Below are 144,179 nucleotides of genomic sequence, written 5' to 3'. Positions count from 1 at the left end.
CCCCACCTGGGCTTTACTTGTGATAAAATCTGCTCACGAGAAAGGGCAGCCACAGTTCCCAAGGTGAGTCCAGCCAGTGCTTCGCTGGCTTATTACTCTCAGTAGTTATAGTATATTATGATTTTTACATATAACATAATGAGGATTCACATAATGAGAAAACACTTCCCAGATTATAATCAACCTGCAAGAGGGCATTTATTCAGCACTTTCCTCGCTGCTCAACAAGTGGGGAAGAGACTGAAACTTTCTGGCAAACCTTCCCAGAGCTGGGCCCTCTCTTCCCCCTCTTCATTCTCTCTCATCTCTCTGCCTGACAGATCCCAATCGTTCTACTACAAGGGGTAAGTTGCTAAATGCTGAACAAAAGGGTCTACAAGCCACCACTGAGCGGACAGGCTCCCTTCCTGGGGCTGCAGGCCCCCCTCCTTGGGGGCCCTGGAGATAATACAGGCTCCCTCTCATGGCTGTGCTCCTGGGAGAGACAAAGTCCCACGTTCCCAGGCCTCTAGGAACCTCCCTGACAGCAGGGCAGGAGAGTCTGGGATAAAAATGGAATTTTCTTGAAACTCTGAAAAGGTATCTCACCAAGTCACACATAAGAAAAGTTTTTAATAACATCACCTCGTTGCCCCTGAGCTGAGCATCCAGGTTACCTGGTCATAATTCTGATTCTGCAGCAAGGAAGGGCTCTTTGTTGGTACATTTGGCTCAAGCAATAACCCATAGGTGGCACGAACAAAGGAAAGGCGGAGGGTGACTAGCCAAGGTCACATAGTAAGGGAGTGGTAAAACTGGCCCTGGACCTCACTTTGCGGTTCTTTTACCTTTGTCATGACCAAGAATATGGCCAAGTATTTTTTCAGACTCTAACCCTGGAAGGTCCATTTTAATTGATCCAAGGGCCCTAACCCACAAACACCGCAGTGTAAGAGAATCACCTGGGAAGTCTGCTGAACCTGCAAGTTCCCAAGCCCAATGCCCAGATATTAGGTCTGCAGGTTTGGGCTGGGGCCCTAGACACTGCATACTCAGTAAGAGCCTCAGGGAACTTAGGTGCAGAAGGCTCAGACCACATGGAGGTAGAATACAGTCCACTTCAAGCCCAGCCATTCCAGGGGGCCTTTGGGTTGGCGAAGATTGCAAATGCAAATGAAAATACAAAAAAAAGATTGCAAATAAATGAGGGTGTGAGTAGGTCTGATTGCCTCTCTGGGCCTAAGCTGCCTTATCTGCAATTCCGACTACCTTCAATGCACTCCGCCCTCCTTCCTGCCCCATCCTAAAATAAAGGCAATTTGTAATGAGTCAGAATCCTTAATAGCATATTGCCTGGCACAGAGCAAATGTTTAGAAATATTTGTTGCATAGGTGGAAGGAAGGGAGGAAGGGAAGAAGGAAGGAAGGGGAAAAGGAAAAGAGGGAGAGAGGGCAAAATAAAAGCATGCTGACCACACTCACATGTTTATCTATAGAGAAGACATTCGCTCCACAAGGAACACTGCTTCCCCCAGAAGCCCTACTGACTTATGTAATGCCTGGAAAGAGATCACCAAGACTCCTCTCCACCCCATCCCCACACCTACCTCTAGTAATCCTACCCCTCTGGACACCATTCCAACTCCCACAGCCCTCCTCCAATATCCCTACCCACTAAGGCTCATTTCTGGGCTATTAGCAAGGGAAACAGTTAACTCATTTCTCTGTCAATTTTTTAAGTTGAGTGTGATCTGTGCTATGATCCATCTTCAGCAAGGGAGTTTTAATTGATGTCTAATAAACAAATCTCTTGTCTCTGTATGTGTTTCCCAACCTGCACACAAGTTACTAATATGAAGAAGGGTTTGGTTATAAGAACAATTGCTTCCCCAAACTGCCTGGTGTCCAATGCTGCCTTCCATTCCTCTCTCCTCCTGGGCTCAACCTTCTTTCTTTGAGTTGCCTAGCTGAAATAAATGCTCTAATCTCTAATGATCAGTTCAATATCCTTAGATGTCTGACTCATTTGAACAATGAGACACTAGCTATGACAACCCCAAAGCATCTCTCTCCGTGTGCCCTCCTCCTCTGCTTTGGTTTTGCTTTTATTTCTGGAATTAGAAAAGTTTCTGACATTTCAGTTCTCTCAATTGCAAGAACATGTAATCTAGTGGGGGGGGAGACTTCATGGAAAAGTCAACCATAATGAAAGCCCAGGGTACAAAACACTTGGGAGAAGAGGGGAGATTAGGGAATGAGAGGGGAACATTGAAACAGATGAAGGAATCAAACCTGTTTCACAGCAGGAACACCTAGGTAGACGATAGGAAAGGAAGGAGAGGTGTATTCAGTACAAAAAGAGCCTCCTTCTCTAAATGCCAATTGGAAGGAAAGGAGCGCGGCCATCCCCGTCATAGTAAGCGCCTCGGCACTGTTGGTGGCATTGCTTACCTGTGACTGTTCAAATGCACTTTATTGTGAAGTGTCACCTTAGGCTCCCAGGCTGCCCTCCTCTCAGGTCGTAAGTCTAGGCTCAGCCTTTGTCTCCAAATTCCACACGGCGCCAGGGAGATGGACCTATGGGCACCCAGCATCACTTACATCCTGTGCCACCAAGGCATTGACACACTTGCCTGACCCTCGCTTCCAGTCAGCCTCCTCTTCCTCAACACTTTCATTTCAAGGGGCCTTTCTTTTAGCGCCTGGGCTGTGCTTAGATATAGCCTGCACCTTTCCTCAGCTAAGCTGTCTGACCTCACATTCAAGGAAGACAGATCAGATGTCTTTTCCGTCTGTCCGGAAGGCCCAGGTAAAGCTGCATCACTCCTCCTAGGCCACCAGCTCTGTAAAGCATGATGTGAAGGAATTTTTGCCAAATCACATAAGACACAAAAAGTCTTATAAAACCCTAATTTCAGGAGAATGGAGAAAGGAGGATGTCTGCATTTGCAGTACTAATAAGGCAACTCAAGTGACCTTTCACATGATAGAGATGATCAATTTCTTCAGATTTATGTATATATATATTTATTATTTATGTAAATTATTATATCTGGCTACACAAGTAATTGCTAATGAGTAATGCAGACAATGAATATTAGTGGAGTTCTGAGATCAGGAAGATCAAAGAGATTCAGAAACACCAGGAATCTGCTACTCGGAATGCATAATTTGTCATCAGAATTTTACCAACACAGATGACTTTTTAAGAGGAAGTATTTTCTGGAGCAAACTCCTTTAGTTCATAACAGTTAAATTATTTCTATATTTTTATTTTAAAGAAATCATTTTCTTTGGCATAAATTATTTTCTATTTCCATTTTTTTCAAAAAAGATTTGCTCAACTAGGTGCATTTGTATTTGTCTCTTTAACAGCTTTATAGAGATATAATTCATATACCATACAATTCATCCATTTAGCATGTGCAATTTGATGTTTTTTAACATATTCATAGAGCTGTGCAATCATCACTACAATCAATTTTAGAACATTTTTATCATCCTCAAAAGAAACCTCATACCTATTAGTAGTCACTCCCGTTCCCCCTCAACTCCCCAGCCCTTAGCAACCGCTAAGTTACTTCTGTCTTTATGGGTTTGCTTATCCCGGACGTCTCATACAAATGAAATCATACAGTGTGTCATCTTTTGTGACTGGCGTATTTCACTTAGTATAATGCTTTTAAGATTCACTTATGTTGTAGCATGTATCAGTACCTCATTCCTTTTTATTGCTGAATATTTTATTGTATGGTTATACATCACAGCGATTTTCAACCTTTTTCATCTCATGGCACACATAAACGAATTATTAAAATTCTGCAGCACACCAAAAAATATATTACATTTTTTTGTCGATCTGGAAAAAAAAAAGATATGATTTTGATTCATTCCCACTGGAAGACTATTGTTATGCTAGCAGTTGTAATTTTTTTAATTTGACAATCTAAGGAAAAAAAGGTCAGTGCCCCTGACTAAATAGTCAGGTATTGCATGTTTTAAAAAATCTTGCAGCACACTGGTTAAAAATTGCTATTATATCACATTGTATTTATCTGTTCGCTACTTGATAGACATATGGCATTTATGAATAATGTTTGGCATTTATGAATAATGTTGCAGTGAGCATCCATGTATAAGTTTTTATGTAATGTATATTTTGATTTATGTTGGGTATATATCTAGGAGTAGAATTGCCATTTGATTGCATTTAATCTTACTTTCTTCCTGGTTAAGACTCCTGCCATTGTGTTTTCTTTTATAAAAGAGAGAGAAAGAGAGAGAGGAGCTATAAATACTCAAGTGTCTTGTCTGAGGTTCTTTTTTTGTTGCTATTGTTGTTTTTTTATTTTGAGAGTACGTTTATTAAAGTGGGACAGTGAAACAAGGAAAAGCTTAGGATAGAAGCAGCAGCAGGAAAGAGACTAGGTGAGGCTGCTTTGACTTTCTAGACATGCTATGGGAAAGAAGTGAGCCAACGTGGGCTGCTGTTAGTTAACTGGAGAGTCACAGAAAGGGGGCCTTGGGGATAGGTCTGCGTGGTTAGCCCGGGATGAGCTGCCACTGCCCATTGCTCCCCTGGTTGCAAGTCTCATGGGGTCCCTTAGAGTTTAAGGGATGCGCACCTGTGGTGGAAGAAGAGGGGGAAGGGAAAGGTATGGGCATGCTCCCTGGAGGGAGAGCTCCCAGCTTGTGGGAAGTTCTTGGGGGCAGGGCAGAATCAAGTGATCTTTGGGTAGCAATGATGGTATCAAAGTGATTGGGTCAAAATATCCCACAAAGAAAAAGTTTACTGGCAAAAAGGTCTAGCCTAAGTTGAGCTGTATGTTTGCAGAAGAGCAAAAAGAAGATGGCACTCTAGCAGGGGCCATATGAGAAGCCGAGTATGGAGTACCTGGGGGATAAGTTGGAGGTAGTCGGAGGTAGTAGAAGGTGAAGCTGGAATGATTTGTTGGGTTTCACAATCTCAAGGGTTTAAAGACTAAATTTTTTATAGCTTTGGGGGAGCCATTGGAGACTTTGGTTTAAGGACGTCAGTCACTGAATCAGATCAAATGGGCATGATCACAGCAATGGCTGGCAGGTGCAGGCAGGATGGACCAAAGTGAGGAGAGGCCTGAAGCAGCAAGCCCCTATCCTTAGGAAGCTATAGAGCAATTTAGGGCTGAAGCAAAGGCACCAATGACAGCCAGCTGGAATTCAGTGATTTAAATGTTGACTCAGTGGGCAAAAGTGGGGCTGGTTCCCCAAAGGATCTATGCTTATATGCAGGGAAATCATCATTTTGCTATTATAGAAATTGATTAGGTCATTCAGAGTGGAAATTAATGCCATGGGTCTGCTGCTAATCAGGCTAGAATAGCAAGCTGGGGGACAAGGCAGGCCCTCTGCCAACTGGGCAAGGAGCACAGGCATAGGACACTGCAGGGAAGCACGCTGTGCCTGCCTTGGGAGTCTGGGCAAAGAAAGCCACTGAGAGGTCTGACAGTGTCCTTCAGCTACATCTGGATATTCCAGGGCAAACTCCTGGAATGACACTTCTCAGGGCTTCTGTCAGAGCTTGACCAGTCAAGCGGAACCTGGCCTCAGAGGTCCATGGCTGGGCTATCCTCCCTGCCTGCAGGAGCTTGTAGAGATGGGGTATGCATGGGTGGAGGAACTGGCTGGGGTGACACCAGTGGAGAGTCCAGGGGACACAAAGCCTTGGGAAGGGGTGGAGGAGAGAGACTGATTGAGATTGAAGTACCTTTTCCAATAGTATCAATAGTCTGCAATGATAATAATTTGTGCTTGTATAAGGCTCCCACCATGGATGAGATGTTCTCCCCCTCACACAGAGGTTCCCCTGCTCCTTTCTAAGATCATTGCAGAACTAAGCACATGCCACCCAGTGCCCGGAAGCCTGGTTCTGACTGTGGTGGTAGTGGAGTCTCTCCCTGTCTGCCTCTTCCCCAACACAGGAGAGTGCAGTTGGCTCTGTCTACACACTGGAAAAGCATTTCCAGGACGATCCAAGACTTCAATGTGCCCTGGTTTGGGAAAATCAACATCCCAAGTCAGGTGCCTTTTAGGTTTCAGACAGCCCCCACACCTCCACACCTCTGTCTCCACCTGGGGCATGAGGTCAGGGGGTCCAGTGAGTGATGGACCCTTGTCAGGGACCACTTTGAGCACTCTGGCCCCTAGGCGACTGGCACTGAGTGTTTTCTAGGGTGGACGCCAGACAGCCAGGTATTTGGAGAGGTGGGCCAGGTTTGCATTTTGCCACAGTTCACCCACCTAGGGTACCTAAGCAGTCACATTATTATTTTTTATTCTCTGTCATCTGTGCCGTCTCATCATCATCAAGGTCCCCCTCTCGTGCGGAAGGGGACCGGGCAGAAAGGGGCTGGCTGCCCAAAGAGGACAGTTTTCCCTTTGGGCCAAGGGCGGTCCTGGCCACAGAGCTTTGCGACCCCGCCTGCAGCCCCCCAGCAGCCCAGAGCACCCCGGCTGTCCCCCGGCAGCAGCGGGGCGGAGGGGGGGACGCCGCCCCTCCTCCAGAGCCCACAGAGCCCTCCACCTGCCGGCGCGGGGTGGAGTGTAGCCGAGGGAGGCAGTGAGTGAGCTCCCGGGCGCCCCTCTAACTCCCCGCCGCAGCCGGCTCCTCCCGCCGGGCTCGGGGAGCGGGGTGGCCAGAGGAGGTCCCAGCTCGCTCCTCCCGGCACCTCGGTCCCCGGCGCGCTGGCCTCCCTCCCGCCTTCTTGCTGCAGCATCCCCGCCCTGTCAGCCGCTGCTCAGTGACCGCACCTGCCCCCCGAGTGGGGGAGTCACGGGAGATGGAAAGGGGGAGAGAGGTTTGGGGAGCAGCGCGGCAGGCGGCCGGCCTCCGCCGGGCTCTCGGGCACCCGCGCCCCGGAGTCGCCCGCCCGCGGCTGCGGCGGCGATGCGCTGTCCGCGGTGCTGACGCCCGGCTCCGAGGGGGGAGACGCCCGCATTCCCCCGGCGCCCCGACTCCCTCCCAAAGGCGCCCTCCGAGGCTCGGCACTGCGGATGGACCCAGGAAGAAGTGAGCGCCAGGGAACTTAAACTTCGGACCGAAGCCCGACAGACCCGCCGCCGGGAGACTTGCGTCCTGCGGCCCAGCCCGAGACCTCCGGGCACCGGCAGACGGGGCGAAGTTTGGAGGCAGCTTGGGGGTGCGGGAGGGATCCTGAAGCCGACGCGCCCCCGGTGGGTGGCAGCGGCGCCGCCGTCCCGACACCGGCTCCGATGCCCCGCGCCCGTGCCGCCGAGCGACGGGAGGGGGAGGCGTGGCGCAGCCGGGCTCCCCGCCTCCCCGCGCTCCTCACCCCCACCCCCACCCGCACCCCGCCCCGGGCGCTGGAGACTCCGCCTCTCCGCGCGGCGCGGCTCTGGGGCTGGAGCAGGAAAGGGAGCGTTCCCCGCGCTCGGCGCGCCTCCGAGGCTCGGAAGCCGACGCCACCAGCTGGGGCCCGGGCGGGAGCCGGGCTGCGCCCCCGAGCTGCCCACGCGGACGCCGCCTGGGACGCCCCCGGGGCTCCGTGCGGGCCCGCTGCCGAGTCCCCGTTCTAGGCGCCCGGGCGCACCGCCCGCACCGCCCGCGGCCCGCGGCCTGACTGGACAGGAGTATGCGGCCCGGGGCCCCGCGGACGCCGGCCCCGGGGCGGCAGGGGCCTAGCTGCGGACCCCCGCGCCCGAGGGCGGCGGGCGCGGAGCCGCGGGAGCCCGCGAGGCGTCGGGGCTGCGAGAGGAGCGCCCCAGCCCGGGCGCCGGCCGGGGCGCGGGACCCGCGTGCAGCCTGAGCGCCGGAGGGCGGAGGTGCCCCGCCGTCCAGGCTTCGGGTGGAGGCGAGGGCTCCGCGGCAGCCCGCACCCCTGGCCGCCGTCATCACGCTTGCTCCCGCGGGGGGGATGTCGCGGCCCGGGTGGAGCGCGCCGCCCCGGCCCCGGGGCTGAGCTCCGGACCATGTCCCCGCGCAGCGCCCGGCCCCCGCCCCGCCGCTGCCGCCGCCGCCCGCCGCGCCCCTCCTGCTGCTGCTGCTGCTGCCGCCGCTCGCACCTCGACGAGGACACGGGGCGCTTCGTGCTGCTGGCGGCGCTCATCGGCCTCTACCTGGTGGCGGGAGCCACGGTCTTCTCGGCGCTGGAGAGCCCGGGCGAGGCGGCGGCGCGGGCGCGCTGGGGCGCCACCCTGCGCAACTTCAGCGCGGCGCACGGAGTGGCCGAGCCCGAGCTGCGCGCCTTCCTCCGGCACTACGAGGCCGCGCTGGCCGCCGGCGTCCGAGCCGACGCGCTGCGCCCGCGCTGGGACTTCCCCGGCGCCTTCTACTTCGTGGGCACCGTGGTCTCCACCATAGGTGAGCAGCGCCGCGCCCCGGGCCCGGGGCCCCTTCCCTTCCAGCGCCCCTCGCCCACTTCCTTCCCGCGCGCTCCCCCGGCCGCCGCGCTCCTCTCTGGCTTTGGGTGCGGGGCTGGTGGCCCGAGCGCCCGTCCCGGCGGCGGGGCCGAGCGGGGGGAGCCCCCGCCAGGCGCAGGGCGGCCGGGCGTCCGCGCGCCCGCACCCGGCTCCGTGGCTGAGCCTCCGTGCGACTCAGTTTCTTCCTCCGTAAAAGGACCGAGCGAGCAGGTGTCGGGCCCGCTGCTCCCTGCCCCCCCGCCTCAGTTTCCTCGTGCAAATCATTGGGAAAGCCCCTTCTCTCTCCGCTCAGCGTTTTTAGCTCCTCTTAGTTTATTTTTTCCCCGCTCCCCCCCCCCCCGCGTTCCCCCCTCCGCACCCTCTGGCCCTCTCCCCGGGGGAGCGCGACCACTTGCCCCGGAATCTCTTTCTCGGGGCCCCTTCCCACCTGCTTCTGGCGTCTGACCGCCCCCTCCCCAAAGCAAAGCCCCGGGGCTTGGAGGCCTAGACTTCAGCTGCTCTGGTTCTGGGCCACCCTCGACTTTCCCTCCTCCACGCCCCTCCCCCCAACTTCTCCAGTTTCTTGACCTCTCTTCTTTGTTACCTTGTCATCTTTCCGACCAACAGGGGCACCGGGGGGCAACGGGCGGGGTGGGGGTGGCGTCTCGATACTTCCCATCAGCCCTCCTCTCTTTTTGGCATAAACAGTTCTGGCTTCACAACCTCACAAAAAATGCTTTGTGAATACTCCTTGAAGCCCCTCCCCACTTTTCCAGCAGCCCCTCCTCTGACCTTCTGTATTGACCCCAGAGCCGCCACTGCTCCCCACTCCACCCCTGCCCTCTCCTCCTCTCCTCTCATCCACTCTCCCCACCCCCTCTCCCTGGCCCCGGGTGTCACCTGAAACAGACCTTCCCAGTTAGGGTAGGAGTGCAGAATAAATACAGGATTTCCACTTTGGCAAAATTTTGTGTGTGTCCCATCCACTCCCACTTGGAGTCCCAGGGTGGGAGAGGGCATCTGGCTGGTGGACCTCTGGTCACCCCAAAGCCGGTGGTAGTTTTGGAGGAGGGGGCTGGATTCGCTGGGCTGAGAAGTGAGGATTTCACAGGCATGCCTTCCATGGGTGGATTCTGGTCTGGCTTGGTATGCCGGCTGGAGCCGGGCATGGACTAACTGGCCAGGGAAGCGTCCCAGATGGTTGCTGGGAGGCAGAGAGAAAGACTGCATCCATGCGCAGGATATGAGCAGCTAGAGCTGTCTCCCTGCGTGTATGTGTAGTTTACTAAAGGGCTTCCTTTCCTTCAATGATTTTTCATGTGTCATGCTCAATCTGATTATTTTAAACTAAAAAGGGCAAAGATGGCCCAATTCCAAAGCACAAATTGGATAAAAATACCCCTTAAAAGCTATATCATGTTGTTATACGGTGCTTCAAGATATAAAATGACCCCCTCAAAAAAATCCCCTTTGAAGAGCTGCATCAAGTTGCTATAGCAACTAGAGTTTTTTTAAGTGCTTTAAAAGTACTAAAGATGCTTAGTGCTGACGGATGACATCATGTGTTCATAGCTCATTATTGATTTGCTCTTCCTTTTGTAAATACACCCTTTCGCCCTCTCCCACCTAGACGCACACCTGTGCGCATATTGGGAGGCGCAGCAATTCTTTCCAGGTAGCAAAGGGAAAGGTGTTCACAGTGCCCTCTTCCCCTCCGGGCTGTGAGTTCATACAGACCGAGCCCCATTCCAGTGACCTGGTGTTTCTGTGCCTCTTTGGTGAGCTCCCACCCATTTCTTCATTCCTTGCCCAGCCTCAGCTTCTAAAGCTCCTCTCAGCTCTTTGCACAAAAATCAAGTCAGTGTGTTGGCAAATTGTTCCAAGCCCCAGCCTTTAATCTACTGGCAGGAATGGCTGTTTTTTAGTCAAGCAGAAAAGAACTATGTTCTCCTTCTTGACTTGTGTTTTTTAGATGTAGGCAAGCAGCGTAGGAGGGCTACGCTGAAGCATGTGGCTGTTACAAATGACCCAACACATTGTTTTCCAAAATCTGCTACAGGAAAACATTCATCTCTGAGAGGAGCTGCACTCAGGGACCAGAACTAGCCTGTGGACAATCCAGCATTAAACAAGCCCTTTGCATGGGTGCCGAGATAGCAGCTCAAGTAGCAGGGTCTCTGTCACATATCCACCTACTGTCGTGATCTGGGGCAGTGGTTCAAATTGGTCAGATAAGTTCTGCTGAATCTCGGAGGAGCATGATTGTCATTTCAGCCTTTTCTTGCAAAATGTACTTGGATGCAATTGAAGTAAAGACCTACTTATGTCAGTTTCTCTTCTGCTTGCATAGTTCCTTCCCCTTAAATGCCCTGAGTCTTCAGAGACAGTTATTACTGTTACTGGTGCTTTTATGGATTCAGCAGCTTGGGGAGCCAAAGCTCAGTCCAAAATGGGCATCAGGATTCTGTCTCTGCCACCTCATCCAGTGAAGAGAGAAATGATCATGCACTCAGTTTTATTTGATTGGTGAATATCACAGCAGGATGGTCCTGGCAGCAGTGTGAACATTGTGTGTGTGTGTGTTGTGTAGACCCAGCTAAATGATTCACCTAGACTTCAGTATAGAAAACCCTTCTTTCCTTCATTCCATAAATATGATGATGTTTGTGCATCTCATGCCCAGTGCTATGTTTTGAATAGTTATAGCTTATTCTGTAAGACAGAGGTTAAAGCGTATTCCAAGTGAGCCTTTGGAACGCAGCATTTCTGGGTGGCATATCTTGGCTATCCGTACTAAAGATGATTAGAACAGGAGGGGACCTTGGGTCCAATCCCATGGGATGCAGAATGTTAAGGGACTTGTCTCAGATCACAGTTAATTAAGCGTCCGGCTGGGCCCAGAATCAGTGTTTGTTCTACCAGTTTCGTGCATATCATTGGTGGGCACATTCTTGTTTGAGACTGAAGTATTTAATAATGGGTGTGTGTGTGTGTGTGTGTGTGTGTGTGTGCGTGTGACATCAGGGCAGGGCTGGTTAGGAGGATGTTTGGTTGATTAGGCTACCAACTGATTAAGTCCAGAGAAAACTTGAAAGAACAGACTTATCTTAAAAGTCAGACTGACTAGAAGCATCCGGAAGGTCTTAGACATCTGGGAAGGCAAGATACAACCAAGAAGGTCAGAGACTGGAATGCTTGGTCGGAAACATTCTAGTAAACTCTGGTCCAAAGACAGAAGCTACTTGCTGTCAACCTTTGTCTGTGAGTATGTGTGTGTGTGTGTATGTGTGTGTGTCTGTGTATGTGTATTTAAGGGAGGGAAAGAAGGGACAGGAATGGGCCTTCGGCTAGAGGGAGACATAGAAGAAAAGTTCAGGTGTGGCTGTGTGTACCTAGGCTTAGATGGAACATCGTGATGAGATGGAATGTTTGTCCTGACGTTTGGCTTGAACAGGGTCCCATGTCCAGAAGTAGGCAGCTTGCAACTGTGTAGACACATATATGTATCCACACAGCATAAGCCCTGTGAGAAAATTTGCCAGTGGTTGTTCAGCAGTGGCTGAGGCTGTATAGAAAGTCAATCTCAACAGCTCAAGCAAAATAAAAATCCAATTTGTGGTCTGAAATACTCATGTTGATTACTTACACCAAACTGAAATCCTGGGCAATTATTATTTTTCCCACTTATGCTATGTCACATATTCCCAAGGGATTGAAATCAAGTTTGTTTTAATGTGAATGTCTCCATTTATTCATTCCTCCATTTAACAAAGTAACGTATCATAGATGCATGTGTGGCCTTTGGCATGTCATTACCTGCATGCCCTGTGACTAGGTGAACTCCTGAAGATAAAGATGGTGGCTTGTGTCTTTTTAGGACTAAGCAATATTCTTGGAGGCAGTGCTCTAGCTCAAAGATATTTAAACAATCCAAAGAGTATTAATCCATCATTTGACATCCTAAAGGATGTTTTATTGGTTTACTTTGAAAAGATTAAAAGGAGAGTCTCCACTGGGGTTTTAATTATGCAACTGCTGTCAGATTTACACATAGGGAAGAACATATTTAAGAGTCTTTCTCAAATGGCAGCTTGATATAAGCAGAAATCTTTTTGCTTCCTTTTATTAGGTTTTCTGGCAGCATATTTCAGCTATAAAGCTAAAACCATGGCTCCGTAGAGGGGATGGTGTAGGTATGAGACTTGTCACTTTCAGCACTGCATAATTTAGCTTGCAACTTTCAGAATTAGGCACACTTAATTATTCAACTGTGAGATTAGTAACAAGTCCTAACTTTTTCCTCTTTTTTTTTTTTTTAACATGTATTAATTTTTTTTTTCTTCAAAAGAAAGATTATAAGACCAGAATGTCACTACCACAATTACATTGGACTTTCTTCTAACGTGTATGTAATCCAGCCAGAAGTGGCTCTGATGCCAGGAGTGAAATACATTACCCAGAAGAAGAGCAGCATCTTTCCTCACTTATTTCCTTCACCAACTATTTTTTAATTGAAAATGATGCTATGACAACTTTTTTTTTTTTTTAACATATCTTTATTGATTTCAGAGAGAGGAAAGGAGGGAAAGAGAGAGAGATAGAAACATTAATGATGAGAGAGCCATTGATCGGCTGCAGCCCGCAACCCGGGCCTGTGCCCTGACGGGGAATCAAACCCCATCTCCTGGATCCTAGGTCGGTGCTCAACTGTTGAGCCACGCCCGGCCGGGCACTATGACAACTTTGAAGGACGTTTAGGGAAAAAATTGTAGTGTTAGGTTTTTAAAAAATATATATTGATTTCAGAGAAAGGGAGAGAGAGAGATAGAAACAATGATGAGAGAGTCGTCATCAATCTTTATCGGCTGCCTCCTGCAAGCCCCTGTCTGGGGTTCAAGCCCGCGAGCCCGCAACCAGGCATGTGCCCTGACCGGGAATCAGACGGGGATCTCCCGGATCCTAGGTCCATGCTCAGCCGCTGGGCCACCCCGGCCAGGCTGTAGCGTTAGGTTTGAGGCTTTAAGCGGAGAGCAGGAAATACATTCTCATTCACTGCTCCATACTCAGCCCCCAGCCCTGGACCCAGCATATAGTAAACACTCAGTAATTATTTATTCAGTGAGTAAGACAACAAGTCTCTTGTAATCCAACGCCCTAACCCAACTCTTCATTTTTGCAGGTTCCTTTACAGTTCTTTGTCACACCTTTTGTAGGGAAAAAGAAGGGGGCTAACTGATCTGTGCCAAGCTGTTAAAATTTTATCATCAGTGTTGCCACGTTTCCACATAGCCTTCATATACTGATTTTAGTGTGTGCATAATATGTATTGGTTGATGTTCTATAATTTACTACCCATATTGCAGAGGAGCTGGGTGGTTCCCTGTTTGAAGCTATTTTTAGTAGTGCCACAGTGATCATCTTTATGCAGATAGCCTTTTCTTTCTGCAATATCTCCTTGGGTTGAATTCCAAGCAGTGAAATTGCTGAGTCAATGGATACTGCTGTTTTCATAATTCTTGTGGCCGCCCCTGTGGAGTGAGGAACTGCCTGGTCTCTCCCAAGCTGAGCCTGCACCTCTACAAAGCCTAGCAGGGACTGGACAGTTATCCAGCTAAATGTTTCATGGAAACAAGCCACAGATCCACATGCTTCTCCCCAGGGTTGCACTCAGTCCCAGGGGCTCAGCGCCCCTCTCTCTGCCCATCCCCAACAACGCCATGGCCTCTTTTGCTTTAAGGAGAGCTGTTTCATTACGAAGCTTTGGGTGAGTGGAGAAGGGCAGGAAGGAACGGCAGACTGGAGCAGCTTCCAGGCCCTCAGAGACCGAGAGAGAAGGGTACCAGGATCCACTTTTCTCCTGCCCCTATGCTTCCTGAATAGTCTGCCCCACTCCTGGGCCAAGCCAGCTGAGGAAGAGCATTTCCTCCTCTGTCCTGACAGTGCCCAGGGGCCCCAGCCTGGAACAGCAGAGAATTGTGCCACATGGAGCAAAGATCTGCCCCCAGAGTGTTCCAGCTGGACAGCATCATAGAAACCCTCCAGAACTGTCCCCAAACATTTTGAGCATTTTGCCAACAAAAGCCAACACGTTGCCCAGAGCTGCTCTAAATGGGAGTGGGGCCAGAGCCCTGCTCACCGAGCTTTCCCTGGGATGTCACATACTCCCCAAAGGCTTCTCTAAGAAGCCCTACAGATCCTTCAAGGCCAACCTGAAGAGGCTATCTTAGCTTTGTTTCTCATTTTACACAAGGTTCAGAGAGGGGGAGAGGTTGCCCAACGTTACACAGCAAATCAAAGGAGCTCACCCGGAACCTCCCTGTGTGGATTCTGAGATCCTTGACCTCAAGGCTTGAGCTCTCACCCTGCCCTGGGAAGAGTTTCCTGAATACTACTGAGTCTCAAAATATATCAATCTCTCTCCCTTCTGAGCAGGTCTTGGCATCCCAGCAGAGGTGCGCATTAAGCTGTACATCCAGGAGAAAGGGGAGGTTGTAGAGAGGAGATAGGGCATCTAAGGAGCAGCAAGTCCTGTGGTTTAGAGGTGTCCTCCAGGAAAAAGCTCCTGCTCCATCTGAAAATGGTGGCAGAGCCTTAGGTCTGTTTGAAGACAGAGTTCAGTGCCCCCACCACCCAGTCAACTGCAGTGGGACTCTCCTTGCCATTGTGTGGCTGCCTCAGGTTTAGAGGAAGTGGGAGACAGAGCAAAAGGCCATTGTGGGTCCCTGCGTTACCTTCTGCCCCGGGTCTCCCTCAGTCTTCTGGCCTTCCTTTTGCTTCTGCCCAGCTCCACTGACTTTCTCAGGATCCAGGGCTGGCACAGAGGCATCCAGCCAGCAAACCAGATTGTGGGAGAAGGGGTGGTGCTCTGGGCAGGTGAGCACTCTGGGCAGTCTTGGCCTCTGACCTCACCCAGGGCAGTGGCAGGATTTTTATGCAAGGAAGGTTGGGAAGTAGGTGGTCTTAAGGCTATGAGGTCATAAGGCTTTCCATGGAATGGAGAAAAGCCTTTGCACAGTACAGGGAAGGTGCTGGAAGAGAGTGGAGAGAGAACCAAAGGCTGTGGGCCCACACCCCAAGCCAGCTCTCGGCTGCCACCACTGCTGTCAGGCTCTGACCCTAGAAGTTCTGTCCTAAACCCTGCCACCAGGTCTGGCTCTTCCTCAGGGGAATCTAGGCCTCCTCTGCAGGCCACCTGTGGCTTCAGCGGAGGATGCTCTGGACCCTGTCTGTGAGTGTCGCCTCCTCCCTGGGCTTGGGTTTTAGTCCCAGCTCTGCCCCTTACAAGCCACGTGCTCTTGGTGAGGGGAGGCGCCTCTTGTCGCCTGCGTTTACTCTGTGAAGTGAGGATAACAGTGGATCCTGCCCCATGAGGCCACTTTAAGGACTGAATGAGCTAATCTGTGTACAGTGCCTGGCAAGCCCTCGGGAAGTGCTAGCTGCTCAGAGCTGGCCTAGCCCCGTTGGTAAACCCTGTGCTGCCTTGTGCATGGGAGGGAAACCAAGGCACTGCTCATCCCCGCAGCTCCCTGGCCACAGCGCTCTGCACAGGCCTGCGGGGCTCAGCCACCCCTGCAGCGTGGCATCTGCCGCGCTCATTGGCCAGCCTCTAGGGCATATGCTGTTACATAACTGGCCTCAGAGGGTGCTTGTAAAAATGCATTTTCTTTGGTTCCTCAACTAGAATGTCTTAATAATTCCTCACAGGTGTGTGCTCTTTAATCTTTTTAAAGAACATATTTGGCAAATAATTGAACGAGTGTTGAGTGGTGGGTTAAACAGTGTCCCCTGGGGCTTCTCTGTTCCCCACCCCCAGAACAGAGCCCGGGGAGCCACACGCTGCCTGCCACCCCGCTTTCCTGGTGGGCTGGGGCCTCTTGGTGGTGCTTGGACTTAGGGGGAGGTTGTGGAGCTGAGACCAGCAGAGAAGCCAGGGGCAGCCGAGGCGGATCTTGTGTAGGGACTGCAATGGATGTCACTGGAGGGTGGCACTGTGGCAAACAGCCCCACTGTGGTAGGAGTCAAGGCGCTGCCCCAGGCTTCCAGACCCAGACTTCACCCTGCACCCTTCATCCTGGCTAACCCGGCTCCCCTGACTGGTGGAGAAAGCATCCCCAGCCACAGGTCCCCGGAGGCAGGCCAGGGGCAGCCGCAGGGCCTGCCAGCATTTCCTCTTTCCAGACTCTACCATGCCAGTGGCGGGGCCTTTGTTTTAAGGTGCAGGAGGGTGACTGAAGTATCAGTGGTCTTGTTGATTGTCTCCCCCCAACATGTGTGTGTCCTGCTTGCCAGTTTACTGTATGTATACTCAGGAACCTGCCCCAAACCAGTAAGGATGTTATTATCCCATTTCATGAAGAGATAGACTCAGAGAAGTTAAGCGACTTGCCTGAGTTCACACAGCAAGTGAGCCAAGGCCAGGATAGAGGATTCAGGATGCCCAGCATTAGCACAGAGGGGGCGGAATCACAGCCCAGTCAGGTCTGCTGGGTGGGAGGCATGGCAAATATGAGGGTGTGAAACAAAGCTCAAGCACAGTTTAGGGACTTGGACTTGTCTATGCTGTGCCCCTTGCAGCCCCGGTGGCTGGACTGAACCCGAGGCTGCCTTCTTTCCATCCTTCACAACCCTGCACCTCTCCATGAGGAAGGCTGTGGGGCAGACCAGAGGGTGGGAGAGCATAGTGCTCTGTGCAGGCCACTGGAGCTCTGGAGCCTATGTTGAAGGGAGCTGGGGAGGCCCATTGCACCAAGCTTGTGCCCAGGGAAGGGACCCCGTGACTGGAGGGCTCTTAGCCTTGCATTTGGGATAGCAGCAGTGGACACGGAGAGATAGGAACAGAAAACCAAATAGCCAGAAGGTCTGTACTGAGCACACCAGCCAGGAAAGTCTGGGGACGCAGCCAGCTCAGGCCTGGGCCTCCCACGGCCCGCCAGTTTGTAAGAAGCTCTGCCCAAGGTCATGTCCTGGAGGCATACCTGCCCAGATATTAGGGGGAATGCGTGACACCAAGCATCTGCCAATGCACCACCCTCTCTAGTTAGTTTTAACTGCTGGCCATCCCCTTTCACCACCCCCCCAGTCTCCTCACAGCCCCCACCCCTAAACTCCAGGCATTTTAAGCCTCTAGGCTACTGCTCATGCTGTTCTCTCCACATGTAATGTCCTTCCCTTTCTCTCCATCTTCTACTGAGTGAACTTGATCTCCACGGCCGAGCTCAAATGGGGCCACTAGAGTGAGACCTTCTATGAAGTCCCTCTTACTGTCCCCAGATTTATGGTAATTATTTGTTTCTATGCCAGTTTCCCTGGCATCACACAAGCCTCTGTTCAGTGGGGTGAAGTATGTCAAAAGCTGGCACAGGACCCTGCGCATAGTAAATGTCAGAAATGCCTTTCCTTTCTTCCCCTTCCAGGTCAGGAGCCGTGTCTCAGTAGTGTTTGTCACTGCCACAATTAATAACAGTAATAGCCTTAATGGCAGCAGCCATGCACCGAATGACTACTATGGAGTGGGCCCTGTGTCTGGAGGCGGAGATAATGAAAGCAAAGAGGTAGTTTCTGTAAATCATGGAGCATAGTGCTTGGCACAAAGTGGTGATTAATCAACGTGTGTTGAATGGATGGAATAAACAAATGAGTGTGACTGCTGGAAATAAAAAAAAGGGGGGGGAGGTGGAAAAGGTTGAGCCCAGGCCAGGCCCCAAGAACCTCCCAGCACCTTGCTCTCCCTGCCGGCCCCTGGAGCCACAGGGGCTGGCTGTGCACCGGCCCCTCTGCTGGATCGGTGGTTTAATAATCTCTGGCGGCTGGCAGGTGCGCAGCGGACCGCCAGCTCATTCTGGCTGGGACTCCCCTGGCTGACAGTGCTGTCTCCGTGGCTCTCTGAGTCAGCTGGGTCCTTGTCCCACCCTGCCTGGGGCCCTGCAGAATCCCTGGAGTGAAACCAAGCCAACGGATCTGAGCCTCAGCCCCTATCGCCCCAGGAGTGGTGGGAAAAGTTCTGAAAAAAGAAGCCAGTCTTCTGGTCCCAGCTCTCCCACCAACTGAGATTTCCCATCTGGCCCTAGCCTTGGCCGCAGCCCCCAGCCCTAAGGAGCCTCCTGAGTTCTACCACTTAGCCCAGTAGTTCCACCTTGTCCCTCACCTGCCCATGGACCACCCCTTAAAAACCAGATGTTGGTTCACAAATTGGATGGAAGTTTTATCAGTAACCACACAGTTCTACAAACCAGGAAAAACCACCTCCTCCCACACAACCCAGCACCACCACAATGCCTCCAAAAATACTTGGGGAGGCTTTTATTGGAATTGGGTGTCCCAGCTTTCTGGAAAGTTACAGTTGAGAAAAACACAAACCCCAAATCTCACTCTGCGTGACTTCTCCCTAATCCTTTCCAAATGGCCACGATCTCATTCTTAGCTGCCAAGTGTTCTGAATTCTGAGCTGCTAACACCAGGACCTGCCAGAAATGCTGCAGGGACAGCCCAGGCCGAGAGGGAACGGAAAACACAAAACGCTGCCCATGGGGAGTTGGTTGGCATTTCCTATGGAGGCAGGGCGCGTTTTGGAGACCATGCAGTTTTTGATTATTGGGATCCATTTTTAAATGGAGGTCCAGGAAGGAAAGCTGAGATGGCACATGACCCCGCTCTGAGGGAGGTCTGGAAGCCCCGGGCAACAGGCGGGAAAGAAGGTCCTGCTTTTGGGAGCCCTGAAGTGGAACTGCAGAGCCTGAACCTCCTAGCCTCCGGGAGCCTGCCTCTGTTCTTTTCTGCTGTATCTCCCAGTTCCTGGCACAGGGCTTGGCACATCCAGGGGGCTCCAGGAATTTTTGTGGAGTGAATGTCTGTTTCCCAGATTCTCAACTCTCCCTAGGCACCAGCTGAAGAAAAAGTAAAATATGAAAATCCCCATTTACAAATCAGATGATGATTCACTTTGTAAAAAAGCTTCAGTTTCCTAAAGAATTCACTCCAGGGCTCCTGTAAGTAGCCAGGTGCCCGAGGAATTTAAAGTGAGATGCAGCATGCAACCAGAGTTTCAGAAAGCCAGCAGCTGCCTAAAGTCCCCTGGACTGTCATTGCCACCTTCACACAAACCCCGAATCTCTAATGTCGAGGAATGGTGGTGAAATTAGTAAGTAAGACAGCTGACCCAGTGGACAGTTTAGAGGCGTGTATGACTGAAGCTCAGGCAGGTGGCGTGCCCTGCACTGGAGCTGGTCGGGCAGCTGGAGCAGTAAGCCCAGTGTAAAGTGCCTTGCAAAGCCCTTTCATACGCACTGTTCAGCCAGGCAGGTGGGCACTGTTCATATCTCCATTTTAAGAAGGAATACATTTACCCTGCTGGTGTGGCTCAGCGGTTGAGCACTGACCTAGGATCCAGGAGATCGCGGTTCGATTCCCGGTCAGGGCACATGCCCGGGTTGCAGGCTCGATCCCCAGTCGGGGCCGTGCAGGAGGCAGCTGATTGGTGACTCATCATTGATGTTTCTCTCTCCCTCCCTCCCTCTCTCTGAAATCAATAAAGATATATTTTTTTTTAAAAAATGAATACCTTGCCATCACCAAGAGACAGTTGCCGTGATGTAGCAGTTAGGAAGAGATGCTGAGCCCCTGGGCCTGAGTTTGAATTTCAGCTCTGTCACTGATGAGCGAGGTTGCCAGGGCACATCTGCTCGTTCACTGCAGAAATCAGGCTCCCTGCCTTCCCCTCCACTGCTCTCCAGTCTCCCATGCAGGACCCGTCCAAGACCCTGAGCTCACATTCCTTGACCACCTCATCTACGACAACGCTCTTCTCTGTGCCACTCCAGGAGGTACTTCATTCAACCTATGTCCTTGCTGTGACCGACCAGTAACTGCACCACCTTCAAAGTTTTTGACTCCAAACATCTCTCCTTCTGACCGCCCACCTCTCATCCCTCCAGCTCTCCAATGTAACAATCCTTGGACCTTAAGACCTGTAGTTTCTTACGCTTATATTTCCATCATCTTTGGGTCCTCACTTCTTTTCTAATCCAGCTTAGATTTACTGTGTTCCCTTTGCAAGAACCCTTAACTTTCTTGCCCCCTCTCCTGTGCCATACTCCTTCCTCAACTCTGCCACCATCAAAATGCCAGCTTTCCGCCTATTCTTCACCTGCACTCAAACTGCCGAATGTGGCTGGAGAAAACCATGCAAAGATGCTGACTGGTCCAAATTTAAATCAGTGACCCTGGGTACCAACCGGATACTCCAACTGGCAGGCCTTCCTATTACCTCCTTACTGTGTCCCCCCTCATCCCACCTCCAGCCTCCCACACCCTTCATTCTCTGCTCACAGTTTATTGAGAAAATAAAAGTAATCAGACAGGGACTTCTATCTTCACACCCCCAAACCCACTCATCATGTGGAGTGGTTTCTCTCTTATGACAGCAGATGAATTGTCCACTTTCAAATGCCTACTTCACTGGGTCCCATCCCTCTAACTTTTTCAAGTACTCTGTTCTTGTCACCACTACCACCCCCATGCATTGTAAATCTGTCCTTCATTAGTATGCAAACATGCTATATTTCTTTTCTTCTTAAAAGAACCCTCTCTTGACCTCTGCATCACCCTCCATCTACCTCCCCACTTCTCTGCTCTTCTTTACAGGAAAACTTCTCACAAGGGTAGTCAACATTTCCCTTCCTCCCCTCCCTTCTCTCCTGGATCCACATCAATCAAGAGTCCACCCCACCTTTCCACTGAGTCTCAATGGCCTCCATCCTGCAAATTCAGTGGTGACTTCACTGTTCTTACCTTCTCAGCATCTCAGTAACATTTGATACAACTGACTATTCCTCCTTCTTGAAATCCACTTTTCTCTTGGCTTCTGGGACACCATACTCTCCTTAATCATCACTGGCTGCTGTCCTCAGTTTCCTTTGCTGGATTCCCCCGTCTGCAGGACCTCATTGTTGGAGGGCCCCATGCTCATTCCTCAGACTCTTTCCTTGGGTAGGAGAGGAAAAACTTTTTTTCCTCTACCCTCTTATGTTCTGTTTCTGGGGTCGTACAAATTAAACAGACAAAAGCCAGAGTAACAGGGAAAAGGGCTTATTATGTATGTGTATGGGGCCTTTATAGAAAAGAATACCCAAAGAGGCAGTTAGGCCAGGGGCTTATCTACCAGCTTACCATAGAGCAATAAATTGTGGAGAAGTTATAAGAGAAAGGAAAAGGGATTTGAGCTTTTAGGAGTGATAAATTGTGGAAAGTAAAATATAAAGGGAAACTAATGGAAGGTAAGTGTTATTTCAGTAAGGTTTGTTTTGCCATCTTAGGGTGGTAAGAGTGCCTCTGGTGATTAAGAGTTGTTTTCCTCTTTCTGGTACAGTTAAAGGAACGGGAGACATCTTCACAAAAGGAAATTTATACCCTACATTTAGGCAGACAGGAAAGACTAGAGAGTTTTTTCTGTATCTGCTGTTTCTCCACTGCCTTCATCTTAAAATAATCCTGATGCCAAAGCCTTATATTTTAGGTTTGCATACTCTGATCCCTTCACACCCAGGGCTTTAAATCCCATCTATCTGCTGATGACTTCAAGGTGAATAACCCTGATCCTCCGCACTAAGCTTCAAGACCATAGTTCCAATGCCTACTTGACATCTTCATGTAGATGTCTAATCCGTATCAAAACTTAAAGGACCAGAATAGAACTCTTGATTCTTGCCTTGTAACAGTCTTCCTCATCTCAATAAATGGCCTCTTCCTCCCTAATCTTCCATATCCAACCCATCACCAAATTCTCTCAGTTCCATCTGCGAAATACATTCCAATTCCATCCACTTGTCTCCGTGCCCATCACTATCCATCTATTTCAGCCACCACCACCGTCTGTTGCTGGGGCAACTGAATCAGTCTCTTAATCGACCCCCGAATTTCCTCTCTGCATCTTGACAACCTCTTTTCCACACAGCAGCCAAAAAGATCTTTCAAGGTGTAAATCAAATCAAGTCCTTCCTTTACTTGAAACCCTTCAGTGACTTCCCATTGCAGGACATCTGGCTCCTCACCACAATTTTCAAGGCCCTGCATAATCTGGCCCTGCTCCCTCACAGCCTAATTGGCACTGCTCTTTTTTCGCTCAACTCACTGCAGCTAAACTGGACTTATTAGACCCCAGGGCATTAGCACTTGCTGTTCATACTCCTTGGAGCACTGCTCCATGACTCTTAGTGTAAATAACTTCTCAATTGCATTCAAGCTTCAATGTCTGCAGCTAAAATTCACCCCTTGACCACCCTGACCACCCTGACTGTAGTAGTGTCCTCTACTCACGTCCAGGCACTGTCCATCACACTTGGAGTACCGCTTTCATGTGTTTGTTTACTTGTTTGTTGCCTCATTGGCCACTTCCTGCTCCACCAAAGCAGGGTTCTTGTCTCTCCCATCCACTATTATATTCCCATTGCCTTAGCACAACACCTGATGTTTGTTGAACAAATGAATGAACTTCCAAAGCTTCAGTTTTAACATCTATAAGGTGGGAATAATAATAATGCCTATCTCACATGGTTATTGGGAGAATTATAGGAGACAATGAATGTAGGTGCTTAATCTGGCCCTGGCGTTTAATAAGCACGCTAATGTGAGCTAGTGTTTTGTTAATAAGTAATTTGGCTGAGGCCACAAAATGACTAGGAAAGCTGAGCTGAGGTCTTTGACCCCACATCCTTTGCTCATTCCAGAATGTCTGGTGCCATGTCTGGGGCTGCAGGGTAGGTAGGCCTGGGGACCACGGTGAGCTAGGTCAGTACCAGCCTGCCTTAGGCATGTTAAGGAACAATGACAGGTAAAACTGCTTTAGTAGGTTTAGGTCAGACCAGAGGGCCTTGAAAGCCCAACAGAAACGTTTCGACTTGGCCATTAGGAGCAATAACGCTTAGCTATTATATGTTCTTGAGCAGGAGTGTAATGTGATGATGAGTGTTTTAGAAGAGCATTCTGGCTGATTAGTCACTATTTAGTTACACCATTAAATCAGGCATCTAGTCTAAATTGTTGGTCTCTAGACTGCCTGGAAACAGCCAGATAATTGTGAAATCCCTTGTTTTGGCTGTTCACCTCCAACATTTAAATCAGCCCACTACCAGCTGTCCCTCCACTTCATGGGGAGCTTACGTGTCTCTGGATAGTAAATCCTTGAGGAGTGTGTACTTAGTTTGTATACTCAGCTCTGAACTGCAGTGTTATTCCAAACCCATTCAAAAGGATTGCCGATGCGTGTTGTTTCTTCATGAGCTCTAAGCGGCTCAAGATCTATGGTAGTTATACTTTTATTTTATAGCTACTAGTGTACACACTTTTAAAAAAAAATTATCTTTATTGTTGGAAGTATTACAGTGTCCCATTTTCCCCTCCAATTGACCCCCTCCACATTGCTCCTACCCCCTCTCCAGGCTTTCACCCCGATATTGACTGTGTCCATGGTTTACGCTTATATGCATATAAATTCTTTGGTTAATCTCTTTGCACCCTCCACTCCCCTTCCCTCTTTCCTCTGAAATATAATTGCCTGTTGCATGCGTCAATGTCTCTGGATCTGGTTAGTTTGTCAGATTCTTTTGTTCATTAGCTTCTTCTTAAAGAAGACCCTTCAACATTCCCTGTAGTGCTGGTCTGGTGGTGATGAACTCCTTTAGCTTTCCCTTATCTGAGAAGCTCTTTATCTGACCTTCAGTTCTAAATGATAGCTTTGCTGGGTAGAGCAACTTTGGTTGTAGTTCCATGTTTTTCATCACTTTGAATATTTCTTGCCACTCCCTTCTGGCCTGCAAAGTTTCTGTTGAGAAATCAGCTGACAGTCGTATGGGTGCTCCCTTGTAGGTAACTAACTGCTTTTCTCTTGCTGCTTTAAAGATTCTCTCTTTGTCTTTAACCTTTGGCATTTTAATGATGATGTGTCTTGCTGTGGGCCTCTTTGGGTTCCTCTTGTTTGGGACTCTCTGTGCTTCCTGGACTTGTAAGTCTACTTCTTTCCCCAGGTAGGGGAAGTTTTCTGTAATTATTTTTTCAAATAGGTTTTCAATTTCTTGCTCTTTCCTCTCCTTCTGTCACCCCAATAATACAAATGTTGGGCCTCTTGAAGTTGTCCCAGAGGCTCCTATACTATCTTCATATTTCTGGATTCTTTTTTCTTTTTGCTCTTCCGGTTGGGTGTTTTTTGTTTCTTCATGTTCCAAATTGCTGATTTGATTCTCAGTGTCCTCTACTGTTGGTTCCCTGTAAATTATTCTTCATTTCAGTTTGTGTAGCCTTCATTTCAAATTGGTACTTTTTTAAGTCATCAATTTCCTCAGTTATTTTTGTAAAACTCTTACTAATATGCTTGAGCACCCTTATAAACAAAATTCTGAACTCTGTATCTGTTAGTTTGCTTGGATCTATTTCATTTAGTTCCTCTTCTAGAGATTTCTTCTGTTCTTTCCTTTGTGACATGTTTCTTTGCCTCCGCATTTTGGCTGCTTCTTGGTGTTTGTTTCTATGTGTTAGGTAGAGCTGCTATGTCTCCTGGAATTTGTAGAGTGGCTGTGTAGTAGGTGTCCTATAGGGTCCAGTGGCTCAGCCTCCCCAGTCACCTGGGCTGGGCCTTCTAGGTGCTCCCCTGTGTGTCCTGTTGTAGTTGAGCCTTGGTTGCTGTTGGCGTCACTGGGAGGAATTGACCCTCAGGCCAATCGGCTGTGAGGACCAGCTGCAACTACAGCCAAAGAGCTGCTGTGCTGGAGACACCCTATGGAGCAGGATTTACTTCAGTGGGGTTTTGGTGTTCACCAAGTGCGCCTCTTGAGTGTGTCACTCGTGGCTGTGGTAGGGTTGTAATCCATCGTGGTCGAGTCTGACCACCAGGTGCACTGTCTCTGGGGCCTCCCGGGAGGTGCCAAGTCAGCCTCTGCCAGTGCCTTGCCCAGGGCCACCCAGCATGAGCTACACGGCAAACCATTGATGGCTCTACTTGTGCTGGGCTTGGCATTGTCCAGGAGAGGCCAAGCTATGAGCCAGTGCAGGCTGCCGCTAGTGCCAGGCCTGGGGCCACTTTTCTAGTTGTATGGGGCCCACTGCTGCTTGTTTGAGAGATTTTAGGAAAGTCCTAAGCATAAGGCTCAAGAGGCCACTTGCACAGAAAAGCCCCTGGAAATGGCCCGGATGAGCTGCAGGTGGGGGGGGCGGGGCCTCCGGGAATCACAGGGCGGGGCCGAAGGTGTGAGTCAGGTGCTGGCGATTCAAATATGGTGCCTGCCTGCCGGCTGTGTGCGGGGAGGACTCGCCACAGGAGCCATGGCCTCTGCCAGCTCTTCTTCCTGGGAGGAAGCTGCCCCTCCACCTCTCGCCCTGACTTCAGGCAGGTTAGTTCCTCCCCGAGTGTCCCGGGTCCTTTCAGGCCGCTGCCCGGCGCTGGGCTCAGAGGGAGCGGGTCCGAGTGAGTCCGCACGCGGGCCCTTTAAAAGGAGCTGCTGGGGCTCCCGCAGCCTCCGCGACCCTCAGGGACAGTCCCCGCTGGTTTCACAGCATCTGCAGGGCCCTAGCTCTTCTCTTTAGTAATGTTTCCTGGGTTTCCAACCCCAGAGTAGTGCCACTGTAGTATCATCTCCAGGTGATTCTAATGACAGTGGTTCTCAACCCTGGATGCATATTAAAATTACCTGGGAAGTTTTAAAAAGTCTTAATGCCCAGACTGTCCCCCCACCATCCAATTGCATCATATCCTCTGGTGGTTGGGACTTACGAATTAGTATTTTGTTAAACTCCTCAGATAACTCCAATATACAGCCCAAATCCAGGTAGCATTCGAGGGCCACTTCCTCTGCAGAGCCCACCCGGATAGTTCAGGCTTCACTCACCCTCCTTCTTTGTTTTGTTTCTGCCAGTGCTGATCTGACCACACATGTGTGACTTCCCTCTCCACCAGACTGCTAGACCTTACCTTTAAAAAATAATGATAAAAAGAATAGTCTTTAATTCATTAAAGTAATATCTGCTTATTATAGAACATCTGAAAAGAAAGAAGAGAAAGAAAAAAAGAACCATAGTTCCACCATTAAAACGGAACTACTATGGAGATTTGCCTTTGAGTCTTTTTTTCTGGACAAAATTTGGGATCTTACTTTTCATATATTGATATGTGATGTACATATAAACTTTTTTAAAGCACCCCTGTTGTTAAAAGCACAGTATCCCTGGAGAAGATGTGTTGTAGTTTATCAGAAGCATGATTGCATCCCCCACTGGACTTAACCCAGGGACCCCCAAGGAGAGCCCTGGTGAAGATCATGTAAGTGAATGAGTCACTGGGTTGTCTGGGGGTGGAAAGAAGGTGGGTTATGTTTGGTGCATGATACGTGTTAGTTATAGGGGGGGCCGTTCAGGAGGCTGAAAATTACAGAACGTTCACACTGGGCCATGCCCAGGCCCCAACAAAGGGCATTTAAAACCAACCTCATGAAATTATAGCTTTTGCAATCTATGGGTCACACAGGCAGGAAAGTACACAGGACTGATGTGTTTTAGGGAGAGCACTGGGAACAATGGTGCTGGCCATCTTTTGGGTCTGGGAAGGTGAGGTTGGAAAGAGAAAGGTGTTCCCAGCTGCCTTTCTCACGAACAGTCCTTGACACTCAGAGCCGATAAGTGAAGGCCCTGCGCCGAGGCTCCAGGGCTTGTCCAGGTTACGAGGCCTGGTTGAAACACTGGCTGGGACTGTGCTAAGAACTGATACAGTGAGAACTCCTTTGGCCCAACTTTATTATCCATCAGCCCCCATGTGAGTTAAGGGGGAAGGGAGGCAATGGGGCAGTGCAATGGGGAGTGCTGGCATGTCTGTGTGTCTGTCATCAGGTTGAATGTCAATCTTTGCTTTCTTCTGAAAATGCAGAGTCAGCCCAAAAGAAGGAGAGGTGAAATTAGTGGTGGTTTTTCTAGAATCTTGCTTGGCCTTTCACTACCACCCAGAGCTGAGGGAAGGCAGGCCCTGGGGACTCGGTACCACACCTGGGGTCCCCTGCTCCCGGGAGCAGTGATGGGTGCAGCTTCCTGCCTTCTTGGTGGAAAGAAACCCTGCCCTGTTCCCATCAGCAGCAGAGGCAGCTATGAGAATCAACGCTGGGTAGACGGATGGTGGACGGTGCTTCGCTCCTTGGCTGAGAGATGGAAAATAAAGACTTTAAAGATGTCACACCCCCTCTTGCAGACCTCTAGAATCACTGCAGCAGGGAGGAGAAGGCGGGAGTGGCCCATCCCCCAGCCCAGCTTCCAGAGGACCAGTCCATGGGCAGCATCCACGGCCTCACGGCCACCCGAATCCCTACTATGTCCTTCCTCCCCAAAAGCAAACAGAACACATGCCTGGGGATATACCCCATTGCCTCTGGGGTGCCTGCCAGCCCCAGGGCGGGTTGGGCCAGAAGCATCTGACAGGACAGCTGAGCTTCTGCCAGGTTTCCACTCTGAGAGCCCTGGACAGTGCTGTCAGAGATCAGACACCTACAAGGGTGGGTCAGCCACTGTGGGGTCACTGGCCCAAATTCTGACACCACCTCCCCCATTTTCTTACCTTAGAACATGCCTTTCAGAGGCTCAGAGTGTGCATCTGAAAACTGAGGATAATAGCACCCACCTCACAGATAATTGGGAGGAAAGGTAAATAAACTGTGTGTGAAAATGGCCTTTAAAACCATAAATCTCACCCGGCTGGTATCACTAAGTGTTAGAGCGTCACCCTGTGCGCTGAAGGGTTGTGGGTTCGATTCCGGGACAAGGGCATGTACCTGGGTTGCAGCGTTGTTCCCGGCCCTGGTTGGGATGCGTGCAGGAGGCAGCCATTCTATGTCTCTCTCACATCAATGTTTCTCTCTCTCTCTCTTTCTCTTCCCCCTCCCTCCCTCCCTTCCATTCTCTAAAAATCAATGGAAAAAATATCTTTGGGTGAAGATTAACAACAACAACAACAAACATAAATCCCATAGAAGCCTAGTAAAGAAAGCAACACAGTGTAGTGAGCAGAGCTAAAACCAGTTGTCACCCGTGCTTGTTGCTGGGGCTGTTACTCTGCTCTGGTGGTAGCTGTACCAGGGTCTGCAATTCAGTGCCCTGGCAGCAATCTTTTTCAGTTACATTGACACACCTGCTCAAGGGAATTAAAGTCTCCACCTCAAATAACTCCTTTAATGACATTACATCCACATTTCATTGTGCAGACTGACCCAAGCATTTATCCACCCAGGGTAAATGTAAAGTGTTTCCATTAGCCCGTGCTCAAAAACCTGTAAGCTGTCTATGTCCTTTCTGGCTGGACACTGTGCCGTGCACAGGCTTCCCACACACTGAGTGCTTTGCAGGCAGCAGGAGCCTGGGCACTGTCACCTGACAGGTGCTTTCATCTCACACGCTGTCCCTGCAGAGGACCTCAGGAGTCGCTGTGCGGGAGTGATTTCTCTGATAAAACAAGAATCTGTGCAGTGTGGCCAGGGTCCAGCTGAAATCTTCCAAAGGCTTCTGAAAACTCAGCCTGGTTGCAAGACCCCAGAACAAGCCCAGGGTGGCTGGCCCCCCACTCCCGGGAGACCCTCCCCTCAGAGCTCCCAAGAAGGGGAGCAAGAAGGGAAGACAAGTGGCAGAGGCACTTTATAGTTCTAAAGGTATGAGTTGAGACTACAGTAGTTCCCCCTTATCGCGGGGACATGTTCCAAGCCTCAGTGGATGCCTAAAACCGCAGACAGTACCGAACCCTATGTCTACTATGATTTTTGCCATACGTACATACTTTTTCACTTAAAGGAAGCACTTTGTGACTTCTCTTTGGCATGTCTGAATTGCCAGCATCATCACTCTTGTACTTTGGGGCCATTATTAAGTAAAATAAGGATTACCTGGACACAGACACTGCAATACCATGACAGCCGACCTGGTAACAGAGGCCTACAAGGTGATTAATGAGCAGGCGCTATACGGCCTGGACACGCTGGACAGGGGATGATTCATGTCCTGGGTGGAAAGCAGCAGGATGCTGTGAGAGTTCATCATGCTACAGAGAAGTGCCCTCAATTTCAAACTTATCGATTATTTCTGGAATTTTCCGCTAAAAATTTTCAGACCGTGGTTGACTGTGGGTAACTGAAGCCACTGGAAGCAAAGCCATGGATAAGGGGGACTACTGTCATTTAAACAATCCAAAACCACTCCTTATTCTGTTCATTGAACACCTACCAAATACCCGGTATTGAGTTGGATCTGAGTGAGGCTACAATTGTGACTAGTTTACAAAGGCGCTGGTCCTTTGAGCACATTCTGGAGAGCTGGTGAAGGGCGGCCAGCCTCTGCCGTCCCCCTGTACTAGGAAGACTAGATCCCACCCCCGGAGCCCGAGCCCCGTGTGGGGGTGAGGTAGCTGGCGTCAGAGAGCCTGAAAGGAGGCGGCACCTGAGAGCCACGGGGCCTGAGCCTGTGCACCAGCGGGACTGGCGGCGCAGCTGGTTCCTCGGCTGCCCCCATCTTGCCTGGGAGGTTATTTCTCTGTGTATAAATAGTCCCCTGCAGTTAGCAGGATAAATATAAACACAGCCTCCTGATCAGGGCTCAGAAACTAAGCTTTGCATCTGAGCTCCCTGCTGCCGCCGCGGCTGTAGAACAGGATGTGCAAGGGGCAGGGGGCAGGGCTCCTGCAGCCGGCCAACGGGAGAGGTGCACGCCCGGGGCTGCTTGCTCGCATTTCTGGAGGCCAGAAGTCCAAGCTCAAGGTGTCAGCAGGACTGGGCTTTTTAAGGCTCTCTTCTTGGCGTGTAGGTGGCTGTCTTCTCCGGTCTTCACATGGTCTGCCCACCATGCTTTTCTGTGTCCCAGTCTCCTTATAGGAATACCAGTCATAATTAGGGCCTACGTCTACGACCTCATTTTACCTTAACCGCCTCTTTAAAGGCCTTATCAACAACTACAGTCACATTCTGAGGTACTGCAGGGTTAGGGCTTCAACATATGAATTTGGGGAAATAAAATGTTGGTGAGTCCATCCCTCTGCCTTCAGACTGACACATGTCAGGAATTTCCTGGGCAAAGGAGAGTCGGTCTGCATTTTAAAGGCCACACTGGAGAAAAAGATTCCATTTATTTGATGGGACTGTGATGACTTGAAGATTTCCCCATATTGCTGCTGTTTATTATATGTGACTAAAAGTCAGCTTATAAAGGATGTGAACAAATTTAAGAGATTAAACTAGAATAAGCCGAACTGTAAGCTCTAGGAGGCCAGGGCGGTGTCCTGGCGCATCACCCACACACAGCAGGTATTCAGCAGATCTTGTGAACAGGAGAAGGAAGGGGGAGGGAGGAACGGCAGAAGCCAAAAAATAATTGGAAGTTGATGAGAAATGTACCAGCTGCTGGGACACAGTCCTACAGCAATTGATCACACCACATTGGCTCTGAGCTTCCACAGAGCAGGCACTCAGTGTTCAAGAAAAGGGAGCCAGGGCACAAGGGCCCCTAGAAAACCGACACTTCAGATCCTGAATTTGCCTCGCTGGAGTGGCTCAGCAGTTGAGCAGTGACCTATGATCCAGGAGATCGTGGTTCGATTCCCAGTCAGGGCACATGCCCAGGCCGCAGGCTCGAGCCCTGGTGGGGGGCGTGCAGGAGGCAGCAGATCAATGACTCACTCATCATTGATGTTTCTATCTCTCTCTCCCTCTCCCTTCCTCTCTCTGAAATCAATAAAAATATATTAAAAAATAAAAAGATCCTGAATTCAAGGAGAAACAAATCTCACGCATCTTTAAATAAGGGACATGGGAAATGATTTTTCTCTTTGGTATTGCAGAAGACACAGACATCATCTTCAAATGGGTGCTTCCATCATTATTCCCTAAAGGCAAGAGGTGAAACATTAAGGCACAGTGGAGGCATTTCAGTGGAGAGCAAGGGTGCTATGGCCCAGTTGCTATTTTCTGATGACATGACTTAATATAGAAATAGCATTTAGAGTCCTCACAAGAGAGGACTTACTGCTTGGGGTCTCCAGGCTCTCGTTCAAGGCCCCTGATGGGGAGAGCCTGTGCCTTCCCACTTCCCAGGTCAGACACAGTGAGCACCCCTCATAGCTGGCACATAGGAAGCACTTGATGATGTTACAACAGTGACTGAGCAGGTGAGTGCAGTGCACCTGTGAAGGAGGGCCTAGGGTCTGAATGTTTGTGTCCCTCCAGCAAATTTCTATGTTGAGACCTAACCTGAAGGTGATAGTGTTAGGAGGTGGGGCCTTTAGAAGGTGATTAGGCCATGATGGTGAAGCCCTCATGAATGGATTTAGTGCCCTTATAAACGAGACCCAGAGAGATCCTTTCCCCCTTCTACCATGTGAGGTTCCAGAGAAAAGGTGTCATCTATGAACCAGGAAAAGAGCTCTCACCAGGCTGCCAGTGACTTAATCTTGACTTCCTAGTCTCCGGAACTGTGAGAAATAAATGTCTGTTGTTATAAGCAACCCAGTGTCTTCTATAAGGGTAGGCAAAAGTAGGTTTACAGTTGTAATACAAATAATACAATAAGTTGTAAAAAATAATACGATAATTAATAAGTAATACAAGAATAAACTGTTTCACATACTCACAACTATAAAGCTACTTTTGTCCAGCCCTGTATTGTGTCATAGCAGCCAAATAGACTAAGACAGGGAGGGACTTAAAGCCTTAAAAGCAAGATCTGACACTTGACATGCTGCTATATAATTTTAGGACCATCGTTTGTATTTTCTCCAAGTATTTCTGTCCGACTAGGCCCTCTCCTTTCTCTGCCCTTTGCAGGGTGTGTAACCTTAATAATGAACATATTTACTGTGTGTTTACTCTGCCAAGCACTCTGCTGAGTACAGGAGCTGTCCCATCTAATCCTCACAGCCACCTTGTCTCCTTTGCTCCATGAGGACATGGAGGGGTAGCAAGTAGCTCTGGGTGAGTGGTGGGGGCTGGATATAGCCTGAAACTCTGACACCAGGGCCTGGGGTTTAAGCCAGAATATTCTGATACTTGGGCAAGTTATTCAACCTCCCCATCTTAGTACATTCTGGTTGCTATAACAAATATACCCCAGACTGAGTGGCTTAAACAGCATTGATTTCTCACAGTTCTGGAGGCTGAGAAGTCCAAGATCAAGGTGTCGGCAGATTCGGTGTCTGGTGAAAGCTGTCTTCCTAGTTTCCAGATGGCTGCCTTCTCTCTATGTCCTCACATGGTGGAAAGAGAGCTGGAGAGCTCTCTGGGCCCTTTTATAAGGACACTAATACCGTTTATGAGGGCTTTACCTTCATGAACTAACCACCTCTCCAAGGCCCCACATCCTAATACCATCACCTGGGAGGTAGGATTTCAACATACGAATTTTGGAGGAACACAAACATTCAGTCCATGACACTCCCTGAGGTAGAGTAAGGAAGCACCTATCTTGGCCCTGAGCCTTGCCAGGTGTGGGTGTCTTAGCCTCCCCTGGTAGCCTGCTTCAAAGGCAGTCCCCCCTACCTGTGTCCATTTCCTCCCCTCCCAGCACCTCTGCAGCCCCCTGCGGGCTGGCAACCATGAGGCTGTACCCCCTCCTTTTAGGCCGGGGGCCAGCTTCCTCCTAGTTGCCAAATCCCAGGAGAACTGTTAGGTTTCTATCTTACTAGATCCTTCTAGAAGTTTCCATGACCCTTAATTTCTGCTTTTCAAACCACCTGCCTCCTCAAGCTTTGGTGACTTTGTTCTCTCCTGGTTTTGGGTCCTCCCTTTGGCCTCCCTTCCTTAGTCTCCATCTGGCTACCACCCTGCTTTGGTCCCCCCCATCTGTTTGATGCCACAGCCTCTGACCTGGACTCGCTGATCCCACCCCTGCAGGCTGTCCTCAACACAACAGTTAGCAAGACTGGCTGGTGTGGGGTTTTAAAAGTTATTATTACTGTCATGTAAAATTTTTAATAGAAAAACATTGATGGAGAGCATCAAACACTATATAAAATACAAGCTGATATACCCTCAAATCTTTCCTTTGTTATAATTGAAAGATGTGAGACTTGAGAGATGAGGTTGAGAAATAAAAGGTACAAATTCTGACTCAGACTCAAGGAAACAAGAAATCATACAGGTCACGTTGCTTCCCATGGATTCAATTTTCTTGTCTATAAAATGGGGACAATGATGACATTCTCTTTCCTGGGTTATAGTGATGACCAAATGTGATAAGACATAAAAATTGACTCTACACGCTGCCCAGAGCTATTTAAAATGTTGATGGTTGTTCTTATAATCTTAATTCCTTCTAAAATGGCATGAGATTCTGCTGATTGTTGGAGAAAAAGACAGTTATCAGTTATATTCAGCATCTCCATTGTCCCTTGAAATCTACTTGAATATTTATTATAGTTCTTCCTCTTTTTATAAAGCCACTGGTTTTCCTGTTTATCTCTCATGCTAAAATCAAAAGAGAATGAACTGGGCCTCAAGGGGAGGAATGGAAAGAGCCGTGGGTGTATGGTTTAAACCTGGGTGCTGGTGGTGTTCTTTCACTTTACTTCTGAGCCTTGGTTTCCTCACCTGAATAATGACCATAACCCCCACCCTCCAGGGGTTGCTCTGGGGGATACACCTGTGAAAGCACAGTCAGAGTGCTGGGCATGGGCTGGGGCTCAATGCGCCCGCCCCTGGGTCCCTCGCATCCTGTGAGCCAGGGATCCACCTCCCCACCGTAGGTGGCTTAGAGCAGAATGTACAGCGGTGCCGCCCCGTTTGGAGGAGGAGGCGCCCCTCACCCTTAGCATCGGTCCAGGGGCCTCAAGTCCAGTCCCTCCAGAGCCAGCCAGGCCCTAACGGAGACCCTTAGGCTCACCAGCCCGTGGGGCAGGGGCCTGTCAGCAGCCAGCAGGGCGCACAGGGTTCTGCAGGGACCCTCTGGAGTACTTACCTGGCTGCTTAAAGTGTGGGCTTGTTTCCATCTTGCCTTCTCATTTTTATCACTCCTGGGGAGCAGCCAACCAGGCTGCCAGCTGTGACAGGAGGGACAACTTGAATGGACCCAGAGCTTGAGTGAGGACTGGCCCATGGGCTTGAGCAGGTCATCCTGAGGGCTCAGAACCCAGCCTCAGGCACTCTGCCCCCTTTCCCTGCGCCTCCCTTCAGCCTGGCACCGGGACCCTTTCCCGTGGAGGGGGCTGAGGGGGCTTCTCCAGGGGTATGAAGCTGAACTGACAAAGAAGCTGGAACTCTCCGCTGAGAGCAGGCGTCTCTGTTTCATAGGAACCACCATAGGTTTCCTTTTTTAAAACCTGCTCCTCTATGATACATGATTTGAGGTAAAATGTGACCCAATTGGCATTGTGTTGGCACTTCCAAAGAGTGTCATGGGCAGGTGGACGGACCTGCCCTCTCCCCACAGCAGGTCTCTCTGCCCTTCTGAGAGGCGGCCTGTGCCTCACCTCAGCCCTATGTGGGGACCCTGTGATGGGGGAGCAAGGATCGCAGCCAGGGTCTTCCCTCATCTCACTGCTCCAACTCCGGGCTCTTGCAGGCCAGGCCTTCGCCCTGTCAGGGACTGTCCCGCCTTGCCTGGCCTTGGGTTTTAGTCTTCTGCCATAGTTCTGGGCTGAGACTCGGGCTGTGCTCTTTTTGTGAGGGGCAGGAGGGGCAGTGATCTCATTTCTGAATTAGTCATCAGAGAGACAGGGACAGATCTGTTGGGGGAAGGGACAGGAGGAGGATGGGCTCTATAAATGAGTCATCTTCCCGCAGGATCCAGCTCCCAGGGCCTGAGCTTGACAGCTGCTGCCCGGGAGAGGTTGTTAAGGAGGAGCCACCCTGGAGGCAGGAGTAGTTAACCAGCTTTTAATAACTCATTTTGCTGAATGATTTCTGGGGAGGAGAGAAAGCTTTAATCGCACAGATGAAGAGCAGGGTTGGGGGAAGATCAAGCCACCCACTGGCGAAGAAAGCAGTGCCAAGGTCCAAAGCCCATCCTCAGGGTCAGTTGCCCATTGCTCATAGTTTACCCAAACTTTTCTGATGTAAAAAATCATCAGCTTGCAGCCCGTGGGGTTCAGTCTTCTAGATCCCTGCCCTCTCAGCCACCCCCACCTATCCTCCTGCCCTCATCAAACAAAGAACATCATCCCAAAGGCCCCACGGAATAAGCCAAAAGCAAACAGGAAAATGGGGAGGGGTCCACTTCTTCCACAGGTCTTGCTGGCCGCTGCCTCTTTGGCCTCAGTCATGGAGCAACCAGCGTGAGCCCAGGCCCACACCGGCTATGGAGCAAAGGAAACAAGCGCACAGCCCTCAGGGGGTTACCTGTCCATCTAGTTTGCAACTTAGACCCATCCACAAACACCAACAAACAGAGCAGCCCAGCCTCCGCTTTTCCCACAGCAGTCCCACTCGCCAGCATCCTGCCCTGCCGCCACACTCAGTTTGGGGACGAGAAGCTGGTGCCTCCCTCTAACTGGGCCTCTCACCCACCTCAGGGGCCAGAGCCTGAAGCAAGCCCAGAGATGTTGCCACTCACTTGGAACCACTGAGGAAGCTGAGGCCCAGGGAGGTGAAAGGACCGCAAGTCAATGATAGAGTCAGTCTTGGGGGAGTTATTCCTTGTCACCAAAATTTCTGGTCATGGCCCGACTGTATTTTGCATCAGGTGAAACCATGCTGCACTTCAGCTGTGATGCAAGGGCCACGCCTCGCCCATGGTGCTTCCCGGTTGAGCTTGCTGTGTTTTGAGCACTTAGCGTGTCCCAGCCACCGTGCGAAGCATGTAGAAACCACCTCCTCACTTACTCCTCACAGCAGACTTCTAAGGTGGGCGGTCATCAGGCCATTTTTAGAGGGAGAAGTGACATGTTCATGTAACATGTTGAAGTGGAGGCGCCAGAGCATGAGGCCACAGCCTCTGCTCCCAGCTTCTGCTCTCAGCTCTCCAAGAAAGATGACGTTGGCCCTCCCCGAACTGCAGGAGGGGAGACTCGCTGAGCTTATCTTCTGCGGCTGGAGGTTTCCAGTGCTTGTCCGTTTCTAGAAGGCAGAGCATGTTGCCAGACGGCAGGCTCAGGTGCTGGAGACTCTCCTAGAGGTGCCAGGTGAACCTCTTACTCCCACAAAGCTCCTTGCAAGTTCAGCCCCAGTACCAGGTGGAGGGAAAGGCCCCTGGGCCTTGCTTTTCCTTGTTGCACAGGCTCACCCACTCCATCAGCAGGAGTTGCTGCACAGTGTGGGGCAGGCACAGAGCTGCCCGTGGGAATGAGCCGCTGAGCCCACACACAGCTGGCCCTGTGCACTCTCCCAGCCTGCACGCCTTTCTCAAACCACGTCTCTACTTCCTCCCTCTCGCAATCCCACCCAAATCCCTCTTCCTCTCTGTCTTTCCCAGTCACTCTACCAAGAGGACTTGGGCCCTGGTTCTGACCTGAGCTGGCCGGGTGTGCCTGCACCTTGGGGATGGTTTTAAGTTTCCCAGGTGATTCTGTTGTGCAGCCAGAGTGGGAAACTGCTGTACCAGCCAGAGGGAACCTACTTCTTTTTCTTCGGAACTCATGTGCATTTGCCTTCTCCCTTATCACACATCACAAGTTCCTTCCTCTGCTTTCAAATCTGGGCTCTACCACTTGCTTTTTCTGTGATCTGGGCAAGTTATTTAACCTGTGTCTTTATTAAATGTGACTTCCTTTTAATCTCACAATTGAGGAGGATAATAATTCCCACTGTCATTCATCAAATCTAAGACACCATCGATTAGAGATGTACCATTACTGCATACCATTAAGAATTTAAAATGTTATCAAATAAACTGTCAGATCATTGATTGTAAGATTCAGCCTGATTTCAGGGATGTTAAAATTCAAGGGGAAAAGCTCTGGCTTAGAATGAATGAGTGCCTCATAGAGTTGTTGTGAGGGTGAAATGCACTGATGTACACGAAGTCTTGGCAAAGTGCCTGGAAATAGTGAGGGCTCAACACACACCAGCTATTATTATTCCCCCCACATTTTCATTCCTCGCTGAATGCTTTGATGACTTTTCCCAGCCATTCTTCCAGCTCCACTTCTCCCAAAAGGTTCGAGACTTATCCAGGCTCGTGTCCTCCCCAGGAGAGTGCCTTGGATAATGATAACATGGACAGCCCTGAGGCTCCGGGGCTGGAGTGCGCGCCCTAGGGAAGCCTCTCTGGCCCAGTGTTCTCTCAAGTCCAGCCCTCCTCCTTGCAGCACGGCCAGAAGCCTCCCTTTCCCTCCCCCAGAGTCTGTGTCTGGGCTGCAGCCACAGAGCAGCCTGACCGAAGCCCCACTCTCCACCCCACATCTCCCTCGGGTCCCTGTCCACTCTCCACCCCACATCCCCCTCGGTTCCCTGTTTGGAGAGGGAGGGGCACTGGAAGGCCTGGCTGCTGACCTGGCCACAGGTATGAGCTTCAGGCTGCTTGATTATTAAAGTGAGGTTGTTAATCCCTCCTCTAGCCAGTCAGGAAGGATGGGATGAGATGAAGATATTGGGAAAGGCTTCTCAGAGGAGTGTGCCTTGCAGACAAGTGGGCCCATGGTAAGATTGCCAGATTTAGCAAATAAAAATACAGGACTCCCAGTTAAATTTGAATTTCAAGTAAACAACAAGTCGTTTTTTAGTATAAGTTATGTCCCAAACATTACATGGGACATACATTAAAAAAAGATTATCTAAAATTCATATTTAACTGGGTATCCCAAATATTCTCTCTCAACCCTAATACTTCCTTTCCCATCCTCTGCCCACTGCCTACACACTTCAGTTTTCCCACTGTTTCTGATATTTAACTCTCAGCCTTTAGAAGTTCTTAAAATTTTTACTTTCAGTCATTCAGTCAGCAAATAACTATTAGTGCCTAATTTATACAAGATTTCCTCATTCACTGTAGGGAATAGAAAGTTCATCATCATCATCATAATAGACCATTAGAACAGTGAGAGGCAGATTCCCACCAGAACGGTCATCCAGGATACCTTATAACGTTGCTTCTTAAAAGAAGTGCTTTAGCCCATTTGCATCAGAATCATCGGGGGACATTTGCTAAATGCAGATTCCTGGGCCCCTCACTTGACCTACTAAATAAACCTCTGGAGTGGGACCTGCCTTGGAATTTGCTTTTTAATCATACATCCCAGTTGCTTGGAACAGCCCTGGTTTGTACCTGCTGTGCTGAGGTAATTATTAGGGGCGCCCTTTTACTCTCTAAAGTCTCCTGGATTGGACTATCAATTCTATTTCTCCTCCTCAGAGCTGACACACACAGCCAACAGGACAAGGTGCCTGAGGTGATGAACCAAGACTTGCCATTTTCTGGTGCAGTGGGAAGGGCTTCAGGGTCATCTGAGCCACTTACAAACTATAACTTGGGCGAGTACTCTCAACTCCCTTGTCCCGTGTCCCAGCCCACATTGTTGGGGTTGATGGAGCCTCCCTCACTGGGTGGCTGGAAGGATTTGACACATCCAGGGTCTGGCACAGAGACTCCACCCAGAGCGGCCTGATACAGATCGGTGCGGCCTCCCATTCCAGGTTCTTTGAGCTGAACTCCAGAGGCCCTGTCGCCAGGGCCCCATTTGCGAAGGCGGCACCAGACAGGCTGTGGGAACGAGATTCACAGCTTTTGTCAAAGTGGCATATTAAAGCCCCCAAGTGTCTGCTCTTTGCAAATTGGGATGGCAGATCAATTGTGGCATAAACAAAATAGCAGGCTTGGTGCAAACCCAGGGACAGATTACGCCTCTGCAGGGTGTGATTGGGGGAGGAGGGGACTCTCAGGGTGGCTGGGTTTGTCTTTTCTCTGCCTGAAGCTTCAAGGCCCCTCTCCAGAGCCAGTCGGGCTCCCACAGGTTGTCAGAGCTTGGGGGATTGCTCCTGCACTCTGGGAAGCACCTGGCCAGGCAGCAGGCCAGGCAGGGACCGCACTGCCCTCAGCAAGAAGCCTGACCCAGGGCCTCAGCGTTCCCCAGAGCTTAGAGCTCAGACCTCAGGAATCGCGGTAGTGAGAGGGCCATTTGCAGTGGGTGTCCTCTGCGTTGTCAGAGAACCTTGTGACCTGCCTGTCCACTTCTGGGCAGGTAGTGCCACAGCCAGTCAAGCATTTGGCATCATTTTGGGCCTGCAGTCATGACCATGAGGAGACCCCAGGACAAGTTCTGGCCCAGCCTCTCTGGGGGGGCAGCAGGGAAAAGCTGCGCCTTGGCCCAAGGATGAGCTGTTGGCATCACAGGGGTGAGCATTTGTACAAAACCTCTAGGAAGGCAGCCCAGAGACTATGAGGTCAGGGACTGCACCTTTCTGGTTTTCCACCATATCCCCAAGCCTAGTATGAGGCCTGCCAAACTGTGTCACTAGTAAATGTCTGCTGAGGAATGAATGGCGGGTGTTGGTCTTCCAGCTGCATATCTGGGGGACTGCCATGCAGAGGCCCTAACGTAAGGCCACGTCTCTGTGGGGAAGGAGGATGGCGGGGAGAAACAGGTCTCATTCTGGTTCCATCATTCAGGGACATCCAGGACGACAGATGCCCATGTAATACTGGTTGATCTGATAACCAAGCCGGCTACTTAAGTGGTTAATGGGCAGGTGGTGTATACAGAGTGGATACGCTGGAAAAAGGGAGGATTCATGTCCCAGGCAGGATGGCATGAGATTTCATCACATTACTCAGAATTGCATACAATTTAAAATTTATGAATTTTTTATTTGTGGAATTTTCCTTTTAATATTTTCAGACCGCCGTTGACCGTGGGTAACTGAAATGGTTGAAAGTGAACCTGCAGCCCTAGCTGATTTGGCTCAGTGGTTAGAGCGTTGGCCCGTGGACTGAAGGGTCCCGGGTCCAATTCCAGTCAAGGGCATGCACCTCCATTGCAGGCTTGATCCCCAGCCCCAGTCAGGGCGAGTGGGGAGGCAACCAATCAATGCGTCTCCCTCACATCGACGTCTCTGTCTTTCTCTGCCTTCCACTCTCTCTGAAAAGCAATGGAATAAATATCCCCAGCTGAGGATTAAGGGGAAAAAAGTGAATGTGCAGGTAAGAAGGAAATCAAAGCTGATTTTTTTTATAATGAACATAAGAATTTTAATTTGGCTTTAAAGAGTGACAAAATCCCTCTATCAAATCCTGATTACATTGCTGTTTTTGTTTTTCACTCTCTTGTAGCCAAATTCTGAATCTAGGGATATAATCCATCTTCCTCAACATGAGTGTCATGATCGTAAGATTTTCTCCTAACTTGAGTCATTAGGCATAAAATCAAGACTGTGGTCAGGCAAGTGGGCATTTCCTCCAGGGAATCTAGAGAATGATCAGCACACAGGTTCAAGGAATTACTCTGAAAAATACTTTCTCAGACCCTTTTAAGGAAATAGTAAGCGCAGGGAGACAGAAGTCTACCTCCCCGTTCCCAGGGCTGGCCCTACCCCACCGCGGCACACAGGCAGCCCTCTTGACGCTGGGTCTGAATTAAACAGGGATGCCCCTCACCTTTTGCTGTAGAAGTGCTGAAAGTTGCCACAGTGCTACTCAGACAGATGATTCATTTCCACCTCAGATTCTGAGCATCAGTGACTCTTCCTAAGAAGAGATTAAACCCCCTCCTATAACCAGAGTCAGGCAACCATGAGTCCCACAAAGAGACTAAAGCCAGCAGCAGGCTGAGAGCTCAGATTAGAGGGGCAGAGCTGCCGCTCTGTGCTACCTTGCGTGGCAAGGGCTGAGCACACCGGTGGGAAGCCAAGCCTTCTGCAGAAATCAATTAATAAAGAATCTCCTCTAAAGACTGCACGTTGAATAAGTGGGTAAGTTAAAACTTAATTATAAGAGTTCAAAGCAATAAGCAAGCTGCTCAGGCACAGAGTGGACCTGCCAGGACAAAAGCGACCCAGACACGTGCAGCACAGGACCGCACTGGACCAAAACCTTTCCCTTCAAAAGTGAGAGCAAGGATTATGGTGGTCCTTGGGTGAGAAGCAGCTGACACTCAGTGGCAGAGCCATGTTTACTCTCCTTCTCAAACTATCCTTTTGTCAGCTTCATAAACCCCTTTTCAAAGACCATTAGATATAGCTACCTGGACTGAACACACGCTACCTGGCCCCCAGAAATCCCTTATAAAATGAGGCCTTGCCCTGGCTGGGGTGGCTCCGTTGGTTGGCGGTCATCCCAGGCACCAATGTGCCAAACGGTCAGAGCACATGCCCAGGTTTCAGGCTCAATCCCCAGTGAGGGGCGTGCAGGAGGCAGCCGATTGATGTTTCTCTCTCATGTATGTTTCTCTCCCTCTCAAATCAATAAAAGCATATTAAAAATAAATAATAAAATGAAGGCCTTATGGAATTCTCTCCTAAAAGGTCCAGGTGTGTCACTGGAAACATTGAAAGTCAGTTTGAGGGGTGGAAGAGCAGGTGACACTGGCTTTGAGGCATCTCAGGGGTTAGCGCCTGTGCGCTGTTCTCTGCTTTGTCTTGATGGGTCCTTCCCAGCGACCATCTTGCCCCACCCACTTGGATTTCTCATCCGCAACACAGGGGCCGTGTCTCCTCCAAGCTTAGGGACTGTCAAGATCAGACACACTGTCTAGGGCCACTAAGGGAGAGAAAGGTCCCCACGCCGCTCCCCTCCGCTCGGGGGACGCCCAGGGCAGGGGCCGTGCCGTCCGTGCCCGCCAGGCGCAGGGCGCGCGCCCCGCAGGGCCCCGGCCGGCCGGCCTCGCTGACCCTTCCGTGTCCCCACAGGCTTCGGCATGACCACCCCGGCCACGGTGGGCGGGAAGGCCTTCCTCATCGCCTACGGGCTGTTCGGCTGCGCGGGGACCATCCTCTTCTTCAACCTCTTCCTGGAGCGCATCATCTCGCTGCTGGCCTTCATCATGCGCGCCTGCCGCGCGCGCCGGCTGCGCCGCAGCGGCCTGCTGCCCGGCGCCCTGCGCCCCGGCTCTGCGCGCGCCGAGCCCGACGGCCTGGCCGGCTGGAAGCCGTCGGTGTACCACGTGCTGCTGATCCTGGGCCTGTGCGCCGTGCTGCTGGCCTGCTGCGCCTCGGCCATGTACGCCAGCGTGGAGGGCTGGGGCTACGTGGACTCGCTCTACTTCTGCTTCGTCACCTTCAGCACCATCGGCTTCGGCGACCTGGTGAGCAGCCAGCGCGCCGCCTACCGCCACCAGGGCCTCTACCGCCTGGGCAACTTCCTCTTCATCCTGCTGGGCGTGTGCTGCATCTACTCGCTCTTCAACGTCATCTCCATCCTCATCAAGCAGGTGCTCAACTGGATGCTGCGCAAGCTGAGCTGCGCCTGCTGCGCGCGCTGCTGCCCCGCGCCCGGCGCGCCCCTGGCCCGGCGCAACGCCATCACGCCCGGCTCGCGCCTGCGCCGCCGCCTGGCCGCGCTCGGCGCCGACCCCGCGGCGGACAGCGACGCCGACGGCCGCCGCCTGTCGGGCGAGCTCATCTCCATGCGCGACCTCACCGCCTCCAGCAAGGTGTCGCTGGCGCTGCTGCAGAAGCAGCTGTCGGAGGCGGCCAACGGCTACCCGCGCGGCGCGTGCGCGCACCCGCGCCAGAACGGCTTCTCGGGCGGCGTGGGCGCGCTGGGCATCATGAACAACCGCCTGGCCGAGACCAGCGCCGCCAGGTAGGCGCCGCGCGGCGCGCCGGCCCTCCCGCGCCCGGCGCTTTCCTAACCTTGACCCAATAAAATGAAACCAAAAAAATGTTTTTAAAGAAATCCTGTTTGGACAGGCCTGATGTCATCGGGGCAGGTTTTGGGTGAACCCGCTTTCCTTGCGGGTCCCCTCTTGGAGCGCCGCGGCCCCGAGCAGAGTCCCCTCCAGGGCGAGCAGGGGGCCCGGCCCAGGCGGCGCGCACCGCGGCGAGGAGCGGGCCCGGCGCGCGGACTGGCGTCAAACCCGGGCCCCTGCACACAAGCAGCCGGCAACCCCGAAACATATGGTGCAGTTTCACATGGCTCTGAATTACCTCCGCAGCGTTTGAAATCCTGGCCTAGCCTAGCAGCTTCCTTCTGGTCGTCAGGAGTGATATAGTCACAGTTTTGACAGGTGGGGGTGGGGAGAGCCATCTGCTCCCCCCGAGTGTATATATGGCACGGCCGCTACGCACGCGGGTGTGACGTTACGCAACGAGACGAAACAGCGCCGACTGCGGGCTGCGCGCCCCCCGAGCTCCGGGAGTGCGGTGGGAAGGGGCTTGGCTGGCCCTCCGCAGCCTGCAGTTCACTTGGCCCAGCACACAGGGCGCTGCTTGTAACGCGGGGCCCAGGACGGCCTGCTGTGGGGGGCACCGGCTGCGGGCCCTGCTCCGCCTCAGCGGCTGATTCAGAGGCTCCGGGCGCATCTCTGCGCCCCCCAACCCTCCTTTCACCAGCATCATCCACCCCAGCGCTCCTCGTCATTAACCCGTAATGTCTGAATCTTCTCAGACGAGATTTTGCTTTGTTAGTGTGGATGTTTTTCTTTAACTCCCATTGATCAGCCCAATGTTTTTCCCTTTTAGAGAGCCTAAGGGTGCAGAGCCCAGCCACCAGCCCACCCTCCTTCTCTGATTAGGGCTCTACCGGCCGCACCCTTGGGGTACCAGGGTCTGCAGCACCAGGAACCCAAAGCAGCCGTTTTACAAATGTCAGAGAATTTGGCTTCAGAGCCCGTAATGTTTTGGGGACACATTCCATTCTAAACCCTATTTGACCCCCACTGATAATCAAGTGAATTTGTTTCCTCCAAGCACTGTGTGTGTTGGAGGTGGAGGAAAGCAGAAGGGAGGGTGCTGGTGGAAGGGTAGATGGAAGCTATTTTAGGATTCCAGCTTTACTCTGAATGATCCTGGAGCTGAGGGACAGGTTCTCCCAGACTCTCCCTCTGCCACATGAGGGTCACTGACCTGGAGGAGGGCCAGCTGCTCATCCTTTATTGAAAGGACGGGGGTCTTGGACTATAACGGCACCATTTCAGCCCATTTTTCTCATCTGAAAAGATGACAATCCCAAGGACAAATGCCAGAGTCTAGTCAGACATGGCATGACCCACCAATATGTGTGTGTGTATGTGTGTGTGTGTGTGTGTGTGCATATATATATATACAGCTTCTGATAGGAAGTCTTAGAAAAGCACCAGACGCCTCACACCACCGTCTGTCCGAGAGGCACTGGAAGCTGTGAAACCTCCTCCCTGGCAGTAAGAAAAGCATATGTTCCTAGAAAACACACACACAGACACACACACGTAAGAGTCACGCTGGAATGTCAGCCTCCCCTTTCCCCTTCCAGTTCATGGCAGAAGGAAAAAATTATTTGAGATCTGAGTGACTCTCCAGCTACTTTGGATAATTTCTAATTTGGGTTGAAATATGTTTTTAAACACAAACCCTAATCTGGGGATGAAGCCAGTGAGGCAGAGCAGGAGAGAGGTCAGTGTTGCTAAATCCTGAATGGTAGGCTTCCAGAGAGGCACGCTTCCAGGACCCACTTTGACGGTCAGGCCAGCTCCTGAGCACCCCCCCCCCCCCCACACACACATCTAAGCAATGGCTGTGGTCACACTGAAGGGACTGCACACGCAGGCACATGTTCTCTAAGGCAGGGCCTCTAGTGTCAGATGTAATAGAGTCAACAATTTAAAAAAAAGGAAAGATTAAAAGGCATCTGCTTGGAGGTGTCACCTAGGCAACGAGAAATAACTTGGGGATCTGAGCCATTCAGAGAGGGAAGTAGAGATCCCCATAATAGAGGCATCTAGACCTTGAGGTCTTAATAGCTGGCAAAATAACAGCCAGCCCCAGGGACAGCACGGCAGGCTTAAGACCCAGACATCAGGCTCTTCGAGCTACACAGGCCAAAGAGCCCAGGTGACCCCAGTGACCAGCATACAGGACTGTGCAGGATCCTATCCCCACAGGAGGGAGCAGGATCTGCCTCCAGAAAAGGAAAACTCAGAACCTTCTTTGGCAGTCTTGTCAGCAGTGCTTCCTAAAATCTACCCTAAAATGCTCCTGCCTCCGCCTTAGCTGTTTTCACTTCTTTTCCTCTGCTTTGCCTTTGGAAGGAGGCGATGGTAGGCAGCTTGGACAAGCTTCTGAAGGAACTGTAGTTATGGTTCAAGGGGGCAGGGAAGGGACCTTTCCCTCTCAGCAACCTCCCAGAGAAACACCAGTCCTCCAATGTACAGTGGTAGCTCCGGACCCAGTGGCAGGTCTGTATTCTTGCCCATGTTCTTCTGGCCCTTCCCCCTTCTCAGTACATCATTGCCCATCAACTCGGGCCAAAGGGCTCAGTGCCTCTGACGCCAGGAAACGCTCTCTGGGGAAAGCCGGGCTCCCAAGTTCAAGGAGATTAATGGAGCCTAGACCCACACCTAAAGGGCTTGATTGACACCCTGCTTGAGGGTGGACACTGAGAACCAGAAGTCCTTGACAAGCAGGGATGGGGTCTTCCCATCATGTCAGGAACAGCAACATTGATAGGGAACCCCTTCTTTGGCGCAGGTTCTTCAGAACCTCAGGCTAAGAGAGGGCTCCACTTTCTCAGATGTTGTGGCCTCGCTCACCATGCAAGGGTCTCCAGTTTGACCCACAGCTGTCTGCTCACTGCAGTCTCCAACTCCCCCAGGTACCGGGAGTTGCTTCCTAACATTAAGCCCACATTCATTCCTCCAATGCTGGGGTTGTGGGGCAAAGATGGCACGTGCTCTTCAGGAGCCCTTGCCACCGGCTGTGGCACAGAGGCCACAGTCTTGGCAGGCAGTTAAGAAGACACTGGTGGGGTCCTTGCTTGCTAATATGGCCAGGAGGTCAGGCCCCTAAGCCTGACCAGTAAAGGAGGTAGAAGTCTCAGGCACCTCAGGCACTCAGCCTGTGGAAAATGCCTGCAGTACTGAGCATCTGCCCAGGAGCCTCACACATCACAGCAACACACACACACACACATCAGCCTTATAGAGAGCAGCTAGTTCCACTTCCCAAGGAAAAATCCTAGTCTGTGCCACTTTAAGAAGAAAGATTTCCCATTTTTAACTCCCTGGAGATCCAGCAGAGCCTGGAAAATTCTTCTCTGCCTGGGGGTAGTTTCATGTACACTTTGCATGAATTTGTATTTTACACAGAAGCCAGCATCTAAACCCAAGTGAATCCCTTGCAAATAGCTGCTGAACTGACCCAGGCTCCTGCATCCCTCAGTCAGGCCTCCTGGTAGATGCTCCCTTCCTGTGTGCTTTGGGGTGAGGGGTGACTGAGTTCTCATGGCCAAAGGAAAAGCTTCTGGGGAACCAGGGCTGACGGCAGCCCACAGAGGAGACCACAGGAGCTGTGGGCCAGGTGGTTTCATCTTACTGTAACTTTTTACATTCTTAACAAACAAAAAGCACAATTCCACATGCATACTGTCTGGAAAGCACATCCAGACAGGTTGCTTAGGGCACTTCCGAGTCCAGAAAGGGCACTGAGGCCTCTTTGTTGCAGTGGTTATATAACAAGACGCTCGCTCCATTCTGTGGGGTGGGGGAACGGAGGGCTGCTGAAACCATTCCTGACCCCAGGACGGCTCATCAGCATCGACTCAGAGCCTGGACTCTTGCTCCTGGAGCAGCTCTGGCACCTCAGGCACGTGCAGCATTGCAGCCCCGCGCCCAGCCAGTCTCATTATGCATTGAGAAGCTATGAGATTTCTGCACTAACCTGACCCAAGCCCCTCTTCCCCTTTCTTCTAGCCTCCCCCCTCCCCCTCTTCCCTAGGGAAGCTCCCCCTGGCTTTACAAATTATTTTCTGTGCTACATGTTCTCTCAGGAGGGGTGGGTAGAGCATGCTGGGCAAGCCTGCAGGGTTTCTTAAACAATACATTTATTTTTCTGAGGAGCACTCCAAGAGAGGACTGGAAGGGTGTCTGAATTAATGACTAATAAAATGTCGCCTGCCACCCCTTGAGCTGTCTGCTTTCTGTCTGTCAGAGCCACCTGCCTCCCCATCTCCTTGCTTACACCGCCTCTCCGGGGGCCCCAGGGGACTTCAGCTTGGAAGACTGGGCCTGGGTGGGTGCTCCCAGAGGGGTTGCTGAGGGGCACCAATGAACCTCAAAGGCAGTTTGGCCACAGGAGTCAAGGTCAGTTTCTGATAGCCAGGGCCAGAAAGAGGGCAGGGGTGCCGAGGAAAAGGAGCTGGGGAGTTGGGAGGTGGTCCCAACTGTGGCCCTGGATTCCACTAGCCTTTCCAAAGGCTGCTTTAAAGATACTGATGCCCAGGTTCCCCCCCCTCTCCCCAGCCAGAGATTCTGATTTCAGTGGTCTGAGGAGGGCATAGGCAGGCACTGGGGTTTTGGGGAAGCTGCCGAGGTGATTCTAATGGGCAAGCAAGGTCTCGAACCTACACTTTAACACTGGTGTGGAAAGAGCACCCATGTAGAGGCTAGGAGGCCCCAGTTCTAGTCCTGCGACCGGCACTCTGCTTGCTCAGATTCTCAGTCTCCATATCTCTAAAATGGGATAATGATATCGCCCCCTACCTCCCAGGAGTCTTATGAAAAGTAAATGAGAGGCTGGGAACTCTGAAAAGTATAAAGTGCTATATAAATGCAGTGTCACCATTATAAGAGACATTTCATAAGGGACCAGGCAGCCCTGTCACTTCTGCAGGGGACACTTTCTGCAGAACAGCTGGGGAAGGAGGCTCCATCCAGTTATCTTTCTGTGAAAATATGTTTTCCTAAAGAGAAAAGAAAGGAACTTAAGTTTACCCAGTCAGGCCCTTGGACAAGAGATTTGCACACTTATCTCACTTCTGGGACTGTGAGCAGATCTCTTCCCTCACCACGGCTCCTTCCCCATGTCAGCAAAGCCAGGAGCTGGCCTTTTGACTCTCACTCTGAGGCTCGGGAGGGAGGGGAGGAGAAATCTTAAGAGTTTTGTGGGATTCCTATGAAGAACCACCTTTAGCAAATACCTGCCAAGTGCCTGGCCCAATGTGGACAATTTGTGCCAGTTCTTTCTCCATGGCCTGAGCTGAGCAGGACCCGCCATCTGGATACAGGATGGAAGGACGTGTCCTGCTGAGGACTGGCCAACTTTCTGCTGAAAGCTGCAGCTTCAACACACATACCCAGCCCTGTGAGAACCGTCCGTCGTGAGCTCCAGGTCTGTGCTGTGCTTGGTCTCTGCTTCTTCTAGAACAAATGAAGTCCATTCTCTGCAGCTGTGCTGTCCAGTGCAGTAGTCACTGGACACACATAGCAATTTAATTTTCAGTGAATTTAAATTAAATTAAAATTTTAGCTCTTTAGTTGCACTAACCACACTTCAAGTGCTCAGACATCAGAGTTTATAGACCTCTTTAACCCACACTCCTTGTCCACTCCCTGCTGGACGGAAGGGATAATCTCTTTCCTCCATCCTGGGGATGTGTTCCAGGCACCACGCACCCACTAGAAGGCCACAAGGACCCCTGAGGGTCCCTGCACAAACATATTTCAGTACTGCCTGGGCCTGCTGCAGTCGTCAGGTAAGCAAATGAGCCCCCCACAGGGGTACAAGTAAAACAGGGTTATAATAGTCCATGCTGAAAAATAGCATATGTGGAATAATAGTGTCTACAATTGAAGGCCATCTGAAGAGAAATGAGGAAGATTACTATTCTTTTGCTGTCAGAAACTTTTTTCTCCACAATATGATTTGAGATGTAAATAACCAGGGAGAAAGGAGATATTGTGGTTTCCACTTACATGACCATGCAAATAAATGCCTGATGACAGAGCCCTGCAGAGGACTGTTTATGGCAAAGCTAAAGGCAGAAATAATAGGCTTCACTGGTACCTCAAGAGGATGGGAAAGCGGGATAGTGGACAGGGGTGGGCACAAAAGCTAAACAGCTTCGTGGTTTGTCAAAGGGTGACAGGCCCAGCCTCAAAGGGGACAGAGCAGTCATGGCAACTTGTTCTCTTAGGCGTGGGCCTGCTGATTGGAGCCTCAACCCACAAGTCACCTAGACAGGGCTTCTGTGAGGGACAGGCTCACAGCCAAGGGACAGAGTTCAGCACAGACATTGAAATGATATCAGTTCCCTCCCCTTACTGATCCACAAATTCTACTTCTCCTGGGTCAATATTACTATCAGGGGCCATCCATCCACCCAACCAACCATCCATCCATCTCTGCATTTATGTTACATCATTTATTGAGCACCTTCCATGTATAAACTTCTGCAAGTTGTCCAGACTTAGATCATAGAAACATACAATCTAGAAGCAAAAATTAAATATTAAGACCAGGATATAAAAAAACTTGGCAGAAAGTGAAAAGCATCATAAGGGAGGCACAGAGAAAGTGTCAGGAAATTAAACATTCCCAGGTCTCTCTTTAAGCTCCAATAGAAGAAAATTGCCACAATTACATTTTATTTGATAAAACATTTTTCTTTCTCTAATGGAGACTATCAGGACATTTATTTTTTCCTTTTACACAAAGACAAAACCTCGGATTCCAATTATCCTAACCTGGGCCATGGCTGTTTCGCCTTTCATTTTACTGTGTTCCGCAATTAGATGCTCCACTGAGGACGGTGTTCAGAGCCCAGATTCCTTCCAAGATCTTAATTGGACCGTCCATGAGGGATTTCGAAGCCAACAAGATGAGCTAAATGAGGAGATGATGGATACATTAAAGACAGCTGCCTCCGGCCAGGCATTCCCCATACAACAGTGTGCAAGTGAGTCAGTTAGGTGAGGGCGTTGCGGCGTCGGCAGCCAACCTCCGACCCTTAAAGACCTCTCCCCACCATTTGAGTCCTGTTCACTATTAAGTCAACCCCAGGAAGAATCGGGGAAAATATCTCCCTGCAAAAAGTGCCTCATAAACCGCATGGAGTTGCATCTCTCAGCAGATGAATGAGAAATGTTGCCACAGAGAAGGACCCATCAACATGATGAATGAAGCTGCAGTCTCTGCAGGCCACGCTACTCACCCCTGCACAAGGAACCTGACTGCGAGATTCCTGCAAAGAGGCTGCCAAGAAAATGCAGCTGATGCCGCCAGTCGAGTTGCTTGGTGCTGTGAATTTAGAGACAGATGGCCCGGCTCTGCCATTTACTGGCCCTGTGTGTTTGGGCAGGTCCTCCAGTTTTGAGTTTGCCCACTAATCTGAGGGCAAATGGGGAAATCACCTGCCTTGCCCCCATCAGCCGGCTTATGATTGTGGTGGGAAGCCAGTCCTTCCATCACTCACTAGCTCAGTGACCTCAGGCAAGCGACTTCCCTTTTCTGAGCCTCCATTTCTGCATCTGTATAGATTACAAGTTTGTGTGCAGATTAAATGAGATTCTGTGCAGAAGCAGTGACACAAACCAGGTTGCTCCTTGGTTTTTGTTCCCTTCCCCTAGAGCTTTGCTGTCCATACACAGTAGAGTTTCCCTGGGTCCAGGACAGGAGATACAGAGTCTCCCTGGGTACCCAAGCTAATGCCCATGTCCTTCACTAACACCTCAGGCTCAATAGCTTCTGGAAAATGATTTCCCAAAACCCTTTCTCATTTTACTGCACCACCAGGCACCAATTCATGCTCCAGTTCAGCAAGTCTTCACAGGACTTTAGAGCCACTTTCCCAATGTTGGCTTTTGTGAGTTCAGGGACTTTAGCTCTTTGTGCCTCAGCACAGAGAAACTCTTCTTCCGAAAGGCCATTGCTGGCTCACACAGGGCCTCTGTGGGAATCAAAACCAGGCGCCCCTCTGAGCAGCCACGCCCGGCCCAGGGCATGCGGTGGAGGGAAGGATGGAGTGTGGCCCGCTCAGCCACTAGCTGGCTGCCCTCATGCAAGGTGTGGGGACACCACGTCCCTTCTCCTCTTCCTCCCCTCCCCTCCCCTCCCCTCCCCCCTCCCCCCCACCACCACCGAGAGCAGCGCTGACCCTTGCTGAGGGCTTGCTGGGCACCAGGCACTGCTCAGCTTCCCCCTTGCACGTCTGTTTCAGCCCTCTCAAGTGTCCTAGAAAGAAGTGTGTGGGCGTGTGCTGTTTTCCTCAGCCCAGACTCCCCTTCTTCACTTCTTTGGGTCACAGTACACCCCGTCTCCTCTGGGGAACCTCTCTGCCCCCATTTGGCATGGTTCCGGCAGGGTTGCCCTGGTGGCCTTAGCCTCCGGTCCAGGTGATCGGAATCCTTCCTGGGACTTTAAACGTGGACCCTGAAGAGAGAGGCCCTCTTCCCTCTGGATTGAGAGTTGGAAGGATTTGACCCTGTTGCTGCTTGTAGGTGGCCATGTCCCCATCACATGAAGGAACCCAAGGACAAGGCAGACACTCAAAGAGGGGGAGGCAAGTCCGTGCTGCCACTCTCCCGGATTCTGGACCCTGGTGGCCTGAGATCAGCAGCCCTTGCCCCAGACAGCTCTTTCTGTATAAGTTAATATAGGCTGGCTTTCTCCCAACTAAAAGCAAAAATGCTCTCATTATTAGTAGATAGACAAGTAAACTAGATTCTATTATTATCCTCATTACAGATGTGGAGAACGAGGTTGTACGCCAAGGTCCAGAGGCAGAGCAGAGACCACTACGTGGCAGTATTCATTCTCCTGGCGTGTCCAGTGTGGCTGCTGGACGCTGTACAAATAGAACTGGTAGACACGGTTATTTTCCTCTTAGAAGCAAGTCTAGAAAAGAAGTCCAGTCCCACGTTACCGACATGACCCCACTTGGGTCAAACCCATGGATGTAATGCCATAGCTATGGTTTCCAGATTGCTGCAAAGCAACTCACATAAGAGTTACATCACATCAGTGGATGTCCTTTGTGCATCTGGAATCTGAATAATTCACAGAAGCATGAGTCTCAGATGTCTCTTCCGAGGCCCATTAGGAGTCGGTGGCCATGGGTTTTCATTCTGGCTCACTTAGTACATGAATCATCCAGGGACCCTCTGGTCACAAGCAAGAGCCAAAAGGGAATTGGTTGGCTTAGTGACTCAGAAACCCCAAGGACTCCAATTACTGTGGCCAGCTCACTTTTGCACCTTTCCCCCACCGACCCCTAATAGCTCTCCCTTCTCTGGGTGCTGGCTCAATGTGTTCCCCACTGCTGACGGGCTCTCTGTGATGGCTGGGTGGGGCGGGGAAGGGAGGTGGGAGGCATGCCCACAGACAGCTCCAGGCAAGCAACATCCCAATTCAACAATCTTGGAGGAAGGAGAGCCTATAACCTGGTGGCACAGCTTGGTTCACTGGCACATCTCTGTGGCCAGGACAACAGGCCCTGTGACTGGCAGCCCCTTCAGATCAGCATAGAGGGACTTCACCAAGAAATGTGGGGAGGGGCTGGTAAATAGACCAAATATCAGATGTCACCTGTGCAAGAGTTGGTACTAAAGTAACTAAAGTGGGAGCTGGCCAAAGGCAGGCAGGGGAGAGGACTGAGGCCAAGGCAGGTAGAGGACAGACCAAGCGTGAAGATCAGGCAGTTGTAGGGCCTGGGCGTAACTGGAAGATTAAACTGCTCATGAATGAGAACTGATGTCAGACCATTCGAAGTGGTCACGGTGTTCCAGGAGCTTGGTCCTTAGGCTGCCTGGCCTACTGGGAAGAGATTTGGAAGCCCCAGAAGAGGAACCAGAGAGGGTAAAAACTACATGTGGAGAGAAGCAACTCAGCTTCAAGTCAAGGAGGGTGGGCCTTTCCTTACTTGGCTATTGGGCTGCCAGGGCCCAGGTGGGATATACCAGAGAAGGTCCTAAAGCTAGAATAGGCCGAGTCCCCAGGGCTCCCAGGGGATGGTGCCCTCTCTTGAGCTGTCACCTGGGACCCCTGGTGACCATAGAATCTGGGCAGGAGTCACCATGGGACTAGCTCTGAGGAAAGATTGTGGTGCCTCTACAAGCTCATCAAGCATCCCTAGCCATGTAGATGGAATTGCTCACTAACCCCTGAGAGACACGGAGGAAGGGCTGCCTTTGAAACTCGTGAGACCACTTGAGGACAAATAGGATTGTACCTCACAAAAGGAGGAACCGAGACAGACATGGATTGATTCCAAGAAGAGAGATAATGTTATTAAGATAGCCACAAATATCTACTGGGAAAAGTCAGAAGCAAGCAGAAATGGCCTCAAAAAACCCTATGAGGTAACCCTGAGACTGTCAGCAGGATTCTGGGAAGGAATTTGGCCAATGATCAGTCCTGAACTTGCCATTCCTGCCCCAGAGTTCGCTCTCCAGTGAGGGGTCCTTGAAGCACGATTTGTTCCCCAAAGGGAGTAGGTACTTACACCACTGCCCTTTAGAACTATGACACAACTTCTAGAAAAAAGAAACTGTTCTTCCTTCCAACTCCTTTATTTTCTGGCCTGTCAGTTCTCATGCCAAGGAAACACCTGGTGGGAGGATGTATGAGAGAAGAGGATCATCTTAATAAGTGTTATGGTCCTTCTGAAAGTCTGTAGACAAGGTAAAAGCTCAGTAATTACCACGCAGATCTGCCGCTCAAAAAATCAGTTCAGGTTCATTATTTCCAGCTAAGTTCATCAATCCCAAGAGGAGGGGAGAAATAATTTCTGAATACATAAAAACTTATTACCAATTTCTTTTTAAAAATTGTTTAATTTATTGGGGTGACATTGGTTAATTAAATTATATAGGTTTTGGGTGTACAGTTCTACAATACACCATCTGTATGTTGTATTGTATGTTTACCGCCCCAAATCAAGTCTCCTTCCATCCCCATTTATCCCCCCTCTACCCTCCTACACTTGCCCCCACCTCCCTTACCTCTGATAATCACCATACTGTGGTCTGTGTCTATGAGTTGTTTTTTCTTAATCACTTCACCCTTTTCACCCGGCCCCCAACACCCCTCCCAGGAGACGGTGCCCTCTGATAGGTTGGGGCGTATCAGAGTCCCTGCTCAAAGTGTCAATAATCCAGGTCCACAGGGAGCTGACACTGTGCACAAGTGTTTCCTGAGATGGGACTCCATGCCTACTGTGCTCAGAACTGCAAGCGATACAGACAAGGTCCTGAGTTTTTAGATTAGTTGGATTCAGTGGAAACAGTGATCACAGAACAGAGCTGAGTCTGAAGAAGTTAATTATGAGGAAACGGGAGGGAAAGAACAGAAGCCAAATGATGCCTTGAGGGGAAATACTACACTAGGTGGGGCAGCGAAGACAGTGGTTAGAAGAGGAAACATCATCCCAAAGCATTTACTAAGCACAAATTAAAAATCCCTTGCCATTCCTAAAACATAGTTTTTAAAGTGAGTTTTGGCCAACTGCCCCTACAAGGCAGGGAGGACGGCTAACAGGCTTCATTTCCCGGGCTCTCTGTGTGTGGACACGAAATGCAATCCTGGCCAAGATGCAAGCGGAAGCAATGTGTACAACTTTCCTGTTTTCTTAAAGATGGGAAAGAGCATCTCTTGCACCTTCCTCCTTTCTGCTGCCTAAAATGTGGATGCATTGGCTGGAGCCCCAGCAGCAGTTTTGAGCCATGAGGCGACCTTGGGAAAATAAACCATGCACAGTGGAGAAACAAGTTCCAAGGATACAGGGTCCCCAGTGCTCATGTAGCCACTTTACCTAGACTTCCAACCTCCAGACTTTTTTTTTTTTACATGAAAGAAAAATAACTTCTGTCCTAATCCTATGTATGATATCTTAGGCAAGTCAGTTTCTTTTCTATATCCCAACTTCCTCATTTGTAAAACAGAATAATATCATCTACCTAATGGGTTGCTGAGAATAAACCGAGTGCCAGACATGTAGCACAATAAGTACTCTGTCTTATTTAAGCTACTATTTTTAACAGTTTTATTGAGATATAATTTACATACCATATAGTTTGCCCATTTAAACGGTACATTCAGTGGTTTCTAGCATATTTAGAGAGTTCTGCAACTATCACCATAATCTAATTTTAGAGCATTCTGATCTTCCCCCAAAGAAGCCTTGTACCCATTAGCAGTCACTCCTCATTTCCTTCTCCTTCTTCTCTAGCTCTCGGTATTTTTTTTAATAGCAAATTCGTTAATCACAATTTTAAGGGTGCCTTGATTTAAGAGAGAGGTTTTCCCCTATCAATTTAGATTGTCTCCAAAAGAAGGACCTGACATTATGCAGTAATGCAAACACAACTGACATGTGTTTGTTAGATTTTTTAGATATTTACAAAGTAAAAATCACTATTTATATATACTTCTAGACAGTCTTTTTCTGTGTTCTCAATATTGATTTTTATCAAAGAAATAAATGTAATTTTTAAGTCTAATTGTAGTATTGTGAAGTTTATAGTGAAAAACAGCAGCTCCCTCTTCAGTGCTGTCCCAGGAGTAGCCACTTTCAGCTCTGAGAACCCTCTAGCATTTATTTCCACATTTTAAAATAACATGCTTACACTGCTATTTCCTAACTTCTAATTTTAGACATTATCTTACACAAAGAGTAGCAGATTTATTCTCACACCCTTCCCCATCCCAATATGCATAGTTGTTTACTATTTTTCTTAAATCATTTGTTGGTGTTTAAATTATTGTAACTAAATAAGTAAATTCAGAGTTTACTATATTTACTTTTTTAAAATAATGTTTTGATATTCCTGGAATTAATAATCCCACCACCACCCTTTTTTCCCAACTGCTGTTTCTTTGCAGCTATTATTAACTCAACCCCAAGCTCCTCACCACACTGAAACTCAGCAGGTCCATCTGTGACTTGTGTCCAGCCTTCCCGGGACTCCTGCCCTCCAGCTGGTTGCTGTCTAGATTTGTTTCAAGCTACTAGCTTTCGGCACTGAAGGTTACTTACGCCATACCCAGTTCTGAAGGATACGGCTGCATTATCTCCCTGTCCCTACTAAGATGGGCTCGCCCCCAAACCTAGACCTAAACGCAGGGAGCCGAGACGTGGAAGTGCTGCTTTGACCTAACCAGCCAGCCTTGCCCGTCTCAGTCCTCCCTGTTCCAGCTGCTTGGAATTCACTGGGTGTTTTCCTCCACGTCTGATTCTAGTGAAGGGGCCACCAAAAGGGTTTCAGGGAAAAGTATTACCAGTGGATACTTCCAAGACCTCAACATACTTAGATAAGTTAATGAAAAATAAAGCAGCAAAGCGCCCTGTTGCTGATTAGAGAATTGGGAGTTAGGGTACTAACATGGCACTTACAAGGGGAGAGATGAGGGTGGGGACCACCTTGGTGGCTATTTGGATGCTGGCAGACTAACTGCAATGGAGGCTTGAGCTCTTTTTTAGCACATATGGAAAAATCATTTTGTATTATCGCGAAATATCAGGCTCGACCCCAGCAAACACAAACTGGTGGCCCTTGAACAAAATCAGAACTGCAGACAATTGTCTTGGCCAGCAGTGTTTTTAAATTTTTGAATGCTCTCCGATTGGGGGACTCACCTTAACCCTACAGCTGCCTTACCCTGAAGGTGTGGCAACTGAGAACTCTAATATTCAAGATACCAGCTAAATGGCAAAGCAAGAACTAACCTAACTCAAACAGCCTTCCTAATACACCACATTGCGGCTCACTTTAACTGTGCCTAGGCGTGGGCAGGCTCACTAAGCACACTGAGTGATGGAGATAACCTCCAGGGTTATTCCCCACAGGCTGACTAAAACATTCCTGGCTCAAGACAGAACAGAACAGCACCTCCAAGCCAAGTGACCAGAAGATCCGAGTGCACCAGCTTCAGCATCTTCCTTCGAACACCACAGACATTTAATTCTAACTCATTTTCCAGGCTTCTGGCTCACCATCTCTTCTCATGTAAGCATAATCCTGTCCAAACACAGTGAGATGCAATCGCCTGATTAGATGTCAGTGCTTTGTGACTGGTGGACTTGTCAAACAATGCAGTTTTGGGGTTTTTTGGGGTTTTAAAAAATATATCTTTATTGATTTCAGAGAGAGGGAGAGGGAGAGAAATAGAAACATCAGTGATGAGAGTCGTCATTGGCCGGCTACCTCCTGCACGCCACCGACTGGGGGTCAAGCCTGCAGCCTGGGCATGTGCCCTGACCAGGAATCGAACCGAGAACTCCTGGGTCCTAGGTCCATGCTCACGCCCAGCCAGGCCAATGCAGCTTCTTAATTGCTGTTTCCCAAGTGGGCAGCAGGGGCACAGGGGATTGCCCTTTGCAGTGTCCTTGACGGCCCAAAGACAAACCTTCCACAAGAGGGCCAGCTTCCATGCAGAATCAGAAATACAGACATCTGCACCACACCTCCCTCTACTTTCCTTAACTCCCCTTGCATTGCCCACACCACTCGTTTTGACTTACTTAGAAAGATTAAATTTATCACGTGTATATCTGATTCCTAACTGTATTTTAAGCCTCCGAATAAAAAGAAAAACAGACAGCTCTGAGAGACAGGTTGCTAGGGTTCAAATTCCTGCTCTGCCACTTAGTGGCTATGTGACCTGGGCAAGTTGCTGAATCTGAGCCTAAGGGTTCTCATCTATGGAGCACAGATAATAGATGTAGCTCCTTTAAGAGGAGAAGGCTTGCCCGGCCAGGCGTGGCTCAGCGGTTGAGCGTCGACCTAGGATCCAGGTGATCGGGGTTCGATTCCTGGTCAGGGCACATGCCCAGGTTGTGGGCTCGATCAATGACTCATCATTGATGTTTCTCCCTCTCTCCCTCTTCTTTCCTCTCTCTGAAATCAATAAAGATATATTTAAAAAAAAAAAAAGAGAAGCCTTTTTAGGAGCCCAACACCTTGCCCTTTTCAGATGCCTGCAGTCTTTAATGTTGCCAAATTGTTCACCCACATTGTAGTATTAAGGATTCAATGTGGAAAGTCATTTTCATGATTAATTTGGCTGAGCCAGACAATGTTTAGCAATAAAACATTATGTGAAGAAAAATGGATAAAAGATATCTTGCTGGATGGATGATAGTAAAACTTCAGATCAGTGGCTGAACTGAAAATAGTTGTATTAATTAGATTTAACTATACTTAACTTGGTTTCAAGCTGTCTCCATTCAAAATTATTCATGATATTAAAATGATAATTTTAACTGATAAGTGTCAACAAAATTCTAGGACATAAAACACAATAGTATATTGTCCAGAGAGAATTTCCCCTCCTAAATTTAACCATTTAAGAGAGTTTATGATTTCCCTTTACCTCTTTTGAGGTGAACCAAAGACAGCAGCGATGCAGTCTTCTATTCACCAAGTCTAAAAATAAGAGCAAGATGGTCCAGGGAAGGCCGCCAACATCCCACACTGTTCATGCCACTGCTGAATTTCCCAGAGCTGGACGCAAGCCGTGTGTGGGCGCTTCTGTTTGGACAAACCACGTGCCAAAGCAAAAACATGCTAAAATACATTGAATTTGGACCGGTTTCTGAATGTTGTCCGACACCATGGACGCTATGCTTCCAGGGAGGTGGGAAAGCTGTGCAAAGGCCAGGCAAGAGCTCCCCGGCTCCTCCTCAGAGAACCAGAGGCACTGCTGCCGGCACTGAGACATTTTCTACTTCAGTACTACACCAGAATGTTGTACAGTCAGAGAAAGCAGCAGCTCTATCAAGTTGAGTAGGGAGAACATCAGGAAGAAAACAATTGTTTTAAGTTGGGCTCTACTTCCAGGTTTAGTCTAAAAATATGTCTCCTGGGCATTTTCATCATCTTCCCCGGCCACTCTATCTCCTTAACCCGGACACACCAGGAAAGCAGAAAGAGCTTTTCTTTGTATATGAAAATTCTCTTTACTTTTCCCCCACAAGCTGATTAACATGGTTTAGTTTATTTCGGACCAGGGGCTGGTTTTTCTTCTGCCTGATCTGCACAACCATTTTAATCAACAGAAAAACTACCAAGCTTAGAGCCACTCAGTACTGAATCAGCAGCTCATACCATATGCTGTGGGTAAAAACATACTTCCAAAAAAAGCTAAATGCAGAAAGACCAAGGATAGAAGATGCATTTAATACTCAAGTCTAACAGGATGTGCTTAGTATGTGGAACACTGAGATTTTAAGGAGAAAAAATTATTTTTAAAATATATCTATCCCAAAACATCTTTCTTCTGTTCTGTTACAAAGAGTATTTTAAGGAAAAAAAAATTATCAAAACAATTGCATCTTGGATAGATTCTTAGTGCTTGCGTTTAAAAATACAAAAAAACCATGTATTTTCTCAGAAATGTGGTTATGTGGACAACAGATTTCATGATAAAATATGGTTGAGTTTGAAATCTCGGATATTTATATATTTGGCTTTATTCTTGTATTTCCAAGTTCATGTTTGAGTGAAGAAAAAGGAAAACCCACTACAATTAAAATTTTACAGCCCAACTGTCTTTGGACAGATTAGAAATTAGTTTATCTTCTGCTTTACTTACACTCACCACTCTAAAAGGACTCTAATTGAAGGCCTAGTTGATTCATTAGCATATACATGTAATAAGCACAGTTTATGTCTGAAACATCCTCAACTGGTCTATTATGTATTTTTTTCATTCTCAAAAACATCTTGGAACTTAAACAAAAAGTCTCTTTTAGAGAATGAATGCAGCCTGATTTATCAGAACCTGATAAACTACATTTCTTAGAATCAACACCTCCTCCCTCCAATTTTGTGGCCCTCATGGATTGATCAGTTTTATACGTGCTTTTGTGCAGCAGTCCAAAAACACCCCTTTCACAGCTAACCAGGGGATGAAATTTCATTGGAAAGTTGAAATTGCTTTTTTGAATTATATAAAAATGTCCACGTTTAAATTCTTCCTCTGTAAGTTTGTCTTCTCCCTAAGTTTTTGGTATCCAGAAAAAAAAAAAATGGATGTAACTCATTTTAACGATGATGATAAAAAAGGGCATGGTAAATTTAAGTTAGCATTTTAAAGGACTCATTGGTCTTAAATTTTCATTTGTCATACCAAATTTTAAGTGCTTAAAACATAATTATATAGACAATAATTATCAAGCAAGCACCTGCAAAACCACCACTCAAGTCAAAACAGAATGCTGTAGTGCTCCAGAAGCCTTCTAGAATCTCCCCCCGCATTTGCATCCCATCCCCCTAGAAAGAGACAACCCACTCATGAATGGGACAAACTGCATTATTCCTTATCTGTCATTTGCTTAGTTTTTAAGATGCCATCTATGAGCCTATCACAAACATTCTTGTATACATATTGTAGCACAAAGTGTACAAGCACCGAGAATTACTGGGTCATATGCATATTCTCAACTTTCCTAGATAATTATTCCCACCAGCAGAAATGTCCTACATCCTCACCAACAGTTGGCACTGTCGCACTTTAAATAGACTCTCAATCTGGGGAGAGTCCTGAAGGGTAACCAGGCATGGTTTCCATTTTTCTGACTGGTGATTACAGACCTTTTCATGCGTATGGACCATTTAGATTTCCTCGGGTAAAGTGCCTGAACTTTTTGAAAAACAAGCTTTGGGATATAATTCACATACTGTAGAGTGCACCCATTTAAAGTGCAAGATTCAAAGACTTTTAGTGTACGTACAGATATGTGCAAACATCAGCAGTCAACTTTAGAACATTTTCATCTCAAAAAGAAACACCATACCCTTTGGCTATCACCTCCCTAGCCACCCATTCCCTGCCTGCCAGCCCTATGCAACCTGTTAATCTACTTTGTTTCTGTGCTTTCCCATTTGGACTCTCACACGAATGGAATCATACACAAACTCCTCTGACTGGCCCCTTCACTAATGTTTCCAAGCTGTAGCATGTACCAGTATTTCATGCTTATTAGGGCACGGTAATATTTCATTATATAGATTATCCCACATTTTGCATATCCATTCATCCATTGATAGACATTTGGGTATTTCCATTTTTATTGTTATTATAATACTGCTATAAACACTTGTGTACAAGTTTTTGTGTGGACATGTTTATTTTTCTAGATATACACCTAGGAATGGAAATGCTGGGTCATATGATAACAGTTCCTTTGAGGAAATGCCAGACTGTTTTCCAAAGCAACTGCAGCATTTTACATTTCCACAAGCAGTGTACGAGTTTCAACTTTTCCACATCCTCCTCAATACTTGCTCTCTGACTTTGGATTTTAGATATCCTAATGGGTATGAAGTGATTGCTCACTGTAGTTTTGACTAGCATTTCCCTGATGACATTCTGCATATTTCATGTACTTACTAGCCATTTGTATGTCTTCCTTGGAAAAGTATCTATTCAGATCCTTTGCCTTTTAACTGGGCTGTCTTTTTGTTATTGAGTTGTATTAAGACTCTTAAATTTTTTTTTGAAGACTCTTAAGTGTCCATTTTCTTAGTGACTTTATAGGAATTCTTTATTATAGTCTAGATATAAATCCTTTGATATTTTATGTGGTACCAATATGTTCTCCCATTATGGATCTAGCCTTTTTCACTTTGTGATGCCTTTTAAAGAAAAGAAGTTCTTAATTTCAATATAGCTAAGTGTATCAAATTTTACAGATGGTGTTTGTGACAAATCTTTCACAAAGTCGAGGTCATAAAAATATTTCCCTGTATTACTTTCTATAGAACTTATAAAACTAAACCCTATAAGCTTGGTAGTTTTGCCTTGTACATTTGGGTCATAAATTCACTGGAGTTGATTTTTATATATGATCCAATTTCATTTTATTCCTATACGGATAAGCCATCATCCCATCACCATTTATTGAAAGACTGCTCTTCCCCCCATATTCAGCAAGGCCAGTCACTAATTTTTAACCTCTCCATCTCTTTCCTGTAAAACGAGAGAAGTAGACTAAGTCAGGTTCCCAGTATGAAAGATTTTGTTAAAATCCAGATTTCTAAGTATCTCCACAGACGGGGGGTGGGAGGATGGCAGACAGGGTGAAGGATCACACTAGGACTCTAGATTTATACTAAGTTCCTTGGCTAATGTGTATGCAGACACCCTGGGCTCCTGCCAATAGATGGACACTCTGGGGAAATCACTGGAAAAATTTCCATGGTTTCTTCTAGCTTTAAGACTCTTCACTTTAGCCTGGCCAGGTATGGCTCAGTGGTTGAGCATCGACCTAGGATCCAGGAGACAGCCCATCAATTACAACTCTCTCATCATCGATGTTTCTATCTCTCTCCCTCTCCTTTTCTCTCTCTGAAATCAATAGAGATATATTTTTTAAAAAAAGATTCTTCACTTTTACAAAGTCTCTGTGCTACTTATTTCCTCCATACCATTTGGGCATAAATATGTGTAGAGTCCTACTACAAAGAAATACAATAACAAATTCCACAAACTACATGATTTTATTTGTAAAATTCAATATATTGCCTACTGTTGCCCATGTCCATTTAAGTATTCCTCAATCACAGCTATCACTTTTCAAAATAAGAATCTCTGAAAATGTACTCAGGCAAAGCAAAGTATTACTAAATATTTTATTAAGTTGATACCCCATGGGCATAAATTGCCATCACAATGTAAAATGGACTAATATAAAACACTACAAAGTATTACAGACTATAGCTTATCAACATTATCTTCATTCTGTTAGTGGATTTTCTCACGTAGTAACCTTTATTCGTGAAATGATTTCATTTACAAACCCGTTATTCTTCGCTATCACCTCAGCTTTCAGCTGTTTTAACTTCATCATAACATTTTCTTCCGACATTTCAGTAAAAGGTATTTGCTTCACCTTGGATAAAAACTCTTGAATAATTTTTTCGCCTTGCTGAAAAACATGTGAATGTCCCATTAGTCTTTAAAATGTCTTTTCTAAAAGTTACATTAAATAATAATGAATTGTTTCATTAAACTTCCATCTAAACATGCCACTCAATATTTTAAAAACATTCTTTAAATTTTAAGTGTGCACGGTCTAGTATATACAGTTGACCCTTGAATAAAACAGAATTTAGGAGTACTGACCTCCCTGGGCAGCTGCAGATCTGTGTATAACTTTTGACTCCCAAAAAACTTAACTACTGATAGCCTGCTGGTTGACCGGAAGCCTTACTGATAACATAAACAGTCAATTAACACATATTGTGTATGTTATGTGTATTACATACCGTATTCCTAAAATACATTAGCTAGAGAAAATGTTATTAAGAAAGTAATAAGAAAATACATTTAAAGTATTTATTGAAAAAATTCACATATAAGTGCACCCATGCAAATTCAAACCCTTGCTGTTCAAGGGTGAACTGAATGGCAAAACCCTTAGTTGATCATACTTCTTTACAGCAAGGCATTAAAAGGGTTCTCATAGATATACATTCAGCTGCTAATGAGAAGGGCTGGATACTTCAATAGTTCCCAAATTCCTCGATTTTCATACCTGATATATGTAAATGTAGGCTTCTGAGAGAAAAAGAATTCAAGGTTTACAAGTACTATAAGGCATAAACAGCAACTGAAAATTTAATACTCATACACAGGATGTTTCTTTTTTAATTTATTTTTCTGCCTAGTTATTACCATTCTAAAGAATGCTTATTACTTGCCATGTAACCTATGGGCAAATTCTTTACTCACATTCCTCACCCATACAATGAGGATACTACTACCAACCTCACAGGGCTATTGTGAGAACTGAAGAGTTAACGTGTATAAAGTACAGTGCCCTGCAATGGGTAAGTACTATGGAAATGTTTATCATTGTATGTGAAGTACTCTGCTTTTCACACAGGGAGCCAGTTGATAATAAGTGCCTTAAAGGTGAAAGAAAGATACGTATCAAAAAAAGAAGGGGGAAAATACTTCTCTATTAAAAAAGTGCATTTTTGTCTCCCTTAACTTGAAAATTTTTCACAATACATTGTAATGAATATTATCAAAAGTATATGGCTTCTGTTCCAACTGGAAGCCAGGGATTATATAAGGAGTCTACCTAATCCCAGATCACACAGAACTATGATGCCAATACCAAGACCATTTCATATGCAGGATGGCAATCTTCCATACTTAAAGCTATTAACAAGTTATAACACATTGTTCCTGATTATATAGGCACAACAGATGAAATCATACTTTTAAGCTCAAAAATCATATACATCACCAATTACTGTTAATAATCAGTTATCCTTCAAGTAAGAACAAAACATTTACTGGTAAAAGCTAAAAACATGACAAGTAAAAAGTTGTCACAGTAAATGTTGCTAGAACCCAGTAGTGAATTAAGATTCTTTTCATTATTACAGAGAATCATCCTTTAATTTTTAAAAAGTACACTGGGCATATGCTTGTACCTTTCTGTGTGAGCCTCTAAATTTCACCCATCACTCAGAGAAGGCCCATTTCTCCCACGAGAACTGACATCCCGCCCACAAGCAGCTTTCCTGAGTAAACATTTGTTATATGACATTTTATTCCTTATGACTATGACATATTCATTATTCTTATCTCTCCAACTATATCCTAAACAACTGGAGGACAGGAACTATTTTTATTTCGTTGGTATCATTTTAACTAAAGCACTGAGTAAATATGCACCTTAACTGGACTTGATAATCATTTATGAAGTAATTAAAGATCTGCTTGGACGTCTATTAACTCCTTTGAATTACTTATTTTAAACCTAGACAAACTGTCCTAGCCTCCTACTTTTTAAAAAATTTATCTTTGCTGCCCAGCTGGTGTGGCTCAGCGGTTGAGTATTGCCCTAGGATCCAGGAAATCGAGGTTCGATTTCGTCAGGGCACATGCCTGGGTTGCGGGGCTCAATCTCCAGTGGGGGGCGTGGAGGCAGCCGATCAATGAAGTCTGTCTGTCTGTCTCTCTCTCTCTTCCTCTCTCTGAAATCAATAAAGACATTTTTTAAAAAAATTTATCTTTGCTGAAAGCATTACAGATGTCCCCCCTTCCTCCCCATTGATCCCCTCCCCTCCACCCTGCATCTCCCTTCACCCCTGCCCCTGCCCCCAGGCCTTCACTACACTATTGCCTGCCTGTCTATCCTCCTATTTAAATCTGGCACTTGAAATGTTACCTTTTGATCATGCAGATGTTTATACAGTGCAGAAATTAAAATGATACAGATGAATTCTTTGCCATGCAAAGAAATGTAAGTGAACCCCAATAGTGATCAATAAGTAACCATTACAATCATATAGGGAAAAAATAACCTATCTTGGCAACCTGATATATGTAACAATACAGAGGTTAAATAACTACAGAATCAATCTGACAAACCTCTCTTTCCAGATAGCACCTCTTTGCTGCTGGTTCCATTTCATCATTTTCTTGTGATACTCCGATATTCTGAAACTCCTCTAGTTCCAGGGCTTTTTGTTTAGCACACTCTATTACATGCCTAGGAAAATTAGCAAGCTCTGCAACATGAATCCCAAAACTTTGATCACAGACACCTACAAGAAAGTGGGAAGATTAGTGGGGGGAGGGGGCAGGGTAGGAAGAGACAGCAATTTATATAAATGGAACTTAATCCTTCTTACCTTGTCATTAGAAAACTCAATTTTGTATTATTTCAAACACATTAGCCAAATGTTTCAGAGTAACAGAGATAAAGGAATTTTAATTAAGCCTCCAGTGAAAAGTGATTATGACCTAGCTCAGTGCTATATTTTATCCTTGACAAATGTAGTAGAAAAATAAAAATAGCAGAGAAAAAGCTTGACAGATAATCCTCAAAGGCCTAGACAAATATCTGAATCTGAAGAAAAATTAATCAACTGTATCTCTCTGAGGTTTTCTCATTTCATAAGGGAAGAATTAAAGTACTAAGAAAAATAAATAAATGTAAAAGTGTCATTAATTAAGAGGAGCATTTAATTCAAAATATACTGATTTATTACTAGTGATTGGTCTAGCCTCTGGATCCGCCTACATAATTCTCTAGAGATAGTGACTCCAGAAAACTGGCTGGATAAATAAATTTAAAAATAAGTAAATTACTTACCATTTTTACATAATCTCATTCTGATTCTAAACTACTACAAACAAATGACAATGGAATTTTTTGACCCAAATCACTAGTAAATTTATAGACTAGGTTGATGATCTTCATCACCATTTGCAAAAAACAAACTGACTTAAGACATTCTTTCCAAATGTTTAATACAAATGACGCTTGCAGTTATTATAAAGCTTCCATTTTTGCCTCAATTATGTATCAACTGCAAATTGTTGGGGGGCCTACTTGCATTCTTGAGCTGAACACTTTGCACAACTAAGAGAAACAAATAAAAATAGAAGCATATGTTTGATAAACACCCACATTGAAGGACAAACTTATTCCTATCTTCTTTGTACATCATCTGGTATTTTTTAAAATATTCTGAACCCACATATATAACACACAAAACATAATAATTTAAAAGCAAAGCTTCAACTTTATGCTAAATGCCAGGTCCAACTAAAATATATTATCTATATTTTATGTTGATAATAATAATGCAAACACAGTAACGCAAAAGAATTCCTACTGAAGCATAAATAACAAAAGGATAAAAGACCCCAAAGTAATTATCTCACTTATGTGCAACCTACTGATGCAGTAAAATGTGTTCATCAGGAAGCCATCTGAACAAGTTATTCTGATGATTGGTGAAATGTTTAAGTAATATAAAAACTTTACAGCACATTAATCTCATCAATTCAGTAATCTGATTAGCTGCCACACCCACAAATGACTTTTCTGACAGACTGAAATGCCTATAAATAAAGTCATTCTTTACATAACTACTAACAATTTCAGGAACTCTGGAAACCCCAGCTTTAAATGAACCTGTTTATGTAATACACCCTTAACATAACCAGATCATTATAATACATAGTTTAATAAACAGTACCAGCTAGAGCCTTGGAACTTCAGAGCTTATTGTTACTATTTGCTAATTTGACGAGAAAGTACACTGATCTACGAGGTAGTATAAAATTCCTCTGTGATGACATTCAAGAGCATAAATTATTTTTTCTGTGATTGTTTTAGAATGAGTGGTCCTACTATAAGACACAGAAATAGAGATAATGTACCATGTCCCTGCTCCCAGACTGTGAATTAAGAAATAAATGTGTTCTGTAAAAATGTCAATAATTCATACTAAAATTTACAATAAGGCAACTACTGATGATTTCAAGGAAGTTCTCCACTGTCACACTCTAAATTTTCAGTATACCAGTGGTCTACACTCACCTTTCTTCACCTGATAAAGCATAGTTAAGGTTTCTTCAGTAGTTAGTGCTGTGACATGCAGATTGTTAACAGTTGGTATCTGACTGGCCAAGGCAGTAAGTTCATGAAAATGGGTTGCAAACATGCAAAAAGCACCGATTTTTGTTGCAATGTACTCTGATATGGCCCATGCTAACCCAAATCCATCATAGGTAGAGGTTCCTCTTCCCAATTCATCTATAATTATTAAAGAATCTTTGGTTGCAGACCTGAAACACATAATTACATGAAAATGTCCCAAAAAATAATAATGCAAGAAACAAAATTAAGACAATATAACAGAAAAGATATGCCACAAACATAACAGATTCATTACTTTAATGTTAAAAATTTCGACAAAGTCAATAAAAAGCACTCAAACTTCAGGAGAGAAAAATGGGCATGGACATGAACAATGGATAGAAGAAGAAACAAATGGCAAAAAAAATCAAATCAGCCAAGATTTAAAAAAATAATAATACCAGCCCTGGCTGGGTAGTGACTCAGTTAGAGCATCGCCCTGATACACCAAGGTTGTGGGTATGATCTCCAGTCAGGGCACATACAAGAATCAACCAATTGCATAGATAAGTGGAACAACAAATCAGTGTTTCTCTCTCTACAATCAATAAGTAAAAATTTTTTAAAATATATAATACCACACGAAGATGGGACAAGGGTATGAAAATTTGTGTGCCTGCCATAATACTTAACCAAATGTAAGGAGGGGAAATTTTTTTTTTTAATTAGAGAATATGACAGTTCTCCATATAATTATTGGTCATTTATTTCCTTTTCTGTGAACTGCCATTGACATCTTTTGCTTATTTCTTTAATCTTTAAGTTATGAATATTAACTTGTTAACTAATTACTATACTGAACAAACAATACTCAACACATAATTTACTAAGGACACCAAAAACCAAAAGGCATAGCCTCTGTGCCTTCAAAGAAACTTCTGAAAAGTAAAATAAAGACAAGAGATTTCAGTACCCTCTAAAATAAAAACGTAACAAATTTCAGATATGGCAGAGTTCAATGAGGAAATAACCTAGACCTTAGGTTCATGTCTGTCTGTCTGTCTCTCTCACTCTCACCCCCCCCCCCCACACACACACATAATCACTGAAAATGAATTTCTGTCACTAGGGCCTGTAAAGATTGGAAAGGACTTGGGTAAAGGGCAAGGAGGGACCATTCCAGGTAGTGTGAACAGTGTAGGCAAACACATGGTAGTAGAAGAATATAAGGTGAAGAACTACCAGAAACCTTAAGAAGACAACTTTAAAAATCAAAGTTTTCCACAACTATCCCCAATCACCCTTTTAAGATAATATAAAGTATAAAAAGCTCACATAAAAACTATTACACTAGACAAAAGCTAAGTCCTCAGATGTTTTTACAGGTGAATCTGCAAATGTACTTCTCATAGGATAGGGACATTCATTTCCATTTTCAGGGAACTTGGAAATGCACTCACCTGAGAATAGAAGCAGTTTCTAACATTTCAGCCATGAAGGTGGAGACTCCTTTCAACTGACTGTCACCAGCCCCTACCCGAGCCAAGATACAGTCCACAATGGATACTTCTGCCGACTCACATGGCACAAAACACCCAATTTGGGCCATGAGAACAATCACCCCAGTTTGGCGAATATATGTTGATTTACCTCCCATATTGGGGCCTATAAAACACATTATATCAAAAAGCAAAATTATTTACTTCTGCTAATAAATTGACTGTTAGCCCTAAATTACACATTGGTGATTAATCACCTAGGTAATATGATGTGACATGAAAGAAACAGAACCATAAGCTGCCCAAAGACATGAACAAAGTTGCTGCCAATACTACTCCCTGAAGCAATACTATTTTCTCTTCAGACAAACCTATACTGCTCCCTTCATGGAGAGGACGCATAAGAAAATATATCTTACCTATAATTTGACTATGGCCTAGAAAGACCACAGAGATATCTTCCCACAGCTCACAGAGCTGCCTGCAGAATAAATTTATAACATCCAGAATAGTAGTATAGCCCTAATTGACTAAAAACCGTAACTCATTAATAAATGGGCTATTAGTGAATGGATCAGTATGGTCAAATCCTTCAAACCACTTAAAACCCACACTAAAGCCCTAAGACATGACCCTACTTCTGGAAAATGAACAATTTACATGTCCAGGTTAGATTATATAAACCTGAAAATCCATTTGGGGAAATAGAATACATTTGCCCAGAGGCTCCTATCTCCCTCCCTTGTTTTTTGGAACCTGGTTAAGATCTCTCAAAACATTTTAGTTTGAGACATGCTGCACTAGTCTGCAAGTGTCATGTCTTTATTTTCTTGTTTTTTTAATATATCTTTATTGATTTCACAGAGAGGAAGAGATGAAACATCAATGATGAGAGAGTCCCTGATTGGCTGCCTCCTGCACATCCCCAACTGGGGATGAGCCTGAAACCTGGGCATGTGCCAACTGGGAATCGAATCTCGATCGCCTGGATCCTAGGTCGATGCTCAACCGCAGAGCCACACCCGGCCAGGCAAGTGTCGTGTCTTTAAAAGAACTGCTAACCTAAACTGAAGTCATCCCAGCAGCCAACTCTGCTTGATCTTCAATGACCTCACTACTGAACGAACTGACTCAAAGGTAAGCTTTGAGGAAGAAGAGATGTTCATTTTTAAATGCCCTAAACTCCTAGAACAGAAGTTTCTTATAAATACAGTATTTTCTCATAAGCCTTTACCCCCCCCTCAAATCTTTCTTTCCTCTAATCCAATGTGAATATATTATTCATTCATATAAATAACACATTCTTTTTCCAATGTCAAAAACTAGGATTTTCTTCATCAATTTTAAGCATATGTTCATTCCAACATTAAAAAAGGAACATTACCCAAAATAGTCCATAAATTAGGATTTTTACCAGTAATGATGTGAAACATCTGTTTATCTTTTTCAAAGTGAACATCATTGGGAATAAATGCAACTTCATCTTGAACTTCAACACAAGCATGTCTGGATGCTTTCAAAATAATTCTTCCTTCTCCTTTCTCCAAAATGACGGGTCGTACATATGGAACAGGTGCTCCATTGGACACATGAGCAAAGCTGACAACAGCATCTAGCTGAGCTAACACGTCATTGAGTGTCTGCATTGGTTCTACATAGCCTATACAAAAACAGAAAAGGTACACAGGAACACTGGATAATAAAAAATATATAGAAGCAGCTTTAAAGGTAAATTTAACTTCCCCATTTGGAAATTATAAAATTATGTAAATTATTTCCTAATTTATGTAACTTTAAAAAAATTAATAGAAGTTTGCTACAACTCAAAACTAACACCTAAAACTCAACATGAGGTTACAATGTGTTGCTACATTTTCCAACACTATGAACAGATTTCAAAAATACAAAGAGTATGATGCCCCCTTACCAAAATCCATTAAAATATAAAAGCACACAACTGCTTATAAAGAAATGAGGTAATTTTTTTTAAAAAAACCCTATTAAGGAAAAGCTGTCATAATTTATTAATAAGGAAAGAAAAGCAAGGTGCAGTAATATCTGAGGCATTTGCAATTTTAAGACACATCTTTTTCTAAAACTTAAGAGTCTGAAACCAGAATGGCATTTCATTTCACAATTATCCTAAGAAACATGCAAATAATAGGTAATAAGATATAATGGGAGCATCAAGGCCTGTGCATGTAAGACCTGACTGTCAAGACTTTTACTTCAGCATTTTTTTCTCATCAGTATCACATGCAATTGAATTTTAGCATAAATGTAGATCCATAAATATTACTTACAATACTTTCAATAAGATTTGTCTGCTAGAGCATTAAAACTAAAAGCTAATTAATTGAAAGGTATCATTGCCCCTTAGAATAGTAACAGTAGATGTTTCTTGACTTCACTCAAATACTCATTTCATAAAATATGATTTGCCTCTTGGAAAGTTGTAAATAAAACTGCTTCTACTTAACAGTTCTTATTTGATATTGAACACCAATCTGACACTGATGAGCTTAAGGAACTGTTCATTATAAACAAAAGCAGATCAGAGAGACCATGTCTTATGCTTATTAGTGAATAGAATTGAGATTCACGAAGTAGATATGACCCAAGATTTTTATGGTAGTGATGTCTGGATTGAAACTCTCAGTACTTCCTTGGAATTATTTTTATTCCATAGAGAATAAAACCTTACTATATAAAATGAAAAAACAAAACAAAACCCTAAAGGCTATTGTGTACATTAAAAAGTCCCTGATACATGCAAGGCAAAGCATGTTTAGACAATAACAATGGTTAAGATTTCAGAATAGATTCTAAAATTTTAATAGGCTGGAGGGGTTGATGTAATGGACCTATATGTAATGTAGAACTACCACACAGACATCAATGTGTCAAAAGCTTCAAGGGATATTCAAGATAATAATATTCAATTTTAGAAGAACACAAAATTATAAGTATTCAAATGACAGGAAATTGGACTCATCTTTGATTCCCCTGCTCCCCATAAAAGTGATAAAATGTTTTAAAAATAAAAATGAACACAAATGGGCCCTGGCTGGTGTGGCTGTTGATTGAAGCACTGTTCCGTACACCAAAAGATGGCAGGTTCGATTCTTAATCAGGACACATACCGAGGTTACGGGTTTGACCATGTTGGGGCATTTGTGGGAGGCAACTGATCAATGTTTCTCTCTCACACTGATGTCTCTGTCTTGTTCTCTATTCCTCTCTCTAAAATCAATTTTTAAAAAATTTTTTGTCCCAGCTGGCATGGCTCAACAGTTGAGCATCGACCTATGATCCAGGAGATTATTACAGTTTGATTCCTAGTCAGGGCACAAGCCTGGGTTTCGGGCTCGATCCCCAGCAGGGGGAATGCAGGAAGCAGCCAATCAATGACACTCATCATTGAAGTTTCTCTCTCTCTCCCTCCCCCTTCCTCACGCTGAAACCAATAAAGATATATTAAACAAACAAACAACCAGGTCACATTCAGAATGTACTGGCTCTATTATTACCTGAAGAAATATTGACAATTTCTTTAACAATGGCATTCTGGGCTTCCTCGTACTCAATTTTATTTTTGGTATATTCTTCATTAAGAGAAGTCAAAGCCCTGCAAATCAAGATAATATTATTTTTTAAATGAAAACATCTACTGAAGGTAATGTGCACTGCATAAAATATATCCAGAGTATCTATCCTATAAAGCATCAAAACAAAAATTGAAATGGAAATATCAGCAGAAAATGAGGAACTCATTAGGGAAAATTATGATTGGAATTCAATGCATTAACATTTATGCTGCTTGCAATACTAGCATAATTCTTCCTATAACAATTATTCCATTGGGTAATTCTGACCTGTAGCCTTTTCAAAAATATTTGAATGAAATGAGTCTTCATCCTTACTTAGGGTAGAGGCCATCACGACCCTTATAAAAAACACACACACACACACACACACACACTCTCTCTCTCTCTCTCTCTCTCTCTCTCTCTCATTGTAATGTAATTGTCCTTTGATGCTAAAAGTTGCCAAAGTAAAGAAAATGTTTTGAAAACTAAATCTTATTGAGGAATTTAAAGAGAAAATAAAAACCAAAGGCTGAAATAAAAAATGCAGAACATGAGAATACAGTCTAAAGAAAAAGTATTCATTCACTGGTATCAAAGGAAGGGTTTGAAATTAAAAACAAAAAGACAAAATGAGAGTGCATAGAAAAATAGAAGAGGAGGAAGGTCCTGGCTGGCTCAGCACAGTGGTTAGAGCATCAACCCTAGGACAGAAGGGTCACAGGTTTGATTCCTGGTCAAGGGCACGAACCTCAGTTGCAGGTTTGATCCTAGGCCCTGGTCAGGGTGTGTGCGGGAGGCAACTTATCGATATTTCTCTTTCCCCCTCCTCCCTCTCTTCCACTCTAAAAATCAGTGGAAAATATATGCTCGGGTGAGGATTTTTTTTTAAAAAAAGAGGGGGAAATACTTATCATAAGAAGGGCATCACTAAATGAAGACAGTAATTGTGAACTTGATGAAATTAACCAATGACATGATTCATATATACAGCTCAAGAACAGTACATGGGCAAGCAGCAGCATAAAAAGACTGCTACAGAACATGCAAATGAAAAGAATTACAAAAACAAACCAAGAGGCAAAGACATTATAAAAGTGAGACTGCTGTGTGAAGGAAAGAGCTGCAAGAGATAAAAGAAGGTGGGCAGAGACCAGATTCTATAGGTCATAATAAATAAACATAGGGTGTCCCCCAAAAATGCATACACATACTTTAAATAATTACAAAGGCAATGTTTATTAAAATACATTTCATTTTCAAAACTGAGCTATCAGCTGTTAAAGTGTATATACATTTTTGGGCGATACCCTGTGTTTCAGTGTTTCTTGGATGACAGACACTGGAAAATTTTAAGAAAGAAAATTACATGATCAGGTCAGACACAAAGCAAGCATTCAATCTATTGGGGGGGGGGGGATCAGTGAATGAATAACAACTTTTGTGATCACTGCGGTCATTCATTCAATCTCTTTTACATGTTACAACTAACAAATGAGTGGTTTGAAGATGATTATAACACCCCAAAAGTTCTATCTTATCTAAGCCAAAATATATGTATTTCTTAAATCACAGATAAAGTGTGGTGGAAAAACTACTAAATTTAAAAACAGAAGACTTAGGTTTAAGTATCTAGCTGTCTAATCCTGGGGAACTGGGAGTTTCAGCTTCTTCATCTAAATATGAAAGTCCTGGTTGGCATGGCTCAGTTGGTTGGTGCTGTCCCATGCACCAAAGGATTGCTGGTTTGATTCCTGGTCAGGGCACATACCCAGGTTGCAGGCTCAATCCCTGGTCGGGAGCGTGCAGGGGGCAGTGGATTGGTGTTCCACGTTCACATGAATGTTTCTCTTTCTCTCTCCCTCTCCCTTCCTCTCTCTAAAAATCAATAAAAATATTTAAAAGTAAGAGAGAAATATACCTGACCTATTTATTTTAGAGAACTGTTATGAGAAGCAAGTTAAACAGACTATTTTCATTACTGGGGTATCTGAACACCTAGAATAACACCTGCACATAACAGCCACTCAAAATACTTGTTAAATAAACGAATAAAGGGGGAATCATATATACAAAAATACTGCAGCCCTGGCTGGTGTGACTCAGTTGGTTGGGTGTCATCCTGTATACCAAAAGGTTGTGGGTTTGATTCCAGACAGGGCACATGCCCAGGTTGCTGCTCAATCCCCAGGAGGGGGCGTGTAGGAGCAGCCAATGGATGTTTCCTCTCCTTCCTTTTTCTTTCTCTAAAATCAACTTTAAAAAACCTTTAAAGAAAGAAAGAAAAGAAACCACAAAAATCATTAAAAAAAAAAAAAAGTACTGGAAATATTCAGAGAGGTGGGAGTAAGGCCAGCCATAAATTCTAGTACAGAGGAGAAAGGGATTAATGCCCCACACCCCTGCCCACTTCAAAGTCAATGAAGATTTATTTTATTTATTTTTAAAAATACACTTTATTTTTAAATAAAGTGAGAGAGGAAGGGAATTGGGGGAGAGAGATGGAAACATCAATGATGAGAGTCATTGATTGGCTTCCTCCTGCACACCCCCTACTGAGGACCGAGCCCAAAACACAGGTATGACCGCAAATCGAACCTTAGTCCTCTGGATCATAGCTCAACCACTGAGCCATGCCGGCTGGGCACAGAAATTTTATTTTAAAATAATTTTTTCTTCACCTATGAATAATTTGCCTCAGGAACTTCCTAACATCAGCAAGAAAAAGGCAGAACAAAACTGGTAAGATATTTTTCAACATGGAACTTGATTTTTTAAAAAGCTGCAATCTAATGAGTGGACTCATTAAGACTGGTAGACATCTTCCTAAACTAATTTATATAGCCACTTAATATACCAAAAGAATTTTTTTACTTCATAAACGACAGCAAAATTTTCTTAGAAAAAAACAACATGTGAAAATGTAACTATAGCAGAGATATGAGGGGCAACTAACTCTTGATATGAAAATGTACTATAAAATAGATGTAATACAATCTATTCCGTATTGACAAAAGAATCGTGAGACAGATATGTGAAAAAATAATCTTATAAAAAGATCCAAAGTGCTACTTCAGTTAATAAGGAAAAGAGGGATTATTTAACAAGTGGTATTAGGACACCTGACTAGCCTCTTGTAAGAAAATAAAGCTTCAGTCTTACCTTATGCCTTATCTCAACAGTAAATATGATAAAAGTTCCATATCATAGAACGTTCACATTTCATCAAAGAATAATTTAGTTCTATACAACTACTGAAGGCTTAAAAATATAATACATGCTTACGAACCTATTGGTAAATTTAACACCATTCTTCTGGATGTCTATGGTACTGAAGTTTTTATTGTTACGAAGGACTTTTTCTTCCTTACACGTTACGCGAAAATAATATCCAAACTGTGAATTGGAATCCAATTTAATCTGTTTGCCAGATTCCAAACCTTCATGATCAGGGAAAAAAAGAACAAGTTTGTCATAGATATCAACAGCCATTTTTCCATGTAAATGTTTCAAATAATTAAATCTAAAGAGTGAAAAACATTTTTATTACATGATAGCATACTGAAAATTATTAATATTACTTAGATAAGAAAGATAAAAACCCTACTTCACCTAAAAAACTACACGAATTAAGGATATCTATAAAATCCTTAAACTTCCTTATTAATGTTGGCTTCTGATGTAGAAGCGCTCTCGGGTTAACCCAACAAAGGGATGCAGAGCACCAGCAGTGGGCAGCAAGCACTGTTCAGATGCTGGGAGGGTGAGTAAGATACAGCCCCTGCCCTTGAGGAGTTCTGCATGAGGGTTCTTTAGTTAACCAAAGCATTTCTCTGGAAGACAGAGAAAATCAAAGTGAACAAATACTTTCCAAACAAAAACTGGAAACTCTGACAATGAAACTCTAGAAAAACTAGGACAAATATTTTTTGTTAAGTGTAGGAAACTTCACAAAACAAGCAATGATAGATCAGCTAGACTTTATGCAACGAAGATTTTTGAGTTTTTATAAGTCTGTCCTCTCCTCATAATCTCACTCATCAATGTGATCTTCAAACCGCAAACCAGAAGACAGAGATAGCATCTACAAATTTATTTGCTGAAGCATGGCTATCAAATGTTGTTAGCAGCAAACAACTAAAGACATGCCTCACTTGACTGGGGAGCAAAGGGACTGCAGAGAGCTACAGCGTGAAGAGGGTGAATTTCATCATTATTCAAAGGCACAATCCTTTTTCTTTTTTAATCCTCGCCCGAGGATATTTTTTCCATTGCTTTTTCAGAGGGGGGGGGATGGGGACACTGACTGGTTGCCTCCCGCACATGCCTGGACTAGAGCGGGGGACTGAGCCTGCAGCCCTTTGCCGGAATTGAACCTGGGACCCTTCAGTCCATCAGCCGATGCTCTAAGCACTGAGCAAAACTGGCTAGGGCAAAGGCATAGATTCTCGACGCAAGGATCCAATCCATATACAGACTCTCCACAGAAACTATGTGCACATTTTTTAATATGAAGATATGGACATATTTCTGGGAACAGGGTCCATAACTTGCATCAGATTCTCCAAAAGTTTAAGTATTACAGCTCTGAGTGGGTTTATAGTTCAAATGCTAAGACTCACCTTATTCATTCAGCACACGTGAGTGATTTTCAGAACAAAGAGGTTTACAAATTTAGAACAAAACAGTGTGAATAGTGTAAGACTAATTAGGGAATTAATCTAGCATAGCAGGCATTTTAAAAATTGATATTAATGAAGTGCTCAGGAACCCCACAGCCAAAACAATGAACTATTTCTAGTAGAATTAGGGTTATAGAGGAGATGACACTTAAAACAGGTCTTATTTAAAAGACATGATACAGCCTGGCCGGCGTGGCTCAGCGACTGAGCAACGACCTAGGACCCAGGAGATTGTGGTTCAATTCCCGGTCAGGGCACATGCCTGGGTTGTGGGCTCCATCCCCAGTGTGGGGGTGTGCAGGAGGCAGTTGATCAATGACTCTCTCATCATTGATGTTTCTATCTCTCTCTCTCCCCCTCCCTTCCTCTCTCTGAAATCAATAAAGATATAATTAAAAAAAAAAAAAAGACATAATACAAGGGCCTGTTAGGTGATTTTTTTGGGCAGGAATGGGGAGTCACACTAGGGTTTAGGGAGTTACTAAGAGATGAGTCTGAAAGAGCAGGAAAGGCTTTGAATGTAAAGTACCCTGTGTGCCAGCTGTGTTTGTAATTTTATTCTGTAGTAAAAGGGTCTGGCACTTTAAATAAGGAAGTTGACACAATCAACTGTGTCTTCTAGGAAAGTAAATCTCACACCAGTGGATATTATGTAGACAAAAGAATTATCCAACAGCCCAATCTTACCTAAATCTCTAGCTGTACTTATTAATGTTGATTGCATCTTCTTTTCTAAACCATCCATTATTTCTCTTAATTCACTCAGATTAGGATCAAATGAAGGTTTTACAAGGAATTCATGGTTTTCCACCTATAAACAGAGCAAAGAGTAGTTAAATTTTAAAGATGGAAGTCATGAAGCAAGTATGTTTTTTTACTTAAGATTTCACTGATGTTTTGAGTTAAATGACTCACTACTCATAAGTTCCTCAGTGACAACTATAAGCTTCTATTTATTAAGAGCTGTAAAGTTCTGTTTAGTAGGAGCTTAGAGCTCTAAATGTACAAAATTATCCATGTGAAACAGACATCGTGCTATTGATGCCATTATTTTTATTTACGTTTGAGTATTACTTTTATTTATGTTTCCACTAAACAATGTTCAAAACATTTTTCCTAAACGTTACTAAAGAATGCTAAATGTTCAAAGCCTGTAACAGAATGTTTAGTTTTTGCCCAAACCAAGGATCCACTTCAGGAATCTCAAAAAGTCAGCTCTAAAAAAACACTACAGAACAGAAGTTCATCAAAATCTCGTAATTTAAAAACATACTCTCGCCAGGCCAATGTGGCTCAGTGGCTGAGCATCGACCTAGGATCCAGGACATTGTGGTTCAATTCCCAGTCAGAGCACATGCCCGGGTTGCGGGCTCAATCCCTGGGGAGGGAGGCATGCAGGAGGCAGCCCATCAATGACTCTCTCATCACTGATGTTTCTATCTCTCCCCATCTCCCTTCTTCTCTCTGAAATCAAGAGACATATTTAAAAATTTTTTTAAATTAAAAATAAAAACATACTTTTAAGTACTTAGTTTCCGTAAATTCTTTTTTAAAAAAATATATTTGTATTGATATACAAACTACTGAGCCACGCTGGCAAGGCAATTTCCCTAAATTCTTACCAATAAATAACCAGCAAGAAATCATAATGAAAAATAGATCTCATAATAGTAAAAACACACAAAATATTTAGAAATAAAGTCTTGATTTAATAGGATTTTTATAAAGATAACTGCCCATTGGAAGATTTAAAAGAACTAATAAGTGAAGAGTCAAACTCTGAAAAGAAAACTAAATCAATATTAAGATCCTCTCATTCCTACTAACTGTCCAATATAAATCACTTTTTGAAAGAAAACAAAATTTAAACAGACAAAATTATGAATGAATATTTAAAAAAAATAAATACTCTAAGGACCACATGCCAAACTGAGTACCCTTCAGCAATAACTCACTACTCCCATACAATCTGGGATAATAAAATATACCATCCAACATACCCATTACAGCACACTTACACAAAGAAGATAGAAAAAATAAACCCAGGTTTGGAACTCCAAAATGGGATAATGATATCAAGAAACAAGAATAAGGAAGTTAGGTCCTAACAATATCATTAAAGTACAAATAAGTACAACATAGCAATGAAAAGAGATACTAGTGAATCAAATGAACTGTACTGACATAACAGAAAGACGATATAATCGGAGAGAATTCACATGAAAGCTAGAGATTAAAGTCACTAGAGAGGAGAAAGAAATGTGGAGGATACTATTATCTTAAAAAAAAAAAAGAAAAAAAGCATTTTTTCAAATAAATGTGTAGTTGAGTTAGAGAAAACCAGGGTCTGAGCTCCTGCAAAGTAGAGCCCCCAGCATAAAGCCAGGAGGAGAGGAGGGGGGGAGAAGGTACATTTAAAACACTCACTTCATGATAAATACCAACAACAGGGAAACCTGCCTGCACCCCTGGGAAAGGGAAGGTGGGGATAGTATCTCCTCCCTGACTATGTGTGACTAAAAGCCTACCTTCACTGGGGTTTGGATTTCAAACATCTGCTATTTGTTTTGGCAGTGGAAAAGGCTGCTGCTAGTTGGCCATTTCTATTATCCCCTCTCCTTCTACAGTGATGGAACTGCCAAATTTTCACAGGAAACTTAACTACTAAGAACAAAAAATACACTTTGCAGCTTCCCTTGCAGCTAGGTGTTGGCTTGACTAAATTCAGGTCATTAGAATGTGTCTTCCTCTTCTTCCCCTTTTGCCCTCCCCCACTGGCTGAAATGAAGATAAGGTAGTAAAAGCCATACTGGACCTTGAAGATGAAGGCAACACCCTGAGGGTGCTAGAGCAACAAAGGGAGAAGCCAGCACAGAGACATTGGGACAGTCTTGCCAGCCCTGTGCAGCTACATTCACATTGTTATGACAGAAAATTAAACTCCTATTCTTAGTGAAGCTACTGTTATATATTTGGGGTTTATTTTTTAGCAGTTGAATCTTCACCCTAACAAGTCTAGAAAGCTCCAGGCTGAAAAATTAAGTTTAAAGTGTCTCTCAGTGGAAGCACTACTGGCATTTTGAGTGAGAAAATACTTTGTTGTAAGAGACTAAAATACAAAATTTCAACACCTGTCCCCAAAATCCTCAACATGGCCCATACCGGAGAATAGACTAAATATTAATACAGTTGCCTGGCCAGGCGTGGCTCAGCTGTTGAGCATTGACCTAGGATCCAGGAGATCATGGTTCGATTCCCAGTCAGGGCACATGCTGGGGTTGCGGACTTGATCCCCAGTCAGGGGGTGTGCAGGAGGCAGCCAATCAGTGACTCTCTCATCATTGATGTTTCTTTCTATCTCTCCCTCTTCCTTTCTCTCTCTGAAATTAATAAAGATATATTTTAAATACATATATATATAAATATATATAAATACAGTTATCTCTGGGAGGTAGATGTGGGAGATAATTTCATCTCTCTACCTTTCTGCATTATTTGAGTTCTTTATATACATAACAGTTTTACAGTAGCAGTATTTTGGGGGGTTTTATGGGTAATTATAAGCAATGTTTTGAGAGTTAATTCTAGGTAGAAAAATATGCATACTTCTTTTTTGTATTTCTTTTTTGTTCCCAAGAACATTTAAAGTATCTATATACATTACCTTTACAACTTACATATACTTATACAATGATATAGCTATACCAGGATCATGCCACTGCACTTTTTAAATTATTTTATTTTCTGTCCCAGTATTTTCAGTAAAAACTTATCTAAAGTTACTACTTTACCAACCATAGATAAAATAAATAAGTGTATGTGAAAACTAATATTCAAAGATAAAATGGTCCAAATACTGTATAAAAAGGTTTAAAAATTTAATACATCTCACTGAATCACCTGATTTAACTGAAACTGTTTATATTTTGTGAAAAATCATTGCATTTTTAGACCTTGTCTTGGGATCGTTTTGATCTACATTTACTTCAAAAATAGAAAATCTTTCTATAAGATTTATGGAAAGTAACCACAAAAACACCTTAAGCATTAGGTACAATGCCAAGCCTACCACTCATGTAAATAACTGTTCCCTTAACCATATGAACTCCTAAGGGCACAGCTAGAAAACATGAGTGAAGCTTACAGAAATCAAACAATAGATATCCTCTTGAGATTTTCTCAAAGTAGTTCTAAGTCATGTAATTTAAATGCATAAATTCATTACAAATATCTACAATGACAGTGAAGGGCTGAATTCACCTTATAACCAGAGACAAGTTTAAAGGTTTGTAACTGATAATAAAGGTATTATATATTAGGAATCTGATTCATTTAAAAAAGAGTATCATGTTATAAAACATGAAAGCCCATAGTTACAGAACAGTATCTTAGTAGACCAGCTGGTGACCTATGCTACAGTTGTTTCCCTCCTTCCCTCTTTCTGGTAAGGTAGTGCTCTTCCGTGTATCTCCAACAACAGGGATAACCCACCCTGGATTTATCTTAGGCGAATCATCATTAGCTTTCCTGGGCCACAATTACTGCTTAATAGTTCCATCCAAGTATTGCAGGACTCTTACTTGAAATGTTGCACATATTGCTACTGGTAGGTTTCCATCCTAGAGCCAAATGAGGACCCAGTTTTACATTGAAATTAAAATTAAAAAAAAAAGATAGAACAAATCAAGAAATTAGTTCTGAATACGATTCCATATCAAGATGATGATGCTTCAGGGATTCCAGCCTATCCTTATTTTGGAAGTATCAGCTAACAGCCTCTCTGTTCCGGTTTCAGACACCATTCCCTTGTCTCCCTTAGATCAGGCAGGGAGAGGCTTCCATACCCTATATAGGCAGGGGACAGGGCCCTTGTCAGCAGCAAGCAGTTACTGAAGACAGGCCGCCCTCTATCATCACCCCTAAAGATATCAGGGATGGAAATCTGAGTGGGAAAGAGAAAGGCTACTAAACCAGGACAAGTGGAACAGGGAAACTGAGACCAAGTTAAATGGCCAAGCAGTTTACAGCATCTAGGAAACTGAAAAATTCTATCTTCTGTAATCAAGGACACAAGAGTAAGTGGTTTACATTTCCCTTCCCTAACCAAAGGGTAAACAGTTTAAATCATTCTATTCAGGGAAGCAGAAATCCAATTAGTGCCATTTGTGCCAACCACACCCAAGGACAGATGAAGTTAAGGGAATAAATCTCATTTTGGCACATCAGTATAAAGCTGAAGACTATTCTATTGAAATCCTCCTGTAAGATCTCTCCTAAACTCTCTGCCTTTAAAGCCCTCAAGATGAAGGGCCGATGAAGGACCCAGGGCTTGCGTCCTCTCCCTCCCAGGAAGATACCTGCACCTTTCCCCTCCCCCTCGTCTTCCCTCCAAGCATGCCACCTTTGCCTTTCTCTCTCTCAAGCTCCAAGGGCTCTCCTTCTGCCTCTGTAACTTGTTTCCTAAGCCTACGCAGCCCAGCTGGCTCACTTCTGCTACCTCTGTAACTTTCTAAATAAGCTTTCTCTTATAATTTGAGTTCCTTGCTCTCAGTTCTTTCTTTGCCAAACTCAAGAACTGAGATCCAACATCACCGGTAACAACTGGTGCCATTTCCTAGCCAACATCATTTAGTTGCCAATATCACCGGTAACATTTGGATCTATACAGTCAAAATACTGCATTACAGGAAGGCAGGGAGAGAGGGAGGAAGGAAATACGTGAAAAGGTATAATATAAAGTAAAAGTATCCAAGATTTTATCATCCTGCTGCTTTTTGTAATTATCACAGTAGTGGCTAATACACTGCGCATAATGAAAAGTTTATTGCAGAAACACAGCTTTTACTGTTCAAGAGTGGGGAAGGGGAGAAGGTGAAGAGGGTGGTCCTAAAAGATAGGAGGGGAACATCTTTTGGGCAAGCTGTGAATGTGGTAACCCAGATAAAAAGATAGCTGCAGGGGGATCTTAGAGGACCCAGTAAGTTGATAGAGGGGCTACAAATTTTCAGAAACTTAAATATTTTCAATTATACAAACTAATTTTGGCCAGATATCCGCCCAGTGATTGCCCAAAAGTACAGCATTACAGGTAGGCTACAAACTGTTGGGAAGAAAATCACATACTCTTTCTCAATTACACTCCTAATTTATTAAGTAAGTAGTTCTCAAACTGCGGTCCCCAGAGAAGCAGCACCATTTGGGGACATGTTTAAAATACAAATTCTCCAGCCTCAACCCAGACCTGTAAGAATCTGATTCTGGGGATGGAGTCCAGCCATCTGTTTTAACAAGTCCACCAGGTGACTCCGATACATGCTTAGTTTGAGACCCACAATATTACGGCAAGGAGATGGTAAGCTCAAGGAACAAAGGTGGCCACAAAGGGCAGCATTTCACCAGAACTTTGCCTAGCTTCTCAGTTCCGTCAAGTGTGCACAGCTGCAGTAACAGTGAAAAGCTCAATTCTTGCCATCCCACTTCCCTATTTTAGTCAGAATTTTTGTTAACCATCAAGAACTACATCTTCACATGCTTTCATTTAAAGGAATGTCTACAAACATCCAACTCTGTCCAATCAGAGATAAGGCATATCCTCAAATGCAGAGGGGTGGTGACGGCTTGTGTCCAAATACTGTGAAACAGTATTTCTGCATCCCATTGATTCAAAAGCTGTACACCTAAAATCATTCCACTAACTGCAACATTACAGAGGAAACAACAGCTAAAATGAAAGTTTTCCTAAACAAGATGACAGACAATGTAAGTTTTTTGGCTGCTTAAACTACAAGGAAATGGAAGATTGCCCTATCATTTACAAAATATTGCCAGAAAGGTGAACTGTTTATACCTATATACACATACACTGATGAAATTCTAAAATCCAAAGTTTCAGTAAATCCAATAAAAACAAATCAACATCACATATGACAAATGGTAACTCACACAAATTCAGTCACTAAGAATGAAAAGAATCTAACAAGCCAAACTATTACCTTAATATGAATAATATGAGTATATATTCCCTGCATGATCTTTTGTAACAGGAAATTTATGTGGAAAAATTTCAAATTATTATTTTTAAATTCACTGGCCTCCTCATATTAAATTTGTTCTATAAACAAATTTTTAACAAACACAAGACAAAATTTTACCTTTTCATAAATTTTGCTTTCAAATTCATTTTCATATAAGAATATTTTCAACTATTTCAGAAACTATTTCCACTTTATATACAAATTAATGCTTAAAATTATTAAAGTTCTGAGGATATAAATCACTTAAACCCTAAACGTTGTCCTCAACCAACAAGAAATTTGGAACAAAACAGTATTTACAGTCATGGCTAACTTTTTTTTTTTTTTTTAAGTGTGCTCTAGTTTCTTCTGCTTAGACCAAGCAGGGGCTTTTTTTTTTTTTTAAAATATATCTTTATTGATTTCAGAGAGAGGAAAGGAGAGGGAGAGAGAGAGACAGAAACATCAATGATGAGAGAGTCATTGATTGAGCCCGCAACCTGGGCATGTGCCCTGACCGGGAATCGAACCCCGACTGCCTGGATCCTAGGTTGACGCTCAACCGCTGAGCCACGCCCGGCCAGGCATGGCTAACTTTTAAATTACAACAAGTATTTAGTTGATATACCCATACTCTAGCCTCCTCCCCCAAACACCTTCCTTACGTGGAAAATAATAAAAAGAGAAGTTGTCTTCTCTTGTGTTCCACACTTACTTCTATCCTCTACCCTTTTACAGTGATAATAATTTTCCTTCTCTCCTGGAATTAAACAAAATAAAACTCAGCTGGCAAATGTGAAATCTTTCATGAGGTTTCCTTTACCCAGACCAGTTATACCCAATATTCATTACCTCTTTTAATTTTCACCCACTGAAATAACTGTTATTTTAAAAAAAAAACACCACCTTTTCCCATCACTTAATCTTATATCTATCTGCTCTCTCAAAAGAGCCTCACAAAAGTGCCAAAATTAAATACTAAAAAGAGAAATATGAAAAGTTTAGATGTACCTTTGCTTTTCAAAAATACTCTGCTGCTTGAATTAAAAAGTATATTGCATACCTGATCCATATCTAAAGTTGTTTCTATCATTTCCTGAAACTTGGAAAAATCAGACCGAAGATCAATAAGAGGAGTCACAAAAACTGCCAACAACAATGTCTGATGTTTTCCTAAAAAAGAAAAAATACATATATATAAATAAAAGTCCTATTTTTAAAAATATAAGACTACAGATCATAAAAATTTGACTGACATAATGAGTATCATTTCATCCAAAAGCATAAATAGCACAGGAGGTCTCCAAAGTTTCTATTTATCCAGGTAGTCAAATGTGTTTAGTACTTATTTTATAGAAAGGGAGATGATCTGGCACCCAAAGCTTATTACTAATAAAATACTGCCTCTCCTGTCTGTCTCCCTCATGAGGAAGAGTAGAGATGCAGAGATGTGACATTAATTATAACGAATTAAACTGCATTTTTTTGTAGATTTAATAACTCAAGTCATTAAAATAAAATACCTCTAACATACGTTAAGTCCCTAATTTCCATTAATAATACTTGTGTTCTAATTAAGAAATTAAATCAAGCCCTAGCTGGCGTGGTTCAATTGGTTGGGCGCCCTCCCACACACCCCACATGCCCAGGTATGCAGGAGGCAGCCGATCAGTGGCTCTCTCTCATCATTGATGTTTCTATCTTTCTCTCCCTCTTCCTTCCTCTCTCTGAAATCAATAAAAATATATTTTAAAATAAATAAAATAAAAAGTGCTAAATTAGTAAAGCAAGTTCCTTTCCAGAAATGCGAAGTAACTTGCTTTTACATTCTTATCTTCCATTTGAAGGAAACTCAGCAATCAAATAAAAAATGTGACTTTAAAAAATATATATTATATTTTTATTGATTCTAGAAAGAAGGGAGAGGGAGAGAAATATGAATGATGAGAGAGTCACTGATCGGCTGCCTCCTGCACACCCGCTACTGGAGGTCAAGCCCGCAACCCAGGCATGTGCCCTGCCCGGGAACAGAACCATGACCTCGTGGCTCCTAGGTCGATGATCAACCCCTGAGCCACACCGGCTGAGCAGAAATGTGATTATTTATTAGATTAACTTACTATGTTATTTAGGATTAAAAAAGCAATGGACATAAGTACACCAGGTGCTAAGGAAACCAGAGAAAGAAAATTCCAGTTCTGTATGAGACGGCCAGAGAAGGCTTCACAGAAAGGATGACATTTGAGCTCATCTTGAAAATATTAGTTGGGGTTCATCATGTGCACAAGGTAATAAAGAACATGTAAGAAGGGACAAACAAGCACGTAAGTAAAACGGGCATACACAGTATGTGTGGAGACTGAAACTACTGTATTGAGGCAGAGAGTGTAAGTGAAGAAGTGTAGGGGAGGCTGAACAGGAAGCAGCAGCGAGGCTGTGTGAAGGAACAGGGACTTTTTTCCTGTGGGTTATGGGAAACGAAGTGCTCTGAACTGAAGGGGGAAATGACATGATCAAATGTGCTAAAAAAAAAGTAACTGAGTTCATTGAGAAGGATGCAGAGACCAGGGGAGGAAAAACAGCAAATGTGAAGTATTTAAGAAGTATACGAAACAGCAACAGATGATTAACTGGATATGGGGAGAAGAGTTATGTACCTCAGTATAATAGCTATTACAATAAAATTCATCAATAAAATAATCTGCATACTTCAGAGTTTTTTTAAGCATTATCAGAAATTTGCCCTAATTGCATAAAACCATTATTTTAGTTTTTACCTTAACTTTTTAATTTTAAGAGAAATGAGAAATAATGGAGGACAAGTGTATTTTTCAAATAGCTATTTCTGACAGGAGAAAGATGATTTAGAGTAAAGCTTTTATTACTCAATGCAAATGAACTTTCTATACTGTTGCTGCCCTCTGCTGTCTCTGAATTTACACTTTTTCAAGAACATTAGGATATCACTAAATATATACTTATTTTGTATCCTGTCATCATAAAATTGTTTCTTTAATTCTGTCTGCAAAAGAAGAATAAAGTTTTCTCATAATATTGAAATGTTTACTAGTTCTAAGGGATGTTGATTTTTAACTCTGAAACTTAAAATGCTTTATATATTAGAGGTAAGACTCTATAATTACTAATATATTTGCTATAGAAGCTTATATTCACTTAAACACCTTGCTGACCGGTCATGAGTATACACATTTCCGTGTCCAAACACTGATGACCTGCCACGAGTTAACTTGTGTCTGCACATACATTAATTTAAGTAATTTTAAATACCTTGCTGACCGGTCACAACAGAAAAGTAGCAGGCCACAAGGGCAAGTTCTGGTTCCAAACAGCTGGTCAGCAAGGTGTTAAAAACTATGCTTGGCAAAGCAAGTTGATTTTACCCAACACTATCATTAACTATATGTGACTTTGCTCACTTTGATTTCTAATTTCTAATTTCACTTTGATCTCATTTGTTGTCAACTTTCTTTCACAGGTGTGGCAGAAAGGTTAATTCCAGCAGGCCTGGAATTATCCTGTGCTTTCTTCAAGTTCATGGCAATAGCCCCCGGTCAAGGCATGAAACATACTAATTTCGTCGTTTTGTAATCACTGCTCAGAGGATGTTCAGGGTGGTCGGTTCAGGTTGTCAGCACTGTTTACTGTGGCTGATGATTTGCACCTGGTGTTAGTGAGCACCCTAGAGGAGGCTCTGCTGGAGAAGCTAGATACAGGACAGGTATATACCCATGAGGCCAATAAAATAAGTGTTAAAAAACCCAGTCAAGACTCCATTTTAGGCTCCCTGGTTCCAAGGTGCTCTGCACACACTGGTGGTAGCTGATCTGAGAAAGAAAGTGCACTTCACCACAGACCTTTTTCAAGGAAGGGCACTGGAAACCTGCACATGACCTTTCCGGCCCCCTTGCTGTGAAGGCTTTAGGCTGTAAAGCTTATCTTTACTTTAGTGCTACTGTTAGATTACAGCCTTTTCCTGTAGCAACCTAGATTTGTAAGCACACTCATTCTGTGTCCGTGTCTTCTTTAGCAATTGAGCCCTGTTCAATTGCCACTGTTAGTGCAATACGCCTATTAATAATCCAACCCAGTAACCCTAACATTCATTTCTAAAAAGTAAAAATTTTAAGTCGTCTCACGACTTCTGTGATGAGCTACAGGTCAATATAAATTTATTAGAAAAATTTAGAGAGTCACATTTGCTATAAGGACAACACATTTGCTAAGTTTATCTAGAGTGAAGAAAAACAAAATCATTTTGTTACCTTCATATTTTTCCAGAGCCTGTATAACATTAGGGAGTTGATTTATACCCTGATAGAGTCGGTAACAATCTTGTAAGTTTGCTGCTTGTCTTTGAAATTTCTTGGCAAGTCGGTTAAGATCTGGGAATCGACGAAGTAAATCTTCTTGTAAACTCTGTCTCAATTCTGCATCTTCTACAAAAGCTTCCACTAGATTTAATCTGAAATAAATTACACTAGAATTAATATTAAATATTTTAGTACAGAATTAAAATTTGTCAACTTGGTATATAAGTCTCAACTAAATGAACTCAAAAATTTCATGTAAGGCCCAGCTGGCGTGGCTCAGCGGTTGAACATCAATCTATGATCCCGGAGATCATGGTTCAGTTCCCGGTCAGGACATATGCCCCAGTGGGGGGCGTGCAGGAGGCAGCTGATCAATTACTCTCTCCTCACTGATGCTCTTATTTCTCTTTCTCCCTTCCTCTCTCTGCAATCAATAAAGACATATGTTTTAAAAGATTTTTTAATTCCATATAAAGAGCTTGAATTTATTCTGAAATATCAGCTTTTTATGGATGGAAAGCTGTTTACACTGTATTGTAAACAGTTTCTAGTTAGTTGTTAACCAAATTAAAGTTTAGATTAGTATAATAAAATATCCCAATTTGTTTAACTTTTATCCAACTGACATTTCTTTTTTTTTCTTTTTTAAAATATATCTTTATTGATTTCAGAGAGAGGAAAGGAGAGGGAGAGAGAAACATCAATAATGACAGAGTCATTGATCTGGGGATCGAGCCTGCAACCCAGGCATGTGCCCTGACCAGAGATCGAACCCCGATCACCTGCATCCTAGGTGATCCACCGCTGAGTCATGCCCAGCCGGGCCCCACTGACATTTCTTAAATAAAAGAATTTCATTATTGAGACACTGTTACTGACATATACTGTAAACATAAACAATAATCTTTAATGAAAGACAATTGTAATTCAAAAAGGTTGCCAAATCCAATATTTATTCTATCAGAGGTCTTATAAATTTTCAAAACGCATTCTAAAATTTCCTGACAGTACAAAGTGAAAACTTTCTAGTTAAAAAACTAAAATAAGTTTGTTGCTTCCCAAAGTCAATAAAATCTTGGCTTGTTTCAAAAACTATAAAATATGCAGCTCATTTGCATTTGCAATTTATTGGAATCAGTGCCTTCCCTTTTTCCCCCCCCACTGTAATCCACAGCAAGGATTATTTTTACATCATGACCCAGCCATGCATACATATACTGTAGGGGGCAGAATGTCATCTCAAAATATGCCACTTTGGCCTAAGAACTATTTTGAGCTGAAAACAACTAAGCAGAAAAAAGAAAAGCTCTCTGGCTTTTCCCTATTTGCATAAAGGCAGGACATAAATTTATAAAGGTTCCCCTTCCTTCTTTACCAGGAAGGACAAAAGTTAATCACCCTAGACAACTTTAGACCCTTATCAGCCTGGAGATGGCACCTACGTAACAAACTTTACTTATTTCCTAAATATTTGCCATCCCACAATTTGTAGCCCTAGAAACTCAGCTTGTCACTTCTCTAAAAATTTTGTCTTGCTAAAATGTTATATAAGCCCAAGTTCTAACCAACCCTGTTACTACTCATCTCTGAGTGTTCCCATGTGTAAACATAAACTACTGTTTTGCTCTTGTTAATCTTGCTTTCATCTTGTTAATCCAATCTACATGGCCCTAGTCAGATAACCTAGGAGAGAAAAAAGAAATTTCTTCCCTACATAATTAAAAAAGTTGTCACAAAACACTGTATGTGATGCAGTTATTTTTTTATATTTGACTTTTCAAAAATGTTAGTTATCACCCACTACACTAATTTCACAACCCACAACTTGCAGTTTGAAAAACAATGTTGTAGATGTTACTAAAGTTAATAAATGAAAGGAAAATTTTAACGGTGGAAGGTAGGAAAAATGACCCTGGCCGGTGGGGCTGTTGCCTGGGCATCCCACTGTGCACTGAGGGGCTGCCAGGTTTTATTCCCAGGCACATGCCAGGGTTGCAGTTTCAGACTAAACCCTCAGTAGGGGGGCATGCAGGAAGCATGGATCCAGGAGATCAAGGTTCAATTCCCAGTCAGGGCACATGCCTGGGTTGCGGGTTCAATTCCCAGTTGGGGGCGTTCGGGAGGCAGCTGATCAATGACAACTCTCTCATCAGTGATGTTTCTATCTCTCTCTCTCCCTTCCTCTCTCTGAAATCAATATATATTTTAAAAATAAATAAAAAACAAACCAAAAAATCAACAACAAAAAATGCAGCCAAGTCACAAAATCCAATAAAGCAAATGTGGGCCTTCCTGGCTAAGCATCTGGCTCCATTTGGTCCAAATTTGGTCCAAGATCACCAGCATCAAAATCACTTGGAGATGGATATTATAGAACCCGGGAGTGCAGGAGGTACACAGTTGTGAAATTTCAATGAGTTTCTCAAGAGATTCTTATGCACATAATAGTTTGAGAAGTCTGAGTCCTAACATTATAAGATATTTCTGAGTTCTTTTGATAAAGAGGAAAGAGGCATAAGGCGGTGAAGGAAGGATAAAACCTGATGCTGGCTTAACCCCTTCATCTTTCTCTTTCCCTAAAATCCCATTTTCTTAGGGTACTTTCAGGTAAATGGTAACAATGCATAGAGAAGATGCTTTTTCCCTGTTCCAAGTATCTTATCAGTTTCCACACAAGAGTATGAGTCATAAGTAATTAACACTGTTCAAGAACAAAGCTCCAATAAGAGTATCTAAAGTGCCCTGAATAGTGTGGCTCAGTTGGTTAGTACTGTGCACTGAGACGTTGCCAATTCAATTGCCAGTCAGGGCACATGCCCGGGTTGCAGGCTAAATCCCCAGGAGGGGGTGTGCAGGGGCAGCCGATTAGTGTTTTGCTCTCATATCGATGTCTCTCCCCCACTTCCATTCTCTCTAAAAATCAACGGGAAAAATATACTCAGGTGAAGATTAACCAAAAAAAAAAAAGTAAAACTTCAAGGAAAGGAAAAAGCTTCTAAAAGACATAGTATAGGACAACATACACAGCCCCCTCAGTCTTTGGTTAGAGTATCATTAAAAGACTAATAAATTGCTAGTTTCATAAGTCTATTCAGTATGCCATTTCAAAATTAATTACAGCGTCAGTTTATGTCCTTGCTAACAGACATTTTTTAAAAAATGAATCTTCTACTAACTGCTTCCATGACAATGCCATTTTTACATCACAATTTTAGAAATACCAAAGTTACTATTGACATAAGATACCTGTCAACCTTACTCAATAAAATTATTCAGCTGTACACAATTTGCTACATTAATTTTCAAAATGACTGAAATACAAGATGATGGTTTAGGGTCAGTTAACCTCTAAAATTCCAACAGATTAAATCATGAAATTTTTGGTATTTTGAAAATCAACATTCTGTCCTTTCTTTATAACTAGCATTTCTTTATTTTTTTATTAAATGTATTGGGGTGACAATGGTTAATATGAACATATAGGTTTCAGGTGTGGGTTTCTGTTACAAGATCTGTATATTGCTCTGTGTGCCCACCACTCATAAATAGCATTTCTGATCTCTCTCATTGTAAGAACGGATGAATGGAATTTCATGACAGCATATTTACACGGCTAAGAACAAATGTGGTACCTAAAGAACAGCAATTATAAGTTTTAAGTCTCTTCTTTATCTGTTCTTCACATAGTTTAGGCCTAAGATAAAAGAAAACAGTATGGCAAGACAAAAAAGAAATGCTTTCAAAGAATATTCAATCTAGCAGAGGACAAGGACATACTCCCTCTTACAGTTAGTGCTGAGTAACAGTGAAATACAAAATGCAATGAAATGTGATATAAGAAAGCAAGGAATTCCCATGAGAACTTGGCAGCTTCGTTTCGAGGTATTTCATTTGCAGATATTCTGAACAGCTGGGATAGAGAGAGAAAGGATTCTGGGGAGAATACCTGGGAGGGATGGGAAAGAGAGGCAACAGCAGACTTGAAAGAAGAAAAGCAGAGGATCCACTGAAAGAAAACTCAAGCAGAGAAGGAATAAGAAAAAGTCATATAACCAGAGGTAAAATGGAAAGCAAAAGTGTTATCTCTTCTGAGAAAGAGCCAAGGAGTGAAAGACTGAAAAATACAGGTACCTTTTGAGATTGTAAAGATTAAAGAGGACATCATCCACTTAGAGGCAGGAGGCAGCTGAAGGCTTTCAGGGAAAGTATTTTGGATTGGTCACTGTACTGAGTCATATAACAAAATACCAGGTGGCAATGAAGGCTAGACAGCTTGAGAGCACAATGGGTCCGGTCAACACTGAATGACCTACTCCAGCAACTTTTAATTGAAAAAGCTAAGGACAGGCCAGTATGACAAAGGCCCACTGGGTCCCCATGAAAGCACTGGAAAAAGAGATGCCTTTGCTGTGCGGCTGGAGGAGGCAAAGCGGCTAGCAGATCAGTCGGAGACCAGAATAAAGGAGTCCACAAAACTTGATTTAGAAGTGGAGACAACAGTGGTTGGAAAGCAATGAATTGGAAGCTCTCCTGTGCTTCTTCAGAAGCCAGAGCAATGCTTCACTATTTCAAAGAAACTGCACTCACTGTATGACCTCCAGACCTCTCTAGTTCCACAGAATATGAATAACTAACTAAAGATATCCTTGCATAAGGGGATAATATAACCTGGAAAGAAATCTAGGGACCCTAAAAGTATACTGCCTCAAAAAGCATGATATACTATCACATAAGCCCCACCATCATTTCTAAATTTACAGGACTCATACTTTTATTTGGAGCTTGTGTTTCTAATAAGTTTGCTACATTAACCGTATTAAATTTTATGTAAAAATAAATGTTCATAAAAAATTTAAGAATTGAATATGTAATCCTATAATAGTTTAAAAATCTAAGGCAGTTTAAAATGTTCCCTAGAAAAGACGACCAAGCTAAAAATGGTTTTATAGGCAAACTCCAAATATCAAAAATACAAGTAATTCCTGTGTTACACAAATTATTCCAGATTACAGATATGAAAAAAGAGGAGGGAGAAGCACTCTAACTCATTTTATGAATAACCTTGATAGCAAAATCCCAAAATGTCACTGCAAAATAGGAAAATTACAGGCCAAATACACTCAACACAGTTGTGAATATTCCTTAAAATATTATCAAATCAAATCAAAATTAAATTTCTCTAAACCAGCAACGAACAGAAAGTAATCATACTGTTAGTAATAAATAATGGAAATAACCCAGATGCCTATCAACAGTAAAATGATATTAGAAATTTTTGTATATTAATAAAATGGAATATATTCAGCAATGAAAATCAATAAAATGCATCTAACAAGCAATAACACAGGTGAATCACTGGAGTATAATATTGAAAAACTCATGAAAGACACATAATAAAATTCCACAGGAGAAAGCATTTTTTTTAAATGTTTTTATTGATTTTTTAGAGAGAGAGGAAGGGAAAGAGAGAAACACAGATGAAAGAGAAGCATCAATCCAATGCCTTCTGCACGCCCCATACTGGGGACCGAGCCCCAAACCCAGTCATGTGCCCTGACCGGGAACTGAACCTGCCACCTCTCGGTGCATGGAAGGATGCTCAGCCAACTGAGCAAAACCAGCCAGGGCCAGCAGAAAGCACTTAAACATATAAAATCATTTAACCTATATGATTAAGCTATAAAGAAAAGCAAAATACAAAACCCAGGATAGAGCTCTCTCAAAGGGAAAACAAGGTAATAAAATCAGAAATAACAGAGGTAACAGTAATATTCTTTATACCTTCTACATACTTTCTAAGCAATCCTTTATAGTTACTCAATATTTAACATAAAAAGCTCAAAACTATTAACAGAATGAAAAACAGACAGCTCCTAGCATGGTTCTCTTCCACCTCATATACTCAAAATTCGTCCTAGTGTGGAAGGACTGGCTGACTCACCATTCCATAACAGGTAAGAATTTCCTTCAAGTTTTCTCTCTTTAAAAGAGAGAGGAGAAAGAAACGTCAAGTTGCTTCATGTACCTGCCCCTTCCCGGTACGTGCCCTGAGCGGGAATCAAACTCTCGACCCGTCTGTACAAGGGAAAATGCTCTCACCGAGCCACACTGGCCAGGGCTCCAAACAATTTTGAATGTTTGTTTTTTTAAAAGAAATTCAGGAATATATGCCAAATAGCTTGTTCATAACGTTTATTATCTAACCACATATTAAACCTTGCTGACAGGCTATTTTGAGCCAGAACTCGCAGGTGTGGCTGGCTACTTTTCCATTGTGGGTGATCAACAAGGTGTTTAAAATTACTTAATGTAGGTGCAGCCCGGCCGGACGTGGCTCAGCGGTTGAGCGTCAACCTAGGATCCAGGCAATCGGGGTTCAATTCCTGGTCAGGGTACATGCCCAGGTTGCGGGCTCCGTCCCCAGTCAGGGGTGTGCAGAAGGCAGCCGATCAATGACTCTCATCATTGATGTTTCTGTCTCTCTCTCTCCCTTTCCCTTCCTCTCTCTGTAATCAATAAAGATATATTAAAAAAAAAAATTAACTCCTGCCCGGCCGGGCGTGGCTCAGCGGTTGAGCGTTGACCTAGGATCCAGGTGATCAGGGTTCAATTCCCGGTCAGAGCACATGCCCGGATTGCGGGCTGCAGCCGATCAATGACTCTCTTGTCGTTGATGTTTCTATCTCTCTCCCTCTCCTTTCCTCTCTCTGAAATCAATAAAGATATATTTTTTAAAATTAATTAATTAATTAACTCCTCATTTACAGTTCCAAGAGAGTAAAGAGATTTCCACCATCTTCTCTTCTGGAAAATCACTCCCAAACAATGACAGTAAGAAACAGAAAAACTTGATGTAATGTGTAACCCTAAAGATCAATCCTAAATTCTTAGAGAAGGAGGTCACAGATTTGCCCTGAAAACTCCAGGAAGGTAGCATTAGGTATCACAGCAGATGGAGTTGAAAAAGGGTGATAAAAACAAGAAAACTATCTAAACAAAAGCCTACATATGGATTATAACTTTTTCTTCCTACTCTGAAATTTCAGCAGTTGGCTTTGAAAACAGCAAACCTTCCTACTTGCTGGTAAAAAAAAAATTTTCACCAAGATAAAAAGGAGAAAATATTTCCTCTTACCTACAGGTGTGAGAATCCTCACAAATACAATTTCTAATAAGTCTAGTAAGATGACTAAGATTTTGGAGATTACTGCTATGTCCTATAAAAATAAGCTTTATTTACCCTCTAAAAGAAATTTTAATTTGGTATCTTGCCTTCTAAATAATTTGTTACTCTGGTAATAATATGTAATCGATATCTCAGGTTTCTAAAGGGTCTAAATATAAATACATGCATGCTCTAGTTGTCAAGCTGTAAGGGGCCTACTGACACTTGCTCTGTTCCAAGTCCTAAGTTAAAAATATAATTAATGTACCAGAGTTTGAGACTTATTTAAATCACCTAATATTTCTTTTTAAAATAACCTAAAAGATGAGAGAATAGACATATAATTTTCCTTGTTTAGCCACAGACTTTCCATGGAAGGGTACTCAAGAAACTGGTAAGACTGATTGCTGCCAGGGTAGTGGTAGCAATTCACATAGAGTACAATAAAAAAATGTGTCCCTGGCCAGTGTGGCTCAGTTGCTTGGAGCGTCAATGAGCCAGGGTTGCGCGCAATCTCTGGTCAGGGCACATAACAAGAATCAATCAATGAATACATAAATAAGTGGAACAATGGACAATGTCTCTCTCTAAAAAAAAAAAATCAATAAACTTAAAATAAAAATTTTAAACACTGGCTAACATAAGAATTGACTATATAAAATGATTCTATTTATACAGAGTTCAAAAACAGGCATAACTAATTAATCTGTGATGTCCGAAGGACAGTGATTACTCTTGGAGTAAGGAAGGGTAGTGACTAGCAGGAGAATCAAGGGGAGTTTCCCGGTTGCTAGTTATGTTGTTTCTTGACTTACGTGTTATTACATATGTTGTTACGCATGTGTTTACTTTGTGAAAATCCATCAAGCACACTCAAAATTTGTGCTCTTATGTATATTATAATTCATTTAAAAGTTTTAAAACTCATATCTAAAACAAAAAGAAAATATCCACAAACTGCTAATCATATTAGGGCAGCATAATTATATAACTTTTTCTTTTATTTCCTCAATTTTAAAAATTATCTGAAACATGTTTAGATTATCTTAGTCCTTTCTAGAATAATCAAGTGCTTCCTATGTGCTAGACCTTGTTCAAAGCACTTTATACATTATTAAATCACCTAATCCTCATAACAACACTATGAATTTGATATGTTGTTACTGTCATTTTAAAAATGAAGAAACTGTGACACTTGCCCAAGGTAACAGCTAATAAGTGGCAAAGCCATAATCTGAACCAAGATACTCTGGCTCAGAAGTTCATGCTCTGAAATACTAACCATACCATCTCTCCAATAAGATTTTACTTTATAGTGTAAAAAACATAACAAAATAAATTAATCAATCTAAATCATTTCCATTCTATTATTACTATTTAGCTCTCCAAGCAGTTAGATGCTAAAATATAGGTGCAAAATTGCATATAAGAATAAGTGGTATAATCAAATGGAGTAACTGCACATTACTCAAAGCTTACAACAGTATACACTAGTAATATACCTCTCTTCTATTCTGTTCTTATCCATGAGAGGCTGCTTAATCCACTGGTTAACCAGTCTTTGTCCTTGTGGGGTTTTGCATTTATTCAGCAATGCAGTCAGAGACTGAGAGCCAGTGGTATCTTCAACAGAACCCTAGTGAACAAAAAATGAAAAAGGCATTCTCATTAGTGAAAATCTTACTTTGACATGAAAAATTTTGAGAACAACAACATTAAATATTACATGAGATATCTGCACAAATTTTCAACCTATTTATCTGTATTTTCTGCTTGTATTCCTCCAAACCAAAACCACTTTGCAATTACTGCAGTTTCAGATATAAAACTTACTAAAATGTAATTTTTAAAAACTGCTGTAGCCCTAGCCGGTTTGGCTCAGTGGTTAGAAAGTCAGCCTGCGGACAGAAGGGTCCCGGGTTCAATTCTGGCCAAGGGCATGTACCTTGGTTGCAGGTTCAATCCTTGGCCAGGTTCTGGGCATGTGCAGGAGGCAACCAATCAACATGTGTTTCTCTCACATCGATGTTTCTCTCTCTCTCCTTTCCATTCTCTCTGAAAAGCAATGGAAAAATATCCTCTGGTGAGGATTAAAAAAATAATAAAAAAATTTAAAAAAATAAAAACTGCTGTAATATAAAACATTATTCATAAAGCCAGAACAAATACTGTTTACATAGCTCACAACTAGAAAAATACAGTAATTCAACGGCAAGATCCCTGCAGGCCAGAGTCAGGAAGTGGGAAACTAGGAGGGAGCAGGGCTGGGAAGGAGGGGGGAAAAAAGAAAATATAGTAATTCAAAACTACTTATCTAACTACAATAATATTTCAAAATACTTAAGTTCCTTAGTAAGATTCTTCAGGATGTATCAGAGGAAATATTTTTAACCATTCAATGTTTTTATTTTGAGACAATTTAATAGTCATCTGTATATTGTATTGAGTGTTTACCACCCAAGTCATCTTCCATCACCATTTATCTCCTCCCTTTACCCTCATCTACCTTGCCCCACCCCCTTTCCCTCTGATAATCACCACAGAGTTATCTGTGTCTATGAGTGTCACCATTCAATGTTGTTTTTCTAATTTTTTTATTGATTTTTAGAGAGAGAGGAAGAGAGAGGGAGAAAAAACATCGACGAGAAGAATATTGATCAGCTGCCTCCTGCATGTCCCCTACTGGGGAATCAAACCAGCGACCTCTCTGTGCATGGGACGACGCTGAACCAACTGAGCCACACCAGCCAGAGCATACCTTTCAATGTTTTTAACCCATGTATTATTTTTTTACCTGAAAAAGGTTAAGGGCTCTGACTGCTGCAATATCCAATTTCATGTACTGGCGGAAGTCAAAAGTAGTCAGTTCAAACTGTCCAAAGTTTGAATCATCTGATAAGAGTTCTAAAAACTTGATAACTGCAGACAATGATGAAACTGCAACCTAAGATTAAGAATTTAAAATAAAAGATTGCCATCACTAAAATTCTAGAGATTTTTTTAACAACACTTTCCTTGGTGTTTCTTCTGAATCCAAACCAAGAAAATCGAAGTTTAAATAAGTCTCTTAACATTAGGAAATGATTTTTAGAAAATGAAAATATACTGTAATAGCAGCATAGTTCATTATAGCCAAAAATAGAAAATACTTAAATGCCCATTAAGAGCAAAAATGGATAAAGTTTGGCATGTTCAATGTTTAACTTAAGGAATACTGTATATAACATAGGTACCAACAACCCACAACTACATTCAGTATGGATCTCACAAATATAATACTGAATAAAAGAAACCAGACACAAAGAGCATATATACATATATATAATATTATTTCATTTATATAAACTATAAAAATAGGCCAAACTAATCTAAAGTCGGAGGTAAGAACAAGGGTTACCCTGGATGGGGGTAATGACTGAAGTTCGTAACTTTCCTATATGTATACTTAAATAAGAAATTTACATAAATTATGTGTATGTTCTGACTGCTCCACCAACCAGCCATTCCTCTGATCTCTCTCTCCCTTCAGGCCTCCTTCTTTCCTGAGACACAACAAAATTGAAATTAAGGAGATTAATAATCCTACAATGGCCTCTAGGTGTTCAAGTGAAAGGAAGGGTCCCAAGTCTCTCACTTTAAACCAGAAGCTAGAAATGATTATGCTTAGTGATGAAGGCATGTCAAAAGCCAAGATAGGCTGAAAGCTAGTCCTGTTGCACCAAACAGGTAAGCCAAGTTGTAAATAAAAAGGAAGAGTTCTCGAAGAAAATTAAAAGTGCTACTCCAGTGAACACATGAATAATTAAAAAGCAAAGACTTTTTGCAGATATAAACAAAGTTTTAGTGGTCTGGATAGAAGATTAAATCAGTCACAACATTCCCTTAAGCCTAATCCAGAGCAAGGACCTAACTCTTGAATTCTTTGAAGGCTGAGGGAGGTGAAGAAGCTGCAGAAGAAAAGTTTGAAGCCAGCAGAGGTTGGTTCATGAGGTTTAAGGAAAGAAGCTCTCTCTATAATATAAAAGTGCTGATATAGAAGCTACAGCAAGTGTTCCAGTAGATATAGGTAAGATAATTAATGAAGGTGACTACACTAAACAACAGATTTTGAAATGACAACAAAGGATTTAGAATATTACATAAACTTAGTTAATAAAAGGGCAGAGTTTAAGAGGATTGACTCCAATTTTAAAACAAGTTCTATTGTAGGTAAAGGGCTATCAAACAGTATTATAAGATACAGAGAAACATTAATGAAAGAAAAAGGCAACCAATGTGGTAAACTACATTGTGTTCTTAATTTAAGAAACTGCCACAGCCATAGTTAGCAGTCCACCAGCAAGAAGATTACAACTCCCTGCAGGCTCAGATGATAGTTAGCATTTTAGCAATAAAGCATTTCTAATTAAGGTATGTACACTGTTTTTTAGACATAATGCTACTATACTTAAAAGACTACAGTATAGTGTAAACATAACTTTTTTATGCACTAGGAAACCAAAAAATGTTTGCTTTACTGAGATATTCACTTTACATGGCGGTCTGTACTGAGCGTGCAGTACCTCCAAGGTACATCCGCTCTAAACAAAGAGTAAGTTCAGACAGCAAACTGAGAGCCCAATGACAAACTACTTTTTAAAATATACTTGATAGTAGATTCATTAAAAATGTATATATTTCTCCTAATTGATAACATAGTTATCTATCTGCCCGGGCCAAACTCTAACAAATGTATAAGGCTGTCATAAGAGTCTCCTGTCACCAGAAAACACAGGTAAAAACAGTTTCTAGTAACCTTAAAAGCTTCTTCATATTTTCAACAGAGAGATAAGTTTGTTACTGGAATTACTGCTCATCCATATTGGCTTTTGATTATGTCATCAAAAAAAAGGTAAAAAAGATAAACTTAGTTCATATGGATCAAACTATTATTATGTGATAAACAATCACTGCAAAATCCTGATAGTCATAATAGTCTCAGTTCATTCCAGTTTGAAATCTACTTTGAAAATTACAGTTTGTTCTGTCTTAATTAAATATAAATAGAATTTTCCATTTTACTTCAGTGACCCACAAATATCTTGCCAAGAGCTTCCAATATTTTGCCATAAAAATACCTCTCCCAAGCTATACCAACCTCGAAGAGTTGAATAGTAAGATAAACTTTAACCACTGAAAAATCTGTTACATTATTTGCGTATTCATTTCTACCACTAAACACATATACCAGTGCCAATTTCTGACCAATTTGTTTAAATTGTAACTTTCATTATGCAATTATGTGCTATATATACTTTTACCCTTATTACTTCCTAATCTCCATAACAATCTTTAAGACAGGTATTTTTAACCTTATTTCACATATAATGAAACTGCCTCTCAGAAAGGTGAAGTAATTTATAAATGATTCCACAGCTTGTACATTATAAAGCTTTCATAGATCTTTTTCCTCCTCTAGTCAATATGCTTTCTCACATAACTTAAGTGACAATAATCAGGCTCTTTCACATGAAACCAATAAAACTCTTCCTTTTCCCAGGGGTATGTAAGTATGATAGAATTATATTTAAGGTTATGTTTAAATTTTTCTAGTCATTTCCTTGAATTTTTCACAAGCTTCATCATAGATAAAATAAGCTTAGCATCTGTGATCCACAGAGTTTAGGTTTGAGATATATGTGACAGAAGTAGCCTTCTTAAAAAATCACTATTACAATTTAGGACAAATTCACATTTGTAATCCACATACCTGATTCTCCATTTCTGGCAAAACAGCACTATTCACCTGTTCTCCCTTTTTGCCTTTCAACAACCGGTTAAGGTCCTGATAAATATCTTTTGCGGAAAAGTCAACTCTCTTTCTTTCTGTGATTAGAATTCCTCCTCTCTGAATGACCTATTTTACAAGAAATATTTTAAGTTACTTATGAGAAAAGCAGTAAGAAAAGGAAAATTAGAACACTGACAAATATAAAGTGAGGACAGCTAACAAATTATTAACCCACCTAAAATTTTCATACAACATGCAAGATATTGGTAAAACATATGTATTAACGTGCATTTTTAAAATCTATACCCCTACCTGGTTTGGCTCAGTGGTTAGAGCATGAACCCATGGACTGAAGGGTCCTGGGTTAGATTCCAGCCAAGGGCACGTACCTCGGTTACAGGCTCGATCCCTGGCCCTGGTCGGGGCTCATGCAGGAGGCAACTAGTCAATGTGTCTCTCTCACATTGATGTTTCTCTCTCTCTCCTTCTCTGTCCCCACTCTCTCTGAAAAGCAATGGAAAAAATATCCTTGGGTGAGGATTAAAAAAATAAATCTATAAACTACGTTTTCATGGATATTTAAAATTATGTACAGCCCGGCCAGCATGGCTAAGTGGTTGAGCATCCTATTAAAGACACAAAGTTTTGCCCTGGCAGGTTTGAGGATTAACAACATAAAAAAAAAAAAAAAAGACACAAAGTTTCTGTCAAACATAAAAATCAAGACAGTCCTCAAAATAAAACATTGTAATTAGATACAAAAAACTTTGACTTTTAAATTATTTTTTTCCTTTTATAACACAGTATCATGTTAATGAGAGCCTTTCCTAGGCTTGGTTTCTCCACTATCAATAGACTAATTCCCTTACCTGCCTCAGTTTTCCCATGTCTCCAGCAGTCTCTCCTCCAGGTAAAACACATTCCTTTGGTCCAATCTGAATCATGAGAGCCTCCAGATTGGAGAACTGATCATTATCAGGGAATTCACACAGTCCTAGCTTCCTTTGCATGGAGTCAACATACCCAACTCCGACCTGTCTTTGGCCATCAACTGTAGACACTTTAACACCCACAGCACCAATAGAAGCTGACATATCATTGTTACCGAAGAGAATATCTTCAAACTGAGCAAGATTACCAGGAGAAGCCTAAGCAATAATAAAGAAAAAGTTAAAGAAATTGTTGAACTAGCAAACAATACCCAAACTGGATGAATTTAATAACTTTTTAAAAAATATTTAATGGCCTTATACAGTACTCATTTTTTTACTTCACAATATATCCTGAATGTTTTCTCAGTCACTCACTGGTCTTCTACAACGTATCTTTTTTGTTCTGAAATTTATTTATTGATTTCAAAGAGAGAGAGGAAAGGAGAGAGAGAAACAGCAGTTTTGTTGTTTGTTTATGCATTCATTGGTTGCTTCTTATATGTGTATGTGCCCTGACCGGAGATTGAACCCACAACCTTGGCATATAGGGATGACACTCTAACCAACTGAGCTATCTGGCCAAGGCTAACAAAATAATTTTTTACCAAAAAAAAACAAAACAAAACAAAAAAAACCAAAACTGCTTATAACCACATATTCCAATAATTACCAATTTTCAATATAATATCCACACTGCTTTTCTAATTATTTTCAGAACACTTGGGCATATTTAAAAACAACTGTTAACAAGTGATTTTTGGTTTAAAATTTGGCAGACGGGTTTATACACACACAATCATTAAGGAACCCAAAGTGATCATCCTGTCAATGCTAGGCTTAATTTCTCCATTCTATTCCACATAGGAGAGCAGTATTACTAGCTTAAATACTGACCTTGAAAAGTCTCTCTAGCCCAGCCGGGCATGGCTCAGAGGTTGAGCTTCGACCTAGGATCCAGGAGATTAAGGTTCGATTCCCGGTCAGGGCACAGGCCAGGTTGCGGGCTCCATCCCCAGTTGGGGGCGTGCAGGAGGCAGCCGATCAATGACAACTCTCTCATCACTGATGTTTCTATCTCTCTCCCCCTCCCTCTCTCTGAAATCAATAAAGATACATATATATTTTTTAAAAAGCATCTTAAGCCCTAGCTGGTGTGACTCAGGGGTTGAGCATCATCCCATGCACCAAGAGGTTGCCCTTCCAATTTCCATCAGGACACATGCCCAGTTTCAGGCTCGATCCCCAGGAGGCGATGTGCAGGAGGCAGTCAATTGATATTTCTCTCTCTAATCAATGTTTCTCTCTCTCTTGAATCAAAATATATATATATTTAAAATAGAAGCATTTAAAACAACAACAAAAGAAATGAAAACGACTAACTACAAGCTCAGAGCATCATCCCCCTTTCCACACACACTTACTGTAAGAACAAATCTCACATCCCCAAAAACATCTTAACCATTTACTGAGGAACCTAGCAGGTATTATGTGTGAACAAACAAAAGTGTGGTTTTACAGACTAAAAAAAAGGACAGCTACTAAATAAATAAAACAAAGTAGCACTAACTCCTTGAAGACATTAAAAGCATGCATGTCAGTCAATGAGCCTTCCTAGGCACACCACAGAACATGGTCACCATTAAAGTTCCAGACTTACAAAAACGTATAATCTAATGGAAAAGCACATACAAAGATACAAAACACATTACAGATGTGTATAAGTGACATATTTGGAATACTGTAAATTTGTGTAAAATTACTTCAAAACCAGTAAAATCAAATCCCTATTTAATGCTGTATTCAAGTTTATGTAACAGCTATTTATTATTTATCTTTCAGGGACAGTGACAAAGATCAGAGTGTTCCCACTTATAATAAGGATCTACTGAATTCCTGAGTTACTATTAAAACTGAAATTTTAAAAAATCACATACTAAAGATTAAAATTTCTCAAAGCATTTTACTATCACACCTAGTTAAAATATTAAAACAAAGAATTCTCCTACATTGTAATTTTTCTATGCTTAAAAGATAAATAAATAAATAAGGAAGATAGTTACCTTAAATGCCAAATACCAATCATTTTCCTTGGAAGCCTTATTTCCAGCTCTATTCTTATAAACTTCAACTCTGTACTGACGAACTAGAAGAAGATCTTTTACAAAGGACTCAAAATTCATTTTACTAAGCACAACACTCTCCAGGGTCTTTGCTCCTATTGAAAAATATTAAAAATGTGTTACAGGATTTGAGGATTTGAAGTAATGTGTTCCAAGTACTTAACACAATATTTCCCTCCAAAACTATGTGGTTCTCTCAGTAATTCATTAATTTGATAAACTGCTTTTTTTTTCATTTGATAAAAGTCCTCAGGACTTTGGAAGATGAGAAGTATAAAATGGAGAATAGAAATAGCGCCCTGCTCCTGTGGAGCCTATAAATCAAAACAAAAACTGAGAAGATACAATGATTAAAAGAACGAGTAAAAATATATAGCTAATCTTAGTTGTTCTTTCTTATAATTTGATTTTTACAATTCTGAATACAAGTCATATAATAACTACATAGTACATTTATAGGATAGAATTAATTTTTTCAAAAGGTCCATAAAAATGAATTAGTCATGCCCTGGCCAGTGTACTCAGTGGTTAGAGCATCGGCCTGCACACCAAGGGGTCTTGGGTTCAATTCCCGGTCAAGGGCACATACCTGAGTTGTGGGTTTGCTCCCCTACACCCAGTCAGGGCATTTGCATGAGGGAACCAGTCTATGTGTCTCACATCGATGTTTTTTTCTCTCTCTCTCTCCCACTTCCTCCCACCCTTCCACTCTCTGAAAAGCAATGGGGAAAAAAAATATCCTTGTGTGAGGATTAACAAAAAATGAATTAGTTATTATGCATTGCAAAATGCTCTAGGTAATATATTCACATAGCTGAAAATTCAAAGGTTCAAATAGAACAGTTTTTAGAAAGTTTCCCTTTCATCATTGTCCCTTACACATCCAGTTCACCATCACAGTGTTATGAGTTTATAAAACATGTTTCCAAATAGTCTATGCACACACAGCAAATATGTATAAAGCATTACTTTCTTCCTTGTAAAAGGAAGTAATGCTTTATACAGCATCTGTATCTTGATGCTGTTTTTTTAAAATATGTTTTTAATGATTTCAGAGAGAGGAAGAGAGAGAGAGAAGTAAAAACATCAATGTTAAGAGAATCACCGATCAGCTATCTCCTGCACGCCTTCAACTGGGGATCGAGCCCAAAACCCAATCATGTGCCTTGACTAGGAATTGAACCGTGACCTCCTGGTTCATAGGTCGATGCTCAACCCCTGAGCCATGCCAGCTGGTCTCTTGATGTTGTTTTTAACTTGAATATATTTTGAAGACTGTTCCATCAGTACTTAATCAGCTTCTTTCAGTTTGGGGCTGCAAACAACTACAACGACTCTAAGGATGTTTTATAACTTAGTCTCTTACTGATGCACAGACATAGGTTTTTTAGTCTTTGTTATTATAACAATGCTATATGAACAGCCTTGTCTGTGCTTCCCTCCCCAAACATGTGCATATATCTGTGAGAAGAAGTCTTAAAACCAGATTTTATCAAAGGATACGTGTGATTTTTATATATATGAACAGACTATCCCCCTGGTTGGCTGTGCCAATTAACCACCATCCATAAAGTATGAATACATATATCCAGTTAACACAGTTTTCAAACCTTCTGGTCTTCATCTTAGATCACTGATCCTCAACAGGGGGTGATCTGGCTCCCCTAGCAGACATTTGGCAATGTCTGGGGAAATTTGGGTTGTCACAACATGGAATCTAGTGGGTAGAGGCAGGGATACTGTTAAACATGCATAGGACAACCCCTCACAACAACAAATTAATTATTCTGTCCCAAATATCAATATTGCCAAGGTTGAGAACCCTTCTTAGCTTAGTTGTGATTTGACAGTACCAATTTCTTTACAAAAGTAAATAAAATCACTCATACTACCAAATGGAATCAAAACTCAAATTTCATAAGTAATGCCAATTATTCAGTTATAGGCAATTCAGAATCTACTTTTAGATTATTCTGACAATTCTGGATCTTATGAAAGATTTAACCTACATTTAACAGTAGATCATGCCAAGCAGACATATCAAATACAAAGAAGCATGAAGATTTGTTTTGTACAGCACTTGAGACACAGCTGATACTTCCAATATCAGTTAGTTATAAGTAATAGATAGAAATCTCCACTGTCACAGACATCCTGAAAACTGGCTCAAATCTTAACCTAAGGTTATTCCTTATGATCTAACAGAGGGCTGGCAAACAAATATCTACAAGGATCAGGCAGGTAACAAATGAGCAAAGGAAGCCAAAGGAAAAATTACAACAGAGCTGACAGATGACAAATGGCTTCATAAAAGACCATATGGGATAGTGGGAACTGACAAAATGAGGCAAGCATATCAGGTAAAGGAGGAATCTAGACTCACTAGGTTAGAGGGAGCAGATACTTAGCTCCAACCCACTGCTTAAGTACAGGGATATTTTTGCCCAGTTTCCAACTGTGCAGATTTTTCAAAAAGAAGCTCAAAGCCCTGGCCAGCTAGCTCAGTTGGTTAGACAGTCGACCAGATGCACCAAGGTTGCAGGTTCAATCACCAATCAAGGCACGTACAAGAATCGACCGACGAATGCATAAATAAGGGAACCAACAAATCGATGTTTCTCTCTGTCCGGCCCCCCCATCAATAAATAAAAAACTTTTTGAAAAAAAGGAAGCTCGAAATTCAATTTTTTAAAAATATACCTTTATTGATTTCAGAGAGAGGAAGGGAGAGGGAAGGATAGAAATATCAATGATGAGTCATTGACCGGCTGCCTCCTGCATGCCCCCTGCTGGGGATCAAGCCCGAAACCCGGGCCTGTGCCCTGACTAGGAATTGAACCTCCATCTCCTGGATCCTAGGTCGATGCTCAACCTCTGAGCCAGGCCCGGCTGGGCTCAAAATTTTTTTTCATGAAATCTCCCATTCAAGCTATAGTCAATTAATTCAAACTTTATCAAAACACCATTTAGGCCACCAGTTTTCAATTCAGTAAGTTCAAGACAGACACAGTTTTCTTGAATATTGTTCTTTCTTTGCTTGCATTTAAAAAGCAAGGTAAGCCTCGCTGGCGTAGCTTTAGAGGTTGAGCAATGACCTAGGATCCAGGAGATCAGTTTGATTCCCAGTCAGGGCACATGCCCGGGTTGCGGGCTTGATCCCCAGTCAGGGCCGTGTCGGAAGCAGCTGATCAATGACAACTCTCTCACTACTGACGTTTCTCTCTCTCTCCCTCTCCCTTCCTCTCTCTGAAATCAATAAGGATATATTTTTTAAAAATAAAATAAAAAGGTGAAAAAGAAAAAAGGTGAATGAAAATTATGTTTGTATTCCTTAGAATCCCATTTACCAAGGCATGTATTCACATTATCAGACATATGCAGGCTGCAGCAGACTCACATCTCCCAACTAATACTTAGAATCAGAACCTCAAGGTGAAGTTGTAGGCCCCATTCAAATTTTTTCCTGTTTTTGCCTAGCACACAGGATGACCATGCTGGTTTGCCCAACTTTTCCAGTTTTAGTACTGAAAGTCCAGCATCCCAGGATCCCCCTCATTCCTAGACAAACCAGAATGATTGGCAAACCCTATCAGCCCATCTAGCTGAATTCCACGTAACACTATTCCTATGAAACATCATTATCTAAAAATAAACAAAACTTTCTCAAGGAAAGTTCTGAGCCAGTTAATACAAAACCAGAGAAAAACTTTCTCCCAGAAACACTTATAAATGCCATTGTGAATACAGTTAGCAACTTCTAGTAAATACAGCAGAATTTCAAAACAGTGTTTTTCATATCATCCTTCAATTTGGGAGGCAAAATAAAAGTGCAACCTAGCAAAAACAATTCTGGAGAGAGGGAAAAAACTCACGGATCTTGCTTAATTCTTAAACAGTTCTTAAATAATCAGTCCAGTATGCCACAATTGTTTAGCCAACAGTTTTTAAAGCATTTGAATATCTGAATTTGAATGCTTATCACAGGATAAACAAGTACTCACAGATCTACAAGCCCCACCCACTCCCCATTCTTACACTTAACTACTTTGCGCATCAATGTTATCTGCCTGGCCCTTGAATGGAAGTATCCAGAGCAATACTTCAGTCTTTTTATTGACACATTTAACAGAACACAGGCTCACAACTGTGATGATGTCTTAACAGTGGGTGGGAGAAAGAGGCAATGAATGAGGTGATTCCCCTCCCTCCCAAGGCCTCCACTACTTCCATTACTAACCTACAAATACATTGCCCAACTTCCAAGGTTATCCTTCCAATACTCTCTCTCAAAGGAGTTTTTGTGACACATTGGGTGATGGAGCATTTTAAGTCATATTTACCATGGAGCACCTGAAGTGAGCCACTTCCTGTTGAAGAACTAAGACCATATGCTTTAAGTCAGAATAGCTGGGAAGTAGAACTGACCAAGTGTGAAATAAGAGGAAAAGGAAGAGAAGGATACCCAGCCTCCACCTGGGTTACAGAAGAAAGAATACCCTCAGGTTGTTACAACATTCTTCTCTTCAAGAATAATGTGGAGCCCGGCCAGGTGTGGCTCAGCAGTTGAGCGTCAACCTGGGATCCAGGCGATTGGGGTTCGATTCCCTGTCAGGGCACATGCCTGGGTTGCGGGCTCGATCAATGACTCTCTCATCATTGATGTTTGTTTCTCTCTCTCTCTCCCTCTCCTTTCCTCTCTCTGAAATCAATAAAGATATATTAAAAAAAAAAATTAAAAAAAAAAAAAGAATAATGTGGAGCCCCCCAGATTCATTTAGCTCACAATCACCATGTGTCTGCTGCAGGTGGGCATTGTGCCAGGTGGGGTTCAGAGGTGGAGACTGGTATTGTTACTGATGTTTACTATGTGGTTACTCCTACAGTGGTTGTGTCTGTATTGAACATATACAGACTTTCTTTCTTTGTCATTATCCCCTAAACAATACAATGTAACTATTTACATAGCATCTACATTATGTTAGATAAGTATTCTAAAGATGATTTAAAGTATACAGGAGGATGTACCTAGGCTACATGCAAATATTATATAAGGGACTTGAGCAAAAAAATGTAGATTTTGGTATGGGGGAGGGGTCCTGAAACAAATCTCTTGTGGATACCAAAGGACAACTGTTTATGAAATGTCTAGAATATGCCCTAGCTGGTTTTGCACAGTGGTTAGAGCACTGGCCTGCATTTGATTCGATTCTAGTCAAGGGCACGTAGGTACCTTGGTTGCAGGCTCGATCCCTGGCCCTGACAGGGGCGTGTACCAGAAGCAACCAATTGATGTGTCTCTCCCACATCAATGTTTCTTAGAGGAAGGAGGGAAGAGCCACCAGTAACACTACCTCTGGCTGGTCTTAACTGGTCTCTCTCTCTGGGGGGAGAGAAACATCAATTTGTTGTTCCACTGATTTAAGCATTCACTGGTTACTCGTAGGTGCCCTGACCGGGGGTGGAATCTGCAACCTTGGCTTATTAAGGTAACGCTCTAACCAAATGAACTACCTGGCCAGGGCCTCACATTCACTTCTAATTATCTTTAACCACATCCTCAATAAGATTAAGATGAGGTGACTGTCTAGGTTATCTTAGAAATGTCCTTGGCAAAAACCAACATTTTACCTTTCACCAGCAACAAAAGAAAATATTCTCTTTAAAAAAATCTACACTCCAATATTAAAGATTCCTAGATGTTCATACTAAATTTCCTTTCCAATAAATGAATGTAATACCTAGCACCCATCCATTATTCCTTTCACAATCTAAATACCTTATTTTTGCCCCTTCTGCCCCATCCTCCACAGTACAGAGAAAATGATCCAACACACCCCTCCACCTTTGCTTAAATTAAGTCTTCAGACCTCTCACTGCCTACCTACAACATAAGACTCTAACATCTCAGCACAACATAAAAAGCGTTTCATCATCAGACCACATCTACCTAGGCCACTCTCCTCACTCATCATTTTCTGCTCCAGCAAACTCCTAGTCCTTCAAGACTCAAGTGGAAATTAGCCTCTCATACAGTGCCTCTCCTGATGTCTCCAGTCTTTGGTAATGCTTCCTCTATGCCTCTTCAACAACCTGTTATGAAGCATGCAACTCCATAGTTCTTCACCTTGAATTGTAATTACTTATGCTTTGCTCTCCACGAAAGTGAGCTCTGTGAAAGCAAGGATATTGCCTTTTCATCCATGTATTCCCAGTGTCCATAACCCTGGCTGACAGGCCAGTACTCAAGAAAATTCCCACCCAGCCCAGCTGGCGTGGCTCAGGGGTTGGGTGTGGACCCATCAAGCAGATCACGGTTCCATTCCGGTCGGGGCACGAGCCGGGGTTGCAGGCTGGATACCCCGTAGGGGGCATGCAGGAGGCAGCAGGTCAGAGACTCTCATCACTGATGTTTCTCTCTCTCTCCCTTCCTCTCTGAAATCAATAAAAACATACCTAAAAAAAAAAAAAAAAGCCCACCTAATGAATGAAACATCTTTTGTCAGTAACATCCAATTTGCATGTGGCAAAGGCAGGAGGAGAAACCCACAACTCCTTACTGCCCCTCGAATGCCCTTTCCAACTATCACAATGGAGCCAGGGAGGAAAGAGATCAACATAAAACATATGAAACACTTTGCCCACCTAGGGTGAGAAGTCTGTAGCTTTCCAAGGAGAAACGATGCTGGAGAGATGGGCCCAGTCAAGAAGGGCACGGAAGGCTGAGCTGACGCACAAACACACCTTACTAGCCCCAGGTCGCACAGCTAATAAGTGCAGGGGCCACAACTTTAACCCATGAAGGACCACATCCCGACCACCTGGCAGCACTGCTTCTCAACAGTCCGTCACAGATCCCTGCGGGGCCCCGGCGGCAAAAACTAAGCGTGGGCAATACGACGCTGTCGACGTGACATGGTCCCCCAACCCCCCTTCTATTCCGTGTCTCACTTCGGAACCGGTGCTTATAGCAGATTTGGCGTTGCTTACGACGAGACTCCCAGGGCCCAGGTGGAGACGACGAGCAGACCCCGCGACTGCTGTTCAACACCACGACGCATTAAAACGCCCCCTACGTGTTCGTCATTAGTTCGGCTTTGGGCGGCTGCGCCGGGACAGACTCGGGCGGAGGCGGCAGGGGGCGACGGCGCCCCACCTGGCCACGCAGGGGCCGGGGACGCCGCGCTGTCCCGCAGGGCGCCCGAGCCCCTCTCCCCGCGCCCTCCTCGCGAGGCCGCTCGCCGCCCGCTTCCCGAGAAGAGCCCGCCCCAGCGGCCCCTCCGGAGCCCGCGGCCGGGTCCTCACCTGCCGGCCCCATGTACTTGATCACGCCCTGCGTCTTGAACACCTCCCGGACGGCCAGCAGCGCGTCCTCGCCGTGCGCCGTGTAGAAGTCGCCGCGGTCGAAGAGGCGCACCGTGGTGGTCGGCTTCTCCGGCATGCTCTGGAAGAAGCGCACAAAGCCATACTCCGCCGCGCTCTCCAGCTGCAACGTCTCCTTCGGCTGCACCGCCATTTCGCAACCTCTCCACAGCCCGGCTGAGGGAACTGCGTGACCCCGCACCACCGAGCTGTTTCCCGCCTCCCCTCCGCGCCCCCCGGGCGGCGTCCGGCCTCCGCAGCCCGCCCAATCAGCATCCAGCGCTGCGTCTCGGTGGGCGGGAGCCCGCCGCCGCAGCCAATCATAAACGGACGCGGCCTAGCTTCCCGCGCGCGCCGGTGACTGTCTACTGCGCATGCGTGAGCCTCGGTGGGTGCCCGTCCTGAAGAGGACTCCGTCCTCCGGGTTTTCTCGACGGCGCGGCCCGGGGTCCGGCGGGTCAGCCGCCGGGGAGAGGTTGGGTGGGACGTCGGCGGAGGTCCTGCGCTTTTTACGTGCCCGCGAGCGCGGGAGTGGAACCGGAAGCTCGGAAACAAGCAAAATCGAGCCTTCTTCTCCCTTGCCAGCGGTTTTTTAAACCTGCTCTCCTCTCTCCCCCGGCTGCCTCCCTTCCCCTTTGTAAGCAAACTGTCAACGTCGAGCCGAGTTTAGGCCCCGCCAGGCGGCGCGGCGCTTAGGGCGTGGCGCCGATGAGCACCGGGAAGGGGAGCCGCGAGTCGGTGCTGCGCTCTCCGCCCTCCCCTTTTCTCTCTAGAATCAATTAATAGTAATAATAAAAAGATGACCGGTTCAGTCTCCACAACCTCCTTACTGCTTCCTACTGTCTCAGTCCACGCTTCGATTCATTAATTCAAAAGTGTTTATATGGTCAATATCTGCCAGACTCTTCTAGGATCTAAGGATCACTAGTAGGAAAACAAAACAAAAAAACTGCCTTTGTTCAGCTGACATTCCAGTGAATGGATTAGAGAATGTAGTAAGTGAACTAAATAGTATGTTAGAAGATAAGCACTTAGATAAATAGATAAATAAATAAATAAATGTAAATAAATAATAAGGGGAAGAGGGGTTGAAATTTTTTAAATGTTAATCAAACACCTGAAAGAGGTCCTGCACAGTTACCTACCTTAGAAAAATATTGCACTCTCCTGTTTGGCTTACCCTTCTGCCAAGAAAGCCAAGGAAGCTGCCCCAAACCTTGATTAGGCGAGCAGAATGACCGTGAGGGCTTTCAAACTAATTCCCAGGCCCCACCCATATACAATGGGTTGGAATTTCTGAAGGTGAGGTCTTGGGATCTTTTCAAAGCTCCCTAGTTTGCTCTGGCCGGTTTGGCTCAGTGGCTGAGCCTCAGCCCCGAGACTGAAGGGCCTCTGGTTGATTCTGGCCACAGGCGGGTACCTGCTTGCAGGCTTCATCCCCAGCCCCAGCGGGGTGTGTGGGAGGCAACCAGTGATGTGAGACACACCATCTTTCTCTTTCATCCTGCCACTCTCTCTGGAAAGCAATGGGGAAAATACAGCCTCAGGTGAGGATTAAAAAAAGAAAAGCTTGTATCCTGAGAATCAGCTCAGTTTAAAAAACTGTTGGACCACAGGTTAAAATTCAAATACCTTTTGAGGCAGGAAGCTGAGAAAGTTTGAGTCATCTGACTGTTGACTATCCAGTAATGCTTTCTTTATTTTCATGTGTTCACTGTGTTAATCTTTAAGTGTTAGAAACTTTCCTTATTTTACAAAAAGGAAACTAAAACTCGCAGATGCCTAACATCACAAAGCTAATAAGTGATAGAGGCCTAGCACATATTAAGTATGAAAGAAATGTATGCAATTGAATGAGCTGTGTATCACAATAACCACTTCTACATGAGAGCCAAACCTTGAATGTCATTCTGTTTATTGGAGAAATGAGTGAATGCTCTTTCTCCATTGCTAGTGGGAGTTGGACTCTTGGATACCACTGGAATAAGCATTTCCAGAGGCCCCCACGGGAGGATGAGTGATTTTTGTGTGGAATTACATCTTTGGGTTTCCAAAGTCTCATTTCCCTTAATTCAGTCTGGCAGATGTGGAGCTGGGGGTTCAGTAGAGCTAGAAGCAAAGCCAGAGTCCAAAGTTTCCTTTCCATGGTGGAGCTGGGTCTGGTACAGCATTAGGCTAGTTACAATCCATCAGTCCATTGTGTGGGGTCCACATGGCCGTGAGCCACATGGGTGAATGCAGGAGCATGAGAGGTCCACTAGCCAGGAGACAAGAAAGCAAACTCCTCTAATTAGGAGATTAAAATATCCCAAATCTTCCTGTCCCCTCAGTGGCCACGCCTAGTCTGGCCAATGATCTGTTCCCAGGTTTGACCGACAGACAAGTACCTTCCCTGTGTCACCCTGACTTTACTGGGCATGTGTATATTTGGTCTTCTCCCTGCTCCTCTAGTTATTCATAACTAGGTTTATCTACAATGGTATCGTTTCCATCTCTCCCCTTTCCAAAATAGTGAGTTCAGAGTGAGGCAGCATGGTAATGAGAATATCTACCTCCAGGGTTCATGTGGGGATCAAATGAGATAATAGCTTTGAAAGTATTTTTTAATCTTTTATGAACAGCCTTTATCGATTTATCATCACATTTGCACCCCTCCACTTGCACTATATCTATCTCATATTTATTTATTTGTCAATTGAGTCTATTCTAAAAATAAAAAGGATTCTCACACTTGCCCTGATCTGAGAGGACAATTCAAAGTAATGTGAAGAGCTATAGGGAATGTCAAAACATAAGCTTTCAAGACAATTTAAGAAAGGGCTTACAGGGTGAGAGGTGAGGGCCTTCGGGGAGGGTGTTTACGTTAAGCTAGGTGAGGGCAGTGGATTTTATTCTGGTCTTTAAACAAGGTTGGGGGAAAAAATCCACTTCAGGTTATGAGCTAGACATACCCCTTCAGAATATTTGTTCAGTTTACGGACATGGAGCTATTATCTCATGCTGATGGAGATGGATCTCCAAGTCTGAGCCTATTGCAAGAAACTGGTTATTGTGGTTGCTCTGAGGCAGTGGTACTAGGGCCACCAGCAGGAATGGGGGCTCTTTCTGTATATCCTTTTGTACTGAGAAAGAAAATGTGTTTCAAACTTGAGCTTCATAGCCTTATGTCATTAACTACTCATTTGGGGAAGTTATTACCATTTATGACAAACTTTAATGGGCATAAAGTCCAGAAAATTCATCTAGAAGACTATCAGTCTTGGCAGAGGACAGTGATCATTAACCAGACTTAGAAGATAACTAATGATTCCAGATATTCTTTACCTTGTATCCAAACTGATAACAATGATCTTAACATGCTTTTTTTTCTACAACATGTCTTGGAGAAGGGGGACCTTTAAATCAGCCTGCTTGGAAACAAGTTTGAAATAAAACTTTGACATATGCTTTTAATTGATTTGTCTGAGAGGTTATTTTAACTGCCTTTTTTTTTTTTTTAATCCATGTGCATGGATTAAGTGTTCGTGATGTTAACAAAAATTCAGTACAGTACATTTGAAGATCTAATTGTCTTTATTGAGAAATTCACAAATTGGGAAGCATCTCATCTAGCAAGTCAAGAGGTGCTTTGAGAAGCCCTACAATATGGGAGTCCTTTAAAGGCAGAAACTGGGTGAGACAAGAAAGGTATTAGCAAAAGAAAAGAAAGGATTGTTTCAGGAAAGGTTCTGTATATACTCTTAGGCTCCCTCTTATCAGGAAGATTACCTCAACTTCCTTTGGTGGGGAAGGGAGCTGGCTCAATTGACAGATTAACTCATTAGTATTGACCACAGTATTCTAGACCAAGTAATTATATATCTGGAAAATGTTGAAACTGCAGTTAGAACATGAAGAAGTCTAGGTTCGGTGTCAGTAGTTCAGCACAAGTGACTCCATTTGGGGCCTGGGTTTTCTCTTTTGTTAAATTCCTAAAGTTATGTCAAATAGTCGTATCTTATAGAAATGTCATGTATTTTCCAGTCTTAATGGGAAACTGAATTTCTAAAATAACTGGTGTGGCCCAGCCAGCGTGGCTCAGTGGTTGAGCATCGACCTATGATCCTGGAGATTGCAGTTCAATTCCTGGTCAGGGTACCTGCCCAGGTTGCAGGCTCAATTCCCAGTTGGGGGCACGCAGGAGGCAGCCAATCAGTGACTCTCTCGTCTTTAATGTTTTCTCTCTCTCTCTCTCTCCCTTCCTCTCTGAAATCAATAAAGATATATTTTTTAAAAATAAAAAAAAATAAATGGAACTGCCCTTAAAAAATAAAATAACTGATGTGGATGAAAAGGGGCTATTAGGTGGGCCAGGTACCGAAACCCAGGTATAGAAACAAGGGTACAGAGACTCCCCAGGGCAGGAACCCCGGGATGCCTAGCAAGGGATGAAACTGGGCAAACAAGAACTTTGTCCCCAGGGTAATCTGTTCTTCCCTAGCATATAGCTGGTCATGCAGTTTAGACCCCCAGAGCATGAGTGTACCTCCCTAAAGATAACATCTAGACCTCAGTTGTATTTCAGCTCCAGGCCCAGATAAGCAGCGAAACCAGACTGGTGGCTCCTGGCTGACTCAGGATCAGGTGCATTGACTAATGATCCCCTGCCCTGGCACCGACCAATCCCTGGAGACGGGACCCCAAAAGAGCGCACCCGGAACGCTGATGAATATTCTATTAGACCCTCCCCTGAGACCTCCCCTAAGATTCCTGCCTCCAAGAAAGATAAATGCTCTCCGGAGGACAAAGGACCCAGCTCTCGCTCCCCGCCCCCAGGGGAGCACACCAACACCTTCTGCATCCCTCCGAGGGGACCCCATGAGACCGCAAAAGGGGAGCAACGGGCGGGGGCAGCTGGTCCTGGGCCTACCCCCTGAACCAGTCTCTAAGGGCCCCTCCCCTGACTTCTCAGGGAGCCAAAGCAGCCCAGCCCAGGCTCTCCTGTTGCTTCTTCCATGCTCTTTCTGGTTTCACTGTCCCAGGTATATTTTGGCTGCCATCACGGATCCAATGCCATTTGACTCAGAGCTGTGCACTTCCTTTTGGATATATATTCTCATCCCCCTTTAATAAATTTAATTCTTCTTTATTCACCCAGCTGAGGTGGCTATTTAGCCTGCCCTCACACACCCGCCAACTGTTAACCTTTCAGGGGCCACATACTGAAGCCAAAAAGCTCAGGGCAGACCTGTGTGGCGGCCTTGCAAACTCACACCTAAAATAACCACAAAGGATGGTCTGAAATGAAAACTTTCTTACTAAAAGCAGTTCATGGCTGGTAGTCATGTATTTTTCCCTAACAAAAGTTAATTTTCACCTTAACTAAGCCTGTCTGTCATCTTTCTGCATCTGAGAGACATACCTAATTAATGTGCCTTTGCAAAACAAACTAATTTTCCTTTTTCCAGACCCTCCAAACCCCTCATAGCACAGGCACAGCTCTTTGGAGACCACAAATCCCCCGATTATTATGTTAATTGTTGACTATTGACTATCTTGTACCTACCTATGTGAGAGAAGATGTGTCTATCATTTTACTTTTTATCCAATCCAAGAGATTCCCCCCTCCCCTTTTGCTTTCTCCTGCCTCCTCCTTTGATTGTAATCTATAAAGCAAAATGCAAAACTACCATTCTCTGGAGCATTATTTCAATCCGTTGAGATTTTGCTTCCCAGAATATGTCAAGTTTGGCTCAAATAAACTCACAAAAATTGTTCACAGGTTAGAGTGTTTTCTTACGTTAACACTTGCAAGAGGAAATTTGCGAAAATATACCTGGAAGACATGGCATGATTGATAGAATAAAATAATTACACCAACATGGTTTTTTCCCCCCAACATGGTTGTTTTTAATTTTTTCATATTTTCCAAATTCATGATAATGACTATTACTGTTTTTATTATCAGAATAAGTATTGGGGAAAATAGGGTCCCAGGTTCAATTCCAGCCAAGGGCATGTACCTCGGTTGCAGGCTTGAGTGTGGAGGCAACTAATCAATGTGTGTCGCTCACATAGGTATTTCTCTGTGTCTCTCTCCCTTCCGCTCTCTTGACAAGCAATGGAAAATATATCCTCAGGTGAGGATTAAAATAATAATAATAATTCACATACCATATAATTCACCCATTTAAAGTAGTATGTAATTTAATGCTTTTCAGTATTTAAACAGCATTGTATAACCATTGCCAAACTCTAATTTTACACTTTGTCACTCCAAAAAGAACCCTCATACCCATTAGTGTCAATCCCCATTCCAAATAAACCCTCCCCCAAGCCCCCAGCTCCTGACAACCACTAACCAACTTTCTGTCTCTATAGGTTTGCCTCTTCTGGACATTTCATATAAATGGAATCATATAATATGGGGCGGGTCTTTAGTGACTGGCTTCTCCCACTTAGCATATGTTTTTAAAATTCATCCATGTTGTTACATGTATCAGTACTTCAATCCTTTCTACTACCAAGTAATATTTTATTGTATGGGTACGTATTTAATTTATCCATCCATTAGTTGGTGGACATTTGTGTCATTTCAACTTTGGGGCCATCATGAATAATGCTGATGTGAACATTTGTGTAAATTTTTTTTATGTAGATATGTTTTTCTCTTTCTCAGATATATACATACCTACAAGAGGGTCCCTGTGCCCTGGCTACTGAGAGTGCAGGGAGGATCTCTGCCCTTAAACTTCTGCAAAGGGAGGCAGAGAACTGTCTCTCAGTAATATCATAACAAGAATTCTCCCCAAATTGAAGAGAGGATGGGGTACTGTACAGCCAAAAGGGGAAAGCGTGTCCACTACAGGGCCAGACTGTGAAAGGCCTTGTATACACCTCTAGCAGGCAAGAGTAGATTTTAGGTTGTATAAAATGATCAGCTTTAGGCAAATGATTCTGGGAGCAATGTGGAGTTTGGGCTAGAGAAAGAATAGCTTGGTGGCAGAGACCAGTGAAAATGTGTGAGAAGGAACATTATTTCTGAGGGAGATAATCACAGGGCCCGATGACTAAAGGAACAGAGAAGGTAAGAGAGAGAAAAGAATTTGGGACTTGGTACATGGTGGTGTCATTAACAGATTCTGAGAATACAAGAGACGGTTTGTGAGGGAATGAAACACTTTAGTGTAGAACTCAGGATGAAGGGCAGAAAAGGCCCACTGAAGAAATGGATCTGCGGCTTTGTCAGTAGAGGGCGCTGGAGAGACACTGCAAGAGGAGAGTGGTGTTCCCTTGTAGCACCATTGGCTTCCCCAGTGCCCCGCTCCTGCAGACCCAGGGCTTCTCCAGCACAATGCAGCTGCTCCAGCAGCTTTCCTGAGAACCTGCCCCACATCCCAACTATAAAAGGTAGCTTTAGCCCAGCTGGTGTGACTCAGTTCGTTGAGAGTCGTCTCATGCACTGAGGTCACAGGTTCAAACCCCTGGTTGGGGAACATGGCTGGGCTGTGGGCTCAATCCCCAGTAGGGGGTGTGCAGGAGGCAGGCAATCAATGTTTCTCTCATCACTGTAGACTTCTCCCTCTCTCTCTAAAATCAATAAAAATGTATTTTTAAAAAACGTTTTTTAAAAAAAGGTAGCTTTATAGAGTGGCTTTGGTGTTTGGTGAGACATGTCCCTATAAATAGCTTTCCCCAGCACCCTAGAGGACGGGTCAGCAAACTCTGTAAAGGACTAAAGTAAATATTTTAGGTTTTTGCCAGCCATCAGTAGAGTCTGTCACAACTACTAAAATATGCCATTATAGTTTGAAAAAGCCACACACCTTATGTAAAAAATAAAACTTATTTATGGGCACTGGATTTCTTATTTCATCTATTTTTTTTTTAAAGATTTTTTTCCTTTAGTGGTTAAATATTGGTTACTTTATTTTATATTTTTATTGATTTCAGAGGGAGGGAGGGAGAGGGAGAGAAAGAAACATCAATGATGAGAGTCATTGATCAGCTGCCTCCTGCACACCCCCGACTGGGGATCGAGCCGGCAACCCAGGCATGTGCCCTGACCAGGAATCGAACCTCGATCTCCTGGATCCTAGGTTGATGCTCAACTGCTGAGCCACGCCCGGCTGGGCTTCCATCTAATTTTCACATATCACAAAATATTCCCCCCCTCCGGCCATTTAAAAATGCAAAGACCAATCTTAGTTCCTCCACTGTATAAAAACAGGTGGTGATGGGCCAGCCTGTAGGCTGTAGCCCTAGAGGGAAGGTTTTCATCAGATTCCACAAGGCTGAAATTTGAATGCTGCCAGTACCATACTGCACCAACCTCTCTGCCTCTCTCAAACTCTGGGGCCCAGAAGCAGTAGGGATCTCTTCCTTGGGTGCTCTATTTCAGCTCTAAGGGTGTGTTACTTGTTACTTCCTACTAACTATATTAATTTCTATCACTGTATAACAAATTACCATAGTTAGCATCTTAAGACAATAAGCATTTGTTTCCCTGGATCAGGGGTCCAGCCATAGCATAACTGAGTCCTTTTCTCAGGGTCTTAGGATTGCTGAAGATGTCAGCCAGGGCTGTGATGTCATCTGGAGCCGGGGTCTCTTCCAAGATCATTAGTTGTTGGCATAATTCAGTTCCTGTGGCTCTGAGACTGAGGCCCTCAGCTCCTAGGGTCCGCCTGGTATTTCCTGATAATTTACCCTCTCCACAACATGCCCTGGTTAGCTTTAAAGCTAACAGGAGCCCAGCTGGGTGTGGCTCAGTGGTTGAGCGTCGACCTAGGATCCAGGTGATCGGGGTTCGATTCCCGGTCAGGGCACATGCCCGGGTTGCGGGCTCGATCAATGACTCATCATTGACGTTTCTCTCTCTCTCTCTTCCTCTCCTTTCCTCTCTCTGAAATCAATAAAGATATATTTTTTAAAAATAAAGCTAACAGAAAAGCCTGTGCTGTTACTGCTTACCTTTAGATGCCCTTAAAAGCATCATCTGAGCCTGGCTGGTGTGGCTCAGCGGTTGAGCATTGACCTAGGATCCAGGAGATCGAGATTCGATTCCCAGTCAGGGCACATGCCCTGGTTGGGGGCTCGATTCCCAGCAGGGGATGTGCAGGAGGCAAACAATAGATGACTCTCAACATTGATGTTTCTCTCTCTCCCCCTTCCTCTCTGAAATCGACATATTTAAAAAAATAATAAAAAGCATTATCTGATTGTCAGACTCACCAGCAGTAATCTCCTTTTGAATCAGTCAACTAATTAACGTTCTTAATCTGCAAAATTCCTTCACCTTTGCCATTTAATATAATTTAATCTAGGGCATACACATCAGGACTAAGAAATATTGGGGACCATCCTAGAATTTTGCCTACTACAGAACGAATAAAAATTATGCTTGTAAATCTTACATTTTCTTTAATGTTATCATAGTATTTTTAAAATTTTCCTACAAAAAGGTTGATATTTAACTTCATATAGAATACAGGGTGGGGCAGAAGTAGGTTTACAGCTGTATGTGGAAGTTTATTCTTGTATTATTCTTTATTAGTTATTGCATTATTTTCCATATGAACTGTAACCCTACTTTTGCCCCACCCTGTAGATTTATTTGTACCATAATTATTCATTATATATATTGAAAACTGGTGCTTCTAATTTGACCAACCATAGAATTCATGGTTCACAACATTGTCTATCAATTCTGCCCCAAGGTATATTTGCCAAAATGCCAGTTTGTCTAATACAGAATCTTTAGATTCATTCTGAATAAAACTGACTTTTCTGTGAAGTTACGTAACATAGGCTGTTTTATATTGAATATGCATGATTTTAAGTACTCATGCATAACTCTAATTTGTAGTTAGCTTTCAGAGCATTTTGTAACCAATTATCTTATGTGTATACTATGAAATTTGATTCAATGATTCAAACAGTTAGGAAATTCAGTTTTAAAATGTTTTATTTCATAGTTCATAAAAAAAGGTTTTTATGTACATGACTCAAAAGTAAATAGGAAGGCAGCTTTCAATCACAAATGGATGAGACAGTAGTCATTTGAACTCTACTGTGAAAGCACATTTAAAGCACACTCTTCAATGTTATGTATAAATAATTTTAACTATGCAGTTCTGAGACTATCAGAATCTGGGATATCAGATCTGCATACATATGACACTTGTCAAATTTTAAGATTGGTAAAGTCAATTTCAAGCTGCTTATATTTTGAGTACAGGTTTCACTATTACAAATATATGTTAACAAAACAGTCTTCAAAGATTTCTGTCTTATGCTCATACATTTGTAATCTGAGTCGGTCTGCAAATTTCCCTTCTTCTAGTTACTATTCAAATTACAGCAGTTATCCATGGAGTTCCCTGTGCATCTCACCCATCTCCTTTATCTGAAATAGAGGAAAAAAGAGAAAAAAAAATTAAATAATTTTCCAATCTTTTGTTCTGAGAAGTTAAAAAAAAACTACTACTGAAGAGGAAAGCAAGATGCTTCTCTTCCATTATGAGACTTAAGTTTTTAAAAAAGGAAGCTATCTTACAAGGAAGCACACATTGGGTGTATGATTCAAACTACTGTTTAGAGAGCTAAGATGAAAGAAGCAGGTAAGCTAGATCTTTAAGAATGGGTAAGATTTTTATTAAATGTATACCACTTTTACATCTAGTAAGAAACAGTTCATTTTCTATCATCAATATTTTATTTTTATGGGTGAGGAAATTGTAATTCAAATTTAAGTGGCTAGTCCCAGGTCACACAATTAGTTACAGGCAGAACCGAGACCTGGTGACAGCTACTACATTGGGCAAACATGTTGCTCTGTGGCAAGCATGAGACCAACACCTTACATGGATTACTTTGCTTAATCCTCACGAGTCTGTACTATTATTGTCACTTTACAGATAGGGAAACATGGAGGCTTAAAGAAGTCAAATAACTCATCCAGCTAATAAGTGTTCAAATCTAGGTCTATATTGTTCTTAATCAGAACACTACATTGTCATTCTGACTTTCTGATATGCCCCTAGACCAGGGGTCATCAACAGGTAAGTCAGATGACTGATTACGGTATGGGAAAATGTCAGAACTTTCTAGTTCCATTAGATTTTTTTCAATATTCTTTTACATTTCTGTGTTATTTGGTAAAATATCAGTAAATAGCACATATACCATTTACAAAAATAAATATCCAAAAATTGGTGGGTATACTGAAAATGTTATTGATGGATTCAAGGACAAGTGTGTTTATATCAAATTCCTAGTGACTGAAACACACTAGCAATTTCACACTAGTGTTTGTGACTAGTTGGTATGCAATGAATTTACTAGACCTAAATTAAGTTGATTTTTCATGATTATTTCAGTAACATAGAGACAATAAATCAGGTGATTAGTCATACCGAATTTCTCTAATATGAATCCACCAGAGTATGCTTCTAAAAGATTCCACTAATGTCAACTTTGTACAAAAAAAATTTCACAGGCTTCCTATCCCATTATTCTATGAGGCAGAATTCATTACAAGCTGCTCTGTCATGAAACTTGAGCAAGAAAATTTAAGTAAGGGAGCATTATAAGAGTGTGGACAATATGGACAATATTACAAAAGGACTCCAGTGTAATTGAGACCTGTCAGTGTCTATGAAGATATAGTGATTATTACGAGTAAAAGATTAAACAAGGGCCTTTTTATTAAGTAATCCATTTACCTCAGCCTTCTCATACTTTGCCGTTCTTTTCTTTCTGGAAATAACCTGAATGGAAGAAAAATCATTACAATTTTAGGACTGCTACCCAAACAAAAAGGTCTAAATCAGTGATTTTTAACTGGTGTGCCACAAGAATTTTTAAAACATGCAATACCTACTCAGTCAGGGGCTCTGACCTATTTTCCCTTAGACCGTCAAACAAAAAAATGACAACAGCCTGGCCAGCGTGGTTCAACAGTTGAGCATCTACCTAGGATCCAGGAGACTGAGGTTCGATTCCCAGTCAGGGCACATGCCTGGGTTATGGGCTCGATCTCCAGTAGGGGGCGTGCACGAGGCAGCCAATCAATGAGTCATTGATGTTTCTATCTCTCCCTCTCCCTTCCTCTCTCTAAAATCAATAAAGAAATATTTAAAAAAAAGAAAAAGGTTGGAAATAGCAGGTCTAAACTCACATACTTTTAATGCACATAATTCCTATATGAACAAGGTTAATTTTAAAATCCAACTAACGACATTATTTCTTAAATTAAAATTCACAACTAAAAACAAATTTTTTTAAAAAAGGTCTGCCACCACCAGTGAAACCACCAAAAAAAAAAAAAAAAAAGCATCAAGAAAACAATGAATCATTTTTAATGAAATTTAACAGCCTGGTGTACATTCTTCTGCCTATTATTCCGTCCTGATACAAACATAAACATATGTGATCATGCAATATTTTTGCACAGCCTGTATTGTAAGAGGAACCCTACCAGATCAAAAACTATAGCCCTGGCCAGGTAGCTCAGTTGGTTAGAGCATCGTCCCAACATGCCAAGTTGTAGGTTTGATCCTCAGTCAGGACACACAGAAGGACCAATCAACGAATGCATAAATAAGTGGAACAACAAGTCAATGTTTCTCTTTCTCCTTTCCTCACTCTAAAATCAATAAATAAAAATAAAAAATAAAAAACCTATAGATTGAACTCGTTCTTTTTAAAAGCTGCTTTATTCTATAGCATAAGTATACCATGCTCAGGTGGTTTGCAGATTCACCATTACTAGCATTAGTATCCTCATCAATTTATAAGAACTCTTTATACATTATGCATAATACCCATTTATTATTTTATGCATGGTATTTTCACCCAGCCTATCATTAACATTTTTTACTTTACAGTATCTTTGTCATACAAATTTTAATTTCAATGAAATCATATATCTTTTCCTTCACTGATTCCAGATTTGTTGCTTTACTTGGTTTCCTTTACCACCAGGTTATATAAACATTTCCTACATTAATCTTACGATGTTTTATTTTTAAACATTTCCAATGCTAATCCATCTGGAATTTGCATATTTCAACATGGGTGCACTGCCTGCCTCCTTTCACATGTGCTTTGCCACTCACAGAGTGGGCAGTATGGTCAGCCTTGGTGGGGTGAATCTGGAATTCAACTTTTATTTTCTTCCAGGTGGATAGCCAAGTGGGAAAACTCCACTGAACTGACAATGTGAATTCCCATATACCCTCAAATCTATTTCTGAATTCTTTATGTTGGTCAGAAGCATCCTTATATTTCTAGAATAAACCTTGCTTGTTCGCACGATATATTCTTCTAAAGCACGATGAAATTCACTTTGCTAATGTTTTATTTAGAATTGTTGCTTCATATTTATCACTTCAAACTTCTTTCTATGCTACCTTTAACTTGTGTTCTGTTGTTTCATCTCATTGAATTGTTTGGAAGTTTAGGTATTTTGCACTAATCCTGGCAGGTGAACTGAAGGACAGTTGCTGCTTGATGGCAAAGTGACTGACCTGTGAGGCGCTTGGCTATAGCTTTTCTCAGATTAGTATTATCCTTCCTTGCTTCATAAGGTGATTTTTTTAAATAAAAAGGGATCAGAAATACAACAGATTCACTCACTATCAGGAATTATTAAGAAAAACCAAAAAGATGATTTGTTTCATTTATATCATTTTGGAACATGGATGTAGGTAGCCTTTTGATATTGTCCCCTTTCTTTGAAAGTATACACCTGTAAGTGAAATTTTACTTGTTCTATACTCACCAGAACAACAATTCCAGCAATAAGTGCTATTGCCACAACCACGATGACAGCAATAATACCAGCTTTTAGACCCTGCATTGAAAATTCAGGTGGTTTTTCATCAACATAGTAAATTGCAGTTCGACCAGGATCCAGATCCAGTTGTTCCCCATCTACTCTCAGGTCCAGTCTATTGGAATGGAACAAGGATTCATCTTTAACCTATATTGAGAAGGAGAAAAGCAATTTAAAATATTTAAGAAAACCTGGCCACATGGAATTACACATCAATTATAAACCAAAAGATCTGTTGCCGAAAATCTTTATGGTTTCAGTGATAATAATCCCATACATTGAAACTTAAAAAGAAAAACTTTATTATGGGAAATTTTCAAACCTATACAGAAGTAGAAAGAATTCTATAATGAAGTCCCATGTACCTATCACCAGACTCAATAATTTATTTATTTTTATTTATTTATTTTTTTATAGCTTTATTGACTTCAGAGAGAGGAAGGGAGAGGGGGAGAGAGAGAGACAGAAACATCAATGATGAGAGAGTCATTGACTGAGCCCACAACCCAGGTATGTGCCCTGACTGGGAATCGAACCCCGATCGCCTGGATCCTAGGTCGACGCTCAACCTCTGAGCCATGCCAGACCGGGCCAGACTCAATAATTTAAACGCAACGCCAATCTTTTTTTTTTTTTAACCCTCACCCAAGGATATTTTTTCCATTGCTTTTTCAGAGAGAGTGGAAGGGAGAAAGAAATACTGATGTGAGAGACACACATCAATTGGTTGCCTCCCACACGTGCCCCAACCAGGGCCAGGGATTGAGCCTTCAACCGAGGTATGTGCCCTTGGCTGGAACTGAACCTGGGACCCTTGAGTCTGCGGGCTGAATCTCTAACCACTGAGCCAAACTGGCCAGGGCAAGTCTAACTTTATTTTACCTGTTCTGCACATCCCCCACTGGGGATCAAGCCCACAACCAGGGAATGTGCCCTGACCAGGAATCAAACTGAGAGCTCCTGGATCATAGGTCGATGCTCAACTGCAGAGCCACGCTGGCCGGGCTAAACTATTTTGTCACAGGAGTTACGCAGCATTTCTCCCATAGCTCCTATTCATGAAAACAACAGGGAAAGGCTATACAGACAAACTAAGCAACTACCAATAAGAGGTAATAGAAAAGAATTATATGAAGATATTCTAGGGAGACAACGTGATAAAAAGGCATAAATACACAAACAAGAAAGAAAGGTGTATAAGAAAGGTGCTTGAGAGTGACACGGAAAACAACATTAACTGCTGCACAAGAACCACTAGAACAGCTAAGATGCGGCTGATCTATACGTGGAAACAGATGATGAAAGACCTTGAATTCACTGAGACATGACAAACACTACATTTGTAAACACAGGGATAAAACGAGGATGACTATACTCACATCTTTTTCAAAATAATAAGCCACATCAGCTATGTCCACATCATTGTTAGTTTTCTGAGAAGAATTTTGCACCAGATCAATAGTGATAATATCATTCTCATACTGGGGGGAAATTGAAAAATACAAATTAATATCAACATAACCAAAATGATGAAAATATCATTGTTCAATAATAAGAATATTTACTGTTTGACTTTCTGTAATCTATATGTGTCAGTGTTCCTTTCCACTAGTAGATAATTGAGTTTTTCACTTATAATTTAAAAATGCTTGGAAAAATAAATAAATAAAAAATATTTGAAAGGTCTTTAAATCTATTCTCAGGAACTAAGACAGCAATGCAAACAATGATAATTATGACGCATGTTTTCTTTTTTTTTTTTAAACATATCTTCATTGATTTCAGAGAGAGGAAAGGAGGGGGAGAGAGAGAGATAGAAACATCAATGATGAGAAAGTCATTGATCAGCTGCCTAGCCTGCAACCCGGGCATGCGCCCCGACCAGGAATTGAACCCCGATCTCCTGGACCCTAGGTCGATGCTCAACCGCTGAGCCACACCCGGCCAGGCACAACGCATGTTTTCTTATCAAAAGCATGTTCTTCTGAAAAGATTTTAGAATAAGATATTAAAGCATCACATTTGGTTAGAACTACTTTAAAACTAAAATGCTAAAGAAATGCAGTATGCAGTTGGCCTTGCGGTTCAGTGGCCTATTATCCAGGAGATAGTGGTTCAATTCCCGGTCAGGGCACATGCCCAGGTTGTGGGCTGGGTCCCCAATAGAGGGTGTACAGGAGGCAGCCGATAAATGACTTTCTCATCACTGATGTTTCTCTCTCTCTTTCTCTCTCCCCCCCTCTTTCTCTCTGAAATCAACAGACATATTTAAGAAGAAAAAAAGACATTAAAAAAAAAAGAAATGCAATATGCATTTACCACTTTCTGCTTTTAGGAAGCAAAAAAGTTTATTCCTTCCAAAAACTTTTAAAAAATATCATTTTGATCTAGAGGAACTTAAGAATAAACTCATACTGCTTTGAAAGAGTTCCATCACACTATTCAAGCATTTTTCAACCAGAGTTGAAAAAGTTAAGGAAGGGCTAACTGGTTAAGGACTAGCTCCTGAAACCAGAGGAGATGGGAGCTAGGCACCGGAAAGTAAATGCGTGCCAACAGCAATCAGAGACAGAAGTTTCCCAGGGTAAGAAGACTGGCATGTGTACGAAGAGATACTACATTTTCTTTAAGGCTAAACTGAGGTACTCAAAGGCAATGGAAGAAAAACAAAATATGGAATTTGCTTTATGAAGTGCCCAGGGCTGAAACTATCCTCAAATGCAATTTAATCACCACCAAAAATCAGACCCAAACCACACTTTCTGCTAAAGCTCATTTACTTTAAACAACAAAAAAATCTTACCAGAATATTTCCGATGTATTTTGAATCCAGTTGATAACGAGTTGTGATTACATCCTTGAGTGCACTGTAAATAATTAAAAATCATGTATTTTAAAAAATGGTTGTACTAAACAACATTAAGAAGCACTACTTTTTAACTAAGCAGATAGCTCAAGTTCTGGAATTGTCATTAACCAAACTTATTGGAAATTTTACGCCATTTTGCAAATATCGTAATAATTGATTCAGGCTAGAATCATCCATTGATGCTCAACTGTTGAGTTCCACTTTGGTTAGAAACAGGGTATCAAATATCTACCCACAGATTGTATTTTTTAATTAAAAAGAGGAAAATGGTAACTACAGTGGAGAAACCTGGCAACACTACTTTAACCATAGTTAACACCATCAGTACAAGGACAAGATGACATCATGTCTTACCTAAAGTGAAATACTTTGGAGTACATACTATCACTTAAGTGGCTTTTCTCTCAAAAATGTATTAACATGACATTCACTATATTAAGACTATGTATGTGTCCCCAGACCTAGTTCCTTCCCTAGGACTGGTTTTATAAATGCTGGTGATAAACCAAGAAAAAGAAAAAAAAAGTATAACCTGTACTTAATAAGGAAACATCAGACATACCAAATTTGGGGAACATTCTATAAAACTTGCCCGCCCATACTCTTCAAAAATGTCAAGGTCATGGAAGACAAAGGCCAAAACAGTGTTCCATATTACAGAGAATAAATGGTCATGACAACTAAATGCAATGCATGATCTTAGATTGGATCCTGGGTCAGAGGATTAAAAATTGTTACAAAGGACAACATTGGGAAAACTAGCACCATATGTTAAAGTTTTCTGAATTTAGAAACTATACAGTGGTTATGTAAGAGAATGCATTTTGTTTCTAAGAAAAGATATACTCAAGTATTCAGGAGTAAAGGGAGGCATGATGTCTACAGTTGGTTCTGGGAAAAAATATACACGCTTTGATAGATACACAAAGCACACACACATATACATGCACACATACACATATAAAGAAAAAAATGTGGCAAACGTTCACTGGTGAAGGGTACTAGAGAAATCTGTACTATTCCTACAACTCTATTTCAAAATAAGGTTAAAAATAGTATGTATAGTATCTTTTTAAGAAATACAAAAAGTATTGAGACGTGTTTTAGTTTTGCTAATGTACGATGGAACATTTGAGCACCAACTGAGCAAATATAATGCATTTAATAGCACTTACTTCTGCAAACTTTGACTATTATAAGGTTTTTCTCTTGTTTTGTGTTTTAGTTCAATGATGATCCAGCTGTAAAGTAAAAGGACAGTATTAACAAAACAATTCAGATTTTTATATGATTCTCTTAAGCTAATAGAGGTATCAGAAAAAGGATTTATGCACTAGATATGCCTTTAATCTTTTCCTTGGCCTTCACATATCTATTTTCATAAAGAACTCATCCAGTGGCTCTATGGAGCACATCAGCCTTTTCCCACCCCAATTCCTCAGCCCCCCCCCCCTTCTCCTAAGCAACAAGGGCCCTTCTTTTGCCTCTGTAACTTGCTTCCTGAGCCCACTTCTTCTATGACTCACTTCTTCTACCTCTGTGGCTTTCTAAATAAACTTTTCTTTGTATTTGAAAAAAAAAAAACTCATCCAGGAGGGAGCACCCTTTCTAACACTGACTGTCTGGCCACAACATGAAAGGTCACGTGAAGTCAAGGCTCAGCTGGTCATGTTGGGCAGAGGTCAAGTGAAGATACAGAAAGATGCCAAGAAAAACTGAAAAGTAACCTTGAGGCTCCAGAAGACAGAAGCGTAGAGAATTGCCTGTCTTAGTCTTGATACCTTTTCAGTTTCTAGTCTTTTCAATAAACTCTTTTTTTTGCTTATGGTAGCTTGAGTGTGTTGCTGTTTTTTCATTACATAATTCCTATATCTCATTTTAAAATACTATAAACGAGCAAATATATAAATAGCTTAAGTCATTCATATACATTTAATACCAATCCAACTTTAAAATAGTGAACAGTGTTGCCCGGCTGGTGTGGCTCAGCGGTTGAGCATCGACCTAGGATCCAGGAGATAGCAGTTGGATTCCTGGTCAGGGCACATGCCTGGGTTGCAGGCTCGATCCCCAGTAGGGGGTGTGCAGGAGGCAGCCAATCAATGACTCTCAGCATTGATGTTTTTCTCTCTCTCTCCCTTCCTCTGTCTGAAATCAATAAAAACATTTTAAAAAAAATACTGAAGTGTTAAGTAAAAATATTAAAGGAAATTTGTTTTGTATGCTACCATAAGAAAAAAATATAAATATTGCTAGTAAATTCATAAAATATCTCTAGAAGGTTATAAACTGGTGACATGAGTTCTATGGAGGTAAACTGGGTAATGGTGGGGGGGGGCTGAGATGGGATGGAGGTTTTTCACAGTACACCCTCCTTTCCTATCTTTCAAATTCTAAATCATTAAATCATATTACATATCCAAAAAAGTTTAATTAAACAAATCTGAAAAGCATGAAAACAAGTAATACAGACAACCCAACTCACTAGGTCCTCACTCGTTCGGAGCAGGTTTTTTCAGTGTCCTTATCTGTCCTTCTGACCCCAGCAGTGTTCACACACCAGCACGTGGTGGTGCCATTGCACTGCTTGGCTTTAAAGTGCCCGTTGTCATCACAGTCGGGATCATAGAGTCCGTCATTATTCTGAATCGCATCTTCAGGTTTCGGTCTTCTCCCGGACTTTGAGTGAGACATTTCTGCCTTCATCACCAAACATTTGGTAGCCACTACAAAAAAAGCTTCATGTCATGCTGGAAAACTAACCACAGTTTTATTCTTTTTTTAATATATCTTTATTGATTTCAGAGAGAGCAAGGGAGAATGAGAGGGAGAGAGAAACATCAATGATGAGAGAATCATTGATCGGCTGCCCCCTGCATGCCCCTGACTGGGGATCAAGCCCACAACCCCGGCATGTGCCCTGACCAGGAATCAAACCGTGATCTCCTGGATTCTAGGGCGATGCTCAACTGCTGAGCCACACCAGCCGGGCTAACAATTTTATTATTAAAGAAATTTTAATTTATCTCCAAACTCTGAGGGCCAAAGATTATTGTAGACTTACATGTTCCCCGCTCACTCTTTTATTTCTCACCCGAGGATATTTTTTCATTGCTTTTCAGAGAGAGTGGAAGGGACACAGAGAGAGATAGAAACATCGATGTGAGAGAGACACATCAATTGGTTGCCTCTGGGGCCATGGATCGAGCCTGCAACCAAGGTATGTGCCCTTGGCCAGAACTGTACCCAAGACCCTGCAGTCTGCTGGCTGATGCTCTAACCACTGAACCAAACTGGATGGGGCCCCACTCACTTTCTAAAGATAAGAATCTTTCAGGTATGAGATAATTGACAAAATGATTCAGTTTTGAGCCAATAAAAGGCTTCCCAACTCAAAACACACCCATTAAAGAAATATAAGTCAAAGTAAAGTTTAAAGGCATTGAAGATATTCTACTCACATTTTGAGCAAATGACGGAACTTTGTGTACCAATTGAAGTACACCGGCATTCACCATTCTCCATTAAAGAGCAGTTTGTGGTCAGTTTGTATTTTTCACAGACACATTCTAGAGGGGGAAAAAATTCACTTTTAAATGTGAATCTTATCAACAACTCTGGTGTCCCAGCTAAATTATGTTGTGACAATATTACCCAAGTTACAGGGTCACAAAGCTTAAAAAGTGGTCCTGAATGTTTTATTTTTCGGCTATAATGGTAGTGCCTGACATAATTTGTATATATTATGTAGACATACAGTCTAATTTGCACACATTCCTGTTTTGATTTTTTTAAACCAAGACTACAGCCCTCCACGCATCACATTTAGCTTGGCCTTTATGATAGTCCCGGTGTCAGCTCCTTCCCTCCTTCCTGTCCTACTAGGATAAATCCTTGCCTGTCAGCTACTGACTCTTCCAAAAATCAACAATTCCATTCCCTTCCACCCTCCCCCTTGATTTTCTTATTAAGAGATGCTTGCTTTGGGGTTTAACGGAAACATATTCAGCCCTTGGACTATATTTTATCTTAGAAAAGTTATACTTTCAGTTGAATTTGGGAGCACCTAACTAAATTAAATGTGGGTTTACTAACTTAATTAAATCTTGGTACCCAATTTTGCTGCACATCCTGTCAGTTTAATAGTTATATCCTTGACTATCTCTCAAAAGTAAATTTTAACTTCATATTGGCAAGCCCACCTAATTCTTTTGTCTGGCTAATGAGCATGCAATCATTAAAAACAAAAAATAGTATGACAAACCAAAAATTTTTAATATTGATCCTTCATGTCCCAAGTTGGCTTTAATTTTTCCTGCTTAAATTATAATCAATACTTCTATCTCAATATTAAAATCACAAAAGGAGAAAGTATTGTGGCTGTCCTCAAGGGTTAAAATCTTACGCAGCACTACACCTGCATTTTTCACGTCCAAGCAATGTCAAATTTAACACAGACCAAGCAGGCTGCTCTGGCTGTAGAGTAGCCCACTCTCTCTCATTGCTTCAACTAATAAACTCTTTTACTTTAAACTCTAAAAAAATAAAACAGACCAATCAGGTATAAACTTTCTGAACACAAGCCTATAGCAGCTATCATCACTTTAAAGTGATTTAAGATTTCCGTATTTAATCCCAGATGTAATCTAGAAAACCATGAGTTGGTTAAACTGCATTATTTTGAGAGTGTAATTAATTAGGCTGAGCCCTGCTGGAGAGGCTATAAAAACCTTTCCAGAAAGCTATGGCCAGTTGCCATGCCACCTCGGCCCACCATCTCACAAATGATAGCAGCCAACAGGTTTACCCCAGAATGAGAAAAACTGGTATCAAACTTCATGTCCAGCATTTGGATAACGGTGTGAGCTTCCACGACACAGGCTGTTGACCATTTAAATAGTTTTTCAAGAGTAAAGAAAATGGAAAACTCTGGATGTGATGGGGGGGGTGCGGAAATCAGATATAAAACTGTTTAGATTTAGGGCAACGTTTAGAGCAATGTTTAAAAGAAAAATACACCCAATTACTGATCATGGGATTCTCTTGGGAGTGGCGGGATTAGGGGGTTTTTACCCTTTAGGTTACCGATATCTCTGGGTTCCCTGCAATAAACCTGGCACTGCATGATCCTTAGAAAAAGGAAACGCCTACGCGCCTCGCGCCCAGGTGAGCGGCCCGGTGGCCTCCCCGCAGCCACCTGTCCCCTCCCGCGCCGACATCCGGGGCCCGCGGCGGCCGTCGCAGGCTCCCCCGCCCGCGCTGGTCGCGGCCGCTCCGGACAGCGAGCGCGCCCACCCTCGTGGCGCAGAGTCCGGAGACCCCCGGACCGGCCGCCCCATTCCCTGCCGGCCACTCGGGCCCCCCGGCCACTTCCCCAGGGAGGAGCGCAGAGCGCCGAGGGAGGCGGCCCCCTCCGCCCGCGCGGTCGGGTCTCCGGCCGGGAGAGCGCGGCGGCCCTCCCCTCCCCCGCCTCCGTCCCGGGGGCCGGAGCCAGCACCCCCACCCCGAGCCCTGGCCAACCCCGTAACCCCGCTCCCGACCTTTCTGAGCCGCGGCCATCGCCGCCGTCGCGAGCAACAGCCCGAGCGCGAGAAGCTGGGGGGGCGCCATGCTGCGCGCGGAGCAGGAGCAGGAGCAGGAGCAGGAGCGGGGCGCGGAGGGGGCGCCCGGGCGGCCGGCGCGAGGCGAGGGCGCGAGCGCGGAGAGGGCGCGCGAGATGCTCCGGGGCCGCGGGACGACGCGGACTCGCCGAGGGACTGCGCGCTCTGGCGCGGGCGGGGCGGAGCGCGCCTGCCCACCTGCGCCCGCGCCCCACCTGCGGCCCCGCCCCCGGCGCCGCGGGCCGCTCACCTCTGCCCGCGGTTTCTCCGCCGTGAGTCACGGCCCCGGGCGCCGGGCGGGGCGGGCGCAGCTCCCCTCCCCCCGCTGCGCGGCCGCTGGGGCGCCGCTCCTCCCCAGGAAAGCACCCCGCCCCCCCAGGAGGGCACCCCGCCCCCCCAGGCGGGCACCCCCCCAGGCGAGCACCCCGCCCCCCCAGCGAGCACCCCGCCCCCGGCCACCGTCGCTTGCTTCCGCGGGGGCTGGTGGGAGCAGGGAAGGCGACGGGCTGCGGCTGTGACAGCCCGTGGGGACCGCTGATGGCCACAGAGAAGGTCTGAGAATAGAAAATGATACTTTCAGCGAAGAGAGCACGAGTCTGAAACCCCGACGCCAGGGGCCTGCCGGAGGGTGGCGGCTGGGAAGGGACCGTGGGAGGCGGAGGAGCGGGCGCCGGGAGCCCGAGAAATAAAGACCTGCGCGCTCTACCCCTCAGCTTGATCGCGCTCCTTGGAAACTAGAGGAAAAAAGTCTCCCTGGCTTGTGGGGGATGACAAAGTCCTATGTTCCTTATAATTCTCAATCATTCTTTCCCCCTTTTTAGCCGTTGGGGATGTAAGAAAAGTTGTTCCCATTGAGCCAAATGCTGGAAACATTACTCCGGTTTTGATTAATATTAGAGAACAAAATAATGAATGTTTCGAAAATATAGGGAAGTAGAAACGGACAATAATTTGTTAGTGCAAATGACTTCAAATTACAACACGCTATTATTAGTCTTAAAATAATTGTAATGACTTGAAGCATTCAATAGCTTAAAATATTGTGTCTGTATTTTTTTGTTATTAGCTGAAATATTATAATCAGTTTTTTAAAATTTATTTTTGAATCTTTGTAAGAGTTTATTTGAGCCAAAATTGACAATTGCTGGGAAGCAAGATCTCACATGCTCCCTAATCTGTCTTTAAAAGGTGGTTGTTTTTTCTGCATAAGAAAACATTGGAGTAAGAGTCCAAAAGAGGAAAAGTGAAAAAGCAATTTTAAGATTCAACTAAGTTAATTTTTATAAGTATATATCGAGTCAAAAATTATGCTTTTATTGAGCAATAATGTAAGTCTATTCTTCAGGTGAAAGTTGATTAATGTAAATAGTCACATTGTTACAGTAAATAGCTGAATAATTTGAATTTTACTTGGACATTAAATAAGCTATTTACTTGATTATTCTTTTTTTAAAAATTTTTAAAAAATATATCTTTACTGATTTCAGAGAGAGGAAGGGAGAGAGAGAGAGAAGCATCAGTGATGAAAGAGTAATTGAACAGCTGCCTCCTGCACGCCCCCAGCTGGGGATGGAGCCCGACACCCGGGCATGCCCATGTGCCCTGACCGGGAATCGAACCCTGATCTCCTGGATCCCAGGTCGATGCTCAACCGCTGAGCCATACCAGCTGGGCTACTTGATTATTCTTATTTAAAAATTGTTTTATTGATTCTTAGAGAGAGAGAGAAAGAGAGGGAAACATCAGTTTGTTGTTTCACCCAATCATGCATTCATTAGTTGATTCCTGTATGTGCCCTGACCAGGGATCTATCCTTGGTGTATAGGGGCGGCTCTCTACCCAACTGAGCTACGGGGCCAGGGCTTACTTGATTATTGAGGCCTTAAGGAAATCTATTATTAAATCTGTAAATCTGAGTTGCTAGACCTAGTTTTGCAACTTTGTGATCTATTCAGCAATTTGAAGTTAAAAGAATTGTACTATCAAATCAGGAACAAGTTAACCAGATTTTTGTTGTCTTCTGCATTTTGGATGATTTCAGGAAGTTGCCCATAGCCAGCCTCCAAACTACACATACTTTTAACAAGAATAATCTAACTGGTTATTGTGGCTTTACTTGCAAAATATTTCATTGCCAGGTCTTAATCTGTTACCTAATCAAGAAGCACCTCATCTTCTTATAAAGTTGACTGCTGTTTATTAAATTGTTCATTGCAGTAAAGTGAATTGAGTAAGCATGATTATTAAATAAATGACAAAATACCACACTAAGCTCTGACTCATAATATCTGAATATACATCTAAGATATTTTTATAGCTCTTTAACACCCCAATTTGTCACTCACTGCTCAAAATTACTCTCATTTTATGCTATGATTATGAATCTTGTGTAGCTCCAGTGCTATATTTAAGAATATTTTTGCCCAGCCGGTGTGGCTAAGAGGTTGAGTGAGCATCGACTTATGAACCAGGAGATCACAGTTCCATTCTTTTTTTTTTTTTTTTTAAATATATCTTTATTGATTTCAGAGAGAGGACAGGAGAGGGAGAGAGAGATAGAAACATCAATGATGAGAGAGTCATTGATCGAGCTCACAACCCGGGCATGTGCCCTGACCGGGAATCTGAACCCCAATCGCCTGGATCCTAGGTTGACGCTCAACCGCTGAGCCATGCCCAGCCAGGCACAGTTCCATTCTTAGTCAAGGCATATGCTTGGGTTGGGGCCTCCGTCCCTGGCAGGGGCATGCAGGAGGCAGCCAATCAATGACTCTCTCATCATTGATGTTTCTATCTCTCCCTTTCCTTTTCTCTCTCAAATCAATAAAGATATATATATATATATATTTTATAAAATCTTTATTGATTTCAGAGAGAGGAAGGGAGAGGGAGAGAGAGAGACAGAAACATGAATGATGAGAGAGTCATCATTGATCGGCTGCCTCCTGCACACCCCCAACTGGGGATCGAGCCTGCAACCTGGGCATGTGCCCTGACCAGGAATCGAACCATGATCTCCTGGATCCTACGTCAATCCTCAACCGCTGAGCCACACCCACCCAGAAAATAAAGATATATTTTTTAAAAAGTATTTATTAATATTTTTGTAAGATTTCATACCCAAGTATATTTCTAAAATTACTGTTAAATTTTACAAATGTTGCTTTTAAATTTTGACAGTCAATTTGACAGATAATATTTGACTAAGAAAGAAATGTGGCAAGATTTTTTTTTAATATGGCAAGATTTTTTTTTTAATATGGCAAGATTAAAAACTAAATATTTTTTGAACTTTTTGAAGTAACTTTTTATTTTTTAATTATAGTTGTCATACAATATTATATTAGTCTCAGGTGTACAACCCAGTGATTAGACATTTGTGTAACTTAAGAAGTGATCATCCCAATAAACCCATCTGACACCATACATACTTATTACAATATTATTGACTGTATTTCCTATGCTGTACTTTACATCCCCATGACTATTCTGTAACTACCAATTTGTACTTAATCCCTTCACCTTTTCACCCATCCTTCTAACCCCCCTCCCATCTGGCACCCATCAAAATGTTCTCTGTATCTATGAATCTGTTTCTGTTCTGCTTTATTTATTTATTTATTTATTTTTATTATTCTTTTTTACTTTTTAAATTTATCTTTATTGTTGAGAGTATTACAGATATACCATTTCCACTTTGCTCCCATCCCCTCCCCAGGCCTTCACCCTGTTATTGACTGTCCATGGGTTATGCATATATGCCCATAACTTCTTTGGTTAATTTCTTCCCACCCTCCACCCCCCTTCCCTCTTTCCTCTGAAATATGATCGTCTGTTGCATGTGTCAATGTCTCTGGATCTATTTAGCTCATCAGATTCTTTTGTTCATTAGCTTCTTCTTAAAGAAGGCCCTTCAACATTTTCTGTAGTGCTGGTCTGGTGGTGGTGAACTCCTTTAGCTTTTTCTTATCTGTGAAGCTCTTTATCTGACCTTCAATTCTAAATGATAGCTTTGCTGAGTAGAGCAATCTTGGTTGTAGTTCCATGTTTTTCATCACTTTGAATATTTCTTGCCACTCCCTTCTGGCCTGCAAAGTTTCTGTTGAGAAATCAGCTGACAGTCATATGGGTGCTCCCTTGTAGGTAACTAATTGCTTTTCTCTTGCTGCTTTTAAGATTCTCTCTTTGTCTTTAACCTTTGGCATTTTAATTATGATGTGTCTTGCTATGGGCCTCTTTGGGTTCCTCTTGTTTGGGACCCTCTGTGCTTCCTGGACTTGAAAGTCTCTTTCTTTTCCCAGGTAGGGGAAGTTTTCTGTAATTATTTTTTCAAATAGGTTTTCAATTCCTTGGTCTCTTGCCTCTTCTGGCACCCCAATAATATGAATGTTGGGCCTCTTGAAGTTGTCCCAGAGGCTCCTTATACTATTTTCATATTTCTGGATTCTTTTTTCTTTTTGCTCTTCTGGTTGGGTGTTTTTTGTTTCCTCATGTTCCAAATTGCTGATTTGATTCTCAGTGTCCTCTATTCTACTGTTGATTCCCTGTAAATTATTCTTCATTTCAGTTCCTGTAGCCTTCATTTCAAATTGGTACTTTATTATGTTATCGATTTTCTCAGTTATTTCCCTAACCATCTGCTTAAATATCCTTATAACCAAAATTCTGAACTCTCTATCTGTTAGCTTGCTTGGATCTATTTCATTTAGTTCCTCTTCCAGAGATTTCTCCTGTTCTTTCCTTTGTGACATGTTTCTTTGCCTCCGCATTTTGGCTGCTTCCAGGTGTTTGTTTCTATGTATTAAGTAAAGCTGCTATGTCTCCTGGAATTTGTAGAGTCGCTTTGTGTAGTAGGTGTCCTGTAGGGTCCAGTGGCTCAGCCTCCCCAGTCACCTAAGCTGGGCCTTCTAGGTGCTCCCCTGTGTGGGCTGTGTGCACTGTCCTGTTGTAGTTGATCCTTGGTTGCTGTTGGCGTCCCTGGGAGGGACTGACCCCCAGGCCAATCAGCTGTGAGAACCAGCTGCAACTACAGCCAAAGAGCTGCTGTGCTGGAGACACCCCTATGGAGCAGGATTTACTTCAGTGGAGCTTTGGTGTTCACCAAGTGCTTCCCTTGAGTGTGTCACTCGTGGCTGTGGTAGGGCTGTAATCCAGTGTGGTCAAGTCTGACCACCAGGTGCACTGTCTCTGGGGCCTCCCAGGAGGTGCAGAGTCAGCCTCTGCCAGTGCCTTGCCCAGGGCCACCCAGCATGAGCTACACAGCAAACCGTAGTTGGCTGCTACTTGTGCTGGGCTTGGCATTGTCCAGGAGAGGCCAAGCTATGAGCCAGTGTAGCTGCCGCTAGTGCCAGGCCTGGGGCCACTTATCAACCTGTATGGGGCACACTGCTGCTTGTTTGAGAGATTTTAGTAAAGTCCTAAGCATGAGGCTGGAGAGGCCACTTGCACAGAAAAGCCCCTGGAAATGGCCTGGATGAGCTGCAGGTGGGGAGGGGCGGGGCCTCCGGGAATCACGGGGCGGGGCCAAAGGTGTGAGTCAGGCACTGGCGATTCAAATATGGCGCCTGCCTGCCGGCTGTGCGGGGAGGACTCACCAAAGGAGCCATGGCCTCCGCCAGCCCTTCTGCCTGGGAGGAAGCTGCCCCTCCACCTCTCGCCCCGACGTCAGGCAGGTTAGTTCCTCCCCGAGTGTCCTGGGTCCTCTCAGGCTGCCGCCCGGCGCTGGGCTCAGAGGGAGCCTCCGGGTGAGTCCAAGCGCGGGCCCTTAGGAGGAGCTGCTGGGGCTCCCGCGGCCTCCGCGACCCTCAGGGACAGTCCCCACTGGTTTCACAGCCTGGAGTTGTGGGGACGTCTCCTCCTGGCCTGGAGCCCTGGGCTGGGGCCTGCTGTGGGGCTGGGGGCCTGCTGTGGGGCTGGGACCCCTCCCTCCTCTGGGAAAACTCTGCTGCCGAGATTCCCTCCAGGTTTCAACGGCGGCACCGGGTGTGGGCCCGCGGCCACGTCTCTACAATTCAGCCCCGATCCGCCCGCGTCTGCGCCCCTCCTACCAGTCTCAGTGCTTCTTCAGATCCCTGGTTGTGGGGCTTCTGTTCAGCCAGATCTCAGGAGGCTCTGAGTGACAGTGGTTCGATATTTTAGTTGTAATTTTGATGTGGTTGCGGGAGGCGGCGGGTGCGGCTGTTACCTACGCCGCCATCTGGGTTTTTTTCTCCCTCTGCTTTATTTTTTAGATTCCACATATAAGTGAAATCAAATGGCATTTGTCTTTCTCTGTCTGACTTATTTCACTCAGCATAATACCCGCCAAGTTAGCAGTTTTCAACAGGTGTGCTGCAAGAATTTTTAAAACATGCAATACCTGACTACTTAGTCAGGGACACTAACCTCTTTTCCCTTAGATTGTCAAATTTAAAAAATGACAACAGCCAACACACTAGCTGTCCCATGTAAATGCCCTGTCTTGAACCATAAATATATAGGTCATAATAAAGAGTTGCATCTTAATTGCTTCTTATTGGTCATGTGGCATAATAAATTTGCATCTGGTTGGTTAATTCTTGGTACCAGAAATCCTTATATACAAGTATAGGCATCTGATTGTTTTTAAAAGTCCCTTTGGAGCAAAAGGGTAGGTAATTACTTTTTTTTGTAAATCAATCAAAATTGTACCCTTTTTTGTCATATTGGCAAAAAATATATTTTTTGGTGTTCTGCAGAATTTTAATAGTTTACATGTGCCATGAGGTGAAAAGGTTTGAAAATCACTGCTCTAGGTCCATCGATGTTATTGTAAGTGACAAGATTTCATTCTTGTTTATGGCTCAGTCATATTCCATTGTATATATGTGAGACAGACTGAACCTCCTCTAGTTAAAATTAGAATTTTCATAAGTTGCCCCTCAAATCCTGCACCCAATCCTACACCCAGACAGAATGGTTCTGGTAACCGCAAGGTACTACCTCACCAGGCAGAGATGTCCCCAACCCTTATGAAAGGGCAGTTTAGTCCCAGAATGAATGCTGCATAACCTCACCCTCATTATAATGATAAAAAAGACACCCCTGGGTGGACAGTTAACATACTAATGAACCGTGGTGCATGAAGAAGTGTGTAGTTTCACTGTACAAGTGTCAAAGAGTCCCTGCCTCTACATACTTAGACGTCACGCTCAGACATCATCTTTCCTGCCTCAACTTTAAAGCTGTTTCCCTGCCTTTGTTCAGGGAGCAGCAACCATTTCTTTCTCCCTTCAGATGCTGTTTTCCTTGTGTGCATGGGCTTTTTTTTTTTTAAATCCTCACCAGAGGATATGTCTTTATTAATTTTTAGGGAGATATATATATATATATATATATATATATATATATATATATATATATAGAGAGAGAGAGAGAGAGAGAGAGAGAGAGAGAGAGAGAGAGAGAAGCATTGATTAGTTGCTTCCCATAGGCACCTGGACCAGGGATCAAACCTGCAACCTAGATATGTGCCCTGACTGGGAATTGAACCCACAACCTTTTGGTGTATGGGAGGATGCTCCAACCAACTGATCCACCTGGCCAGGGATGGGTGAGCTTTTTAATAAACCTCTTGCTTGAGTACTATTTTTGTGGTGAGCTCTCTTGATTTCTTTTTTTATTTTTATTTTATTTTTGTTTAAAATATTACAGATGTCCCTTTTTCTCCCCAATGACTCGTTCCACCCCGTCCCTTCCCTCTCCCCAGTCCCTCTCCCCACCATTGTCCGTGTCCTTGGGCTGTGCATATATGCATATAAGTTCTTTGGTTACTCTCTCCCCCTCCACCCACCTGCCCTCCCCCATCCCTCTGACATTCGTCAGTCTGATCTATGCTTCCATGTCATTGAATCTATTCTGTTCCTCAGTTTATTAAGTTCTTTAGATTCCATATGTAAGCGAGATCATGTGATATTTGTCTTTCTCTGCCTGGCTTATTTCACTCAGCATAATATTCTCCAGGTCCATCCAGACTGTCCCAAAGGGTACGAGATCCTTCTTCTTTACAGCTGCGTAGTAGTCCATGGTGTAAATGTCCCACAGCTTTTTATCCACTCACCTACTGATGGGCACTTGGGCTGTTTCCAGATCTTAGCTATTGTAAACTGTGCTGCTATGAACATCGGGGTGCATATATTCTTTCTGATTAGTGTTTCAGGATTCTTAGGATACATTCCTAGGAGTGGAATCACTGGGTCAAAAGGCAGCTCCATTTCTAATTTTTTGAGGAACCTCCATACTGTTTTCCATAGTGGCTGCACCAGTCTGCATTCCCACCAGCAGTGTACCAGGGTTCCCCTTTCTCCACACCCTCGCCAGCACTTGTCCTTGTTGATTTGTTGATGGAGCCATTCTGACAGGTGTGAAGTGACACCTCATTGTGGTTTTAATTTGCATCTCTCTGATGATTAGTGATGTTGAGCATTTTCTCATGTGTCTCTGGGCCATCTGTGTGTCCTCTTTGGAGAATTGTCTATTTAAGTCCTTTGCCCATTTCTTAATTGGGTTGTTTGTCTTCCTCTTGCTGAGTAATATGAGTTCTTTGTACACTTTGGAAATTAGCCCCTTATCAGATACATCCTTGGCAAATATGTTTTCCCAGACCGTGGGATTCCTTTGTATTTTGAGGCTGTTTTCTTTTGCTGTACAGAAGCTTTTTAGTTTGATGTAGTCCCATATGTTTATTTTTTCTTTTGTTTCTCTTGCCCTAGGAGATGTATCAGTGAAAATTTCATACGTGGGATGTCCGTGACTTTACTGCCTATGTTTTCTTCTAGGATTGAGCTCTCTTGATTTCCATCTCATGAGTTTCCAAGGACCTTGCACACTGGTCCATTTCTTTATGCACCATTTCTTTATGCATTCACCTACTGATGGACACTTAGGTTGTTTCCATATCATGACTATTGGAAACAATGCTGCAATGAACATATAGATGCATATGTCTTTAATTTAGTATTTTGGGTTTCTTTGGAAAAATACCCCAAAGTGGAATTACAGTCCTTCTTTGTCTCTTGTTATAGCCTTTGTTTTAAAGTCTATTTTGTCTGGTATAAGTATTGTTACCCCAGCTTTTTGTTTGTTCATTTCCATTTTCATGAAATATCGTTTTCCATCCAAAGGTCTTTCAGTCTATGTGTGTCTTTCTATCTGAATCAAGTCTTGTAGACAGCAATTATAAGGTTCTTCTGTCCTTATCCATTCAGCCACTCCATGTCCTTCGATAGGAGCATTTACTCCATTTCCATTTACAGTAGTTGTTGATAGGTATGTATTTATTGCCATTTTATTATTCATATTTTTAATTAACATGAGCTGGTTGCTTTATTTAATTTTTTACTTTAAAGACAAGACCAAAATCAAAATCACTGAACTTATACTTTTCAACCTGAAAGAATCAAAGAATAGTGATAATTTTAAAGTAGCTTCAATAAAGCAAATATTCCTACGAGTACTAATGGAGTACATTGAGACAGGGTAAAATATAAACCTCTCTCTCTAAAAATCAATAAAAGAAAGAGTTACTGCCTTAAATAATAGCATACTGTACCTTGATTTCAGCAATATATTTGACCTAATTGAATACTGCCATAGATACGATAGAAAAATGTAGACTATACACAAAGTATGCTAGAAGGATAGACAGGCCACCAATGGGACTAGAACCTGGTGATTGAAAGGGGAAGGGCTTGAGGGCTTTCACGGAGCTGGATGTTCCCCACCCCACCCCCCCGGCCGCACGTGGGGTCTCCGCCCCTGTTGGGGTGCCACCGGTCGACGTGTCTCTCTTCTCTCACATCAGTGTTTCTCTCTCCTCTCTCTCTTGTCCCTCCCACCCTCCCTTCCACTCTCTCTAAAAATTGATGGAAAAAATATCCTCAG

General features: G+C 43.6%; 3 protein-coding genes across 3 annotated transcripts; 1 reads left to right on the top strand and 2 right to left on the bottom strand.

Annotated features, from left to right (window-relative positions):
• Window positions 1-7,947: 7,947 nt before the first annotated feature.
• Window positions 7,948-47,323, top strand: KCNK12 (potassium two pore domain channel subfamily K member 12; the record flags this gene model as incomplete). Its single annotated transcript, XM_081156007.1, has 2 exons — window positions 7,948-8,338; window positions 42,141-47,323. 2 exons carry the CDS (start codon window positions 7,948-7,950, stop codon window positions 43,037-43,039), a joined length of 1,290 nt encoding a protein of 429 aa, XP_081012133.1. The 3' UTR covers window positions 43,040-47,323.
• Window positions 47,324-62,759: 15,436 nt separating this feature from the next.
• MSH2 (mutS homolog 2) lies at window positions 62,760-112,249 on the bottom strand. The gene is made up of 16 exons (XM_081156006.1): window positions 111,935-112,249; window positions 104,573-104,727; window positions 102,450-102,728; window positions 101,560-101,706; window positions 98,605-98,754; window positions 97,313-97,446; window positions 88,598-88,797; window positions 85,378-85,487; window positions 77,989-78,112; window positions 75,909-76,059; window positions 72,563-72,660; window positions 70,447-70,692; window positions 68,994-69,198; window positions 67,495-67,742; window positions 65,532-65,707; window positions 62,760-63,069 (listed from the first exon to the last, which is right to left on the bottom strand). The coding sequence occupies exons 1-16, from the start codon at window positions 112,143-112,145 to the stop codon at window positions 62,899-62,901; spliced, it is 2,805 nt and encodes a 934-aa protein (XP_081012132.1). The 5' UTR covers window positions 112,146-112,249; the 3' UTR covers window positions 62,760-62,898.
• Window positions 112,250-121,919: 9,670 nt separating this feature from the next.
• On the bottom strand, window positions 121,920-134,389 carry EPCAM (epithelial cell adhesion molecule). The gene is made up of 9 exons (XM_081156609.1): window positions 134,220-134,389; window positions 132,141-132,248; window positions 131,165-131,405; window positions 129,855-129,920; window positions 128,614-128,677; window positions 127,190-127,291; window positions 125,757-125,957; window positions 123,697-123,741; window positions 121,920-122,378 (listed from the first exon to the last, which is right to left on the bottom strand). The coding sequence occupies exons 1-9, from the start codon at window positions 134,287-134,289 to the stop codon at window positions 122,337-122,339; spliced, it is 939 nt and encodes a 312-aa protein (XP_081012735.1). The 5' UTR covers window positions 134,290-134,389; the 3' UTR covers window positions 121,920-122,336.
• Between the last annotated feature and the right edge of the window lie 9,790 nt (window positions 134,390-144,179).

Source organism: Miniopterus schreibersii (genome assembly GCF_964146895.1).
Source record: "Miniopterus schreibersii genome assembly, chromosome: 13".
NCBI classification, from domain to species: Eukaryota; Metazoa; Chordata; class Mammalia; order Chiroptera; family Miniopteridae; genus Miniopterus; species Miniopterus schreibersii.
The sequence above is the reverse complement of the archived record's forward strand: the minus strand, read 5'-3'. Positions and strand labels throughout refer to the sequence as shown.

Bases quoted from the DNA above. Each gene is read 5' to 3' on its own strand.
- MSH2 (XM_081156006.1), bottom strand. From the start codon at position 112,145: ATGGCGGTGCAGCCGAAGGAGACGTTGCAGCTGGAGAGCGCGGCGGAG. The intron at 101,707-102,449 runs GTAAGGGAATTA...CTTGTAAAATAG, and splicing joins ACATGGGAAAACTGAGGCAG to GTCATTCAGAGAGGAGGAAT. The intron at 72,661-75,908 runs GTTCGTAAGCAT...CTTGATTTGCAG, and splicing joins GGTGTTAAATTTACCAATAG to GGCTTTGACTTCTCTTAATG.
- EPCAM (XM_081156609.1), bottom strand. From the start codon at position 134,289: ATGGCGCCCCCCCAGCTTCTCGCGCTCGGGCTGTTGCTCGCGACGGCG. The intron at 127,292-128,613 runs GTAAGATTTTTT...ATTTCCCCCCAG, and splicing joins AATACATCGGAAATATTCTG to TATGAGAATGATATTATCAC. The intron at 123,742-125,756 runs GTGAGTATAGAA...TCTTCCATTCAG, and splicing joins TTGCTGGAATTGTTGTTCTG to GTTATTTCCAGAAAGAAAAG.